We start from the raw sequence: 144,179 nt of genomic DNA on the forward strand, positions 1-144,179 counted from the left end.
TGTATGGGGTTCGAATACCTAGTCGTGAACTTTAGTAGCACTCCTTACAAGGAAATGCCCCTTTGTGATCCAACGAGCCTTGGTAGCTCGCTACTGCTCCGGACACATTGGTTGACCGGCATGTGTCCTTCTTAGCTGCTGTGTGTGTCCCCTTTGGGGAAATGTCACGCGATGTAATGGAGTCCTTGTAGCTTGCTACGACTCGTCTACATTCGCCGATGACCGACACCTGCTTTGTTGGGTCATGTATGCCTGTCCTTGTGCGGTACTGCCACTTTGGTTTATGACTAGACATGTCGATCCGGGTTCTTTGACATTGGATTGCTAGCGACACTATCGCATACGTGAGTCAAAAGAAGCAAACGGTCCCGGCTAAGGTAAGGCTGCAGCCGTGGAGTTAACCGTGCGTGAGACCACAAAGGGATGCGATGTGTTATAGGCTAGATTCCTATGGCTTAGGATCGGGGCCTGACACTTCGACACTTATGTGAAAAAGTTTCAATCTAATAAGCTCGAACCCAAAGCGGATAAATGCATCTTCATAGGATATCCAAAACAGTTGGGTACATCTCCTATCTCAGATCCGAAAGCAAAGTGTTTGTTTCTAGAAACGGATCCTTTCTCGAGGAAAGGTTTCTCTCGAAAGAATTGAGTGGGAGGGTGGTAGAACTTGATGAGGTTATTGAACCATCACTTCAACCAGTGTGTAGCAGGGCGCAGGAAGTTGTTCCTGTGGCGCCTACACCAATTGAAGTGAAAGCTGATGATGGTGATCATCGAGCATCGAATCAAGTTACTACAAACCTCGTAGGTTGACAAGGTCGCATACTACTAAGGAGTGGTACGGGAACCCTGTCTTGGAGGTCATGTTGTTGAGCAACAATGAACCTGTGAGTTATGGAGAAAGCAATGGTGGGCCCGGATTCCGACAAATGGCTGGAGGCCATGAAACCCGAGAGAGGATCCATCTATGAAAACAAAGTGTAGACTTTGGAAGAACTACTTGATGGTCATAGGACTATTGAGTAAAGATGGATCTTTAAAAGGAAGACAGACAATGATGGTGATAAGTCACTATTAAGAAAAGCCCGAGTTGTCGCAAAGATGTTTCTGACAAGATCAAACAGTTGACTATGATGAGACTTTCTCACTCGTAGCGATGCTAAAATTCTGTTAAAATTATGTTAGTAGTTGCTGCATTATTTATGAAATATTGCACGTCGGATGTCAAAACATTGTTTCCTCGACGGTTTCCTTGAGCAAACATTGTATGTGATACAACCAGGATGTTTTGTCGATCCTAAAGATACTAGCAAGTATGCAAGCTCCAGTGATCCTTCAATGGACTGGTGCAAGCATCTCGGAGTTGGAATATACACTTTGATGAGATGATCAAAGATTTTGGGTTTGTACAAGGTTTATGAGAAACTTGTATTTCCAAAGAAGTGAGTGGGAGCACTATAGAATTTCTGATAAGTATGTGTGATTGACATATTGTGGATCAGAAGTAATGTAGAATTTTTGTAAAGCATACAAGGTTGTTTGAAAGGAGTTTTCAAAGGAATACCTGGATTGAGCTACTTGAACGTTGAGCATCAAAGATCTATGGAGATAGATCGAAAGCGCTTAATGGAAGTTTCAACAAGATGCATGCCTTGACAAGTTTTTGAAGGAGTTCAAAACAGATCAGCAAAGAAGGAGTTCTTGGTTGCGTTGTAAGGTGTGAATTTGAGTAAGACTCAAAACCCGACCACGGCAGAATAAAGAGAATAGACGAAGGTCATCCTCTATGCCTTAGCCATAGACTCTAAAGTATGCCATGCTGAGTACCGCACCCGATGTGTGCCTTGCAGCAAGTCTGTTAAGAGGTACACAGAGTGATTCAGGATTGAATCACTGATCAGCGGTCAAAATTTATCCTTAGTAACTAATGGACTAAGGAATTTTTCTCGATTATGGAGGTGGTTAAAGAGTTCGTCGTAAAGGGTTACATCGATGCAAGCTTTGACACTAATCCGAATAACTATGAGTAGTGAAACGGATTCGTATAGTAGAGTAGATGTTCGAAGTATTTTCCGAATAGCACATAGTAGCAGCATCTATAAGATGACATAAAGATTTGTAAAGAACGCACAGATTTGAAAGTTTCAGAACCGTTGACTAAGACCTCTCTCACGAGCAAGACGTGATCAGACCCCAGAACTATATGGGTGTTGGATTCGTTGAAATCACATGGTGATGTGAACTAGATTATTGACTCTAGTGCAAGTGGGAGACTGTTGGAAATATGCCCTAGAGGCAATAATAAATTAGTTATTATTATATTTCTTAGTTCATGATAATCGTTTATTATCCATGCTATAATTGTATTGATTGGAAACACTGTGCATGTGTCGATACATAGACAAAACACTGTCCCTAGTAAGCCTCTAGTTGACTAGCTCGTTGATCAAAGATGGTCAACGTTTCCTGACCATAGGCAAGTGTTGTCACTTGATAACGGGATCACATCATTAGGAGAATCATGTGATGGACTAGACCCAAACTAATAGACGTAGCATATTGATCGTGTCATTTTGTTGCTACTGTTTTCTGCGTGTCAAGTATTTGTTCCTATGACCATGAGATCATATAACTCACTGACACAGGAGGAATGCTTTGTGTGTATCAAACGTCGCAAGGTAACTGGGTGACTATAAAGATGCTCTACAGGTATCTCCGAAGGTGTTCGTTGAGTTAGTATGGATCGAGACTGGGATTTGTCACTCCGTGTGACGGAGAGGCATCTCGGGGCCCACTCGGTAATACAACATCACACACAAGCCTTGCAAGCAATGTGACTTAGTGTAAGTTGCGGGATCTTGTATTACGGAACGAGTAAAGAGACTTGCCGGTAATCGAGATTGAAATAGGTATATGGATACTGACGATCGAATCTCGGGCAAGTAACATACCGAAGGACAAAGGGAATGACATACGTGATTATATGAATCATTGGCACTGGGGTTCAAATGATAAGATCTTCGTAGAATGTGTAGGATCCAATATGGGCATCCAGGTCCCGCTATTGGATATTGACCGAGGAGTATCTCGGGTCATGTCTACATAGTTCTCGAACCCGCAGGGTCTGCACACTTAAGGTTCGACGTTGTTTTATGCGTATTTGAGTTATATGGTTGGTTACCGAATGTTGTTCGGAGTCCCGGATGAGATTATGGACGTCACGAGGGTTTCCGGAATGTTCCGGAAACGAAGATTGATATATAGATGACCTCATTTGATTACCGGAAGGTTTTTGGAGTTACCGGGAATGACGAATGGGTTCCGGGTGTTCACCGGGGAGGGGGGGGGGACAACCCACCCCGGGGAAGCCCATAGGCCTTGGGGGTGGTGCACCAGCCCTTAGTGGGCTGGTGGGACAGACCAAGAAGGCCCTATGAGCCATAGGAAGAAAATCAAAGAGAAAAAGAAAAAAAAGGGGGTGGGAAAAAGGGGAAGGACTCCACCTTCCAAACCTAGTTGGATTCGGTTTGGAAGGGGAGGACTCCCCCCTTTGGCTCGACCGAACCCCTTGGGGCTCCTTGAGCCCCAAGGCAAGGCCCCCCCTCTCCCACCTATATATACGGAGGTTTTAGGGCTGATTTGAGACAACTTTGCCACGGCAGCCCAACCACATACGTCCATGGTTTTTCCTCTAGATCACGTTTCTGCGGAGCTCGGGCGGAGCCCTGCCGAGATTAGATCATCACCAACCTCCGGAGCGCCGTCACGTTGCTGGAGAACTCATCTACTTCTCCGTCTCTCTTGCTGGATCAAGAAGGCCGAGATCATCGTCGAGCTGTACGTGTGCTGAACGCGGAGGTGCCGTCCGTTCTGCACTAGATCGTGGGACTGATCGCGGGACGGTTCACAGGGTGGATCGAGGGACGTGAGGACGTTCCACTACATCAACCACGTTCACTAACGCTTCTGTTGTGCGATCTACAAGGGTATGTAGATCGAATATCCCATCTCGTAGATGGACATCACCATGATAGGTCTTCGTGCGCGTAGGAAATTTTTTGTTTCCCATGCGACGTTCCCCAACAAGGCTATGGTTAGGCTAGGGTTAGGGATGTTTGGTTGTGTTAGTTTTATGATGGTGTTAGGGTTATGGATGTTTGGAAGTTAGTAAGTAGATATTGTAGTTGAATGATTGCTTATAAAAAAAAGTTCTATGTTTTGTTGTTTAGGGATGGGAAGAACATGTGTTTATGTTCATCACGTGGACAAGGATGCCTTTTTAAAAGGAAATATTGATCCGGATCCGGATGAGCTTGACATGGTGTTCGATTTGTGTCCTAGCTATGGTGAATTGTTGGAACAAGTCCGAAAGGATTTGAATTGGATAGACCCTAGTGATGTAGTTGAATTTGATGGTAGGCAGAATGTGGGATTCCGAATGCACATTCGTTGGAAGACCATGCGTGTCAACTCCAAGCAACGTTGGCTTGCATACAAGGATACGGTGGACGAATCACTAGACAAGGCTCTAGAGTTATTTGCCATCAAAACAAATGTTCCTAACTTGTTGGATTTGAACCGGGTTGCCTCTTTGATTGTTGAAGCTATTCCTGCACCCATCAACGAAGAGGCCAACATTGAACCTCTTTCTTGTGTCGATGAGGCCAACGAAGAGGTCAACATTGAACATGAACCATTGGTAGAGGCTAATGATGAGTACGATGATGATGAGAATGATTGTAATGTTCTTCATGACAACAATCTTCGTGATTTGGACAAATATAATTTGCAAGAGACAATGGACCATTCTATTCCATACTCACGTGGCTATGCCTCTGAGTCTGCCGATGAGGGTCCCGATGAAGAAGTTGATGAGGAAGGGTTCACGGCAAAGGAGGCTGAAGCTTTCACGAAGGTATTAAAGCGTGATCACCGGACACCATTGTTCGAGGATCTTAGCCTTGTAGGTGAAGCCGTGGTTGACGGAGGCGATGGCATATTGTTTGGAGTTAGGCCACCTTCTCATCGGAACACACATGGGAAGAATATTATTTTGCCGGGTCAAAGTTCAAAACATTCTTTGAACTGAAGATGTGGTTGGATGAATATTCTGTTACGCATTATAGGCCACACAAAGTTGTTCATTCAAACATGAAGCTGCATTACACGGTTGCATGTGAGGATAGAGGGTGTCCTTGGATTGTCCGTGCAAGACCATGGAAAGGAGGGCCAGGATGGAACATTGTCAGTTGTATGCCTCACATGTGTCGAGGCAAGAGGGTTGATGGTGCCCTTTCGTCGCAAAGCCATAGACAACTCACCTCCGAGTTCATTGCTTATAGGCTCTCCAACTCCATCTCCTCTCTTCCTACAATGAGCATAAAAAGAGTACAAGACCTTGTGAAAGCCCTCTTTCACTACCAGGTGAAATATGGTAAGGCATGGAAAGCAAAGCAAGCCGCATTCAAGATGTTGTATGGTGATTGGGAGCAAGCATACAACCGCATTGTGTGGCGCCTAAGCGCTCGGCGCCACACATTACATTGTGTGACGCCTGAGGCTTAGGCGTCACACGGCCTGGGGGGTGGGCCCTCTCTGCCAGGTGGTCGGGGGGGGGGGGGGGGGTGGCGCCGAACGGCTAGGCGTCACATAGTGTAGTTTGGCGCCTAGGTGTCGGGCGCCACACAAAAGGGTCAGCCGGGTGACATATTTTCCCCGAGGGGTCACTCTGTGAGTTCTTTCCCCCCAGGGGTCACTTTTGTCAATTTTGCCTACCTTGTATTTCTTCCTAAGCTGAGTGTAATTTATCGATGACTCGGTTTATATCCCCGCTCACTTCGCACGTCTGCCCCCAGTCTTATCGCCCCATTCCTTCACCACGGCGTTGCACTAAACCTGAGAAACTTGAACCATACCCATACATTTATCTTTTAAAATCATACTTAAACCATACCCATTTGATGTTATTTTCAACCCAACCAAAACTAAACCCACTATTTTTTCCACCCAAACCAACTTAAACCCAATACATGACCGTGTGTTTAAAACCAATACATAACTATGGGTTTGCTTTACTGTACATATAATTGCATAAATTCATAAGTTAAGAAGCACATGAGATAGAAAAGACATAAGTGCATCTACAACAGTTTGAAAACAAAGTTATCCTTGAGATACAGTCAACACACAGCAAAAGGCAAAAAGATGCCCACGTTCGAATAGCTCACTAACAAGTGTATTAAAAAAAATTACTTAGCCAAAGCACAAACAAACACTTCCGATTTTCATGTGGTATTTCCTTATAATACATAATTACACAGTGCATTACAACATGCATGTGGATCAAAGATATTCGTTCTCGGTCATCGTTGGTTATTGCACATAACCAATGCCTAAAAACTGGTTTAGACCCATAGTTTATAACCGTTTATAACCAAACTGTTTAAACCCATAACCAACTATACCCAAACTGGCTTCTTCACATACCCAAACCAAAATCAAACTAAAAAATCTCAGCCTAATAAAACCTAAACCAATCAAACCCGAAGTAATAACCGAACCGTTACACCCGGTTTTCTAATAACCATTCCCAGGTTTAGTTGCACCGCTGTCAGCACAAACACGCCGTCGGTGCTGCTCCTTCGCCAACTCGTCGCCGGCCAGGCTGGCCTCCTCACCTCGACGCCGCGTCGTGCCTGATTTGCAGCTCCTACTGATTGACGCCTCCTCAACCCACCTCCAATGAACCAACGCGTCCTCAACCTTGACGCCAACTCCACCCCTACTATGGGGGCCTGGGTCCGCTTCAGCCATGACCTCGAGTCTCGTCTCCCCTCACGCCATTGATGGCTCGCGAGAGTGGAGAAGGAAGGAATGAGGAGGAACGCGAAAGATGAAAAGCTCGCGAAGATGGAGTTTTGGGAGAGGGAGATGAAGAACATGTTTTTTTGAGAAAAAGATGAAGAACATGTAGAAGGTGGCGGACCCGGAAATGGACCAGTCCCTAAGCGAACTGGACCAGACCCAAACAGCCTTCGTTCACTCTAGCACGATAGCTACTGTGAACACTACAGTGTGCAAAGAAGTGAGGCGTGAGGCCATCACCCGGGCTGTCTTGGGCCTGAATCTGCCCATGCATGTAGATATGCGAGAGGAGTGGAGACGTATGAGAAATGTCCTCTCTTTAAATCCCATCGAGAAGCCTAAACGATGACCTTGACAGATCGACTTGTTTCCCACTTTCTATGTGGTTTTCCATTATGCGAGATATGGGCACGGGGATCAGGGCTCAATCATCATGACACATCATTCAAAGAGAAAACAACAAGCCACCCCTTGCCTTTTCGGCAGTGACAAGAGGACGTGACAAAGTGCAAGGCGTGGCGCCTCGATTCCTGCAAATCGCAAATGACGACATTAAGGGCATCTACAATGATGCTATTTTAGGAGTGCCACATAAGATAAATGATGAGGTGAAGGAGAGAGAGCTGATAAGAAAAGGTTTGTCTTGTTTCATTTAAGAGAAGACAAGAGATGATCTCTTAACACAATATGTCTCACCATGTTTTTAGGAATAGCTAGTTATTGAAGATAAGGCATATGGATGACCCATTGTAAGACATTTTTTTGTCATATCTAAATTACATTCAAGACTTAAGAAAAGACTATCTTATCAACCATTGTACGTGCCATGTAGCCGCGAAGACGCAGACGCGAGGCCGTGAAGACACTGGTCGCGAAGCCGCGTACACGTACGCCACGAAACCAAGAAATGAAGCCTCAAACCTTCGTGTCCCGGAATCGTGAGCTCAAATATCGCAGAGCCTACATGCTTGGAATACCCGAAGATTTATGGAAGTCGGACCTAGAGGCTAGATCACACCTATCACCGATGCGATTGGAGTCGCATGGGTTTCTTTCCCGAAGACACGAGAATCGAAACTCCAGACACACTCAGGGGAAACTAACAGTACAATACACTAGGGGTGACCCATCGGTCGAGAAGCCTGGTATCGGGCTAGCCTCAGGGCCCAAGGGCTCTATTGATGGTGTGACTCCAGGAGGCAGTACAAGTGCCCTTCTTGAAGCAAGTATATCATCTTGGTGTGCAAGCCAAAAGGCCCTCACGCATTAGGTTCGTTAGGGACCATGTAAACCCTAACTCTCGTCCCCTTTATAAGGTGAGGCTAGAGATAGCTTACGACATATATTCCATTGCAGTGAAGTCTAGGTAGCCATTATCATGATCTGCTTGTGACCTCTTCGCACGAGGTGCTCCCACATCAATAAAAAAGAATGACATATGGTAATAACTCACCATGAGGGCCCGAACCTGGGTAAACCCCGCCAGGAACACTTTCCCTGATACTTTCGGCTATGCTCGCTACCATATTGAGGGGTCTGACAGTTTTCTGCACCGCCAAGCAACTAGATGAGCTTTGAACTGATCACATATGCATTTGCCTTGTGTTTGAGCTTAAAAGCCAATTTACTATCAATTATATCGAGTCTTGGATGAAAGGGAACCAAAATTTATGTTTCATTCTGATGTAAGGTGGTGATATCGTCATCCCATTACAGCCTTCCAAGATGGACGTTTTCACCTTTAGTGTAGTTGATAGGGTATGCGGGTCTATTAGATTATGATAGGTGCATACGTCATAGTGCCATCAATGTAGATGTATGATCTCACAATGCTGAACTAAGACCGAGTGTGCGGACACATCTCCTTCGGGGCAAGAGTTGTCGGGGCCATGGTGACGGTGTCGTGGAATAGGGGGGCCTAACCTAGTCGACCCACGCTTCATAGATTGGGCCGATGGGTCCTCCTCCTCAAGATGAACTCTGAAATCTATAGGATGGGTCATGATCGGGTCTGCGTATCCCAAAGGCTTGTCGTGTACTCCAAAATTTGTCCTACCGCCTCTAGGCCAATATACCGACCTTGTAACCCTAGATACCCCACCTAGCATGTATATAAGCCAGAGGTTTTAGCACGCATAGGGGACAACAACGCAATAACATCCACCTAGCCCTAGAGTTAGGACACATCTCACGATCTCGAGGTAGATCAATGATGACGACATGATGTATATACTTCTCGCACCTCATTGGTTACCCCAAGAGGAAGGTTGAGATGTAGTCAGCAGCAAGTTTTCCCTTACACGGGAACTGTAAGGTTTATCGAACCAGGAGGACTCCTAGGATCAACAAGTAGGTGTATTCCACCCTGGCGCTAGCAGAAGACGTGGACCTGCACACACAACAAATAACTTTGCTCCCAACGAGTACAGAGAGGTTGTCAATCTCTTCGGCCTTGTAGTTTGCAAAGGATCAAAACACAAGCAGGAAAAGTAATAGTGATTGCAACAGGAAAGTAAATGAAAACGGTAAATGGTGGAGGTGTAAACAATGATAGTGATATGGAACGGAGTCACATGATGTTCACTAGTGATGTCTCTCTCCCAAAAGACGATAAACAACTATGCTAGGGTAAACAAATCACAGTTGGGCAATTGACAGAATTATGAACGCACCGCAATGCTAATTATGCTACTTCATAGTTAGACGTTCAATAGTAATGGGCAGTACGCCAAGACAAGTAGACCGTTTATTCATGAGCATCTACTTACTAATCATCCACCTTGAGATATCTATCGAGAACATCTCGCCGGTATTAAGTTGCGAGCCCCACCCAAAGTGTAAACTCAAAGCAACGGACAACTGCATTAATGAACTATGCGTAAGGTAAATAATCCTTGCAACCATGGTCACAAGCACCATTGTTTTCTCCTTGGTGGCAACAGGTGATCCCCTAGTCTCATGTTTCTGTCACTCAAGCTAGACACTGAGTGGAATGAACCCACAATCATGCATAACGCTCCCTCTTGGAGTTACAATCTACTACTCGGCCAAAGCAATAAATAGCAACGGAGAACATGCATGAATCACTAAGGAACATAATATAAAAGTCTAATAAAATATATAACTCATAAAAATCTGAACATAATCACATAATCCATCAGATGCCAACAAACCGAGCATAGCAATAGCAAGAGAATTACATAGATGCCTTGACCATGTAGGGAAGCTCACAAGGACTAACCATTGAAGCACAAGATTAGAGAGAATAAATCACATAGCTACTTGTCATGGACCCATGGTCCAAGGAGGACTACTCACGGCAAGTCTGGGTAGTGTCCATGGTGGTGGAGAAGCTCCCCGAGGTCAATCCTCCCTCCAGCAGGGTGCCGGGAAGAGGTCTCCTGACGCTCCTGATCTCGGAAGCGCTGCAGCGGGGGAACAATGGAGAAATTCGCGATTCTGGAAGTTGTAGAAGGGTTTTCTCTCGGAGGACTAAATATAGGTCGTAGGAGGGCACCACAGGAGGTGGGAGCCACCCAGGCGGCCTCCAGGCTCGGCCAGGGTGTAGGCTGTGCCAGGGGGTCGCCTCGACGGCCCCTTGCCCCCTCTGGACCATCTTCGGTGATCTAGAAACTTCCGTTACGCTGATTTTCTTTATATTTTTCGTGGAATTTTTCGGGCTTCGGAAAATTGGGTAAAAGCTCCTGCAAAATATAGATCAATAGATAGAAAGTGGCACTGGATGCACTGAGTTAGTAGGTTAGTCCAAATATGTGTAAAATGATATAAAAGTGTAGCAAAACATATAACAATGTCACCCAAAAGATCATGGAACAAGAAGAAATTATAGATACATTTGGGATGTATCAATCAAACTCTGTACTTGATACTTTTCCATTGATATAAACAAGAGCAGGACGTAGGGTCTTACCTCCATCAAAAGAGCTCGAACCTGGGTAAACATCGTCTTCATGTTCCTCTTACCATCCATCTGAGATCCACAACTTGGGACCTCATACCCCCAGGTCTGCTGGTTTTCATTACGACACTCGTGCTTTCATTGAGAGTTCAACTATGAGATCGACAGAAGGATCGATGGGATCATCAGTTAACGAATCCAAACTCATGGGCAGGACTCCCATGCCTGAAACTTATGTCATGAAAAGGCCTTCTCTCCTTTGCGGGATCGAGGCAACCCATGAACCCTCTTCGGCCTTAGTCGAACCCTCCTTCATGGATGAAAGGACGAGGTATTTTTTGGAAAGAGAATCACACAGTGGCCGACTAGAAGCAGCCGACGAAACTGATCTTCAAATCAGTCCTGCCGATCCGATGGCTTCACATCTCACAAGGGATGAGGAGGCTAGGGCTTCAAACCTGCAGTCCTTAGAGATCGAAACTCACCCACCGGCCTCCCATGTCGAGTATCGTTCCGATAACTCGGGCCCACCAGACATCTCGGATCTAGCCTACTTGCAACAACTTCTAGATGAGTCCGTTAGGAAGTTCTAGGCTAGGTTCTTGTCAATAAAAAACAAGATACCAAGCTACCCGGACTCAGATATAATAATAGCCTTCCAGCGCGTATGCAAGGATAAAGGTGTTTCGAACACCCTCGCTCGCCACTATATTCATACACTCTCGGAACTGTCTGATTTGGTGTCCATATTCTGCACCATAAAGGATGCTTCACTAGCCAGGGAAAGCACATATTCGATTTGTGAACACCATCCAAAACACGATGTATCCGCACCTCGGCATCAGCACTGCAATGAGAACACCCTCGTTGAAAGACCTCGGAAGAAAAAGGAAACCCCTTGTCATTGCAGAACAACACTTGACAGCCTCCTCGATAAACCATGCCCAATACATGCTATTCTCCTTAATTCATGCCCGACCCAGAGCCTTCGCGATTGTTAGGTTGTGAGGCAGGTGGCCAAGGTAGGATCCGCTCTCTTAGCACGCACCTCGAGCCATGCAGAACAGTCCTCGGACAAAGACGAAGTCATGATGATAGACGAGACCGTCACGGCCAACAACCAACGCAAACGAGCCCTGCAGGAAATCAATTCTATCCAACGAGTACCATCCCGAGGCACGTGGATAAACACAATGATCACTTTTTATCATAACGATTAACCGAGGTCGACCCCGAATGGGAGGTGTAGGATGAAGATGGTCTCTCTCAAACAACCCTGCAATAAAATACAAAAAATCTCTTGTGTCCCCAAGACACCCAATACCATGGCAAATTGTATAGGTGCACTAGTCCAGCGAAGAGATGGTGATACAAGTGTAGTATGGATGATTGATATAGGTTTTTGTAATCTGAAAATTATAAACACAGCAAGGTAGCAAGTGTTAAACTGTGAGCAAAACATTGTATAAATGCTTGTAAATAAAGCCTAGGGTTCATAATTTTGCTAGTGCAATCTCTCAAGAATACTAACATAGTAGAATCATATGATCATACCTCAACGTGCAACAAAGAATCACTTCAAAGTTCCTATCAAGCAAAGAACAATAAGATGAATTTGGTGTAGGTAGTAGAACCATGTAATAGCCCAAGTGCAATTTCCAACCTTGTAATATATTTCCATGAGTAAACCTTCCATGTTGTGCCTCATGTGGTTTGAATTAGTCAAATTTTTCTTCATGGCTTCCACTTGCTTATTAGATTCTCATGCATCATGGCATCATAACATCATGTGATGCATTTTTGTTATGTCTCCTTATGACTTGTGTGATGTTGAGTGAGTGTTGGTGGTGTGTGCTTGCAAGAGTTGTTATGGTCATGAGTGAAACCCTCCTTTCAAATGCCTTAGTATCTCCCTCTCTTTAATTCAAATTATTGCATTAGCGTGGTGATAACACACAAGTATATGGGATCGCAATAGTTTTCGAGGGTAGAGTATTCAACCCAAATTTAAAGATTCAATACAAGGGGAGACAAAGAATATTTGCAGGTATTACAAGCTGAGTTGTCAATTCAACCACACTTGGAGATTTACTATCTGCAGCACAGTAATATGATAGTTTGATAGCAGTGGTAACAGTAGCAGCAGTAATGGTAACAGTGATAGTAGTTTGGTAGTAGTTGTAACACTAGTAACAAGAGTGGTAAGTTAGCAAGAGCAATATATGAAAACTCGTAGGCACTGGATCGGTGATATTGCTGGATAATATTCATCATATATCCGTCATAACATAGGGCGACACAGAACTAGCTCTCGTTCATCGATGTAATGTAGGCATGTATTCCGTGAATAGTCATACGTGATTATGGAAAAGAACTGGCATGACATGTTTTGTCCTACTCTCCCGTGGCAGTGGGGTCCATAAGGAACTAAGGGATATTAATGCATCCTTTTAATAGAAAACCGGAACAAAGCATTAACACATAGTGAATACATGAACTCCTCATACTATGGTAATCACCGGAAATATCCCAATTATTGTCACTTTGGGGTATGCGGATCCTAACATGTAGTAGGTGCATATAACTTGCAAGATTGGATCAAGAACATAGATTTAATGGTGAAAATATAAATGGTTCAGATCTCAAATCATGGCACTCAGGCCCTAGTGACAAGCATTAAGCGTGGCAAAGTCATAGCAACATCAATCTCCGAACACAGTGGATACTAGGGATCAAGCCCTAACAAAACTAACTCGATTACATAATGAATCTCATCTAGCTCTTCACCGACCAGCAAGCCTACGAAGGGATTACTCACTCCCCGTGGAGAGCATCATGGAATTGATGATGAAGGAGGGTTGGTCATGGCGAAGACCGAAGATTCCCCTCTCCGGAGCCCCAAACGGACTCTAGATTAGACCTCGTATGAAGAACAAGAGGTGGCGGCGGCTCAATATCGTGAAACGCGATGAAACTTCCTCTCTGATATTTTCCCCTGAAAAGAGGATTTTATAGTGCTGGAAATAGGGTCAGTGGAGCCCCAAGGGCCCCACTAGACACCAAGTCGAGCGACGGGGGGGGGGGGGCACGCGTCGTGGTGCCTGGTGGGTCTTGGTTCCAATATTTTTCATTTATTTCAGGAAAAAAACTCCAAAAAGTTTCATTCCATTCCGAGAACTTCTGTTTCTGCACAAAAACAACACCATGGTAGTTCTGCTGAAAACATCGTTAGTCCGGGTTAGTTTTTTTCAAATCATGCAAATTAGAGTCCAAACAAGAGAAAAAGCGTTAGTAAAAATAGATACGATGGAGACGTATAAACTCGCCCAAGCTTAACCCATTTCTTTTCCTTGAGCAATTCAGTTGACAAAATGAAAGTGATAAAGAAAAACTTTTACGAACTGTTTTGTTCTTGTTTATATGTAAATGCTTAGAGGGTGATATCCCACAAGTATAGGGGATCGTGTGTAGCCTTTTCGATAAGTAAGAGTGTCGAACCCAACGAGGAGCTAAAGGTGGGATAAATATTCTCTCAAGTTCTATGAACCACTGACACAACTCTACGCACACTAAACGTTTTGCAATATCTAGGAAATAAAACTAGAGTAACAATACGGGTAAACAAGATAGTTTTGCATGATAATAAATACATGAAAGTAAAGTTAGTTGTTGCAGCAATAAAGTATACTAAGTAACTATAAACTAACAGTACCATGAGTGTGGAAAAGTGATGGTAATTTTGATGGATTTGTCATGATCAAATAGTCAAATACAAGGTTGATATTCCTCTTTTATGTGGGAGAGGCAAAGCTAACAAGCTCTCACTATCCAATAATTGCAAGTACTTATGATTGGAACTCTAGCAAACATCCGTAACTACTAGAAGATACATTAAGGTAAAAATACCCAACCATAGCATTAAGATCAAAAGGTCCTCTTTATCCAATATGCTTTAATCACTAGATTGGGGCTCATGTTTCTGTCACTCAAGCAGCCCACGCTCTAGCTTTCTCCACATACTACAAACCCTATGATGTGATCCATGCGCGCATAAACATATGATGGTCACCATAGAACTATAACAAATTCAATATATTGCTCAAACCATCCATGGGGATTCAACAATCAATCATATGACAAAAAGGAACTACACAAACATGACATAGATGCAATAGATCATCTGCAAATAATTTATAACATCAAACACCATCTTTACATAGGGGATTACAGAGATTTGTGGGAGAATGGAATGCTGTAGCTATGGAGGAGATGATGATGGAGGTGTTGGTGAAGGCAGCATCATGACGGAGAGGATGGAGAAGGGGCAGCACGTGAGGTGCAGGGCGGCCGTCGGCGGCGCGGGGGGCTCCTCATGCGTCGGCCGCCCATCATGGGGGAGCGCTGCCCCTTAGCCCCCTTCCTCCATGGATTCTTGGCCAGTAAGAGTGTCGAACCCAACGATGAGCTAAAGGTGGGCTAAATATTCTCTCAAGTTCTATCAACCACTGTGTAGCGTCCCGACTCAAAAAGAGTCATTCCTATGTGTATCCGTGCCATCCCTGGATTAGTATGCTGGCACACACAGTACATCAGTGTATATATCAAAGTGCCATCACATGTAAATAATGTAAGATTGATATATACCTCAAAATCTCAGCGGAAACAGTCAAAGGGAGTGGAGTCCCAATAAACACCAACGGCAGGTTGAGTGCAGATCGTAACCCTGATTCTTACTCTTACTCGTCGTAGAAAGTATCTGCAACATAATGCGTTGCAGCCGTGTAGGTCAGCATATTGAATATGCCGGCAAGTCACAAAAGAGAGGGGTGAAAATATCATCTATACTATATGCATATATGGCAGGTGGGGTTGTAGTTTAAGTTTTGCGCAAAGAAAAATTTTCCTACAACAAGAGAGAGGTAAAAGCAAAATTTACTACATTGTTGGTTGTTAATGAGAAGGTTCCACCAACCATTTCTCATACCCAAGTTATCAATATTACCCACACCAATAAGTTAATGGTGTTGAGAATTCCTGATAGTTTCAGTTCCTTTAGCTCAAGTTGTCCCTGACCGTGAACACGGCTAATTGATTAGGTTTGAGTACTTTGCACAGTTTTGCACATGTTCCCCACAAGATTTAATCGCCTTTGTTGGTGTCCGCGCACTTCAGGGTGTTTGAGAACCATATGATCAAAACATGGTCTTCCAAAGGGTTCCTTTGAGCCACTGTCGGCGCCCATCCAATCCTATAGAAAGTATTTTCCATAAAACAATATTATTTTGAAAGTATTTTCAAATAGGAAATCAATTAGCAAGTTATTACCGAACTAGAATTGGATTGATGCTATAAAAAGAAACTAAAATTTTGTTGTTGTTTGAAACCTACTCTTAACTAACACAACACAAAAATATAACTTTTCACAAGCATAAAATAAAACAAATTTAAAACAATTAATACAAAAGAAATAGCAAGAAAACTAAAAGGAGCTAAAACAGAATCTGTTTTGCTTAAAACCCTAATTTAAAATATCCTAAAAATTCTTAAATTAAACCTGTTGATAAATAAGATCACTAGTGATGAGTAGCAAAAATAATCAACTCAAAAGCTATTTTTAAACTCCCGATATTCACAAAACAAGGTTTAAACAAAATCTATTTAAATTCAAAATTCTAAAATATTTTTTTGTTAGGTCCACGGGATAGATGGGATTTATATGAACCGTTAGCAAAACAGAATAACTGGATTTGCACTTGTAGACTAATAGATATGAATTTTCTAAATTTTCTCTTTTTCTGGAAAAAACTGTTACGGGATTTCTGAAGCTCGCCGGAGATAGTCGCCGGAGTTGGAGAATACGACGGGAAGGTGACTCCGGTGGTCGGACGGGGCGGTGGAGGGGTACACGCGGCGTAGGGGGAGCTCCGGCGCGTCGAGGTGGCGGCGGATGGGGCTCGGGGCCGACAGGAGGAGGCAGCAGGAGCTCGTGGAGCTTCGGCTCCGGCGGGAACTCCAGTGAGCTCGTGGGGCGTTTCAGACGATGGGGTCGGGCGGTTCTCGGGCGGAACGGAGAGATGGGGAGTTGGGGAGTATTTATAGGGGCTCGGTCCATCGAGGGATGGAAAGAGCAAAGAGATCTGCTCGGGATTCGTTGCTCCGGTCAGGAAGCTTGTGTACGCGCACGGAAGGAAGGAGGAGCTCGTGAGGAAGAAGAAGAGGATACGGGCCAGATTTGCTAACGGGCCCAAGTCACTTTCCTAATAAAACGATTTGTTTCCTATTATACAAAAACTGGAAAGAAAACTAAATATAAGAAAATCTATAATACTTTTATATAGACATATTATATATCAAAATTTGCAGAAAAAGATTTCCTACGAGATGAACATATTTTCCAGGCCAAATAAAATTCTCACAAAATCAAAAACTTCAAACAGTGCTACTGTTTTAAATAAAAAGCAAAGAAAACATTTTGAAAATACTAAAATGGATTCAAATTAATTTCTCTCCATTTTTATATTGAAGGGAATCATTTTACACTATTTTTCATGTATTTTATTTTTGGAGAAAAATAAATTTGAAAACCACTTCAAAAATTGTTTATGAAACATAATATAAAATATTTTCAAAATAGTCTTCTGAGTTTCACAAGTTCAAATATAATTTCAAATGGCCCATGGTTTGGAGTGTCATATTGCTCCTCTCAAGAATTTTGAATTTTGGGCAAGGGGATTTGAATTCATTTAAACTTTCAAATAGGACCAAATATGAGATAGATTGCGAAAGGAATTATTTTCACGGACCACCTTTTGTGCAAGTCCTTTATTTTGAAGAAGTAATGTTATCTTCTCTCTGTGATTTGTATTGGATGAAATTGGAATTCAAACGAAAATGGGAAAGTCATTTTATTCCCTCTCATTCAAAAGTTTTAAAAAGTTTCGAATTTCACTCAAGTTTCAATCACTCAATCAAACAATCAATCAATCTAGTAATTATTATAACATACCAAAATTTGGGATGTTACAAGCCTACCACACTTAAAATGAATCTTGTCCTCGAGATTCGAAGAGGTTAGAAAGAAAAGGTTAGGATTTGGGGGTCTTCTAACAAATCCAATCTCGTGCAAAGTGAGGTGCTACCACACTTAAAGTGAGAGTTACCGATCCCTCAAAATTTTAACAATCCTCTGGGGTCTTGGCCTCTCACTCCTCACGTTCTTCATACTAACTCCTTTGGTGATGCTCTTCCGTTATATTCATAACGTTCCCCTCAAAATCCGATGTCTTTCGTGGATATAAGCTTCTTCCATCACTCAGTGTTCTTAACTGACAAGTCTCGTGACCATTCTAAATAACATACCGGTGATTCTCATGGTGGTCTACCATTTGTGGTTATCCTGTAGTGAGAAGGGTCTTGGCTTCATCCTCACCATAAAATTTCCTACGCGTCACAACAAATGTTCATGGGGCTTTCATCATACCATTCTAAGGATTAAACAAAAGCTTCAAAGACGTCGTCTCGCTCTATGGGTAAGTCTCTCAGATTTACCATTCCGAATAGGAAGAGAATGATAAGAGTAAGTCGTCATGGTGATCAATCCATTCCGCACCCAAATCATTACTCTGTATAAGGTTTAGCGAATCTCGCATTCCAACACTTGGGCATCCTCACAAGCGTTGTAGAATATCTCTTGTCCATGAACGAAGTTCGGATAATCCATAGATTTCTACAAGCTGAACCAACATCTATCGTTTCTTCACAGCTCTCGGGTTTACGCATGCTCCTAAGAAAACGTTTGCTAATCCATCATAGCTTATTCCTTCATGCTCTTGGGGCAACTTTCATGAAAATCTTGAGATGCATCCTTGGTACCGGTTGTATTCCTTGAACTCATTTTCCTTTCCATTTGTCTGTGTACCAATAAAAGTGTTTGTTCCTCATATTAAACCTCTCCTCAAATTTCCAATTCCAAGGTACATTATTCGTCTGTTGTCATCCCCATAGTTTGATATGATCCAGCATTTCCTTCAATTGTATTCAGTGGGTTTGGCTCCTTGGTATGCATGGTATATTCCTACTCATTGGATACTGTGGGTTTACCGATTATTACCACACTTAAAATGAAATATACTCATGCATGCATAGGCCATATTTTCTCATATCCTCGAAAATGGTGAGAGATCTTTGTTCATAGAGAAACAACTCATACAATTTCAACATAGGAAAACATGACACAATAAATTCCATTGATTCATGAAGTTATTACAATCTATGAGCCTTCTATTACAAAATTCAACTCCATAATCTCATGAAACAAGAGTGCTTCATGTTACACTTATTGCCATTGTCAAAACTTAACTACTCCATTTTAGCTTTCTTCCCATGTGGACATTTAGTAGCATAATGTCCTGCTTCCTTGCACCGGAAACAAACGACTTCCGACCTGTCTTGAGGCTTCTTGGTGTTTGTTGTTGCTCCTTGGGTTTCCTGCTTCCTTGCTAGGCACATATTGGCATAGTGACCTAAGGTTTTGCATTTAAAACATTGAATATGACTCAGGTCCTTATCTGTAGAGATTTGGCTCGTCCGAGTGTACTCTCTCTTCTTTCTAGACTTCTTCGTTCTGGCCAGTTCTTGTATTTCATGAGGATCAAACTCTACTTTTTCTGTCGATAAGTCTCCCAGATATTTATGGCTTTCCTTCGTGCAATCCTCCGAAAAATTCCCTTCTTCTCCACATGAGTAACACGCATTGGAGAAAAATCTGGTTAGTCCTTGTCCATCAGGGTCTTCAATATTTTCCTTCATCACATGTTCTTCTAAAATATTCTTCTTGAGCATTTCCTTCATTGCTTCTTTCTGCTGCTTGACAACTTGTTGCACCTTGGGGTAAATGTGACACTGAGCTGGGTAGTGGGTGGTTCCTTCACACAAGAAACAAGTCACCTGTCTAGTTGGGCATTCTCCGCTGGGTGATTTTCTTCACAATGAGGGCATGCTTCCTTGTGTTCTTCTTGGGTGTGTCCTATTTCTCCACAGATATTGCATGCACAAGGCTTCTTCATTGGGTTATCATAGCACTTTTGAATCAGACGGGATTTTAACAGAGTCTTCTTGAATTCGTCCCAGGTTTCTGCTCCACTAAATCCTTGTATGGCATGATGCATTTTCCACCAGATAGCAACACCTTGGGTAAAGTACTAAAGAGCGTGTGCCACTTCATACTTCCTTGAAATCAAATAGCTCCCGAAGTGGTTCTCCATGTTCTGAATCCATGTTTCAACTTCGAGCTGGGTCATTTGTCCAGAGATTACAAGTCCAGCTTCGTACGCCAGCTATTGGTTCCAAGGTTTTGGGGATGAGATGGGTAAGAGAGAGAGGCAAAAGATATAAACAAAAGACGCAAAAGTATATAAAATCAAATCCACACATTCATAAAGTTCAATCAATAATATAGTATCGCCACCCACATAAGGTTGGTATGGTCAATCACACAATACGCAATAACGTTCATCTTTACTTCTCTCATGTGGGTCTACTTCTACTAAGCTAGCTCATATCATGTCTTCATCATTAGTGGGCTTCTTCTGGTCTGTAAGTGCATCTAGTGCCCCTTAGTGATTTTGGTGGTTTGAAGACTTATAGGTTAAGTATCTAATGTGTTCATGAGTGTACGCATGATCTATAAGTCGCTGAGGAGTTTGAAATATACGATGAATATCGACCCCTAAAAATGTATATCTTCAGCTGAAGAAATTGGTCTTTTGCTGAAGACTTTGATCGCGAAGAAATTGCGATGAAATTGATATTCCTCATGAAGATATTGAAGATGAGGAATTCGGTGTGTCCTGAAAAAAACCAATCCGAAGACTTTGAAGCGTGAAGATTTATTTATTTTGTTTCATTTTCTTCACTCTTGAGTCATAGGAACACCGTAGTGTTAAAGGGGGTCGAGGTAACACTTTGGAATGAATTTCCTCATGATGCTCAACCCAATCCTAATCCTACCAAAAGCCTCAAGTGAGGAATATGAGAGACATGAGGACTCTCACAGTTGAGGGTCCCGATCGTTGCCGCAATTCGCGACACATCACCGATCTTATCCACACCAACGGTCATATTATTTAAGGGCATTAATGTCAAATCATGTTGGGATGCTCCCAGGCTATAAATAGCCGCCCCCACAACCATTAGCTGGTTGGCTCCTCCGCAAGAAGCTGACACTTGTCATTTAGAGCAACCCAAATTCCTCAGAGTCTTCGAGAGTAAATCATCTCTGAGGAAATACCCCAAACACCAAACCACAAACCAAAAACCAAGTGATTGAGCATCACTGAAGAATTTGTTCCTGTGTTGGACTGAAGCCTTTTACCTTTTATGACTGTGCATCCTCCAGATGGTTAGGATTCATGGTCTAGAGCAATCCAGCAGTCAATTGTGGATCGCCGGGTGACCAAGTTTGTGAGGGTTTGGAAGTCTGCCCTGAAGACTTACCATGAGTGTTGGGCGTAGACTCTCTGTCCTTAGCTCAAGGAGAATATGGTAGGGACTATGTGTCCCGGGACTGTGTGTCTTTTGGTTTCAATACCGAGCCGCTCCAAACCAGACGTACAACTGTCAAAGCAGTTGGAATTGGGTCATCAACCAATGTCTTCACTGTGATACGGGTTCCATTTCTTCAACTCTTTCAATTCATCAATATTGTATGTTGAAGATTTTCATTGTCTCTGTTTGAAGAATTTGCTAAAGACTTTCTCTGAAATACCTCAACCTCAAATTATTCACGCGAGTTAATCCTCGCCTACTTTCTCTGTGCATGTGTACTGTGCAAACTGTTTTTCATATTCCTCATCTTGAAAACTATTGTAGTGATACTTTGCACCCCTGATCCTTTGTTGTTTCCGCTGCAAGTTAGTCATCAGTGAGGAATTTCCTCGAAAGGAATTTCGTAAGTGATGAAATTCTAAAAATCTCCTATTCACCCCCCTTCTAGTCGATATAACGCACTTTCAATTGGTATGAGAGCAAGGTACTCCCTTGTTCTGTGTGATTTTGGCTTAACCACCTGGTGTTTTAGTTATGTCGACTGCAGGCATGATCAAGGTTACTGCAGGATGTCCTACTTTCGAAGGAAAGGACTTTCCCTTCTGGAAGACCAAGATGCAGATGCATCTACAAGCTATTGACAATTATCTCTGGTATATTGTGGAACATGGTGTTCCTCTCATCACCGCTACTGTCTCTGCCGCTGATGTGAAGAAATTCAAGCAACTTGATTCTCAAGCGAAGAATATCATTTGTGGCCATCTGAGAAAAGGTCAGTATGGCAGAGTGAGTGCTTTGGTCTCAGCAAAACTAATTTGGGAAATGCTGTCTAAAGTAAATGAAGGAGTATCAAACCAGCGTGACTCTCGTGTTGATGTTCTTCGCAATCTCTTCAATCGCTTCAAGAGGCTTGATAATGAAAGCTGTCAAGATACCCTTGATCGCCTCACTCGCATATCAAAGGAACTGCAAGCACTGGGAGCTCGAGACATTACTGAGCATGAAATTGTGAAGAAACTGCTAAGATCTTTGGATTCATCATTTGATACTTTGGTTTTGATGATTCAAGAAAGATCAGACTACAAGATGCTTGATCCTGCTGATATACTCGAAAGAGTTAATACTCATGAACTCCAACAGGAAGAAAAAAGAGATCTATATGGACCAAGCTACTCTAGACCTCGTGCTCTGAAGGCCAAAGCAATTTCCTCATCTGAAGAAGAAGACTCGGATTGCAGTATTGGTGATCCTGAAGAACTTGGACAGGAGCTAGCAATGCTCGTTAGGAAATTCCAGAAGTTTACAAGACGTGGCCAGTTTGGTAAATCTTCAAGAAGAGATATGAGGAAATCAGAATCTTCATCTCAGGACTACAAGAAAAGGGCGTGCCACAAATGCAAGAAATCGGGTCACTATATTGTTGACTGTCCTCATTAGGTGAAGGAATCAAAGAAGAAGAAATACAAGGATGAAAGTTTTGATGAATCGAAGAAAAAGAAGAAATCTTCAAAATCCTCATCCTCAAAGTCCTCATCGCACAAGAAGACTAGTTTCAGAAAATCTCGGGCACTTATTGGCAAGGAAATGGATTCTGAGGCAGAATCTGAGGAATGTGATGAAGAGGAGGGCTCACAAGAAGACTCAGAATCTGGACAGGCTAGTCTTGCACTAGCAAACACATTCGTCAGCAAGTCAATCTTCAACCTTGAAGAAAATGACAACACCATCCACACTGATGACTATGCTGATGACTTCGCTCCAACCTATTGCTTCATGGCAAAAGGTTCAAAGGATGACAAACCCAAGAGTACTGAGTGGGTTCTTGATAGTGACTGCACACACCACATGACTGTTGACAAAAGCTTGCTGATGAATATTCCACTGACTCCATCACCCCTGAAGCAAATCACTTATGCTGACAAAGGTGAAAGCAAGGTATTGGGACTTGGCAAAGTGGTTATTCCCAAGGACAGGCACATGGACAAAGTGATGCTTGTTTAATCCCTTGGGTTTAACCTCATGTTAGTCTCAATGCTTTGTGATCTTGATATGGTTGTTATCTTTGGAAAATATAGATGTGTTGTCATCGTGGAATCTGACAGATCCAAAGTCTTCAAAGGTGTTATAAGAGGGGATTTGTACATTCTTGATTTCTCTACAGGTCCTCAACCAGCCACATGCTTACTAGAAAAAACCTCAGAAGGGTGGCTATGGCATCGAAGACTTGGTCATGCAGGCATGAGGAATTTGCACACGCTGGCGAAGAAGAAGCATGTCATTGTCATCGAATAAGTCAAATTCCTCAAGGACCACCTGTGCGGTGCTTGTGAGTATGGAAAAATGGCCAGATCCAAACACCCCTCGAAGACTATCATGACCACTACTCGTCCATTTGAGTTGCTTCACATGGATCTATTTGGACCTACTCATTATGCCACTCTAACAAATGCTGCATCTTTATATGGCTTTGTCATAGTTGATGATTATTCGAGATACACTTGGGTGCACATCATTCTGTATAAAACTGAAGTGCAGGAAGTCTTCAAACGATTTTCCTCAAGGGCCTCGACGAACTTCGGCGTCGAGATCAAACACATCAGGACTGATAATGGGACAGAATTCAAAAACACTGGTCTTGATGCTTATCTTGATGAACTTGGTATTACTCACGAATTGTCTACTCCCTATACTCATCAACAGAATGGCGTCGTCGAAAGAAAGAACATGACTCTGGTTGAAATGGCACGGACCATGCTTGAAGAATATCAGACTCCTCATCGATTCTGGCCGGAAGCAATCAACACTGCTTGCCATATCATCAACAGGGTATATCTTCACAAATTCCTCAAGAAAACCTCATATGAACTCGTCACTAACAAGAAACCCAATGTAAGTCATTTCAAAGTCTTCGGTGCAAAATGTTGGATTAGAGGTCCTCACCATAGCTCAAAGTTTGCACCTAAGGCACATGAGGGTTTTATGCTTGGTTACGGAAAGGACTCGCACACCTACTGAGTGTTCAACACCTATCACAACAAGGTTGTTGAAACTATAGATGTGCGGTTCCATGAAACTAATGGCTCGCAAAGAGAGCAATTGCCTCCTGATCCAGATAAGCTATCTCGTGAGGAAGAAATAAAGCTCAAAGCTATTGAAGACATTGTTCCTGCTGAGGAAATTGCTGAAGAAATCACTCCCAGCACTAATCAAAATCAAGAAGATGCTCCTGAGGAAATTGCTCCAGAACAAATTCCTCAACCCAGACGAAATCCTCAACCAGCTCATCCGAGGATTGCAAATGAAGTAGAACTTGACAAAATCCTCGATGACATCAATGCGCCAGGTCCCCTCACTCGCTCAAAAGGTTCACACTTAGTTAACTTTTGTGGGCATTCTTCTTTTGTGTCTATCACAGAACCTTCAAAAGTTGCTCAGGCTTTCATGGAACCTGAGTGGATTCAAGCCATGCAAGACGAACTTCTTCAATTCAAGCTGAATGATGTATGGGAGCTCGTCAAACGACCAGATCCTCGCAAGCACAATATCATCGGCACCAAGTGGATTTTCCGAAACAAGCAAGATGAGGATGGCTAAGTGGTGAGGAATAAGGCACGACTTGTAGCCCAAGGATACACATAGGTTGAAGGAATTGATTTCAATGAAACTTTTGCACCTATTGCTAGACTTGAAGCTATTCGAATACTACTTGCTTATGCTAATCATCATAACATTATCTTATATCAAATGGATGTGAAAAGTGCATTCCTCAATGGTAAGCTTGAGGAAGAAGTATATGTTGCTCAGCCCCTAGGTTTTGAGGATCCAAAGAATCCAGACTAAGTCTTCACACTCAAAAAGGTACTCTATGGCCTCAAGCATGCTCCTTGGGCATGGTATGATACATTGAAGGAATTCCTCATGAAGAAAGGCTTCAAAGCTAGTTCACTCGATCCAACTCTTTTCACAAAATCCTATGTCAATGAACTATTTGTGTGTCAAATATATGTCGATGACATCATATTTGGCTGTAGTGACAAACGTTATAGTGATGAATTTGCTTACATGATGAGTAAAGAATATCATATGTCTATGATTGGGGAGCTGAAATTCTTCTTAGGTCTTCAAATTCGTCAACAACGCAATGGGATCTTCATATCACTGGAGAAATACCTCAAGGACGTTCTGAGGAAATTCGACATGCATGAATGCAAAGGCGCCAAGACTCCCATGCCTACCAACGACCACCTCTGCACTGATGAAAATGGGAAAGAATTCGGTCAGCACGTATATCTCTCCATGATTGGCTTGTTACTGTATTTGTGTGCATGTCTGCATGTTTTCAAGCAAAACTAAAGGAATCACACCATAATGCTGTGAAGCATATTCTTCGATACTTAGCTCACACACCAACACTAGGATTATGGTACCCCAAGGGCTCAAATCTTCATCTTGTGGGGTATTCTGATTCTGACTATGCTGGTGACCATGTGGATCGCAAGTCAACTTCTGGCACTTGTCATTTCCTTGGAAGATCATTAGTCTGCTGGTCCTCAAAGAAGCAGAAATGCGTTTCTCTCTCCACTACCGAAGCTGAGTACATTGCTGTTGGATCATGCTGTGATCAATTGCTATGGATGAAGCAAACCCTCAAGGACTACGACATCAACATGAAGAATGTGCCTCTCTATTGCGACAATGAAAGTGCAATCAAGATTGTATACAACCCAGTACAACATTCGAAGACTAAGCACATCCAGATTCGTCATCATTTTCTTTGGGACCATGTCCTCAAGGGCAATACCATCATCGACCATGTGAAGGCTGACGATCAACTAGCTGATATCTTCGCCAAGCCCTTGGATGAGAAATGGTTTTGCAAGTTGCGGTGTGAGCTAAATATCTTAGAATCTTCAAATGTTTTGTAAAAACATGCACACATCCTAACACTTATGCAAAATTGATGACTTAGATGTGCAACACACGAAGAATCGATTTTCTTCAACAAATGAAGAATATCACTCTTAGTGTGAGGAAATTAATGAAGAATTTGGTTCTCAGGGCCCTACGACAATTGTACGCGGCGCCTGAAATCATCATTCTTATACGGTGGGTCACGCCACCACCCAACTTTGAAATTCCTCAAGTTGATTTTCTTCAAAGTTGTTTCTCCTCAAGTTGATTTTCTTCAAAGTTTATTTTCTTCAGACCTGTTTTTCTTCAAAGCTGAAATTCATCAACCTATCGCTTTGTCACAAAATCCTCAAGTTAGTCAAAATCTTCAAAACACTTGATGATTTACATTTGCCTAGACATATATATATATATAGACTGTGATTTCAAAGTCCTCAACAACATTCACTTATAGCTATTTATTTAATTTGATATTTCATCTAAGTGAATGTGATCAGACCCTACTCCCCCCTATGCTTTACTCACCCAGTCTATTCAATTCTTCATATGCGTTCTACTTGAAACTTTGTTCAAAATCCTCACCGTGTCCTTGTCAGCTGATGATTTTGCAACGAAATCCTCAAAAATGATTTTTTATATTGTTACACAGTAACTAAACCCCACTTCCCACTATCAGATAAGCATGTTCTCCACCGCTTTAAACTTTGGCTACACGTGTCGTGCGGAGACGAATAGGCAAGGGTAGTTCGGTCCGAAAGAATCGATTAGACAGTTTTCACCTGAGCTATAAATATGCCCTTACCCCTTCTGTCCAAACTCTTCGTTCTCTCTCGACCTTTTCTCTGCCACAAGCAGAACCTAGCGCCACTACTAGAAGTTTCGTCGCTGGCGAGGAACAGCTTCACTGCCTCGACCTCTCTATCGTTGAACTCACGCCGGAGCCGGAACATCTCCGTCTGCCGCCGCCGTAGCCGTCTTCTGCCGCCAAGTTAGGGCGCAGTGGACTCGCACCGAAGAACATCTACTGTTTCTACCTCTGTTCTTCGTGCTTGCTATATAGGATAAACAAAAACCTATTTTTACTGCCCCTTTAGATCTAATATTTTACCTTAGATTCAAGAAATCTGTTTTTCCTCAGTGTCTATCAGCCTCGCACACTCTATTCCTCAAACACTTGATGAATTTCACTAAGCCACTAAAATTCTTCACGTGATTCCTCAATTGTGCAAAATTTTGAATCTGTACAACTCTGGAACCAAAGATCAGAGTGCTTAGAGAAATTCCTCAACCCACTGGTCAAATTTCTCAACTTAAAAAAAATCAATTTTTTCAAATCTGAGAACGCATATGACCTCTCCAAATTCCTCGCACCTATACTCTGTTCATAGGTACAAAAATGTCAGATGATGAATCTCTAGGTTCTCATCAACTTGACTCATTTGCAGCGTTTCTCGAAGAAAATCTTCCAGTGTCATCCGAATCCTCAAGAGTTCAAATTCCTTAGCAAAAGCCTCAGCTGAAGAAAATGGAAAATGACAGAAAGCAAAAGGGTGGCAAGAAACTCGAACAAAACACTGCAATTGATATCCGTGAGGATATATACCTTGACTATTGCACGCGAGATGAGCAAGAACCAATGCCTAAGAGGAAAATCCGGCTCCAAAAGATAGAACACAAGTGGTCTAAGGAGTGGAAGGAATACCGCTTCGTCACTCCAAAGTATGCGAAGAAATTCGCCCTTAAGCCACCTGGCAAAAGGTCTCCTCTCGAGGATCATCAGGTTGCACATCCTTCAAGCCTCAAAACTATTGATGATTATCCTGAGGAGAAAGACAAACACTTGTCTAAGCTTCAGAAGAAAGCAGAAGTTGCAGTGAGGAAATTCAATGAGGAATCTACTGCTGCTACTGCAGCCACGTCCTCTACTGCTGAAACTTCTGGCACAACTATTCCTCAAGTGAAGCCTGTGCCACAGAAACCAAAGGCTTCAAAGCCTAAAGAGCAATTGCTTCAGAAGGTTGCGCCTGTGTCTGCACCAAAACCCTCAACAGCCACACAGGCTTCAAAGCCTGAACATAAGCAGATTGTCAAGCAACAACCTGCTCACTCCAGCTCCTCTCTTCCATTTGCCACGAGCTCGGAGACAAAGTCTTCACCAACACCTTTGAAGACTAAAATGACTGCTGGAAGAGGTATCAGACCCAGCCCAAGAAAATTCATCAAAGTCCCTTCTGAATCAGAAGGAAGTGATGAATATGATGATGAAACCTTCAAGCCATCATTCGAAACAAGCAGGAACGCGTCACACAAGCTTCAGGCAGCGCCATTCCTCTTGCCATGGACCCAAAGGTCCTGCTGGACTATATCAATGTCTGGTATGATGACCCTAACACAACCATTGATGACTTGAAGCTTCCCCTTGGAATTAGCGATATGGTGGCCACATTCATCAATGAGGCCAAATGTAAGGAGACGCAAGCGAAGCAAGCAAAGGCTGCAAAGCTGAAGAAGGAGAAATTCCTCAGACGGAATTTTCGAAACCTTACGTGTGATGCTCTTGTGTCAACCCAGGCAGAACTGAAGATTTTTACCGACAAGTATACAAAACTATCTGATCGGAAAGTCTCAAGTCCAATTTCATCAGGTTTGCAACCAATGCAGTTGAGGAATACAACAAGAAGGCTGCCCCTCCAGCGAAACCACAGCAGCCTAAGCAGTCTGAGCCTAGCTATTCTGTTCAGCTCACGGAGGAAGATGAAGAAGAAGCAACCCCTGCTGAGGAAATGCCTCAAGAAAGCCATGCTGATGCACACGTTATTGAGGAAATAGCTAAGGACATTCCAGCTGATGAATCTGTGCCAGCTGATGAATCTGTTCCAGCTGAAGAAAATGCTTCAGCTGAGGAAACTGCGAGGACTGATACTGCACCAGCTCCTGAAGATAAAATTCCTTCACCTCATTCCTCAAAGGTGAAGAAAATGGTTCTGTCTGCATCAAACGTGAAGAAAACCAAGGCTGTCAAGAAAGAAGCAAAGAGAAGGAAAGCTTCTTTAACTCCAGAATCATCAGAGGCCAAGCGTCAAAAGACTCTTGATGGAACTGCTCCTCTGGATGTTGTGCCTCTGAAGATAGCTCCATCATACACTATGATTCCCTTCGGAATTGACTATGTCAATCCTGAAGAAGATGAGGAGATTCCAATTGATGAGGAAATGAAAGATGTTGATTCTCACGAAACCATGGATGAGGAAATTCAAATTGATGATATTCCTCAGTCCTTCATTCTGATCAAGATGCCTGATGAACCTGCACAAGGATCAGCTGCAACAGCTGAAGATATTGCCTCCTCCTCCAAGCAAATTCCTCAAGCTGAGGAAAACCGAGAAGAAAATCCTCATCCCAAGGAAAATCCTCAACCTTAGGAAAATCCTCATCCTGAGGTAAACCCTCAAACTGAAGCAAATCCTCAACCTGAGGTTCAGGCCGAAGAAAATCCTCAACCTAAGGTACAGGCTGAAGAAAATGCTCCTGCACCCAATACGGAAACTTCTATTGTGGTGGTCAACACTTAGACTGCAATGATAGTATCTCAAGAGAAGCAGCATAATCTTCAGCCTACGCAAAATCAACCTTTTCCAAAGAGGCCAAAGTTTTAGAAGGAAGCGTTCTATGAAGAACGTATGTATTTCATCGGCGACAATCCTTATGACAAGCTTCGCATCAGGCACAGGAAGTTGTGGACAAGGACTCAACTCAACTATTATGCATCTCTACTCTGTGGAAGAAACAAAATATTTCAGCACATACATATTCCTCATGTTGAGTTAGAAGAAATTCCTTGCTTCACCCCAGTCCTCAACGTTCTTCATGAAGCCGGACTTCTGCCACTTTGCACTGATATCTGTGATTGGAACAGCGAAATCATTCTTCAATTCTATGCAACTTTGCACATCTCTAGAGATCCGAAGGATATCAACACTTGGATGCTGGACTGGATTACACAGAACACACATTACAAAGCCCCTACTACTGAGCTGCTGCGAGTACTTCCGGTGTCAATTCCCTGAGAACATGTTGTGATGATGTATGATGAACGAGAGTTGCCCAATAAGCTGATGGAAGTCCTCATGAAGCCTTTGCCCAAGGACCAGCCTCCAAGAACGACTTTGTTGATTCAAGACTTGAAGTATGAACCCAGGACTGTCTATAGGATTCTGTGCAGTGTCATTACTCCAATCAAGGGCCATGATGATGAAGAAGATGTTGTAGGCATCATGAAGAATATGTTGGGGAACGTCGCGTGGGAAACAAAAAATTTCCTACGTGCACGAAGACCTATCATGGTGATGTCCATCTACGAGAGGGGATTTCCGATCTACGTACCCTTGTAGATCGCACAGCAGAAGCGTTAGTGAACACGGTTGATGTATTGGAACGTCCTCACGTCCCTCGATCCGCCCCGCGAACCGTCCCACGAACCGTCCCGCGATCCGTCCCACGATCTAGTGCCGAACGAACGGCACCTCCGCGTTCAGCACACGTACAGCTCGACGATGATCTCGGCCTTCTTGATCCAGCAAGAGAGACGGAGAAGTAGATGAGTTCTCCGGCAGCGTGACGGCGCTCCGGAGGTTGGTGGTGATCTGATCTCGGCAGGGCTCCGCCCGAGCTCTGCAGAAACGCGATCTAGAGGAAAAACCATGGAGGTATGTGGTCGGGCTGCCGTGGCAAAGTTGTCTCAAATCAGCCCTAAAACCTCCGTATATATAGGGGGAAGAGGGGGAGCCTTGCGTTGGGGTCCAAGGACCCCCAAGGGGTTCGGGCGAGCCAAGGGGGGGAGTCCTCCCCTTCCAAACCGAATCCAACTAGGTTTGGAAGGAGGAGTCCTTCCCCCTTTTTCCCACCTCCTCTTTTTTCTCTCTTTGATTTTCTTCCTATGGCGCATCGGGCCTTCTTGGGCTGTCCCACCAGCCCACTAAGGGCTGGTGCGCCACCCCCAAGGCCTATGGGCTTCCCCGGGGTGGGTTGCCCCCCCCGGTGAACACCCGGAACCCATTCGTCATTCCCGGTTCATTCCCAGTAACTCCGAAAACCTTTCGGTAATCAAATGAGGTCATCCTATATATCAATCTTCGTTTCCGGACCATTCTGGAAACCCTCGTGACGTCCGTGATCTCATCCTGGACTCCGAAGAACATTCGGTAACCAACCATATAACTCAAATACGCATAAAACAACGTCGAACCTTAAGTGTGTAGACCCTGCGGATTCGAGAACTATGTAGACATGACCCGAGAGACTCCTCGGTCAATATCCAATAGCGGGACCTGGATGCCCACATTGGATCCTACATATTCTACGAAGATCTTATCGTTTGAACCTCAGTGCCAAGGATTCATATAATCCCGTATGTCATTCCCTTTGTCCTTCGGTATGTTACTTGCCCGAGATTCGATCGTCAGTATCCGCATACCTATTTCAATCTAGTTTACCGGCAAGTCTCTTTACTCGTTCCGTAATACAAGATCCCGCAACTTACACTAAGTCACATTGCTTGCAAGGCTTGTGTGTGATGTTGTATTACAGAGTGGGCCCTGAGATACCTCTCCGTCACATGGAGTGACAAATCCCAGTCTCGATCCATACTAACTCAACGAACACCTTCGGAGATACCTGTAGAGCATCTTTATAGTCACCCAGTTACGTTGCGACGTTTGATACACACAAAGCATTCCTCTGGTGTCAGTGAGTTATATGATCTCATGGTCATAGAAACAAATACTTGACACGCAGAAAACAGTGGCAACAAAATGACACGATCAATATCCTACGTCTATTAGTTTGGGTCTAGTCCATCACATGATTCTCCTGATGATGTGATCCCGTTATGAAGTGACAACACTTGCCCATGGTCAGGAAACCTTGACCATCTTTGATCAACGAGCTAGTCAACTAGAGGCTTACTAGGGACAGTGTTTTGTCTATGTATCCACACATGCAGTGTGTTTCCAATCAATACAGTTATAGCATGGATAATAAACGATTATCATGAACTAAGAAATATAATAATAATTAATTTATTATTGCCTCTAGGGCATATTTCCAACAGTCTCTCACTTGCACTAGAGTCAATAATCTAGTTCACATCACCATGTGATTTCAACGAATCCAACACCCATATAGTTCTGGGGTCTGATCACGTCTTGCTCGTGGGAGAGGTCTTAGTCAACGGTTCTGAAACTTTCAGATCCGTGCGTTCTTTACAAATATTTTTGTCATCTTATAGATGTTGCTACTATGTGCTATTTGGAAATACTCCGAACATGTACTCTACTATACGAATCCGTTTCACTACTCATAGTTATTCGGATTAGTGTCAAAGCTTGCATCGACGTAACCCTTTACGACGAACTCTCTAACCACCTCCGTAATCGAGAAAAATTCCTTAGTCCATCAGTTACTAAGGATAAATTTTGACCGCTGATCAGTGATTCAATCCTGAATCACTCTGTGTACCTCTTAACAGACTTGCTGCAAGGCACACATCGGGTGCGGTACTTAGCATGGCATACTTTAGAGTCTATGGCTAAGGCATAGAAGACGACCTTCGTCTATTCTATTTATTCTGCCGTGGTCGGGTTTTGAGTCTTACTCAAATTCACACCTTACAACGCAACCAAGAACTCCTTCTTTGCTGATCTATTTTGAACTCCTTGAAAAACTTGTCAAGGCATGCATCTTGTTGAAACTTCCATTAAGCGCTTTCGATCTATCTCCATAGATCTTTGATGCTCAACGTTCAAGTAGCTCAATCCAGGTATTCCTTTGAAAACTCCTTTCAAACAACCTTGTATGCTTTACAAAAATTCTACATTACTTCTGATCCACAATATGTCAACCACATATACTTATCAGAAATTCTATAGTGCTCCCACTCACTTCTTTGGAAATACAAGTTTCTCATAAACCTTGTACAAACCCAAAATCTTTGATCATCTCATCAAAGTGTATATTCCAACTCCGAGATGCTTGCACCAGTCCATTGAAGGATCACTGGAGCTTGCATACTTGCTAGTATCTTTAGGATCGACAAAACCTCCTGGTTGTATCACATACAATGTTTGCTCAAGGAAACCGTCGAGGAAACAATGTTTTGACATCCTACGTGCAATATTTCATAAATAATGCAGCAACTACTAACATAATTTTAACAGACTTTTAGCATCGCTACGAGTGAGAAAGTCTCATCATAGTCAACTGTTTGATCTTGTCGGAAACATGTTTGCCACAAGTCGAGCTTTTCTTAATAGTGACTTATCACCATCATTGTTTGTCTTCCTTTTAAAGATCCATCTTTACTCAATAGTCCTATGACCATCAAGTAGTTCTTCCAAAGTCTACACTTTGTTTTCATACATGGATCCTCTCTCGGGTTTCATGGCCTCCAGCCATTTGTCGGAATCCGGGCCCACCATTGCTTTCTCCATAACTCGCAGGTTCATTGTTGCTCAACAACATGACCTCCAAGATAGGGTTCCCGTACCACTCCGCAGTAGTATGCGACCTTGTCAACCTACGAGGTTTTTAGTTACTTGATCCGATGCTCGATGATCACCATCATCAGCTTTCACTTCAATTGGTGTAGACGCCACAGGAACAACTTCCTGCGCCCTGCTACACACTGGTTGAAGTGATGGTTCAATAACCTCATCAAGTTCTACCACCCTCCCACTCAATTCTTTCGAGAGAAACCTTTCCTCGAGAAAGGATCCATTTCTAGAAACAAACACTTTGCTTTCGGATCTGAGATAGGAGATGTACCCAACTGTTTTGAATATCCTATGAAGATGCATTTATCCGCTTTGGGTTCGAGTTTATCAGACTGAAACTTTTTCACATAAGTGTTGAAGCCCCAAACATTCAAGAAACGACAGTTTAGATTTCTCTAAACCTCAGTGTATACTGTGTCATCTCAACGGTAATACGCGGTGACCTATTTAAAGTGAATGCGGTTGTCTCTAATGCATAACCCATAAACGATAGTGGTAATTCCATAAGAGACATCATAGCATGCACCATACCAAATAGTGCGTGGCTATGACGTTCAGACACATCATCACACTATGACGTTCCAGGTGGCATGAACTGCGAAACAATTTCCACATTGTCTAAACTGCGTACCAAAACTTGTAACTCAGATATTCATTTCAATGATCATATCGTAGACAGTTTATCCTCTTGTTACGACGAACTTCACTCTGAAACAGAATTGAACTTTTCAATATTTCAGACTTGTGATTCATTAAGTAAATACTCTAGTATCTACTTAAATCGTCATTGAAGTAAGAACATAATGATATCCACTGCGTGCCTCAGCACCCATTGGACTGCATACATCAAAATGTATCACTTCCAATAAGTTACTATCTTGTTTCATCTCAATGAAAACAAGGCCTTGCTCATGTGGTATGATCCGCATGTCACTAGTGATTCAAAATCAAGTGAATATAAAGATCCATCAGCATGGAGCCTCTTCATGCAATTTATACTAACATGACTCAAGCAACAGTGCCACAAGTAAGTGGTACTATCATCATTACCTCGTATCTTTTGGCACCAATATTATGAACATGTGTAACACTACGATCGAGATTCAATAAACCATTGAAGGTGATTATTCAAGAAAATAGAGTAACCATTATTTTCTTTAAATGAATAATCGTATTGCAATAAACACGATCCAATCATGTTCATGCTTAACGCAAGCACCAAATAACAATTATTTCGGTTTAACACCAATCCCGATGGTAGAGGGAGCGTGCGACATTTTGATCATATCAATCTTGGAAACACTTCCAACACGTATCGTCACCTCGCCTTTAGCTAGTCTCCGTTTACGCCGTAGCTATCATTTCGTGTTACTAATCACTTAGCAACCGAACCGGTATCTAATACCCTCATGCTACTAGGAGTACTAGTAAAGTACACATCAACATAATGTATAGAAAATATTCTTCTTTCGACTTTTGCCAACCTTCTTATCTACCAAGTATCTAGAGTTGCTCCACCTCAGTGACTGTTCCCCTCATTACAGAAGCACTTAGTCTCAGGTTTGGGTTTAATCTTGGGTCTCTTCATTAGTGCAGCAACTGTTTTGCCGTTTCACGAAGTATCCCTTCTAGCCCTTGCCTTTCTTGAAACTTAGTGGTTTTACTAACCATCAACTATTGATGCTGCTTCTTGATTTCTACTCTCGCAGTGTCAAACATCGCGAATCGCTCAAGGATCATTGTATCTATCCTTGATTTATTATAGTTCATCACAAAGCATTCACAGCTTGGTGGCAGTGACTTTGGAGAACCATCACTATCTCATCTGGAAGATTAACTCCCACTTGATTCAAGCGATTGTCGTACTTAGACAATCTGAGCACGCGCTCAACGATTGAGCTTTTCTCCTTTACTTTGTGGACAAATAATCTTGTCGGAGGTCTTGTACCTCTTAACAAGGGCACAAGCATGAAATCACAACTTCATCTCTTTAGAACATCACTTATGTTCCGTGACGTTTCAAAATGTCTTCGGTGCCTTGCTTCTAAGCCATTAAGTATTTTGCACTAACCTATCGCGTAGTCATTAGAAACGTGTATGTCGGATATTCACAGCATCCACAGACGACGCTCAAGGTGCAGCAGACCGAATGGTGCATTAAGGACATAAGCCTTCTGCGCAGCAACGAGGACAATCCTCTGCTAAGTTTGCTACTATCAACTTTCAACTAAATTTTCTCTACGAACATATAAAAACAGTAGAGCTATAGCGCAAGCTACATCATTATTCGCAAAGACCATTTAGACTATGTTCATGAAAATTAGTTCAGTTAATCATATTACTTAAGAACTCCCACTCAAAAAGTACATCTCTCTAGTCATTTGAGTGGTACATGATCCAAATCCACTATCTCAAGTCCGATCATCACGGGAGTCGAGAATAGTTTCAGTGGTAAGCATCTCTATGCTAATCATATCAACTATACGATTCATGCTCGACCTTTGGGTCTCATGTGTTCCAAGGCCATGTATGCACATGCTAGGCTCGTCAAGCTTAACCCGAGTGTTCCGCGTGTACAACTGTTTTGCACCCGTTGTATGTGAACGTTGAGTCTATCACACCCGATCATCACGTGGTGTCTCGAAACAAAGAACTGTCACAACGGTGGACAGTCGGAGAGAACACAATTTCGTCTTGAAATTTTAGTGAGAGATCACCTCATAATGCTACCGTCGTTCTAAGCAAGATAAGGTTCATAAAGGATTAACATCACATGCAATTCATAAGTGACATGATATGGCCATCATCATGTGCTTCTTGATCTCCATCACCAAAGCACCGGCACGATCTTCTTGTCACCGGCGTCACACCATGATCTCTATCATCATGATCTCCATCAACGTGTCGCCATCGGGGTTGTCGTGCTACTCATGCTATTACTACTAAAGCTATGTCCTAGCAATATAGTAAACGCATCTGCAAGCACAAATGTTAGTTTAAAGACAACCCTATGGCTCCTGCCGGTTGTCGTACCATCGACGTGCAAGTCGATATTAACTATTACAACATGATCATCTCATACAACCAATATATCACATCACATCATTGGCCATATCACATCACAAGCATACCCTGCAAAAACAAGTTAGACGTCCTCTAATTGTTGTTGCATGTTTTACGTGGTGACCATGGGTATCTAGTAGGATCGCATCTTACTTACGCAAACACCACAACGGAGATGTATGAATTGCTATTTAACCTTATACAAGGACCTCCTCGGTCAAATCCGATTCAACTAAAGTTGGAGAAACTAACACTTGCCAGTCATCTTTGAGCAACGGGGTTACTCGTAGCGATGAAACCAGTCTCTCGTAAGCGTACGAGTAATGTCGGTCCAAGCCTCTTCAATCCAACAATACCGCAGAATCAAGAAAAGACTAAGGAGGGCAGCAAAACGCACATCACCGCCCACAAAAACTTTTGTGTTCTACTCGAGAAGACATCTACGAATGAACCTAGCTCATGATGCCACTGTTGGGGAACGTCGCGTGGGAAACAAAAAATTTCCTACGCGCACGAATACCTATCATGGTGATGTCCATCTACGAGAGGGGATTTCCGATCTACGTACCCTTGTAGATCGCACAATAGAAGCGTTAGTGAACGCGGTTGATGTAGTGGAACGTCCTCACGTCCCTCGATCCGCCCCGCGAACCGTCCCACGAACCGTCCCGCGATCCGTCCCACGATCTAGTGCCGAACGGACGGCACCTCCGCGTTCAGCACACGTACAGCTCGACGATGATCTCGGCCTTCTTGATCCAGCAAGAGAGACGGAGAGATAGATGAGTTCTCCGGCAGCATGACGGCGCTCCAGAGGTTGGTGGTGATCTGATCTCGGCAGGGCTCCGCCCGAGCTCCGCAGAAACGCGATCTAGAGGAAAAACCATGGAGGTATGTGGTCGGGCTGCCATGGCAAACTTGTCTCAAATCAGCCCTAAAACCTCCGTATATATAGGGGGAAGAGGGGGAGCCTTGCCTTGGGGTCCAAGGACCCCCAAGGGGTTCGGGCGAGCCAAGGGGGGGAGTCCTCCCCTTCGAAACCGAATCCAACTAGGTTTGGAAGGAGGAGTCCTTCCCCCTTTTTCCCACCTCCTCTTTTTTTCTTTTCTCTTTGATTTTCTTCCTATGGTGCATAGGGCCTTCTTGGGCTGTCCCACCAGCCCACTAAGGGCTGGTGCGCCACCCCCAAGGCCTATGGGCTTCCCCGGGGTGGGTTGCCCCCCCGGCGAACACCCGGAACCCATTCGTCATTCCCGGTACATTCCTCGTAACTCCGAAAACCTTTCGGTAATCAAATAAGGTCATCCTATATATCAATCTTCGTTTCCAGACCATTCCTGAAACCCTCGTGATGTCCGTGATCTCATCCGGTACTCCAAACAACATTCGGTAACCAACCATATAACTCAAATACGCATAAAACAACATCGAACCTTAAGTGTGCAGACCCTGCGAGTTCGAGAACTATGTAGACATGACCCGAGAGACTCCTCAGTCAATATCCAATAGCGGGATCTGGATGCCCACATTGGATCCTACACATTCTACAAAGATCTTATCGTTTGAACCTCAGTGCCAAGGATTCATATAATCCCGTATGTCATTCCCTTTGTCCTTCGGTATGTTACTTGCCCGAGATTCGATCGTCAGTATCCGCATACCTATTTCAATCTCGTTTACCGGCAAGTCTCTTTACTCGTTCCGTAATACAAGATCCCGCAACTTATACTAAGTCACATTGCTTGCAAGGCTTGTGTGTGATGTTGTATTACCGAGTGGGCCCCGAGATACCTCTCCGTCACACGGAGTGACAAATCCCAGTCTCGATCCATACTAACTCAACGAACACCTTTGGAGATACCTGTAGAGCATCTTTATAGTCACCCAGTTATGTTGCGACGCTTGATACACACAAAGCATTCCTCCGGTGTCAGTGAGTTATATGATCTCATGGTCATAGGAACAAATACTTGACACGCAGAAAACAGTAGCAACAAAATGACACGATCAATATGCTACATCTATTAGTTTGGGTCTAGTCCATCACATGATTCTCCTGATGATGTGATCCCGTTATCAAGTGACAACACTTGCCCATGGTCAGGAAACCTTGACCATCTTTGATCAACGAGCTAGTCAACTAGAGGCTTACTAGGGACAGTGTTTTGTCTATGTATCCACACATGCAATGTGTTTCCAATCAATACAATTATAGCATGGATAATAAACGATTATCATGAACTAAGAAATATAATAATAACTAATTTATTATTGCCTCTAGGGCATATTTCCAACAGAATATCCTCTTCAACATCATCCATGGCATCCCAATAAACCTTCATGACTTCTTCCTGAGGACTCTGGCTAACAATGCTATGTCACCCTTCGACCTGAAGATTTACGCTCCATGGATCATGAGATTCATCAGACGCAGGTCAGGCATCAACTATCATGTTAATTTCAACAATCACATTGGATATATGCCTCCTATAAGAGTCAACAAGAAGACTTTTGAGCCTGTTGAAGGAAAAGGAAAATCTTTCATCGATGAAGGTAGTAGGCCCCTTGATGGCCTGTTTCATGAACGAAATGCATATTCTTCATGGGATGATACTGAAACTCACGAGCCACCAAGCCCTATTGCACCAAGGGTGATGACTAACCGGGAACTACTCCTCAGTATTCATTAGAAGGTCGATCGAAATCACAAATGGGTAAAACGTCAATTGAGCGCCATTGTGAAAACCCTCAATGAGACGCAGAATGCAGTGAAGAAAAATCACTACTATCTTCTTGAGGTTTTTGATCGCACCTGGGCCACTTTGGCTCATCTGAAGACTCAAGAAGAACTTGATGAATTGGAATTTACTCAAGACTTCGACTGGTCGTGGCCTCCCAAGAGGAAATTCAAGCCAATCCCAGTTCCAGACCTTGAGGACAACTCCTTTTCTTCATTCCACACTGCAGAATCTGATGAAGATCAAGAAGACACTGCCACCGGCCCAAGGAGGAAGCCCGCCAAGAATCCTCACGCGTCTTCTTCATCGGCCAAGAAGTGGAAGTCTTCAAGGGGTGTTAGTCCTCAGTTATGTCCCTTTTCGTCACTTGATGACAAAGGGGGAGAAATCCGACAGTTAGTCTTCACGTGGGATATATTTTGGGGCTTATGAACTTTATTAAGTTACAAACTCTTGGCTCTTCTGAAGTGTTTTATGTATTGAGTTGTAACTTAAGCCCGATGGTACTCTAACGCTTTTGAACGTTTTTCTTCGCATGCTTATTCCTCAAAATATTAATGCACGCATGCTGAAATTCGTCAGATACCATTTCTCATCATGCATTCTCAAATTCTTCATATGTATGCATGATTTACAAGACTCAAGGGGATATCATCCATGATATAAATCATCAATGTGCATTTTCTGTGAAAAGAAAAATCCTCAAGATATGCATATCTTCAGGGGGCTCTCTGTATCTTGATTTCAAATTCCTCAAATGAGTATTTACACCTCATATTTTTATCCCCGTTGAAGACTTAACCTAATTGTCATCAACCACCAAAAAGGGGGAGATTGTAAGTGCATCTAGTGCCCCTTAGTGATTTTGGTGGTTTGAAGACTTATAGGTTAAGTATCTAATCTGCTCATGAGTGTACACAGGATCTATAAGTCGCTGAGGAGTTTGAAATATACGATGAATATCGACCCTTAAAATGTATATCTTCGGCTGAAGAAATTGGTCTTCTGCTGAAGAGTTTGATCGCGAAGAAATTGCGATGAAATTGATATTCCTCATGAAGATATTGAAGATGAGGAATTCGGTGTGTCCTGAAGAAAATCAATCTGAAGACTTTGAAGCGTGAAGATTTATTCTTTCTGTTTCATTTTCTTCACTCTTGAGTCATAGGAACACCAGACTGTTAAAGAGGGCCGAGGTAACATTTTGGAATGAATTTCCTCATGATGCTCAACCCAAGCCTAATCCTACCAAAAGCCTCAAGTGAGGAATATGAGAGACATGAGGACTCTCACAGTTGAGGGTCCCGACCGTTGCCACAATTCGCGCCACATCATCGATCTTATCCACACCAACAGTCATATTATTTAAGGGCATTAATGTCAAATCATGTTGGCATGCTCCCAGGCTATAAATAGCCGCCCCCACAACCATTAGCTGGTTGGCTGCTCCGCAAGAAACTAACACTTGTCATTTAGAGCAACCCAAATTCCTCAAAGTCTTCCAGAGTAAATCATCAGTGAGGAAATACCCCAAACACCAAACCACAAACCAAAAAACCAAGTGATTGAGCATCACTGAAGAATTTGTTCCTGTGTGGGACTGAAGCCTTTTACCTTTGAGTACTATGCATCCTCCATACGGTTAGGCATCATGGTCTAGAGCAATCCAGCAGTCAATTGTGGATCGCCGGGTGACCAAGTTTGTGAGGGTTTGGAAGTCTGCCCTGAAGACTTACCACGAGTGTTGGGCGAGGACTGTGTGTCCTTATCTCAAGGAGAATACGATAGGGACTATGTGTCCCGGGACTATGTGTCTTTTGGTTTCAATTCCAAGCCGTTCCAAACCAGATGTACAACTATCACAACAGTTGGAGCGGGGTCATCAACCAATGTCCTCACTGTGATACGGGTTCCATTTCTTCAACTCTTTGAATTCCTCTATATTGTATGTTGAAGATTTTCATTGTCTCTGTTTGAAGAATTTGCTGAAGACTTTCTCTGAAATTCCTCAACCTCAAATTCTTCACGCAAGTTAATCCTCACCTGCTTTCTCTGTGCCTGTGTACTGTGCAAACTTTTTTTCATATTCCTCATCTTGAAAACTATTGTAGTGATACTTTGCACCCGTGATCCTTTGCTGTTTCCGCTGCAAGTTAGTCATCAGTGAGGAATTTTCTCAAAAGGAATTTCCTCACGGATGAAATTCTAAAAATCTCCTATTCACCCCCTCAAGTCGATATAACGCACTTTCATGGTCACGCTTGATCTTCTCAAGTTCTTCTTCCAGATATTCCCTGTTGACGTGGAGTTTCCGGTGTTGTCCTTGTAATTGCCATGGCTTGACTATTCTTCAAGTCTTGACGAAGCTTCTGAATCTTGGGATCGTGTTTCTTCACATTGGCTACCATCAGTTTCTCGGCCTTGAGACTCTCACACAGTGCGTCATTCTCAAACAATTATGAGAGAATGTCCATCTGAAGGTTCTTGATATAATGTTCCAGTTCTTGATTATACACCAATACAGGTGGAAACTTCACCTTCTGCTCGTCTGTCAGGATGATGTGTGCTCCCTTAGGCTTCTGCCATCCAAGTCTTCCAAAGTAGTGGGTACCTAACTCAACACGATGACGATAGCTCAAACATGCGATAGCATCATGAACAACAGTGTTCATGCTGTTGGAAATATGCCCTAGAGGCAATAATAAATTAGTTATTATTATATTTATTTGTTCATGATAATCGTTTGTTATCCATGCTATAATTGTATTGATTGGAAACACAAATACATGTGTGGATACATAGACAAAACAATGTCCCTAGTAAGCCACAAGTTGACTAGCTCGTTGATCAAAGTTGGTCAAGGTTTCCTAAAAATAGACAAGTGTTGTCAGTTGATAACGGGATCACATCACTAGGAGAATCATGTGATGGACAAGACCCAAACTATGAGCATAGCATGTGATCGTGTCATTTTATTGCTATTGTTTTCTGCGTGTCAAGTATTCATTCCTATGACCATGAGATCATGTAACTCACTGACACCGGAGGAATACCTTGTGTGTATCAAACGTCACAACATAACTGGGTGACTATAAAATTGCTCTACAGGTATCTCCGAAGGTGTCAGTTGAGTTAGCATGGATCAAGACTGGGATTTGTCACTCCGTATGATGGAGAGGTATCTCGGGGCCCACTTGGTAATACAACATCACACACAAGTCTTGCTAGCAATGTGACTCAAGTATGAGTCACGGGATCTTGTATTACAGAACGAGTAAAGAGACTTGCCGGTAACGAGATTGAAATAGGCATAGGGATAGCGACGATCAAATCTCAGGCAAGTAACATACCGAAGGACAAAGGGAATGTTATATGGGATTATATGAATCCTTGGCACAGAGGTTCAACCGATAAGATCTTCGTAGAATATGTAGGATCCAATATGGGCATCCAGGTCCAGCTATTGGATATTGACCGAGGAGTGTCTCGGGTCATGTCTACATAGTTCTCGAACCCACAGGGTGTGCACACTTAAGGTTCGATGATGTTTTAGTATAGTTGAGTTATATGTGTTGGTGACCGGAGGTTGTTCGGAGTCCTGGATGAGATCACGGACGTCACGAGGATTTCCAGAATGGTTTGGAAATGAAGATTTATATATAGGAAGTTGGTGTTTGGATTCCGGAAATTTTTCGGGCATTGTCGGCAGTGTACCGGGAGTGACGAATGGGTTCCAGGGGCCCACTGGGTGGGCTCACCATTCCCCCAAGGGGTCCATGTGGGTTTTTTGGATGTAGAATAAGGTATAACGGGCTAACAAAGTCATCCAAGGAAAGCCCACGAGGAAAAAGTGGAAAATCCAAAAGAGGTGGGAAAATAAGGAAGGAGTCCTAATCCAAGTGGGTTTGGAGAAGCACTCCTCCCTCCCACTTCGGCTGACCCAAGGAGGGTTTCCTTGGTGCGCCAAGACTGCCCAAGGCTACCTCTCCCCTCCTCCTATATATACTAGAGGTTTAGGGCTTTTGAGACACAATTTGCCACGTGCAACTCAAACCTACACCTCGTAGTTCTTCCTCTAGATTAGATTTCTGCGGAGCTCCGGCGGAGCCCTGCAGGAATAGATCATCACCAACACCGGCGCGTCGTCACGCTGCCGGAGAACTCATCTACTTCTCCGTCTCTCTTGCTGGATCAAGAAGGACGAGATTGTCATCGAGTTGTACGTGTGTAGAACGCGGAGGTGTCGTCCATTCGGCACTAGATCACAACGGATCGTGGGACGACAGTGATTTGAATCACGAAGCTGTACCACTACATCAACCGCATTTCTTAATACTTCCCACTGAGCGATCTACAAGGGTATGTGGACCTAATCTTGTCACACCCAAGATGCGACCCTATCCTCAATTTGGCACGAAGGCCTCGTCAGGGATAGAAGCGCATCTCGTTGTGTCGCAAGAATGGATATCGTTACAAGTACATGTACTGAACGGTTGAGATATATATATAGAATTGGCTTACACTCGCCAGAAGCTACATCAGAGTCACAGCAGTACAGTACATATTCATCAAGGGTAAGAGCAGGGTCCGACTACGGACGAAAACAAAAGACAAAAGAAGAACGACGTCCATCCTTGCTATCCCAGGCTTCCGGCCTGGAACCCATCCTAGATCGATGAAGAAGAAGAAAAAGAAGCAACTCCAAATGAACAATCAACGCGCTCGTGTCAAGTAACCTTTACCTGTACCTGCAACTAGTGTTGTAGTAATCTGTGAGCCACAGGGGACTCAGCAATCTCATTTCCAAAGGTATCAAGACTAGCAAAGCTTAATGGGTGAGGCATGGTTAAGTGGTGAGGTTGCAGCAATGGCTAAGCATTTATTTGGTGGCTACACTTACGAGTACAAGAAATAAGAGGGGGAAGATCTACGCATAGCGGACTGAACTACTGATGATCAAATGAATGATCCTGAACACCTACCTACGTCAGACATAACCCCACCGTGTCCTCGATCGGAGAAGGAACTCACGATAGAGACAGTCACGGTTACGCACACAGTTGGCATATTTTAATTAAGTTAACTTCAAGTTATCTAGAACCAGTGTTAAACAAAGTTTCCACGTTGCCACATAACCGCGGGCACGGCTTTCTGAAAGATTTAACCCTGCAGGGGTGCTCCAACTAGTCCATCACAAATTACCACAAGGCGCATAGAAATCCTCAATCACGAAGCTCGCGATCTCGTCGTATTCCCTAGTGGAAAACCTCAACTCTGAGATTACCCAAAGCATCACCAGAATCCCGATGCACAAGATATCTCGTCAAAGGTAAAACTAATCCAGCAAGGCCGCCCGACGTGTCGACGTACCCGATAGGAGCCGCGTATCTCGTTCTCAGGACACGACGGATGGAACTAGCTACGAGTGCCAAACCTCGAGTTTCCTCGCGGTGGCCCACAGGCAGACCGTTTGGGACCAACACCATCAGCACTGCACCCCCTTTTTATGTAAAATTACTCCTCGGGTAGCACTAACTCCCTATGCATATCAGATTAACAGAATTATTATGTTGCGCAAATGTATAGCCAATGTTGGGCCTTGCCAGACTAGCTTTAATCTAAAACGAATTATCAAGGGGGTCCCCATAACAACCCCGATCGTGTTAGGAGCGCTCAATTATGGAACATAACACCGGTAGCCGAAACTAAGGGGGCAAAGGTGGAACAAAACACCAAGCTAGAAAGGCTGAGCCTTCCACCTTTTACCAAGTATATAGGTGCATTAAATTAAATAGCATTTAATAGGGTGATATAACAAGGAACCCATGTTTTCACATGGGAGCAACTGCACTTGCAACTAGCAACGCTATCAACAGGGTTAAGCAAGCAGTAACATAGCCAATCAGTGGTTTGCTAGGTTGAACAGGTTGAAGGTTTTCATGGCATTGTTGAGAGGTTGATATTTAACATGTGGTAGGCAACGAGACATAATCGATAGAAGCGATAAAACTAGCATGGCAATGATAGTAATGGTATCTGGGGAAATGGTCATCTTGCCTGAGATCCCGCTTGGAAGAAGAATGCCTCCGTGAAGCAGACGAACCGATGTAGTCGAATTGGTCCTCACAATCCGACACGCTTGCGGAACTCTAACGAGACGAAGCAAACCGGAAACAAGAATCAACACACGATATTCACCACATGATGCACAACACAAATGATGCATGAGCAGCTGAATACATGCAAGACACGGCATGACAATTCACGTCAAACAAACACTACACATTAAGTGAAGTTCAATATGCAACGAGTTGCATATTGACGAAACTCCACGTTTATTTATTTAGTTCTATCCCGATTAGATTCACGACAATATTAAATGTGGTTAAACATGGCAAGAGGTGAAGCGTAATTAAACTACCTATCTAGGCATTTTAAGTGAGGTCGGAAATGACTTATAGCACCTCCGAAACGACCTCACATGTTAATTTACAATTCTGTCCAGATCTGAACTAACACATTTAATTAGTTGTTAAACAGAAAAACAAAAAGGTTCACATGATTCTACGCGTCATTTCAAGCATTCTACACATAAAGAACATCTCCAACGGAGCTACGGTTCAAAAGATATGGACACCGCAAGATATGATGGCATGAATGCAATATGTGTGCAACAACGGTCACAAGCACTTCTAAACATACAACCAGAAAGAGAAAATGAAACTACACGAGATTCTAAGCATGTTTCATGTAGGACACGATCAAATCGGACCTACGGTTCAACAACTACGAGCAAAACAAGATATCACTACAAACTGCCAAAATCAGCCACATAGCATTTTCTACACCCCACAACTACGAGCTACACAACTCAAATATAATCAATCAAGGCATGACACGAAAGAGGGCAAGAAGCACTACAACAAACAACTAACAACAACTAGCATGGCAGCAAGGAACACTAGGAAAAGAAGACACAACATGGCATCTCACACACTATTTGAGACTTAGTGAAAATTACACTTCATGAAAGTGCAGTTTTCGATCTGAAGCCATATTAACAGCAGCAAAACCAATAGCTACAGGACTCCAAATGGCTTGAGCTAACTTCATTGGACCAACCTCAAAAGAGCTACAGATCACAAGATAGAAGCAAGACAAAACAACAACAAAATATAACAGATCTCAGACTTAGAAATATTTCAGCACCTCCCAATCAGCACTATTTCTAGCAACTTGAGAGCAAGCAAACCACACCTAAACATGCATTTATATTACAACCAAAATTACCAGGGGCTAGACTAAACATCCAAGAACAACTCCCTAGTTGACAACTTAATCGAACGAAGCACGGAATAATTCCTACGAAAAAGACAAGAGGGCAACATGGCAAAATATCGCACGAACTAACTTGCTCTAAAGCTAAAACTAATTGCACAGAAAAATCCTATGGATATTTCTACCCCGAAAACATATAATATATGTGGGGTTGCAACACAAAAATATTGCCACACGAAAATGCGAGATAAAAACCTATACACGGAAAAATAAACTAGCGGCAATCCCTACACACAAAAATACCAACGTCTACTCTAAAATACATGGCAAGAGGGTTCCTAAAACATGAACATTTCATCTACGAGGTTCGGGCAATCCGGACATGCGCGAAAAATAACTACGGCAATAAACCTATCAAGACAGCACGCTAAACTAGGCGTTAGGCACGCTAAACGACGTCAAACAATTATGCAAGTTATGAAATCGTATTCTACATACAAATCTACATAAAAACCATATATAATTCATTCTGATCCGAAGCACGGTTAATTAACTACGGCCGATTGAAAATATCTAATATTTCTCGTAAATAATAATTCACAGAAAAATTCTAAAATACTAAACGGGCCAAAACTACTTACTAGGCTGAAACTGTTGGGCGGATGACAACTAAACATCACGTGGGCGCAAAAAAATAGAGGGTTGGGGCCTCACCTCGTCTCTTGGGCCGGATGTGGCCGGCGCGTTGCAGAGGAGAGGTGGAGCTGGTTGGGCCTCAGGGCGCCTAGGCCTTGCCCTACTGCTGGCTTGGAGGGTAAGGGAGGGAGCCGGGCCGGCCTGACTCAGTGCTGGTCCTCGGGGCGAGACCGAGGGGGCCCAAGTGCTGGCGCAGCGGTTGGTGGCGCAGCAGGCGCTGGTCAACGCGCTCGGGCGAGCGGGCTTGTGCCTCCGGATCCCGCTGGATCGCGGCCAGGGCCGGCGGCGGCGCTGCTCCGGCAGTAGGCGATGCGGGGCGAGGACCGTCGAGGAGCGGCGGCGGTGCATGGCGGCGCGGAGGCTGGAGGCGAGCAGGCGTGTGGCACGTGAGGCAAGCAGGGGCACGAGGAGACCGGAGCTGCGGGATCCAGCTACGGCGTACACCGAGGAGGAGCGGGGTGGCGGCCGACGAGGGATCTCCGGCGAACCTCCGGCAGGCGGGGCGGCGCTGGCGAGGTGCTTCGGCGAGGGAGGTGCGGCGGCGCGGACAGGGAAGCTCGGGCAGGGAGCTCAGGCAGGGAGAGCCATGGGGGCTCGGCTAGGGTTTGCCTCGGGCCCCGATGGGCTTCGGCGGGCCTGACCCGGGCTCGGGCGGGCCCGGCGGCTGGAGGTGGGAGACAGGAGAGAGAGAGGCTGCTGGGGTAGGTGGGGTGCGGAAAATGAGGCAGAGGGTGGTAGGCTGTGTAAATAATAGGAGGAGGCCTATATATAGACAAATGGGGGCTAGGTTAACCGGAATTCCGTTCCGGATCCAACCGTGCGGTCGGATTCGGATAATTCCGAACGCGGGAACGGTTACAAAGTCGTGTAGAGTGGATATCCGGAGACGAGAGGGAGAACGGGCGGCGCGACAACAATTTTTAAGACACCGACAACCTTCCGATGGTAGACCGAATACGGTGCCTCTATGGTCGACCGTTCGGGTACCAGACAAACTCCGATCGTGACGAAATTCGACAGGCGGCCTAGCTATAACTAATTACGACCGCATGCCAAGTTTCACCCCGATCAGAGAAACTTTTACACACACTTCTAAAACAAGGTTTCGACGATGCCGCGGGCGCGTGCGTGTGTGAACGGGCTCAGAATGAACAATGACGAGAACCGACAACTAACAACGGATGCAACTTTTGAAAACTGGCGGCAACGGAGATGCCGATGCAATGCTGATGATGCGATGATGATGCGACAAAAGAAAATAGACACACGATGAAAACGGAATAGAAGGGGAATCTTCTGGAACGTCAGTCTCGGGCTGTCACAACTCTCCTACACTACAAGAGGATCTCGCCGCGAGATCCAAGAATGAAAGGGGGAGAGGATGAGGAAACAACAGGTAAAACTTAATCGCTTCTTTGGCAAACGAGTGAAACCAACGATCCTTGAAGGTTGTAAAGAGATGAGGAATGATATGAGAAAGAAGCAATAATTCACGGAAAATTTTGGCAGCACTTCGGTAGGAAAATGGGACAAAAAGTTCGATAAGATGGAAGAAATAAACAATATTCACAACCAACAACTAAATATAACAAGGGAACACCATTATCTTGATAGAACAACATGATAAACCCAAAAGAGCAACATCACAAAGCCTCCGGAACAAGAGAATATGAACTAGCTCATATGGAAGAAGAGAATGAAGAAAAGAATGACAACTACTAACTCCAACGAACTTGGCAAGCATCCTTGCAAGAAGAATTGAACGGAGTTGTTGGAAAAACAACAAAGAAAAGAACAAGACAGTAGTGGGCTTATGGAAACTTTTTCAAACTAATGAAGTGACAACCAGCCACTAACAGAAACAAGGATTGATTGGGAGAAACAAGATATGGACAATTTATTACACCAATAGGATACATAGAGAAGTTGGATGAATGACAAGCACCATAATAGCAACAATACATAGGAAAAGCTTTAGGTGAAATCCAAACCAAGATAGCTCAATGAAGAAATCATGGGTTGAAAATATCTCATGACCATAGAATCCGTGGGTTTAATTATCTTATTCTTGAAAGGAAATCTCTTCGAGGCTCCTACACTAACAAGAATGCTATAATACCACCTCAAAGGATAAAGGAAGAACAATTGCACTTGGAAATGCAAGAGAAAGGATACTTGAGGTTCTCCACAAGAATCTTGAAGAACACTTTGAGAATGAATTGATATCATGACAAACCACCATGAAGGACCTCCGTATACAAATGAATGATGCAACGATATGAAGGATGAAAGAATAAGACTGAAGCCTTGCAAAGACTTCGATGAAGCTTCACGAAGAGATACTTAAAAGAACTTGGAACCCCGGAAAAGAAAAGATAAGAACACTTGAGAAAAAGGAATTGATATCATGAGCCACTCCGGACGAAGAATTAGGATCACTTGATGAAAGAAGAATAAGAATTATGTTATGCTAATTCTTCACCAAATTAAATTGACGACAATCAATGGATTTAGCGAACGACTTAATCTTCTTGAAAATATTAAAGAGAGATAGATAAAGAACAAACTAAAAGAAATCTTGAAAGAGGCACCGGTGAGAATTGAAATGAATGAGGCAACCATGAATAATGTACATACATGATAAAGAAGAGATCATGAGCCACCTGAGAGGAAAAAACTTAAAAAGGCCCCGGATTATCGAGAGACGAATGAAGAGACGACAATTGAGAAGAATTAGAGAATGAAAGCTGAAAGCTAAGAACGAAGAAGTCTTCTAAAATGATGGCCTTCGGAGGATCGAGAATGAAAACAACTCAGAAATGCACCGTATAGCAAGAAAGGGATTACTCATGATTGGAAAAAATAAGATGACGACAGCAAGCTAAAATGCTGAATATCCAAGAGAATAGACCAAGATTTGAGAGAAACACTCCTTCGCATTTGCAAGCTGAGAATGATGACGAGGAACAACACCAAGAATAACTGAGGCACTCCGGAATAAAGAAGAATGAAAGGTTGACCCAAATATGATAATTAATTCAAATTGATCTTGAGAAGGAATATGACTCATGACATTCATACTTACGTCATAGTTGAAAAGAATTAAAGATCTCTGGAAAAGATTACAAGAGCTAGATAAGATCCTGGGAAAACCAGTGGGTTATGGGCCCACTCAAAGAAACCAGCGTTAGAAAAGATAGCTTAGAAGAGAGATATTGCACCGGTACAAATGAAAACTAGATGAGGTTGAGAACCTCGAAATAATTGAAAGATTGAAAACCAGAATTTCTGAGACAACTTCAGCACTCTGGATAGACTAGAGAGAAGCAACAATAAGAAGATTTATGAGAATTTCTAACATGGAAAGAATTACAAAGATGACAAGGATATGAAGACACGGATAATTAAATTGAATTCACCGGGAAATATTACAAGATTGAATAAATATGAACACGAAGCTCCTGAGAATCTTCACAATGAATCACCGGATAGGACACAGAAGAAAAGATAGCGGAAGCATCACTAAAATGGAATGCACTTGGATGAAATCCAAACACTAAAGAAAAGGGCGGGAGGGCGGGGAAAAACAAAAAAACAACTTGGGACACATGAGATGAACTCCGGAATAAAATGAGAGAATGGTCTGCAATATTGGAGAGGGTTGAATTCACTTGGAGAGAAACACACCGGTTAGAAAAGAATAGATATGACCACTCCGGTTGACAAGAATTGATATGACAATTGATTGAGCAAAAGGATTTGCATTCTAACATAAAAATATGAGAACACCTCTTAGGAAAGATCTGAAATCACCACTTGACATCGAAGCAACTTGAATTACCATATTCCAACAAAACAAAGGATGAGGCTTATGAAACAAGCCAGAACAAACTCATGAGAAAGATTTCGTCCGATATTTTCGTGGACAGGATCGCACGGGCTCGATTTTATAGTAGCCATCAAGTGCAAGGCAGTGCACCCGACATAGGAAGCGTCCCCGAGTCGTAGCAAGCTACAAGGACTCTTTAAGACACAACGTGTACCGCTGTAAGTCGACCGTCAACAAACGAATCCACTAGATGTCGAACCCCAACCTAACATCATGTATTTGTTGGAAGATTGTCCTATAAGCAACTACTTGAATTCCCACCTACGAATTCCTGAAATTTCTGGTCATGCAATCTGGTACACGGATACAAGGAGTAATAATCACACAACTCCTATACTAACCCGTCACCTGTATCACATCCGTCAACACACGACCAGAATCTCGGACCTTCATCTACTACAGACCCTCGTGATCACAACGATACAAAGTATGGCAGTACTCTCGAACAATCTGCACAAGTACTGGGGACATCGGGGTTATCTCGCCACTACTAGTATTGAAGCAACTATGAACATCCTTCGTTCAGAGATACTAAGAAATCTGAATGATAACGATGTGCTCAAGAATCCCCTGGAGCTCAACTCCCGGAAGAAAATCAAGTCAGACAGGAGGCACCAAGACAGAACTCCGTCACATGGGCATCATATAGATCCCAAAAATACCCGCGTGATCCTAAAAAAATTGAGTGAGAAGAGGAGTAGAATTAAAATATTATGCCAAGATTTCTCACCAGGCATAGAAGAGGAGAAAAAAGAATCCTACTCTCCGATATATAACTAGACTCAAAGTAGTTTTTCACTAGACTCGACTCGGGCAAGTTCGATCAATCAAGGGGGCTCCTAGGTCGGTACTGCTCTGATACCAACTTGTCACGCCCAAGATGCGACCCTATCCTCAATTTGGCACGAAGGCCTCGTCAGGGATAGAAGCGCATCTCGTCGTGTCGCAAGAATGGATATCGATACAAGTACATGTACTGAAAAGATGAGATATATATATAGAATTGGCTTACACTCGCCACAAGCTACATCAGAGTCACAGCAGTACAATACATATTTATCAAGAGTAAGAGCAGGGTCCGACTACGGACGAAAACAAACGACAAAAGAAGAACGACGTCCATCCTTGTTATCCCAGGCTGCCGGCCTGGAACCCATCCAAGATCGATGAAGAAGAAGAAGAAGAAGAAGAAGAAGAAGCAACTCCAAATAAACAATCAACGCGCTCGCGTCAAGTAACCTTTACCTGTACCTGCAAGTGGGGTTGTAGTAATTTGTGAGCCACAGGAGACTCAGCAATCTCATTTCCAAAGGTATCAAGACTAGCAAAGCTTAATGGGTGAGGCATGGTTAAGTGGTGAGGTTGCAGCAGCGGCTAAGCATTTATTTGGTGGCTACACTTACGAGTACAAGAAATAAGAGGGGGAAGATCTACGCATAGCAAACGTGAACTACTGATGATCAAATGAATGATTCCGAACACCTACCTACGTCAGACATAACCCCACCGTGTCCTCGATCGGAGAAGGAACTCACGAAAGAGACAGTCATGGTTACGCACACAGTTGGCATATTTTAATTAAGTTAACTTCAAGTTATCTAGAACCAGTGTTAAACAAAGTTTCCACGTTGCCACATAACCGCGGGCACGGCTTTCCGAAAGATTTAACCCTGCAGGGGTGCTGCAACTAGTCCATCACAAATTACCACAAGGCGCATAGAAATCCTCAATCACGAAGCTCGCGATCTCGTCAGATTCCCTAGTGGAAAACCTCAACTCTGAGATTACCCAAAGCATCACCGGAATCCCGATGCACAAGATATCTCGTCAAAGGTAAAACTAATCCAGCAAGGCCGCCCGACGTGTCGACGTACCCGATAGGATCCGCGTATCTCGTTCTCAGGACATGACTGATGGAACTAACTACGAGTACCAAACCTCGAGTTTCCTCGCGGTGGCCCTGCAGGCGGACCGTTTGGGACCAACACCATCAGCACTGGCCCCCCCTGTTTATGTAAAATTACTCCTCGGGTAGCGCTAATCCCTATACATTTCAGATTAACAGAATTATTATGTTGGGCAAATGTAGAACCAATGTTGGGCCTTGCCAAACCAGCTTTAATCTAAAACAAATTATCAAGGGGGTCCCCATAACAACCCCGATCATGTTAGGAGCGCTCAATTATGGAACATAACACCGGTAGCCGAAACTAAGGGGGCAAAGGTGGAACAAAACACCAGGCTAGAAAGGCCGAGCCTTCCACCTTTTACCAAGTATATAGGTGCATTAAATTAAATAGCATTTAATAGGGTGATATAACAAGGAACCCATGGTTTCACATGGGAGCAACTGCACCTGCAACTAGCAACGCTATCAACAGGGTTAAGCAAGGAGTAACATAGCCAATCAGTGGTTTGCTAGTTTGAACAGGTTGAAGGTTTTCATGGCATTGTTGAGAGGCCGATATTTAACATGTGGAAGGCAATGAGACATAATCGTTAGAAGCGATAAAACTAGCATGGCAGTGATAGTAATGGTATCTGGGGAAATGGTCATCTTGCTTGAGATCCCGCTTGGAAGAAGAATGCCTCCATGAAGCAGACGAACCGATGTAGTCGAACGGGTCCTCCCAATCCGACACGCTTGCGGAAATCTAACGAGAAGAAGCAAACCGGAAACAAGAATCAACACACGATATTCACCACGCGATGCACAACACAAATGATGCATGAGCAGTTGAATACATGCAAGACACGACATGACAATTCACGTCAAACAAACACTACACATTAAGTGAAGTTCAATATGCAACGAGTTGCATATTGACGGAACTCCACGTTTATTTATTTAGTTCTATCCCGATTAGATACATGGCAATATTAAATGTGGTTAAACATGGCAAGAGGTGAAGCGTGTAATTAAACTACTTATCTAGGCATTTTAAGTGAGGTCGAAAATGACTTATAGCACCTCCGAAACGACCTCACATGTTAATTCACAATTCTGTCCAGATCTGAACTAACACATTTAATTAGTTGTTAAACAGAAAAACAAAAAGGTTCACGTGATTCTACACGTCATTTCAAGCAATCTACACATAAATAACATCTCCAACGGAGCTACCGTTCAAAAGATACGGACGCCGCAAGATATGATGGCATGAATGCAATATGTGTGCAACGACGGTCACGAGCACTTCTAAACATACAACCAGCAAGAGAAAATGAAATTACACGAGATTCTAGGCAAGTTTCATGTAGGACACGATCAAATCGGAGCTACGGTTCAACAACTGCGAGCAAAACAAGATATCACTACAAACTGCCAAAATCAGCCACATAGCATTTTCTACACCCCACAACTAGGAGCTACACAACTCAAATATAATCAACCAAGGCATGACACAAAATAGGGCAAGAAGCACTACAACAAACCACACCTAAACATGCATTTATATTTCAGCACCTCCAAATCAGCACTATTTCTAGCAACTTGAGAGCAAGCAAACCACACCTAAACATGCATTTATATTACAACCAAAATTACCAGGGGCTAGACTAAACATCCAAGAACAACTCCCTAGTTGACAACTTACTCAAACGAAGCACGGAATAATTCCTACGAAAAAGACAAGAGGGCAACATGGCAAAATATCGTGCGAACTAACTTGCTCTAAAGCTAAAACTAATTGCACAGAAAAATACTATGGATTTTTCTACCCCGAAAACATATAATATATGTGGGGTGGCAACACAAAAATATTGCCACACGAAAATGCGAGATAAAAACCTATACACGGAAAAATAAACTAGCGGCAATCCCTACACGCAAAAATAACAACGTCTACTCTAAAATACATGGCAAGAGGGTTCCTAAAACATGAACATTTCATCTACGGGGTTCGAGCAATCCGGACATGCGCGAAAAATAACTACGACAATAAACATATCGAGACAGCACGCTAAACTAGGCGTTAGGCATGCTAAACGACAACAAACAATTATGCAAGTTATGAAATCGTATTCTATGCGCAAATCTACACTAAAACCATATACAATTCGTTCCGATCCGAAGCACGGTTAATTAACTACGGCCGATTGAAAATATCTAATATTTCCTGTAAATAATAATTCACATAAAAATTCTAAAATACTAAACGGGCCAAAACTACTTACTGGGCTGAAACTGTTGGGCGGATGACAACTAAATAGCGCGTGGGTTCAAAAAATAGAGGGTTGGGGCCCACCTCGTCTCTTGGGCCGGATGTGGCCGGCGCGTTGTAGAGGAGAGGTGGAGCTAGTTGGGCTTCAGGGCGCCTGGGCCTTGCCCTACTGCTGGCCTGGAGGGGAAGGGAGGGAGCCGGGCCGGCCTGGCTCGGCGCTAGGCCTCGGGGCGAGACCGAGGGGGCCACGCGCTGGCGCAGCGGTTGGTGGCGCAGCAGGCACTGGTCAACGCGCTCGGGCGAGCGGGCTGGTGCCTCCCGATCCCGCTGGATCGCGGCCAGGGCCGGCGGCGGCGTTGGTCCTGTAGCAGGCGATGATGGGCGAGGACCGTCGAGGAGCGGCGGCGGCGCATGGCGGCGCTGAGGCCGGAGGCGAGCAGGCGGGCGGCGCGTGAGGCAATCACGGACACGGGGAGGCCGGAGCTGCGGGATCCGGCTACGGCGTACACCGAGGAGGAGCGGGGTGGCGGCCGGCGAGGGATATCCTGTGAACCTCCGGCAGGCGGGGCGGCGCAAACGAGGTGCTTCGGCGAGGGAGGTGCGGCGGCGCGGGCAGGGAAGCTCGGGCAGGGAGCTCGAGCAGGGAGAGCCATGGGGGCTCGGCTAGGGTTTGGCTCGGGCCCCGATGGGCTTCGGCGGGCCTGGCGGCTGGAGGTGGGAGACAGGGGATAGAGAGGCTGCTGGGGTAGGTGGGGCGCGGAAAACGAGGCAGAGGGTGGTAGGCTGTCTAAATAATAGGAGGAGGCCTATATATAGACAAATGGGGGGCTAGGTTAACCGGAATTCCATTCCGGATCCAACCGTGCAATCGGTTTTGGATAATTCCGAATGCGGGAACGGTTACGAAGTCGTGTAGAGTGGATATCTGGAGACGAGAGGGAGAATAGGAGGCATGACAACAATTGTTAAAACACCAACAACCTTCCGACGGTAGACCGAATACGGTGCCGCTACGGTCGACCGTTTGGGTACCAGACGGACTCCGATCGCGACGAAATTCGACAGGCGGCCTAGCTATAACTAATTACGACCGCATGCCAAGTTTCACCCCGATCAGAGAAACTTTTACACACACTGCTAAAACAAGGTTTCGACGATGTCGCGGGCGCGTGCGTGTGTGAACGGGCTCAGAACGAACAACGATGAGAACCGGCAACTAACAACGGATGCAAAATTTGAAAACTGGCAGCAACGGAGATGTCGATGCAATGCTGATGATGCGCATGATGCGATGATGATGCGACAAAAGAAAATAGACACACGACGAAAACGGAATAGAAGGGGAATCTTCTGGAATGTCGGTCTTGGGTTGTCACAAATATCCTCTGTATATGAACATCACCATGATAGGTCTTCGTGTGCATAGGAATTTTGTTTGTTAACCATGCAACGTTCCCCAACATTGGCATCATGAGCTAGGTTCATGCGTAGATGTTATCTCGAGTGGAACAAAAAAGGTTTTGTGGGCGTTGATGTTTGATTTGTTGCCCTCCTTAGTCTTTTCTCGATTCGGCGGTATTGTTGGAGTGAAGCGGCCAGGACCGACATTAATCATACGCTTACGAGAGACTGGTTTCATCGACTAACATTCAACTCATTGCATAAAGATGACTGGTGGGTGCCTGTTTCTTCAACTTTAGTTGAATTGGTTTTGACCGGGGTGGTCCTTGGAGAGAGGTTAAATAGCAATTTGCACATCTCCGTTGTGGTTTTTGTGTAAGTAAGATGCGATCATACTAGATACCCATAACGGCCACGTATACATGCAACAACAAATTAGAGGACGTCTAACTTGTTTTTGCAGGGTATGCTTGTGATATGATATGGCCAATGACGTGATGTGATATATTAGATGTATGAGATGATCATGTTGTAATAGTTAATATAGACTTGCATGTCGATGCTACAGCAACCAACAGGAGCCATAGGGTTGTCTTTACACTAACATTTGTGTTTGCAGATGTGTTTACTATATTGCTAGGTCGTAGCTTTAGTAGTAATAGCATAGATAGCACGACAACCTCGATGGGAGAACGATAATGGAGATCATGGTGTGGCGTCGGTGACAAGAAAGATCATGCCGGTGCTTTGGTTATGGTGATCAAGAAGCACAAGATGATGGCCATATCATGTCACTTATGAATTGCATGTGATGTTAATCCTTTTATGCACCTTATTTTTCTTAGAACGACGGTAGCATTATAAGGTGATCTCTCACTAAAATTTTAAGATGAAATTGTGTTCTCCCCGACTGTGCACCGTTGCGGAAGTTTGTCGTTTCGAAACACCATGTGATGATCGGGTGTGATAGACTCAACGTTCACATACAACGGATGCAAAATAGTTGCACACAAGCAACACTCTGGTTAAACTTGACGAGCCTAGCATGTGCAGACATGGCCTCGGAACACTTGAGACCGAAAGGTAGAGCTTGAATTGTATAGATGATATGATTAGCATAGTGATGCTTGATGTCCCACAAGCGTATGGGATCGCAACAGTTTTCTAGGGTAGAGTATTCAACCCAAATTTATTGATTCGCTTACAAGGGGAAGCTAAAGAATATTCTCAAGTATTAGTAGCTGAGTTGTCAATTCAACCACACCTGAAAGATTAGTGTCTGCAAGCAAAGTATCAGTAGCAAGGTAGTATGATAGCAACGACACCAGAAAAGGCTTTGACAATTCCCAGCAATGGCGCCAGAAAAGGCCCTGTTGACGGTATTTTAGCGCCAACAAAGTGTTGCAACAAGTAACAGCGGAGTAGCAAGGAACAGTAGTAGCAACAGCAACAAAGTAACAAGTAGCAGCAGTAGTGACAGCAACAAAGTGGCCCAATCCCTCTTGTAGCAAGGGACAAGCCTAGGCAAAGTAACGTAGCGAGGACCAGTAGTGAAAGACTCGTAGGCAGTGGATCGGTGATGGATGAGTGTGACGGATGTGATTCATCATGTAACAGCTATAACACGGAGAGATATGTGGCTAGCTCCCGTTCATCAATCTAATGTAGGCATGTATTCCGTATGTAGTCATACGTGCTTAGGGGAAAGAACTTGCATGACATCTATTGTCCATCCCTCCCGTGGCAGCGCAGTCCTAATGGAATCTACGGGATATAAAGGTTCTCCTTTTAATAAAGAACCGGACCAACGCATTAACACGCGGTGAATACATGAACTCCTCATACTATGGTCATCTTCGGGAGTGGTTCCGGCTATTGTCACTTCGGGGTTGCCGGGTCATAACACATTAGGCATGGCACTCGGGCCCTAGTGACAAGCATTAGGCATAGCCAAGTAGTAGCAACATCAATCTAGAACATAGTAGATACTAGGGATCAATCCCCGTCAAAAACTAACTCGATTACATGATAGATCTCATCGCACTCATCACCGTCCAGCAAGCCTACGATGATATTACTCATGAACGATGAAGAGCATCATGGAATTGTCGATCGATAAAGGTTGATGATGACGATGGCGACGATTTCCCCTCTCCGGAGCCCGAAACGGACTCCAGATCTGCCCTCCTGATGAAGAACACGATGTGGCGGCGCCTCCGTATCGCAAACACGATGAAACATTATCCTAGATTTTTTTCCAGGCGAAACGGAAGATATAGAACTGAGATTGGGGCGGTGGTGCCATGTGGGCCCCACAAGCCCTCATGGCGTGGCCATAGGGGGTGGCCGCGGCCCAGGGGCTTGTGGCCCACTCGCACGCCCCCTCACGTGGAACTTTGCGCAGGTATTTTTATTTTATTACAGAAAAAAAATCTCCGTAAATTTTGAGGACATTCCGAGAACTTTTATTTCTGCACAAAAACAACACCATGGCAATTCTGCTGAAAACAGCTTCAGTCCGGGTTAGTTCCATTCAAATCATGCAAATTAGAGTCCAAAACAAGGGCAAAAGAGTTCGGAAAAGTAGATACGATGGAGAAGTGTCAATGCTTACCAATGAAACTATTCTCAACTCACGTGATGATCGGACTTGAGTTAGTGGATTTGGATCATGCACCACTCAAATGACTAGGGACGTACTTTTTGAGTGGGAGTTCTTAAATAATATGATTAATTGAACTAGTTATCATGAACGTAGTCAAAAGGTCTTTGCGAATTATGACGTAGCTTGAGCTATAGCTCTATTGTTTTTATATGTTCCTAGAGAAAATTTAGTTGAAAGGTGATAGTAGCAACTTTGCGGACTAAGTCCGTAAATATGAGATTGTCCTCATTACTGCGCAGAAGGCTTATGTCCTTAATGAACCACTATGTGTGTTGCACCTCGAAGCGTCGTCTGTGGATGTTGCGAACATCTGACATACACGTTTTTGATGACTACGTGATAGTTCAGTGCATAATACTTAATGGCTTAGAAGCAAGGCGCAGAAGACGTTTTCAAACGTCACGGAACATAAGAGATGTTCTAAGAGATAAAAGTCAGATTTCATGCTCGTGCTCTTGTTGAGAGGTATGAGACCTTCGACAAGATTCTTTGCCTACAAAGTAAAGGAGAAATTCTCAATCGTTGAGCATGTGCTCAGATTGTCTGAGTACAACAATCGCTTGAATCAAGTGGGAGTTAATCTTCGAGATTAGATAGTGATGGTTCTCCAAAGTCACTGCCACCAAGCTACTAGAGCTTCGTGATGAACTATAACATATGAAGGATAGATATGATGATCCTTGAGCGATTCATAATGTTTGATACTGCGAAAGTAGAAATGAAGAAGGAGCATCAATTGTTGATGGTTAGTAAAACCACTAGTTTCAAGAAGGGCAAGGGCTAGAAGGGACACTTCATGAAACGTCAAACCAGTTGCTGCTCTAATGAAAAAACCCAAGATTGAACCCAAACCCGAGACTAAGTGTTTCTTTTATGAGGGGAACAGTCACTGAGGCAGAGCTACCCTAGATACTTGGTAGATAAGAAGGTTGGCAAAGTCGACAGAAGTATATTTGATATACATGATATTGATGTGTACTTTACTAGTACTCCTAGTAGCACGAGGGTATTGAATACCGGTTCGGTAGCTAAGTGATTAGTAACTCGAAATGAAACTACGGAATAAACGGAGACTAGCTAAAGGCGAGGTGACGATACGTGTTGGAAGTGTTTCCAAGGTTGATGTGATCAAAACATCGCACACTCCCTCTACCATCGGGATTGGTGTTAAACCTAAATAATTTTTATTTGGTGTTTGCGTTGAGCATGAACATGATTGGATCGTGTTTATTGCAATATGATTATCCATTTGAAGAGAATAATGGTTATTCTATTTGCTTGAATAATTATCCTCAATGGTTTATTGAATCTCGATCGTAGTGTTACACATGTTCACAATATTGGTGCCAAAAGATACAAAGTAATAATGATAGTAACACTTACTTCTGGCACTGCCACTTGAGTCATATTGGTGTAAAATGCATGAACAAGCTCCATGCTGATGGATCTGTGTACTCACTCATTTTTGAAACGTTCGAGACATGCAAACCATACCTGTTGGTATAACTGCATGAAGAAACTCCATGCAGATGGATCGTTTGGATTCACTTGATTTTGAATCACTCGAGACATGCAAAATCATAACACATGGAACAAGAAAGTAACTTGTTTGAAGCAATGCATTTTGATGTGTGCAGTCCAATGAGTGCTGAGGGACGCAGTGGATATCATTATGTTCTTACTTCGCTGACGATTTGAGTAGATACAAGAGTATTTACTTGATGAATCAGAAGTCTGAAATGTTGAAAAGTCCAAAACTATTTCACAGTGAAGATCGTCGTGGCAAGAGGATAAACTGTCTACGATATGATCATAGAGATGAATATCTAAGTTGCGATTTTTTGGTACATGGTTAAGACAATGAGGAAATTGTTTCGCAATTCATGCCACCTAGAACACCATAGTGTGATGGTGTGTCCAAACGTCATAGCCGCGCCCTATTTGATATGGTGCATACTATGATGTCTCTTACCGAATTACCACTATTGTTTATGGGTTATGCATTAGAGACAACCGCATTCACTTTAAATAGGGAACCGCGTATTTCCGTTGAGATGACACAGTATTGAATATGGTTTGGAAAAACCTAAGCTGTCATTTCTTCAAAGTTTGGGGCTCCGACGCTTATGTGAAAAAGTTTCAATATGATAAAGCTCGAACCCAAAGCGGATAAATGCATCTTCATAGTATATCTAAAAAGTTGGGTATATCTCCTATCTCAGATCCAAAGCAAAGTGCTTGTAACATCCCAAATTTTGGGAATGTTAATAATCTTATTAGAATGATTGTTTGTTTGATTGGGTGATTGAAACTTGTGTGAAATTTGAAACTTTTCGAAACTTTTGAATGAGAGGGAATAAAATGACTTTCCCCATCTCCGGTGAATTCAAATTCAATATTTTAAAAGCAAAGAGAGAAGATGACATGACTTCTTCAACTATAAAGAATTTGAACGGAGATATTTGCATTGAATTCTTTTGCATTTCCATTCATTTTCTTCGTGCAAGAAATGCCGGGAAATATATTCTAGAGAGGAGGAACATGACCCTCAAACCCACGGGCATTTTGAAAGTTATTTGAACCCTAAAACTTAGAGGGTCATTTGAAAATTATTTGCAAAAGAAAATAAATCTTTTAGGCAATTTTGTGAAAATAATTTTTTCTGAAGTTTTTAATTTTGCCGTGGAAAAATGCCCATCATCTATATTTTATTTTTCTGATAATTTTAGTATATAAAAACTCTTTATTCCGAATTGATTTGAATTCCCTATTATCGTTTTAGTTTCCTAGTTTTAAAAATAGGAAAGAAATCGTTTCTATTAGGAATCTCCAGGTGGCCCATTAAGCACTTTCCTATTCTGGCCCAAGAAGATCATCTTCTTCCTCCTCTCTCCCTCACGACACAGAAAACCTTCCTTGCCATGGACATAGGAACCCCACCTCCGGGATTCGCGAAGCACCTTCCCTCCCAGGACCTCCCGTCGCCTCTATAAGAACCCCCGAGGCCTCCTCGTTCCATTCCCGTTGAAACCCTCCCCTCTCCTCGCCTCTAGCTCGCGCGCCATCTCGCCGGAGTTGGCGCCAGAAAACTCACAGGAGCTCCCCACAGTCGGCCCCCCTGTACCTTTCCCTCCCTGCCGAGCCCCCTGGCACCCCTGCACCCCGCCACCGCTTCGGCCCCCCCTCCACCGCCGCCCCTCCCCACCCCGTCGCCCTGCAACCTCGCCCCTCCCTGGAACCAGCAAGCAGCAGCACCACCAGCAGCTTCCCACCTCGCCCCCCTGCAGCCCTCCCTCCACCTCGCCTCCCTCCCCTCCCTGGATGCCCACCGCCCCCCTGCCACCCCACCCCTCGCCGGCGACCCCCCACCCCACCAGAGCTCCAGCCACGGGAGCTACTCCAGCCACGGGAGCAACTCCACCACGGTAAGGCCCCTCCCTCCTTTCTTTTTTTTTTCTTTTTACTTGTTTTGTTTTTTTGTATTACCGTTAGATCTAGATCCCACGGTGTAGATTAGGAAGTACTTACCCCTTCGGTTTTCTAAAAAGAACCGGTCCATCAGTTAAGTGAACCGAAGCATCTTTCTTATTTAGCGGCCATCCGCTGTTTAGTCTATGCAGCAAACACCCCTTAGCCAATCAGGGACTGCCACGTAGTCTGTAGCAATTGTTTTATTTTTTCTGTTTAGTTCCAAAAACAGCAAAGTTTCTGTTTTGTTTTGGCCATAACTTTTGATCCCGAAGTCCAATGATAGTGATTCTTTTTCTAGTAGCTCACAAATTTCCTGTAGTTTTCAAAAACATATAATGTGTCTATGTTTGAAATTTTAAAATTTGAGTTAGATCAGATTTAGTTTAAACCTTGTTTTGCCTATTCCAGGAGTTTAAAATAGCTTTTAATTTGATTCTTTTTGCTAATGCTCACTAGTGATCTTATTTATCAGTGGTAAAAATTTCAGATTTGTTTGACTATTTTAGCTCACTGTTTCTTGTGAAACAATTTCTGTTTCACCTCTTTTAGGATTGCGGCTAATTCCTTTTCTAGAATTGCTTTTAAATTATTTTCTTTTCTATTTCAGAAATATTATGTTTTGTTTCTGTTGGTTAAACAGTAGTTTTGCAACAAGTTTTTATTTTATTTTTATTTGTTTTCATGAAATCAATTCTAGTTCCTTAGTAACTTCCAATTGGTTTCCGCACTGTTTCAAATCCCGTTTTGGAATACTTTCAAATAGTTTTGTGAAAAATACTCTATTTTATCTTAGTTAAACTTATATCTTAGTTCCTTGTTATTATTTTCTATTAGACAAAAACTATTTAGTGTTTGACGTAGTAGAAGACTCCCTAGTCTTATTTGAAGTTTCTTTCGGTTTCTTATTCGCTCTCTCTCTTTTGTTTTGATTGCTAGAATGATTGCTAGTATGAGTGCTTATGTGAATGATATGTTTGCTATATAGATTCCATTGGAGAGTGAAGAGTAGTCTATCAAGTTAATTTCTCGAGAAATTCTTCTTCGTCAACATCACCAGGCAAGTCACTTTGATCATACTATCACCTATGTTTTATGCATCGTAGTTCTACCATCCTATGCCCAATTGCATGCTGCTTAGGTACTTGGAAATTTTAGTATAGATTGTAGTATCATGTGGTAGGCACACAACAACCCCGATACTTGGCCCCGGGACGACAAATTTCATATTGCTATGCTTGAGTAGACGGGAATCCGGTTGAGTGCATAACACGAGTGATGCGAGGTTGATTAAATAATCAAGACCGGTTAAGACAAGATTTTCAAGACCTCGGACGCAATTCAACTCTGGGTGAAGGACAGTTGATCGGCTCCCTGGAGAACCCAGTGGATGCCCGGGATGCTGGGGACGGCCATGACATCCTGCGGAAAGCTTCACCCAGGCTCAAAGAGACAGACGGATATATTCAAGACCCAAGGCTTACCTGCACAGCCACAAGTCATTACGGGCTCTGGCTTGGTTGGACAACGCGGCGACTCTGGACAGGCGGTGCTAGCAGATGTAGAAGAATGGTAGGATTGGATGGGCACCGACAGGGATTCAGAGGGACCCGTTGAAAGACCATGTTTTGATCATCCGGTCTTCAAACACCCTGAAGTGCGAGGACATACTCGGAGGCGATCAAATCTTGTGGGGAACGTGTGCAAAACTCTGTAGAGTACTCAAACCTAATCGATTAGCCGTGTCCACGGTCATGGACAACTTGAGCCAAAGGAATTGAAGTTATCTGAAGTTCTCAACACAAATAATAATATTGATGTGGGTATTATTGACAACATGGGTACGAGAATTGGTTGGTGGAACCATCTCGTTAACAACCAACAATGTAGTAACATTTTGCTTCTAGCCCTCTCTTGATGTAGGAGACAACTTGATTTTCGCTAAAAACTTATAGCCCCACCTGCCATATATGCATATAGTATAGATGATTACTTTTCACCCCTCTCTTATGTGACTTGCCGGCATATTCAATATGCTGACCTACACGGCTGCAACGTCTTATGTTGCAGATATTTTTCTTCGACGAGTAAGAGTACGATTCAGGGTTACGGTCTACACTCAACCTGCCGTTGGTGTTTATTGGGACTCCACTCCTTTGACCGCTTCCGCTGAGATATTTAAGGTATATATCAGTTTTACGTTATTTTACATGTGATTGCACTTTGATATATACATTGATGTACTGTGTGTGCGAGCATACTGATCCAGGGATGGCACAGAAACACAGAGGCTTGACTTGTCTTGAGTCGGGTCGCTACAGAAATGGTATCAGATCACATGTTGACTGTAGGACGTGACCCTAGAAAATGGAAATTTCTTAGGAAAGGATCTCTCAAAAATTTAATTTTCAACAACACCTTTTACTTCTCATCTCTTCTGATTTCATCGAATGTTCTCTCTCGTCTCAAATGGTTAGACAACGCCCTTTCCCCTTTGACCACGTGAAGGATCAACCGACTCCCACTTCAAAGTAAAGAGGATTTCATCATGCAGTTGAAACTGCACCAATTGAAGACTCTCAAGACCCGAAGAATTCGAAGACCCTGAAGCGTTTGAATATTTAAATGACCATTAGAAGCCCAAACCCCTGTTATATACCCACGTTAGATACGATGATTTGTGAGCCGTCATTGGTGCGTGTTTTCCGACGGCCACAAATAAAACCTATTCTCAAAAATATTGTTTGTATTGTGTGTATCTCCCTCCCTCTCTTACCCGTCTCATCCCCAATACCTCAACCCTACCAGATGGAGTATGAAGTTGGACTTGTAGTCTTTGGACCAATGACCCAGTTGGAGGCTGATATATAGATTCAAAACATGGAGAACCACTTCGGGAGCAACTTGATCTCAAGGAAGTATGAAGTGGAACACGCTCTTCAGTACTTTACACAAAGTGCTGCAATCTGGTGGAAAATGCACCATGCCATACAAGGATTTAGTGGGGCAGAAACTTGGGACGAATTCAAGAACACTCTGTTAAGATCCCGTCTCATTCGGAAGTGCTATGACAATCCGAAGGAGAAGACTTGTGCATGCAAGATCTGTGGAGAAATAGGACACACCCAGGAAGAACACAAGGATGGATTCACTCATTGTGAAGAAAATCACCCAGCTGAGGAGTGCCCAAGTAGTCAGGTGACTTGTTTCTTGTGTGAAGGAACCACCCACTACCCAGCTCAATGTCACATTTACCCCAAGGTACAACAAGTTGTCAAGCAGCAGAAAGATGCAGTGAAGGAAACCCTCAAGAAGAAGATTCTAGAAGGACCGGTGATGAATGAAAATATTGAAGACCCTGATGGACAAGGTCTGACCAGATTTTTCTCCAATGCATGCTACTCATGTGGAGAAGAAGGACATTATTCACAGGATTGCACGAAGAGAAGCCAAGAGTATCTGGGAAACTTCCCCACGGAAGAAGTGGAGTTTGATCCGCTTGAAATAGAAGAACTGGCCAAAATGAAGGAGTCCAGAAAGAAGAAAAAGTACCCTCGGAAGAGCCAAATATGTGCAGATGTAGACCTGAGTCATGTCAGATGTTACAAGTGTATGAAATTTGGCCACCACAAATACATGTGCTCAGGAAGGAAGCCGGGAACCCAAGGAGCAAAGGCAAACACTAAGACACCTCGAGACTTGTCAGAACTCATTTGCTTTTGTTGCAAGGAAGCAGGACATTTTGCCAGCGATTGTCCACAAAGGAGAAAGCTAGAATGGAGTAGTTAAGTTTTGACCATCACAATAAGTGTAATCCAAAGGTCGTCTTCTATGCCTTAATCGTAGAATCTAAAGTACGCCATGTTGTGTACCACACCTGATGTGTTCCTTGCCATGAGTCTGTCAAGGGGTACAAGGAGTGATCTAGGATTGAATCAGTAAAACATCGGTCAAAGTTATACTTAGTAACTAATGGACTAAGGAATTGTTTCTCGATTATGGAGGTGGTTAAAGTGGTTGTCGTAAAGGGTTACGTCGATGCAAGCTTTGACACTAATCCGAATAACTCTGAGTAGTAAAACGGATTCGTATAGTAGAGTAGATATTTGGAATATTTCCGAATAGCACGTAGTAGCAGCATCTATAAGATCACATAAAGATTTGTAAAGCACACACGGATCTGAAAGGTTTAGAACTGTTGACTAAATCCTCTCTCACAAGCAAGATGTGATCAAACCCCAGAACTGTATGGGTGTTGGATTTGTTAAAATCACATAGTGAGGTGAACTAGATTATTGACTCTAGTGCAAGTGGGAGACTGTTGAAAATATGCCCTAGGGACAATAATAAATTATTATTATATTTATTTTTCATGATAATCGTTTATTATCCTTGCTATAATTGTATTGATTGGAAACACAAATACATGTGTGGATACATAGACAAAACACTGTCCCTAGTAAGCCTCTAGTTGACTAGCTCGTTGATCAAAGATGGTCAAGGTTTCCCGACCATAGACAAGTGTTGTCACTTGATAATGGGATCACATCATTAGGAGAATCATGTGATGGACAGGACCCAAATTATGAACGTGGCATGTGATTGTGTCATTTTATTGCTATTGTTTTCTGCGTGACAAGTATTCATTCCTATGACCATGAGATCATGTAACTCACTGACACCGGAGGAATACCTTATGTGTATCAAACGTCACAACGTAACTGGGTGACTATAAAATTTCTCTACAGGTATCTCCCAAGGTGTCCGTTGAGTTAGCATGGATCAAGACTGGGATTTGTCACTTCGTGTGACGGAGAGGTATCTCGGTGCCCACTCGATAATACAACATCACACACAAGCCTTGCAAGCAATATGACTCAAGTATGAGTCACGGGATATTGTATTACAGAACGAGTAAAGAGACTTGCCATTAACGAGATTGAAATAGGTATAGGGATATCGACGATCAAATCTCAGGCAAGTAACATTCCCAAGGAGAAAGGAAATGTTATACTGGATTATATGAATCCTTGGCACACAGGTTCAACCGATAAGATCTTCATAGAATATGTAGGATCCAATATGGGCATCCAGGTCCCGCTATTGGATATTGACCAAGGAGTGTCTCGGGTCATGTCTAGATAGTTCTCGAACCCGCAGGGTCTGCACACTTAAGGTTCGATGATGTTTTAGTATAGTTGAGTTATATGTGTTGGTGACCGAAGGTTGTTCGGAGTCTCGGATGATATCACGGACGTCACAAGGGTTTCCGGAATGGTCCGAAAATGAATATTGATATATAGGAAGTTGTTGTTTGGATTCCGGAAAGTTTTCGGGCATTGTCGGCAGTGTACCGGGAGTGACGAATGGGTTCCGGGGGCCCACTGGGTGGGCCCACCACGCCCCAAGGGGTACACATGGGTTTATTGGATGTACAATAAGGTATAATGGGCTGAGAAAGTCATCCAAGGAAAGCCCATGAGGAAAAAGTGGAAAATCCAAAAGAAGTGGGAAAATAAGGAAAGAGTCCTAATCCAAGTGGGATTGGAGAAGGAATCCTCCCTCCCTCTTCAGTCTACCCAAGGAGGGTTTCCTTGGAGCTCCAAGGCTGCCCAAGGCTGCCTCTCTCCTCCTCCTATATATACTAGAGGTTTAGGCCATTTGAGACACAACTTTGCCATGTGCAACTCAAACCTACACCTCGTAGTTCTTCCTCTAGATTAGATTTCTGCGGAGCACGGGCGGAGCCCTCCAAGAATAGATCATCACCAACACCGGCGCGCCGTCACGCTGCCGGAGAACTCATCTACTTCTCCGTCTCTCTTGCTGGATCAAGAAGGCTGAGATCATCATCGAGCTGTATGTGTGCTGAACGCAGAGGTGCCATCCGTTCGGTACTAGATTAGAACAGATCGTGGGACTGATCGTGGGACGACGGTGATTTGAATCACGAAGCTGTACTAGTACATCAACCGCGTTTCTTAACGCTTTTGGCTGAGTGATCTACAAGGGTATGTGGATCTAATCTCCTCTCGTAGATGAACATCCCCATGATAGGTCTTCGTGTGCGTAGGAAATTTTTTCTTTCCCATGCAATGTTCCCCAACACATGCCCATATCACAGTCATGGGTTAATGTGCCATAGTTGATGTATTTAGTCTTGGGGTCTTCTTTACGTCCAATAACTTTAGTTCTGACACCCCAAAATCCAGACTTCCTCTTGGTCACCTTGATCTCAAGTATCGACAGTTTCATCGTATGTACCAGCTCCATGAGAAATGGGCCTCCGAGAACATCTTCGTAGTGCTCTCTTTCATTCAGAGTGTAGCTCTCCCTCTATAGTTTTGAAATAGGGAATGTTCACTAAAAGAATTCAGGAGGTACGAGAGTAGTGAAAACAAAAATTGTTCCTATCAAGGTCTTCCTATTTCTAAGCCATTTCCTAGGGTCACGTCCTGCAGTCAACATGTGCTCTGATACCATATCTGTAGCGACCCGACTCAAAAAGAGTCAAGCCAATGTGTATTCTGCCATCCCTGGATCAGTATGCTGGCACACACAGTACATCAATGTATATATCAAAGTGCCATCACATGTAAATAACGTAAAATTGATATACACCTCAAAATCTCAACGGAAACAGTCAAAGGGAGCGGAGTCCCAATAAACACCAACGGTAGGTTGAGTGCAGACTGTAACCCTGATTCGTACTCTTACTCGTCGTAGAAAGTATCTGCAACAAAAGACGTTGCAGCCGTGTAGGTCAGCATATTGAATATGCCGGCAAGTCACAAAAGAGAGGGGTGAAAATATCATCTATACTATATGCATATATGGGAGGTGGGGCTGTAGTTTATGTTTTGCGTAAAGCAAATTGTTCCTATAACAAGAGAGAGGTAAAAGAAATTTTTACTACATTGTTTTTTGTTAATGAGAAGGTTCCACCAACCATTTCTCATACCCAAGTTATCAATATTACCCACATCAATAAGTTAATGGTGTTGAGAATTCCTGGTAGTTTCAATTCCTTTGGCTCAAATTGTGCCTGATCGTGGACATGGCTAATCGGTTAGGTTTGAGTACTCTACAGGTATTTGCACACGTTCCCCACAAGATTTGATCGCCTCCGTTGGAGTCCTCGCACTTCAGGGTGTTTGAGAACCGGATGATCAAAACATGGTCTTCCAAAGGGTTCCTTAGAGCCACTGTCGGTGCCCATCCAATCATGTCGTTCTTCTACATCTCATAGCACCGCCCATCCAGAGTCACCACGATGTCCAACCAAGCCAGAGCCCATAATGACTTGTGAATGTGCAGGTAAGCCTCGGGTCTTGAAGTATCATCCATCTCTTTGTGCAAGGGTGAAGCTTTCCGCAAGATGTCATGGCGCTTACCCATGCATCCCGGGTCATCCACTGGCTTCCCCAGGGTGCCCATCTGAACCATCCTTCACCCAGAGGTATATTGCATCAGGAGGTCTTGAAAGTCTTGAAATCTTCAGGTCTTGATTATTAAGTTCTCACAACACTCATGATAAACACTCAACCAACCCCATCAACTAGAAGCATAGCAAAATAACGTCTCAGCCATAGTAACAAGGGTTAATGGGTGCCTACCACAAGATACTACTCAAGAACCAAATTTCCCAGTACTTACTTTGCATGCAATGTATGGAGAAGGTTTAACTAATGCAATAAAACCATAGGTAAAATATGATCAATGTGAACTTGCCTGGTAAGGTTGTTGAAGATAGATATTGCTCCCGGGAAAAATTGGATAGAACTATTCGTCACTCTCCGATGAAATCTATATAATCAAATATAGTATTCATATAAGCAATCATCCTAGCAATCAATACCAGAACAACAAATAGAATTTATCCAATAAATCAAATCAAACGAGAATCATAAAGAAACTTCAAAGAAAAACTCTGGAGCCTTCTACTATAGCAATCACTAAATAGTTTTTGTACTAATTAAACATAACAGCAAATAAAACACTAAAATAGTAAAATAATAGAAAAGAAAAATGTATAATTAACTAAGATAACAGAAAGTATTTTCCATAAAAAAATATTATTTTGGAAGTATTTTCAAATAGGAAATCAACTAGCAACGAAATCAATTTGCAAGTTATTACCGAACTAGAATTGAATTCATGCTATCAAATAAAACTTCAATTTTGTTGTTGTTGAAAACCTACTGTTGACTAACAGAAAACCAAAATAAAACTTTTCACAAGTATAAAAGAAAACAAATTAAAAACAATTAATACAAAAGAAATAGCAAGAAAACTAAAAGGAGCTAAAACAGAATCTGTTTTGCTTAAAACCCTAATTTAAAATATCCTAAAAATTCTGAAATTAAACCTACTGATAAATAAGATCACTAATGATCAGTAGCAAAATAATCAACTCAAAAGCTATTTATAAACTCCCGATATTCACAAAACAGGGTTTAAACCAAATATGTTTAAATTAAAAATTCAAAAATTCAAAAATATTTTTTGTTAGGTCCACGGGATAGATGGGATTTTTATAAACCGGTAGCAAAAAGAATCACTTGATTTGGAGTTGTATACTAATAGATATGAATTTCCTAAGTTTTCTCTTTTTCTGGAAAAAACAGATACGAGATTTCTCAAGCTCAACGGACATAGTCGCCGGAGTTGGAGAAGACGACGGGAAGGTGGCTCCGGTGGTCGGCAGGGCGGTGGAGGGGTCCAGGCGGCGTCGGGGGAGCTTTGGCGCGTCGAGGTGGCGTCGAATGGGGATCCGGGGCAACGGGAGGAGGCAGCAGGAGCTCTTGGAGCTTCGGTTCCGGCGGGAACTCCGGCGAGCTTGTGGGGCGTTTCCGGCGATGGGGTCAGGCGGTTCGCGGGCAGAATGGAGAGAGGGGGAGGTGGGGAGTATTTATAGGGGCTCGGTGCGTCGAGGGATGGAAAGAGCAAAGAGATCGGCTCGGGATTCGTTGCTCCCGTGAGGAAGCTTGTGTATGCGCACGGAAGGAAGGAGGAGCACGTGAGGAAGAAGAAGAGGATACAGGCAAGATCTGCTAACGGGCCCAAGTCACTTTCCTAATAAAAATGATTTATTTCCTATTATACAAAACCAGAAGAAACTAAATATAAGAAAATCTGTAATACTTTTATATAGACATATTATATATCAAAATTTGCAGAAAAAGATTTCTACGAGATGAACATATTTTCGAGGCCAAATAAAATGCTCACAAAATCAGAAAATTCAAACAGTGCTACTGTTTTAAATAAAAGGCAAAGAAAACATTTTGAAAATACTAAAATGGATTCAAATTAATTTCTCTCCATTTTTATATTGAAGGGAATCATTTTACCCTATTTTCCATGTATTTTATTTTTGGAGAAAAATAAATTTGAAAACCACTTCAAAAATTGTTTTTGAAACATAATATAGAACATTTTCAAAATAGTCTTGTGAGTTTCATAAGTTCAAATATAATTTCAAGCAGCCCCTGGTTTGGAGTGTCATATTGCTCCTCTCTAGAATTTTGAATTTTGGGCAAGGGGATTTGAATTCATTTAAACTTTCAAATAGGACCAAATATGAAATAGATTGTGAAAGGAATTATTTTCACGGACCACCTTTTTTTGCAATTCCTTTATTTAGAAGAAGTCATGTTATCTTCTCTGAGTGATTTGTATTGGATGAAATTGGAATTCAAAAGAAAATGGGAAATCCTTTTTATTCCCTCTCATTCAAAAGTTTGAAAAAGTTTTGAACTTCACTCAAGTTTCAATCACTCAATCAAACAATCAATAAATCTAGTAATTATTATAACATACCAAAATTTGGGATGTTACACACTAACACAACTCTACGCACACTAAACGTCTTGCAATATCTAGGAAATAAAACTAGAGTAACAATACGGGTAAACAAGATAGTATTGCAGGATAATAAATACATGGAAGTAAAGTTAGTTGCTGCAGCAATATAGTATACTAAGTAACTATAAACTAACCATACCATGAGTGTGGAAAAGTGGTAGTAATGGTGATGGATTTGTCCATGATCAAATAGTCAAATACAAGGTTGATATCCCTCTTTCATGTGGGAGAGGCAAAGCTAACAAGCTCTCACTATCCAATGATTGCAAGTACTTATGATTGGAACTCTAGCAAACATCCGTAACTACTAGAAGATACATTAAGGTAAAAATACCCAACCATAGCATTAAGATCAAAAGGTCTTCTTCATCCCATATGCTTTAATCACTAGATTGGGGCTCATGTTTGTCGGGACCCCGATCCTAAGCCATAGGAATCCAGCCTGTAACACATCACATCTCTTTGCGGTCTCACGCACGGTTATCCCCACGGCTGCAGCCTAACCTTAGACAGGACCGTTTGCGCCTTTTGACTCGCGTATGCAATTGTGTTGCTAGCATTCCGATGTCATAGAACCCGGGTCGACGTGTCTAGTCATAAACTCAAGTGGCAGTTCCGTACAGGGACACACATACATGACCCAGCAAAGCAGGTGTCGGTCATCAACGAGTGTAGACGAGTCGTAGCAAGCTACAAGGACTCCATTACACCACGTGACATTTCCCCAAAGGGACAAACACAACAGCTAAGAAGGACACATGCCGGTCAACCAATGTGTCCGGAGCAGTAGCGAACTACCATGGCTCGGTGGAAACACAAAGGGGCATTTCCCCATAAGGAGTGCTACTAAGGCATACGATTAGGTGTTCGAACCCCATGCATATCAAGTACAACACACGTACGCATGGCTTACCGATATGCATAGATACATCGATGGCATCACAACATAACCATAAACATACAAACTTTATTTAGAAGGCTCGGAAGAGCCTCACACATAATATTACATAGATAGGGGTCTCACGACCCGTCATCACAAGTCATTCAAACAAGTCTTACAAGCCAGAGGAAGATTAAAACCGTCTGAGTACAGACAGGTGGAAAGGTAAAAGGCACATGGCCTGACTATCTACAAACCCAACCTAGGGCCAGATCGTAGCTGGGACACCAGCTACTCGTCGTCGTCAACGTCTAGATAGAACCCACCATTAGGTTCATTAACAACCTCTGCAATATTTTATTAGGCAAACGTGAGTACCAAAGTACTCAGCAAGACTTTAGAATAATCTATCTACCCATGCAATGTATCAACAAGGACTTGTGGGGTTTCATACAAAAAGCCAGGTTTGACTCTTGGCTAGACAAACTACATTTTTAAATAGTTTTGTCAACTTTGTTTTCTCGCACACGAGTCCACTAACACCACAACAATACACCATCATGGAATCATTCCGTCTCCCTACGGAAATGCCATCCACGACACTCACACTTATCTTGACATTTTTATGAGTAGCCATTATAGTTGTCAATGAACAACATATGTTTCCAAGTAGTACATATCCGCGGACGCGGCTATTCAAATAGATCATAACCCTGCAGGGGTGTACTTCTTCACACATACCCTCGCCACTTATCTCTATGTGCACGTCATGCACCTCGGCAACCTTCAAGCGGAAGCCCAGCGAGGGAGTCGGCCACTACCGTTAACCACGCTAATACCTACTCCAGGTTTATCGCCTATGTGAGGGTAACCCGCACGGAAGTCCGGCCGAGGTTTCCGCCACGGCCCCAAACGATGTGCGCAGGGTTCCCAAGCCCACCATCCAGGTGCCACTTGGTACACCGTGCCACTGCCTACCGCATCATAGCCCACCTCTAAGGTCAGCACTATGCACGGCCTCCAGCATGACTATAAACACCAGAAACTACTTGCAACTCCTGGACTAAGTACTAGGCGATTAATAAGTCGAGGGGGGTCGTATTTCAGGGCCCAGCATGTGGTAGTATCTTGTCTTGGATTACATACACGGAACTCAGTTCCTAAGGACGGTTCTAATGAAACAACCCGCCATGTACTCCTACATAGCCTTTCACCGGTACCTTTACCAAATCAGGTTCAACACACAACCTTTATTAACAGAACACATTGTCACGATCATGTTCATCGCCCAGATGACAGACCATACACAACTCTAAGTATAGCATGCATAGCAGGATAAGACACATGATGGCTCAAGCATCTACCAGGTATGCTAGGTTGCAAGGTTTAGCTAATTACTATGACAAAGACAGGTCATGCAAAGGAATGGGTTCAACTAACGTGATAAAAGCATTTGAAGCATTTTGACTTAATGCAATAAATAAGAGCAAGAGCGAGAACATGGGATTTATCGGGATGATCAAAATTGTTGCTTGCCTTGTTACTTAGCAGAGGGGTGATGTCCTTCAGTCGGATAATCAGTCGTATCCGGAGGGGTGTGGCCTACCGAATAACAACATCCAATTAATAACAATCATATGCAACAATCATGATGCATGAACATGGCATGAAATGAAAGGTGATATGTTTTAATGTGGTTGGTGAAACCTTAGTTTGCATCTGGTTTGCAATCCAAATTCAAATATTATTTGAAATGGCATATTCATATTAATCATTTAATTGATTTGACCTGATATTGTTTCATAACTTTGTTTTTCATGCATGAAAGTAGCACCATTGTGTTCATTGAATTTTTCTAATTAATTTGCATACATTATTTGTCTGATTTGGAGTTATATTCAAATTTCTATGATTTTCCAAAGTTTTGAAATTATTTTGGATTTGTTTTAAAACCAGAATTAGATTGACTGCATCAACATGACATCAGCAGGTCAGCTAGCCGTTTGAAAGTCAAACCTGACCAGTGGGACCCACTGGTCAGTGACTCTGGCCAGTTTTAGATTAAGTTTAAACTTAAATAGCTAATTAACAGGGCTGGACCCACAAGTCAGTGGCTATTTAACTTTTAATATAATTTTTATTTTTATTTAGACTAAACTTAATTAGTCAGGGGGCTGGCCCCACTTGCCAGAGACTTAGGGGAGTCAACCCCATCGGCGATGGGGTCAAACCCACCGGCGGCGAGGCTCCGACGACCACCACAACGGCGGAGGGCCTCGGGTTTGCTATTCCGGTGACCAAACGCACGGCGGAGGGCACCTGACGATCGTCCGCTCAATCGCAGCTCCATTTTTGCAAATAACAGGGGCTGAAACCATCGGGGATGACGCCGGCGATGAGCTCGGTGGCTGCCGGAGTTCGGGCACCATCGGAATCACAGCTACGGGGCCTATCATGCACGGGGCTGGGCTCATACAACACCTACACGATGCACTGAAGCTCACCGTGGCCTCAGAATGACCACCCGATCACCGGAAAGCTACCGGCGACGAGGTGCCATGGCGGATCTCGTCGGGCTCCGGTGGAATCGGGGCCTAGAGCTCGGGCTCGAAGGGGCGAATGAGCGGGAAAGCACCCTGATCTCACAGGGAGTGCAGAGGCGACGAGAGCGGGCTCGGGGACGGTCTAAGTAGGGAGAACGACGGCGGCGAACTCCGGGGATCCGAGGTTGAAGACGATGGCGTCACGACGTCTTAGGGGTTCTCGACGTCGAGCAGCTAGCTGGAGAGCTTCAGGAGACCAAGGCGAAGCTATTGCGCAACTCAGGTGAGAGGGAGAGGGGCTAGAGCGACGGCGAGCTCGAGCTCGGCTCGGGCTCTAATGGCGACCGAGAGAGGAGAGAGCTAGGGCAGGAATGAGGCGAGGGGGAGCTCGGGGACAGCTGCGGGAGGCTTATCCCCTCCTTGCCAGCGCGAAGCGGCAGCCAGGCAGGCACGCAGATGGATGGCCGCGCCGGAGGGAGCGGCGGCCACCTCATGCTGCTCTGTGGCACGAGAATGACGACAGGGCGAGTTGGGCCTCGGCCAGGTAAGCGACAGGTAAGACTTTTCCTTTTTTTCTATTTCTGTTTCTGTTAAATCCTTTCTCACTTTGTTTTATTTTATTTTTGGCTCCAAACTATTCCTAAAATAGTTTGAAACATGCTGAAATATTATTTGGAATATTTCCAAACATATATAAAAGTTTCAGCATTTTTGGAAACTTTGAAATATTTAAAATCAATTTTATAGTTGATTTCACTAACTTTTAAGTTTAAAATAAAATGCCAAAAGCATTTTGAAAATATATTTCACCCCTGATATTTTGTTTCAACATTTATCAAAAATGATGAACTTTTCTAATGACCATTTTGGATTCTTTAATTTGCCACCAAATTTGAAATGCTTTTGAATATAGAGTTGCTAGGGTTTGCTTTTGTTTTCTTTGCTTTGCTTTTGATTTCATTTCATTTACTTGGATGCAATGAAGAAGACATGAGCACAAACTTGCTATATTCTATTAGGGATTCAGGGATGTGACAATGTTTCTGTCTCTCAAGTAGCCCACCCTCTAGCTTTCTCCACATACTACAAACCATATGATGTGATCCATGCACGCATAAACATATGATGGGCACCATAGGACTATAACAACTTCAATATATAGCTTAAACCATCCATAGGGATTCAACAATCAATCATATGACAAAAGGGAACTACACAAACATGACATAGATGCAATAGATCATCTGCAAATAATTTATAACATCAAACACCATGTTTACATAGGGGATTACATAGGTTTGTGGGAGAGTGGACCGCTGTAGCTATGGAGGAGATTATGATGGAGGTGTTGGTGAAGGCGGCATCATGGTAGAGAGCAAGGAGAAGGGGCAGCGCGCGAGGTGCAGGGCGGCACCGGCGGCCGTCGGCGGCGCAGGGGGCTCCTCCTGCGTCGGCCGGTCATCATGGGGGAGTGTCGCCCCTTAGACCCCTTCCTCCATGGCTTCTTGGTGATGTAGATGAGCCCTCCCTCATGGAGATGAGGCCATGGGGTAGGCAAAATTTGTGGCTTTTGGTGGCTTCCCAGAAATCAAGGTTTTCCTCTTCTTATATTGTCGGGACCCCGATCCTAAGCCATAGGAATCCAGCCTGTAACACATTGCATCCCTTTGTGGTCTCACGCACGGTTATCCCCACGAATGCCACCTTACCTTAGCCGGGACCATTTGCGCCTTTTTACTCACGTATGCATTACTGTCGCCAGCATTCCAATGTCAAAGAACCCGGGTCGACATATCTAGTCATAAACTCAAGTGGCTCGACTGTACAGAGACAGGCATACATAACCCAGCAAAGCAGGTGTCGGTCAACAGCGAGTGTAAACGAGTCGTAGCAAGCTACAAAGACTCCATTACACTGCATGACATTTCCTCGAAGGGACAGACACAACAGCTAAGAAGGATACATGTCGGTCAACCAATGTGTCCGAAGCAGTAGTGAACTACCAGGGCTCGACGAAATCACAAAGGGGCATTTCTCTGTATAGAAAGCTACTAAGGCATACGACTAGGTGTCGAATCCCATACATATCATAGTGCATCACACGTACGCATAACATACTAGATATGCATACATACAACAATGGCATCACAACATAACCATACAACATCACGACATTTATTTAGAAGACTCGGAAGAGTCTTGCATAATATGTTCATACAAGCAGGGGTCACACGACCCGACACTCAAACTCATACAATCAAAGTCATACAAACCAACGGAAGCATAAAGCTGTGTGAGTACAGACGGATGAAAGGATAAGGCATAAAGCCTGACTATCTACAGATCCCTTCTGAAAGGGGCCAGGTCGTAGCTGGGACACCAGCTACTCGTCATCATCGATGTGTAGAAAGAACCCACCTGTTGGCTCATGGGTATCCTCTGCAACAATTATTAAGCAAACATGAGTACAAAAGTACTCAGCAAGACTTTAGAACAGATCTATCTACTCATGCTCATGTATCAATAAAGGGGGTTGTGGTGTTTCATGCAGCAAGCCAGCTTTGACTCTTGGCTAGACAAAACTACATTTTTAAACAGTTTTGACAACTTTGTTTTCTCGCACACTAGTCCACTAACTCCACAACAATACACCATCATGGAATCATTCCCGTCCTCCTACGGAAATGCCATCCATGACACTTACACTTATCTTTATCTTTTTATCAGTAGCCATTAAAGTTATCTATGAACAACATATGTCTACAAGTAGTCCATATCCGCGAACGCGGCTATTCAAATAGATCATAACCCTGTAGGGTGTAATTCTTCACACACGCTCTCGCCATTTATCGCTATGTGCACGTCATGCACCTCGGCAACCTTCAAGCGGAAGCCCAGCGAAGGAGTCGGCCACGACCGTTAACCACATAAGTACCTAGTCCAGGTTTATCGCCTATCTGAGGGTAACCCGCACGGAAGTACGGCCGAGGTTTCCGCCACGGCCCCAAACAATGTGCGCAGGGTTCCCAAGCCCACCATCCGAGTGCCACTTGGTACATCGTGCCACTTCCTACCACATCATAGCCCACCTCTAAGGTCAGCACTATGCACGACCTCCAGCATGACTATAAACACCAGAAACTACTTGCGACTCCTGGAGCGAGTACTAGGCAATTAATAAGTCGAGCGGGGTCATATTTCAGGGCCCAGCATGTGGTAGTATCTCGTCTTGGATTACATACACGGAACTTAGTTCCTAAGGACGGTCCCAATGAAACATCCCGCCATGTACTCCTACATAGCCTTTCATCGGTACCTTTACCAAATCAGGTTCCACACTTAAACTTTGTCACTAGAACACATTCATCCATTCATGTTCATCACCCTGATGAAACAGAACTTAGACAACTTCTAGGCATAGCAAGCATAGCAGGTATAAACACATCACAGCTCAAGCATCTACCAGGTATGCTAGGTTGCATGGTTTGGCTATTTACTGTGACAATGACAGGTCATGCAAAGGAATAGGTTCAGCTACCGAAGTAAAGTATTTGAAATATTTTGTCCTAATGCAATAAGTAGGAGTAGGAGCAATAACATGGGATGATATCAGGATGATCAAAAGAGTGCTTGCCTTGTTGCTCGGCACAGGGGTAATATCAGTCGTATCCGGAGGGGCGGGGCCTACCGAATAACAACCACAATTAATAGCAATCATATGCAACATTCATGATGCATGAACATGGCATGAAATGAGGAGTGATATGATTCAATGTGGTTGGTAAAACCTTAGTTTGCATCTGGTTTGAAACCCAAATTCAAATATTATTTGAAATGGCATATTTATCTTAATCATTTAATTGATTTGACCTGATGCTGTTTCATAACTTTGTTTTTCATGCATGAAAGTAGCACCATTGTGGTCATTCAATTTTTCTGATCAATTTGCATATATTATTTGTCTAATTTGGAGTTATAATCAAATTTCTATGAATTTCCAAAGTTTGCAATTATTCTGGAATTATTTCAAACTCAGAATTGGATTTATTGCATCAGCATGCATCAGCAGGTCAGCTTGCCGTTTGAAAGTCAAACCTGACCAGTGGGACTCACTGGTCGGTGACTCTGGCCAGAAATTAGTTAAGTTTAAAGTTAAATAGGTATTTAACAGGGCTGGACCCACATGTCAGTGTTTGATTAACTTTTAATATATTTTTTCTTTTTATTTTTACTAATCTCAGTTAGTCAGGGGGCTGGCCCCACTTGCCCGTGACTCAGGGGAGTCAACCCCACCGGCGATGGGGTCAAACCCACCGGCGGCGAGGCTTCGACGACTACCAGAACGGCGGAGGGCGTAGGGATTCTGATTCTGGCGACCAAACGAGCGGCGAAGGGGCTCAAACGATTGGCAACTCGACCGCAAGCAAGATGGAGCAAGCCTCGGGGACTGAGATGACCGGAATCGACGCCGGCAACAAGCTCGGTGGCTACCGGAGCTCGGCCATCGTCGAGGTCATCGAAATCGAGGGCAAAACGCGCGGGGTTGGGCTCCTAGAGCATCTATGCGATGAGCTGGAGCTGTTGTAGGCCTGAGGTGGACCAACCGGTCACCGTAGGATCACCAGCGGTGAGCTCCAGCGGCGGTCCTCATCGGGCTCCGATGAAACTGGGCCTAGAGCTCGGGAAAGAGAGGGGAAAATGGGGGGAAACACTCCGGAGCTCACTGTGGTGTCGAGGGGAGGCTCAGGCTGCTCGGGGAGGCACTTGATCCGACGAATCGACGGTGGCTTGCCGGCGGCCAAAGGTGGAAGACAACGGTGACGAGGGTGATGCAGGGCTCGGGGGCTCTTCTCCTTTGGCAGGGACGTCCAGCTCGACGAGGCGGAGCGAACGGCGCACTCAGAGGCGAGGGAGGGCGGCCGGAGCAATTGCTAGCTCGTGATCGAGCTCGCAGCAATGGCAGCCGAGAGCGAGAGAGACGCAGGGGGCGAGTGACGAGGGGGAGAGGATGGGAACGAGTCTGGGGAGGCTTATCCTCCCTCTCCAACTCATCAGAGCGAGCCAGGCATGCACATAGGTGCGTGGGCGCACCGGGAGAAGCGGCGGCCAGCTCCTGCTCTGACTCGCGAAGGAGGAAGACGACAGAAGGGGAGATGGGCTTGGGCCAGGTGAGCGAGGTATAGACTTTTCCCATTTCTTTTCTTTTCCGGATTCTATTTTATCTTTTCTGACTTGGTTTTGTTTTATTTTTGGCTCCAAACTATTTCTAAAATAGTTTGAAAAAAATACTTGGGTGTTATTTGGAATATTTCCAAACACATATAAAAGTTTCAACATTTTATGATAATTTGAATTATTTGAAATCAATATATAATTGATTTCAGTGACTTTTAAGTTAAAAAATAAAATGCCAAAAGCATTTTGAAAATATATTTTACCCTTGATATTTTGTTTTCAAGAATTATCAGAAAAGATGAACTTTTATGATGGCCATTTTGGGTTCATTGATTTGCCACCAAATTTGAATTGTTTTTTGAAAATAGAGTTGCTAGGGTTTGCTTTTGTTTTCATTTCTTTGTTTTTTGATTTCATTTCATTTTCTTGGATGCAATGGAAAAGACATGAGCACAATCTTGCTAAACTCTATTAGGGATTCAGGGATGTGACAACTCACCCCCACTCAAAAGAATCTCGTCCCGAGATTTGGAAGTCGTCGGGAATAGCGCGGGATACTCAAGTCGAAGACGATCCTCTCTTTCCCATGTTGCCTCTTTTTCAGAATGATTTGACCATTGAACTTTAAGAACCTTGAGGTTTCGACATCGAGTGGTATGCTCATCTTGATCAAGAATACGAACAGGTTATTCTCGGTATGAAAGGTTATCTTGGAGATCAAGCGTTTCGTGGTCCACTTCATGGATAGGATCCGAAAAGCAACGCCTGAGTTGCGAGATGTGGAATACATCTTGGAACTTGGAAATATGCAAAGGAAGTTCCAATTGGTAGGCAACTTCTCCTCGTTTGGCAAGAATGCGAAAAGGACCGATGTAACGAGGAGCCAACTTGCCCTCGATACCGAAACGATGGGTACCCTTCAGAGGTGTAACCCGAAGGTAAGCCTTCTCGTCAACTTCAAAGGTCACAACCTTATGATGACCATCATATTGGCTCTTTTGACGAGACTGGGCTGTTTTCAACTTTTCACGAATAATGCGAACTTGCTCTTCTGCTTGCTGGATCATATCCAGACCAAAGAGTTCCCTCTCTCCAGTTTCTGACCAATTAAGAGGTGTTCGACATCTTCGTCCATAGAGAACTTCAAAAGGGGCTTTCCCAAGCTTGATTGATAACTATTGTTATAAGCAAATTCGGCGAATGGAAGGCACTTCTCCCAATTCATGCCGAACGACATAACACAATCTCGGAGCATATCTTCTAGGATTTGATTCACTCTTTCTACTTGACCACTTGATTGAGGATGGAAAGCAGTGCTAAAAGATAGGTGAGTCCCCATGGCATTCTGAAAACTTTCCCAGAAGCGAGAAGTAAAAATACTTCCATGGTCTGAGTTAATCTCCAGAGGAACACCATGAAGAGACACTATTCGAGAGATATATAACTCTGCTAGCTGGCTAGCTGTTATACTCCCACGAACTGGAAGAAAATGAGCTACTTTGGAAACACGGTCAATGACCACAAAGATAGCATTATTTCCTTTCTTGGTCTTGGGAAATGCAGTGATGAAATCCATACTGACTTTATCCCAGTTCCATTCAGGAATAGCTAAAGGTTAAGGGTGCCAGCAGGCCTTTGATGTTCTGCCTTAACTCGACGACAAATGTCGCAGTTAGCAACGAACTCAGCAATTTCTCTCTTCATCCTAGTCCACCAAAACCTCTGGCGTAGGTCCTGATACATCTTAGTACTACCAGGATGAATGGTGATAGGAGAATCATGAGCCTCCTTAAGGATCAATTGCCTTAGATGTGGATTCTTAGCAACCACTAAACGATTCTGGAAGAACACAACATCTTGATCATTCATGGAGAATTCCTTAGCGTTTCCTTTAATAATATTCTCCTTGATCCGTGATATACCCTTATCACGCTTTTGGCCAGCTATGATTTGATCCCTAAGAGTAGGTTTCACCACCAGGTTAGAAAGGAATCCTTGAGGAACAATGTGAAGATTTAACTTCCGAAATTCCTCATAGAGATGTGGTTGACCTTGTTGTAGCATCAGATTGTTACAATAAGACGTACGACTCAGTGCATCACCCATGACATTGGCCTTCCCTGGGGCGTAAGTTATCCCTAAGTCGTAATCTGTGATCAACTCAACCCATCGTATTTGCCTAAGATTCAAATCCGGCTGGGTGAAGATATATTTCAGACTTTGGTGATCAGTGAATATTTCGCAACGATTACCAAGAAGGTAATGTCACCAGGTTTTAAGTGCATCGACTACAGCTGCAAGCTCAAGATCATGTGTGGGATAATTATCCTCATGTGGATGCAACTGTCGAGATGCGTATGCAATCACATGACGATCCTGCATGAGAATGCAACCTAATCCTTGTTGCGAGGCGTCGTAATAGAAAACAAAGTCCTTCGAAAAATCTGGTGGTAGCAACACAGGTGCGGAAGTCACGCGTCTTTTCAGTTCCTGAAAACTATGCTCACACTGTGGTGTCCAATCGAACCTTTTATCTTTCTTGAGGAGTTCAGTTAGAGGCTTTGCAACCTTGGAGAAATTCTCGACAAAGTGGCGACAACAGCTCGCTAGAGCAAGAAAACTCCTAACTTGCTTAACCAATTCAGGTTGAGTCCAATCAAGGACGGCTTGAACTCTCTCGGGATTGATAGCAATACCCTTACGAGAGATTACGTGGCCTAGATAGGTCACTTATGGTAACCAAAATTCACATTTTGAAAACTTGGCATAAAGGCGATGTTCTCGAAGTATCATCAATACCAGCCTTAGATGCTCGGCATGTTCTTGTTCGTTCTTTGTGTATATGAGAATATCATCGAGGTATACCACGACGAATTTATCCAAATACTCCATGAAGATTGAATTCATCAAGCGAGAGAAGGTGGTGGGGGCATTGGTTAAACCGAAGGACATGACGGTGTACTCGTATTGGCCATAACGAGTGACAAAAGCCGTTTTTGGAATGTCCCCGGTTTTGATCTTGATTTGATGGTAACCCAACCTCAAATCCATTTTCGAGAAGATTGAGGATCCAGCAAGCTGATCATACAGATCGTTGATCCTGGCGAGCGGTGCTACGGCACAAGAAATCCCCGGCAACAATGCCAGAAATCTTTCTGCTGCCTCTTGAGCTTGCGTTGGTTTTTCCCTTGAAGAGGAAAGGGTGATGCAGCACAGGAGCAGTAAGTATTTCCCTCAGTTTGAGAACCAATGTATCAATCCAGTAGGAGAACCAAGCCAAGTGTCCAAAGTACCTGCGTAAACAAAAACGAGCTTGCACCCAACGCTATAAAGGGGTTGTCAATCCCTTCAAGATTGATTGCAAAGTGAGATCTGAAGGCGGAAAGTGCAACGAAGTAAAAGTGTAAGGCTGAAAATATGAAGTGAAGTCGACCCGGGGGCCATAGTGTTCACTAGAGGCTTCTCTCAAAATAGCAAATATTACGGTGGGTGAACAAATTACTGTCGAGCAATTGATAGAACCGCGCAAAGTCATGACGATATCTAAGGTAATGGTCATACATATAGGCATCATGTCCGAGACAAGTAGACTGATACTTTTGCATCTACTACTATTACTCCACACATCGACCGCTATCTAGCATGCATCTAGTGTATTGAGTTCATTACGAACAGAGTAACGCCTTAAGCAAGATGACATCATGTAGAGGGATAAACTAAAACCAATGATGTAAACCCCATCTTTTTACCCTTGATGGCAACAACACGATGCGTGCCTCGCTGCCCCTTCTGTCACTTGGTGAGGTCACCGCACGGTATGAACCAAAAACCAAGCACTTCTCCCATTGCAAGAATCATAGATGAAGTTGGCCAAACAAAACCCACAACTCGAAGAGAATTACAAGGATATGAAATCATGCATATAAGAGATCAGAAGAAACTCAAATAAGATTCATAGATAATCTGATCATAAATCCACAATTCATCGGATCTCGACAAACACACCGCAAAAGAAGATTACATCGGATAGATCTCCATGAAGATCATGGAGAACTTTGTATTGAAGATCTAAGAGAGAGAAGAAGCGATCTAGCTATTAGCTATGGACCCGAAGGTCTATGGTGAACTACTCACGCATCATCGGAGAGGTCATGGTGTTGATGAAGAAGCCCTCTGTATCTAAATCTCCCCTCTGGCAGGGCACCAGAACGTGCCCCACATGGGATCTTGTAGAGAGAGAAGCTTGCGGCGGTGGAAAAGTATTTTCCTGGATCTCTTGCGCAATTTTAGATTTTCCCTGAATTTATAGGCGGAAGAGGTAGGGAAGATGAGCCACAGGGGGCCCACAAGCCTGCTAGGAGCGGGGCCCCCTGACCGCGCCTAGGGTCGTGTGGCCTCCCCTGGTGGCCTCTTCCTTGGTTCTCACGTCCGGTGCGTATCTTCTTTTCCAGAAAAAATATTTTCAGAAGTTTTATTCCGTTTGGACACCGTTTAAAACCCTCCTCTAAAAAGGGTAAAAGACACGGAAAAAATAGGAACTCGCACTTGGCACTAAGTTAATAAGTTAGTCTCAAAAAATATAAAAAAGGCATACAAAACATCCAAAGTTTGACAAGACAATATCATGGAACCATCAAAAATTATAGATACGTTGGAGACGTATCAAGCATCCCCAAGCTTAACTCCTGCTCGCCCTCGAGTAGGGAAGTGATAAAGACTGAATTTTTGGTGTGGAATGCTACCTAGCATAGTTGTCCTTTGTAACTTCTTTCATGTGACATGAATGTTCAGATCCGTAAGATTCAAAACAATAGTTTGCTATTGACATGAAAATAATAATACTTCAAGCAAACTAGCGAGGTAATCATGAACTTTCGAAATAACAAGACCAAAGAAAGTTATCCCTACAAAATCATATAGTCTGGCTATGCTCCATCATCCCCACACAATTAATTTAAATCATGCACAACCCCGGTATTGGCCAAGTAATTGTTTTCGCACTCTTACTTTCTCAATCCTTTTTCAACTCTCACGCAATACATGATCGTGAGCTATGGATATAGCATTATGATGTAATAGAGTGTGGTGGAGGTTGTGAGACAAAAAGAAGGAGATGGTCACATTGACTCGGCGTATCAAAGGGCTATGGAGATGCCCATTAATAGATATCAATGTGAATGAGTAGGGATTGCCATACAACGGATGAACTAGAGCTATAAGTATGTGAAAGCTCAAAAGGAGAACTAGTGGGTGTGCATCCAACTTGCTTGCTCACGAAGACCTAGGGCAATTTTGAGGAAGCTCATCACTGGAATATACAAGCCAAGTTATATAATGAAGATTACCACTAGCATATGGTGGTGACAAAACGAGAGGCTCTCCATCATGAAGAACATGGTGCTATTATGAAGCACAAGTGTGGAAAGAGATAGTAGCATTGTCCCTTCTCTCTTTTTCTCTCTTTTTTTTGTTTGGGCTCTTTGGCCTCTTTACAAATCTCTTTTTTTGTGGGCATCTTTGGCCACTTTTTTTATTTCCTCACATGGGACAATGCTATAATAATGATGATCATCACACTTTTATTTACTCACAGCTGAAAGCTTAGAACAATGATGACTCTATAGGAAATGCCTCCGGCAGTGTACCGGGATGTGCAACGATCTAGCTTGGCATATTACGTTGAAACATCTCGCTAGCTATCTTACGATCATGCAATGGCAATATGAGAGTGACGGCACAAGTCATAAGACGGAACGGTGGGAGTTGCATGGCAATATATCTCCGAATGGCTATGAAAATGCCATAGTAGGTAGGTATGGTGGCTGTTTTGAGGAAGGCATATGGTGGGTTTGTGCACCGGCGCAAATTGTGCGGTACTAGAGAGGCTAGCAATGGTGGTAGGTGAAAGTGCATCTATACCATGGACTCACATTAGTCATGAAGAACTCACATACTTGTTGCGAAAGTTTTTATTAGTAATCAAAACAAAGTGCTAAATGCATACTCCGAGGGGAAGGGTTGGTAGGTGTTAACCATCGCGCGATCCCGACCGCAACACAAAGGATGACAATCAATAGATCAATTATGCTCCGACTTCCTAACATACCGGTACACCATACGTACATGTTACGGGAATCACTAACTTCTACACAAGTATTTCTAGATTCACAACACCGTACTAACATAACTCTTAATATTACCAAATCCATGTCTCAAAACTAACTGAGAGGAATCAAACTTCTCTTTCTACTCAATGCACATGAAGATGGAAGTTTATTGTATCCTCTTTGGATACCTATCACCTTTGGGACTACTTTCATAGCACAAGCCAACTACCAAGTTACGCACCGCCGTGTGATGACCCACAAGTATAGGGGATCTATCGTAGTACTTTCGATAAGTAAGAGTGTCGAACCCAACGAGGAGTAGAAGGATCTGACAAGTGGTTTTCAGCAAGGTAATATCTGCAAGCACTCAAATTATCGGTAACAAGTAGTTGTGTGGTGAGATGATTCGTAGCAAGTAGCAAGTAACAAAAGTAACAGTGGTGCAGCAAAGTGGCCCAATCCCTTTTGTAGCAAGGGACAAGCCTGGACAAAGTCGTATAGGAGGTAAAACGCTCCCGAGGACACATGGGAATTTCTGTCAAGCTAGTTTTCATCATGTTCATATGATTTGTGTTCGCTACTTTGATAGTTTGATATGTGGGTGGACCGACGCTTGGGTACTACCCTTACTTGGACAAGCATCCCACTTATGATTAACCCCACTCGCAAGCATCCGCAACTATGAAAGAAGAATAAGACAAAGTCTAACCATAGCATTAAACTAGTGGATCCAAATCAGCCCCTTGCGAAGCAACGCATAAACTAGGGTTGAAGCTTATGTCACTCTAGCAACCCATCATCTACTTACTACTTCCCAATGCCTTCCTGTAGGCCCAAATAATGGTGAAGTGTTATGTAGTTGACGTTCACATAACACCACTAGAGGAAAAATAACATACAACACATCAAAATATCGAACGAATACCAAATTCACATGACTACTTATAGCATGACTTATCCCATGTCCTCAGGAACAAAAGTAACTACTCACAAAGCATAATCATATTCATGACTAGAGAGGTAATGAGTAGCATCAAGGATCTGAACATATAATCTTCCACCAAGTAATCCAACTAACATCAACTACAAAGAGTAATTAACACTACTAGCAACCTTACAAGTACCAATCAGAGTCGCGAGACGGAGATTGGTTACAAGAGATGAACTAGGGTTTGGAGATGAGATGGTGCTGATGAAGATGTTGATGGTGATGAGTCCCCTCCGATGAGAGGAGTGTTGGTGATGACGATGGCGATGATTTCCCTCTCCGGGAGGGAAGTTTCCCCGGCAGGATCGTCCTGTCGGAGCTCTAGATTGGTTTTGCTCAAGTTCCTCCTCGTGGCGGCAGCGAATCCTCCGAAAAGCCTCCTCCTGATTTTTTCTGGAACGAAACCCTCCTTATAGCAAAAGAGGGGAGCAAAGGGCCAACTGGGAGCCCACAAGCCCCCTAGGCGTGGCCAGGGGGTAGGTCGCGCCTAGCAGGCTTGTGGCCTCGTGATGTCTCCCCTCTGGTACTTCTTCCACCTTGTATTTTTTATAAATTCTAAAATAATTCCTCGTTGATTTTCACGGCTTTTGGAGTTGCGCAGTATAGGTATCTCAAATTTGCTCCTTTTTCAGGCCAGAATTCCAGCTGCCGGCATTCTCCCTCTTCATGTAATCCTTGCAAAATAAGAGAGAAAAGGCATAAGTATGGTACCGTGAAGTGTAATAACAGCCCATAAAGCGATAAATATCAACATAAAAGCATGATTCAAAATGGACGTATCAACTCCCCCAAGCTTAGACTTCGCTTGCCCTCAAGTGGAAACCGAGATCAATAAATATGCCCACATGTTTAGAGAGAGAGGTGTCGACAAAACAAGATATGGACAAGCAGGCACCATGATCAGTTAGAACAGCAATATCATCATATCATCTCTTATGCTAAAGTGATAATTCCTTCACAAAGTAAAGTATGGATCAAGAACCTTACCGAGAATTAACAACCAATAGCCTTTAGTCATTGAAGCAATTGCAATTTATCACAACATCGGAAAGAGTCCAATAAGAGCTTGTAAAGCAAATCCACATACTCAATCCTCTTTTTGTCTTCTACAATTGCTACAACTCACGTGGTACTCACGAGATCAAAGTTTTAGTCGAACACAGAGAAAGATAGGGGCTTATAGTTTTGCCTCCCAACTATTTACCTCAAGGGTAATGTCAACAATAATAATTCATGAATACTTACTTCCAAGTTGACATATGAATATAGATCTTCCCCTAGCATATGACGTTAGCCAAGATAAAGGCGGAATAAGGAATTGGTGTAGATCACCATGACTCTTTCAATGGCAAAAAGTAAAGGTACAAGATGGACCCTTCGCAGAGGGAAGCAGAGGTTGTCATGCGCTTTTGAGGTTTGGATGCGTGTGCTCTTAGTGTGAAGGAACGTCACTTTATATTGCCTCCTTTGATAAAGAACTTTATTATGCAGTCTGTCGCTTTTATGTCTTCCTCATCACAGGTTCGTACAAAGCTTATTTTCCACACACTAATAGATCATACATATTAGGGAACAATTTTTATTGCTTGCACCGATGAAAACTTACTTCAAGGATCTTATTCAATCCATAGGTAGGTATGGTGGACTCTCATGGCAAAACTGGGTTGAAGGTTTATGGATGCAAAAGTAGTATCTCTACTTGGTGTGGGAGGTTTGGCTAATATGAGGTGGAAGCAATCATCATATGCTAAAGGATCTCTAGTCATATAACATTGTTCGGAACCAAGCAAACACAATTCATTATGTTGTCTTCCTTGTTCAACATCTACTTCTAAGCATGTAAGTGTTAACAATCATAGATGGTGTCCAAGATGATATATTTATATGTGAACCTCTCCTTCTTTATCACTTCCTATTAATTGCAACAATGACCAAGGTCTATCATTGTCTATCCTCAACAAGTTTCAATCAACATTCTTGTTATACGTGAAGCCATCACTTCCCATAAGATCATTACATGATCTTTCATGCTTTTGTTCTTTCCTCATTCTCTTGATCATGGCATGAGGAAAGGCCCTTTAACTAAGACACTCTTTATTATATGACTCACGAACTCGAATACATCGGGGGTGACACAATGAAAAACTCAAGCCTAAAACACTAAGAACTTTATTCTACTAAAGAAAGATAAGACAAAAAAGGATCGAACTAAGAAAAGGTAAAGGAAAAATATGTGATGGTGATACGATACCGGGGCAGCCCCCCAATCTTGGCACAAGCCAAGGGGATTGCCCATACCCATGCTTAGTTGTCTTCCTTTGGAGGTGATGGTGGTGGAGTTGTTGCAACATGGGTTTGATCCTCCATCTTCCAAGGCATAGGTGCTCCATCATGGAAAGATGACCGAGTCTCCGGAATCCTCAAATCCGCAGCCAACCGTATTGATTTAAATCTATATTCATACTCACAGTTTTGGTTATGCATGTCATAGATCTGGGCTTGGACGTGATCAACTCTGTCATAGAGCCTGGAGAGGTGCTCCCCGATGTCATTGGCATCGATCTTGTGCTTGTTGGTGACCTCCGTGATCATCATGTGGTTGGCGTTGAGTCCACGCTCCACCATCCCTTGGCACTTAAAGACATGTTGCTCCATTGCTTCGAGCCTCGCCTCCACGTTTTCGGTCTACTTGGGCCCCTCAACATCACGGATGTGCAGCATCCCCTCACGCATCTCAATAGATTGAGGGTGTTGAATCACTCCCGCGAGGTAGGGATTGATGACCTTCTCGAAGATCTTGTCCTTCGGAGTTTTTGGTGACACCATAGTGATTTGGATCTGCAGCAGAAACAGGCTCGAAACGAAAATAGAGGAAATTTGCGTGATACGAGGGTCAGACCTTTCAGGAGAATATATAATGATTTTTTCCAGACCAAAAGGAGTAATCCGCAAGAATCCGGGAGGCACACGAGGTGGCCACAAGCCCCCCAGGCGCGGCCAGGGGGTGGCCCGTGCCTGGCAGGCTTGTCGCCTCCTCGTGCGCGTTCCGGACTACTTCAAAATTTTCTATTTTTTCAAAAATTCCAAAACGGAGAAAATTTCCTACTGGAAAAGTTTTGGAGTCTGTTTACTTACCGAATCACATACCTCTTCGTTTTCGGAGTGTGAAACAGGTTGATAAATATCCCTTATGTACTCCTCCGGAGTTATGGTATTGATGATATTGCTTTCAACATTTATGGGAGTACCTCAGATATAATGCTTGATTCTTTGCCCATTTACCACTCCCAGAAAAATACCTTCCATGTTGTTGATCTTGATGGCACCGGAAGGATATACTTCCTCAACCATGTAAGGACCTTCCCATTTAGAGAGAAGCTTGCCTGCAAAAAATCTTAAACGAGAATTATATAGCAAGCATAATCACCTACATTGAACTCACATTTCTGTATCCTTTTATCATGCCACCTCTTAACCTTTTCCTTGAACAAATTGGCATTTCCATATGCCTGAGTTCTCCATTCACCAAGCGAGCTAATATCAAATAACCTCTTCTCACCAGCAAGTTTGAAATCAAAGTTGAGCTCTTTGATTGCCCAATAAGCTTTATGCTCTAGCTCAAGAGGTAAATGACATGCTTTACCGTACACCATTTTGTACGGAGACATGCCCATGGGATTCTTATAGGTAGTTCTATAAGCCCACATTGCATCATCGAGCTTCTTAGACCAATTGTTTCTAGACCTATTAACAGTCTTTTGCAGAATCAGTTTAATCTCTCTATTTCTTAGCTCTACTTGACCACTGGACTGAGGGTGATAGGGAGACGCAATTCTATGGTTGACATCATACTTAGCAAGCGTTTTACGGAAAGCACCATGAATGAAATGTGAACCACCATCGGTCATTAGATATCTCGGGACTCCAAATCTAAGGAAAATACCTTCTTTAAGCATCTTGATAGAGGTGTTGTGATCAGCACTACTAGTTGGGAAGCTTCTACCCACTTAGTGATGTAATCAACAGCAACTAAGATATGACTATACCCGTTGGATTTTGGAAAAGGTCCCATATAATCAAAGCCCCAAACATCAAATGGTTCAATGACAAGTGAATAATTCATAGGCATTTCCTGACGTTTACCAATATTACCAATTCTTTGACATTCGTCACAAGACAAGACAAACTTACGAGCATCCTTGAAGAGAGTGGGCCAATAGAAACCTGATTGCAATACCTTGTGTGCAGTTCTATCTCCCGCATGGTGTCCTCCGTAGGCCTCGGAGTGACACTTTTGTAGGATCTGTCCCTGTTCATGTTCAGGTACACAACGTCTAATAAAACCATCTACTCCTTCCTTATAAAGGTGAGGATCATCCCAAAAGTAATGTCTCGGGTCAAAGAAGAATTTCTTCTTTTGCTGGTATGTGAAACTAGGTGGTATATATTTGGCAACGATATAGTTTGCTTAATCAGCATACCACGGTGCACTACGTGAAGTATTGATGACATTCAATTGCTCATCGGGAAAGCTATCATCAATAGGTTGTGGGTCATCAAGAACATTCTCCAACCTAGACAAGTTATCTGCTACGGGGTTATCAAAACCCTTCCTATCGACGACATGCAAATCAAATTCTTGTAGCAAGAACCCATCTGATAAGTCTAGGTTTAGCGTCTTTCTTCTCCATGAGGTACTTAATAGCAGCGTGATCAGTGTGAATAGTTACTTTGGAATCAACTATGTAAGATGTGAACTTTTCACATGCAAACACGACTGCTAAAAATTCCTTTTCCATAGTAGCATAGTTTCTTTGGGCATTGTCTAGAGTTTTACTAGCATAGTGAATAACATTCAACTTCTTATCAACTCTTTGCCCTAGGACAACACCAACAGCATAATCACTAGCATCACACATGATTTCAAAAGGTAAGTTCCAATCAGGTGGTTGAACAATAGGTGCAGTTATCAAGGCCTTCTTAAGTATTTCGAAGGCTTCCTCACAATCATCGTCGAAAACAAAAGGAATATCCTTTTGCAAGAGATTGGTAAGAGGCCTAGAAATCTTAGAGAAGTCTTTAATTAACCTTCTATAGAAACTAGCATGACCAAGCAAACTTCTTATACCTTTGATATCTGTGGGGAAGGGCATTTTCTCTATTGCATCAACCTTAGCCTTATCGACTTCAATACCTCTTTCAGAAATTGATGTCCTAAGACGATGCCTTCATTAACCATAAAGTGGCACTTCTCCCAATTCAAGACAAGAGTGGTATCTTTACATCTCTGCAAGACTCGGTCAAGGTTGCTGAGGCAATCATCAAAAGAAGACCCGTAAACGGAGAAGTCATCCATGAAAACCTCAACAATCTTTTCAAAAAGTCAGAGAATATAGCCATCATACATCTTTGAAAGGTGGCAGGTGCATTAGATAAGCCAAAAGGCATACGTCTATAAGCAAAGGTACCGAAAGGGCAGGTGAAAGTGGTTTTCTCCTGATCAAATTGTGCAACAGGTATTTGGGAGAAACCAGAATAACCATCTAGAAAGCAGAAGTGTGTGTGTTTAGACAGTCTTTCTAGCATTTGGTCGATAAAAGGCAAAGGGTAATGATCTTTCCTAGTGGCTTTATTCATTTCCTAAAATCGATCACCATCCTATAGCCAGTAATAATCCTCTGTGGGATCAATTCATCCTTATCATTTGGGACAACGGTAATACCTCCCTTCTTAGGGACGCAATGCACCGGACTCACCCAATTACTATGAGCAACAGGATAGATAATACCTGCTTCCAGGAGCTTTAGTATTTCTTTTCTTACTACCTCTTTCATCTTACGATTTAATCTCCTTTGATGATCAGCAATTGGTTTGGAATCAGGATCAGTTTTAATCTTGTGCTGGCATAGAGTGGGACTAATGCCCTTAAGATCATCAAGAGTATATCCAATAGCAGCATGGTGCTTCCTCAGAGTTTTTAGTAACTTCTTATCTTCATGCTCTGAGAGGCTAGCACTAATAATAACAGGATATATCTCTTTTCATCAAGATAAGCATACTTAAGAGTATTAGGCAACTGTTTAAGCTCGAACACAGGATCACCCTTTGGTGGGGGTGGATCCCCAAGCAGTTCAACAGGCAAATTATTCTTAAGGATAGGATATTGTTCTAAGACAACTCTATCTATCTCATCCCTTTCATCCATATGCATATCATTTTCATGCTCAAGAAAGTATTGCTGTAAGGGATCAGTAGGAGGCACGGCAATAGAAGCTAGGGAAATAATTTCATCCTTACTAGGCAACTCTTTTTCATGAGGTTGTCTACCAAACTTGGAGAAACTGAACTCATGTGACACACCTTCAAAGCCAATAGTGACAGTTTGCTTCTCATTGTCAATATGAGCATTGAAAGTATTGAGAAAAGGTCTGCCAAATATGATGGGACAAAAGCTATCTTGTGTGGTCGCAAGAACGAGGAAATCAGCACGATACTTCGTTTTACCACACAAGACTTCAACATCTCTAACAATTCCCACAGGGCAGATAGTATCTCTATTGGCAAGCTGAATAGTCACATCAATGGGTTCTATCTCGACAGGTGCAATCTCGTCTTTAATTTCATCATATAAGGATTGAGGTATTGTACTAACACTAGCACCCACGTCACATAAACCATGATAACAATGATCTCATATCTTAACAGAAACAACAGGCGTGCCAACAACTAGCCTATGTTTGTCTCTAGCATGTGGTTTAGCAATTCTAGCAGCATCTTCACATAAGTGAATTTCATGGCCATCAACATTGTCGGACAGGAGATCTTTGATAATATCTATGCTAGGTTAAACTCTAATTTTCTCAGGGGGTGTAGGTGTTCTAATGTAGCCCCTACGTATCACAGTTGAAGCTTTAGAATGATCCTTTATCCTAACAGGAAAAGGTGGTTTCTCAATGTAAGCATTGGGAACAATAGGATCATTATAGGCAATGACTCTCTCTCTTCAACTGGATTGGGTTTAACTACATTGACTTCTAAGGGAGGATGATATTTAAACCACTTCTCTTTGGGGAGATCAATATGAGCAGCAAATGATTCACACAATGAAGCTACTATCTGAGAGTCAAGTCCATACTTAGCGCTAAAATCACAAAAAGTATTTGTTTCAACAAAGGATTTAACGCAATCAAACTTGAAATTCATACCTGACTCCTTACCTTCATCAAGCTCCCAATCTTCAGAGTTGATTTTCATTCTTTCCAATAAATTCCATTTGAAGTCAATATCTCTCTTCATAAAAGTGTCAAGCATGGTGCGATCATCATGAGAAAGCCGAGCATAGAAGTTCTGAATGATAATTTCTCTCGAGAGCTCATGGTTGGGGCATGAATGAATATAACATTGATTTAAGCCTCCTCCAAGCTTGAGCGATGCTTCCTCTGTCACGAGGCCAAAAATTATAAATATAATTCCGATCACGATGTACTAGATGCATAGAATAAAACTTTTGATGAAATTCCAATTTCAACCGATTGTAGTTCCATGATCCAGTATCATCACATATCCTATACCATGTCAACACCTTATCCCTCAAAGATAAGGGAAAGACCTTCTTCTTGGCCTCATCCTCGGGCAAACCTGTAAGCTTAAATAAACCATAGACTTCATCTACATAGATTAGATGCAAGTCTGGATGTGATGTTCCATCTCCTGTAAAAGGATTAGCCAGCAGTTTCTCAAGCATACCCGAAGGAAATTCATAGCAAATATTTTCAGTAGGTGCAGCAGGTTGAGGAGCAACTCTTTGTGCTTCCATTCGAGCTGAAGATACCCCGAACCAGACCCTCAAAGGATTAGTTTCCATAGTGACAAGTGAGAATAAATTTCAGCACACTATATAAATGTTTCCTTACCAAATTCCACTTACCAAAGGCGCTTCACTCCCCGGCAACAGCGCCAGAAAAGAGTTTGATGACCCAAAAGTATAGGGGATCTATCCTAGTCCTTTCGATAAGTAAGAGTGTTGAACCTAATGAGGAGCGGAAGGATCTGACAAGTGGTTTTCAGCAAGGTAATATCTGCAAGCACTGAAATTATCGGTAACAAGTAGTTGTGTGGTGAGATGATTCGTAGCAAGTAGCAAGTAACAAAAGTAACAACGGTGCAGAAAAGTGGCCCAATCCCTTTTGTAGCAAGGGACAAGCCTGGACAAAGTCTTTAGGAGGTAAAACGCTCCCGAGGACACATGGGAATTTCTGTCAAGCTAGTTTTCATCATGTTCATATGATTTGCGTTCGCTACTTTGATAGTTTGATATGTGGGTGGACCGACGCTTGGGTACTTCCCTTACTTGGACAAGCATCCCACTTATGATTAACCCCTCTCGCAAGCACCCGCAACTACGGAAGAAGAATTAAGAAAAAGTCTAACCATAGCATTAAACTAGTGGATCCAAATCAGCCCCTTGCGAAACAACGCATAAACTAGGGTTTAAGCTTCTGTCACTCTAGCAACCCATCATCTACTTACTACTTCCCAATGCCTTCCTCTAGGCTCAAATAATGGTGAAGTGTTATGTAGTCGATGTTCACATAACACCACTAGAGGAAAAACAACATACAACACATCAAAATATCGAACGAGTACCAAATTCACATGACTACTTAAAGCATGACTTATCCCATGTCCTCAGGAACAAAAGTAACTACTCACAAAGCATAATCATATTCATGACCAGAGAGGTAATGAGTAGCATCAAGGATCTGAACATATAATCTTCCACCTAGTAATCCAACTAGCATCAACTACAAAGAGTAATTAACACTACTAGCAACCTTACAAGTACCAATCGGAGTCGCGAGATGAAGATTGGTTACAAGAGATGAACTAGGGTTTGGAGATGAGATGGTGCTAATGAAGATGTTGATGGTTATGAGTCCCCTCCGATGAGAGGAGTGTTGGTGATGACGATGGCGACGATTTCCCCCTCCGGGAGGGAAGTTTCCCCGGCAGGATCGTCCTGTCGGAGCTCTAGATTGGTTCTGCTCAAGTTCCACCTCGTGGCAGTGGCGAATCCTCCGAAAAGCCTGCTCCTGATTTTTTTCTTGAACGAAAACCTCCTTATAGCAAAAGAGGGGGGGCAGAGGGCCAACTGGGATCCCACAAGCCCCCTAGGCGCGGCCAGGGGGGTAGGCCGCGCCTAGCAGGCTTGTGGCCTCCTGCTGGCTCCCCTCTGGTACTTCTTCCGCCCAGTATTTTTTATAAATTCCAAAATAATTCCTCGTTGATTTTCACGGCTTTTGGAGTTGCGCAGAATAGGTATCTCAAACTTGCTCCTTTTTCGGGCCAGAATTCCAGCTGCCGGCATTCTCCCTCTTCATGTAAACCTAGCAAAATAAGAGAGAAAAGGCATAAGTATGGTACCCTGAAGTGTAATAACAGCCCATAAAGCGATAAATATCAACATAAAAGCATGATGCAAAATGGACGTATCAACATGCTCTAAAAGATCTAAGTGAAGCACATAGAGCAACATTGCCTAGCTCAAAAGATATAAGTGAAGCACAATTAGTACTCTAGCAAATTCACAATGAGTGTGTGTCTCTCTCAAAAGGTGTGCAGAAAGAATGATTGTGACACAACAAAATAAATGACTCCTACGATACAAGACACTCCAAGAAAAACACATATCATGTGGTCAATAAAAATATAGATCCAAGTAATGTTACCGATGGATTCAAGACGAAAGAGGGGATGCCTTCCCGGGGCATCCCCAAGCTTAGGCTTTTTGGTTTTCTTGAATTTGGCTTGGGATGCCTTGGGCATCCCCAAGCTTGAGCCTTTTCCACTCTTTATCCCTTTGTCCATGAGAACATCACCCAAAACTTGAAAACTTCACAACACAAAACTTAAACAGAAACTCGTGATATCATTAGCACAAGAAAACAAACTACCACCTCTTTAGGTACTGTAGAAATCTTGATTTCTATTTATATTGGTGTTATATTACTGTATTCTCACTTTTCCATGGCTAGTACCCTCCCCCCCCTGATACTATCCATAGTTTCATCAAAACAAGCAACCAACACAGCAAAAACAGAATCTGTCAAAAACAGACCAGTCTGTAGCAATCTGTATACTTCGTATACTTCTGGTACCTCACAAATTCTGCAAAATTACGACAACCTAGGAAAAAGGCATATCAACCAGCAGAAAAAATAATCAACTCAAAAGCTCTTTCTTAAGAAAAATGAAAAATAATTTCGTGAGCGAAAAGTTTATGTATTTTTCCAGCAGGATCAAACAACCAAGAACAAACTAGTTATAAAGGTTTTGCTTGGCTCAAACACAAAAATAAACACAAAAACACAATCATAACAGAATTATGATGGTGTGGATGCAACAAAACAGAAAGAAAAAGATAAATTCATTGGCTTGCCTCCCAACAAGCGCTATTATTTAACGCCCTTAGCTAGGCATAAGGTGAGGGAATCACGTATCGTCGTATTTGGTACTCAAACCATAAGTAGCCCTCATCATGGATTCATAAGGCAATCTTATTTTCTTTCTAGGAAAATGCTCCATGCCCTTCTTTAGAAAAAATTGAAACCTAATATTCCCTTCCTTCATATCGATGATAGCACCAATAGTCCTTAGGAAAGGTCTAGCAAGAATGATAGGGCATGTAGGATTACAATCAATATCAAGCACAATGAAATCCACGGGTACATAGTTCCTATTTGCAATAATAAAAACATCATTGATCCTTCCCATGGGTTTCTTGACAGTAGAATCCGCAAGATGAAAATTAAGAGGGCACTCCTCAATCTCATTAAAGCCTAGAACATCACATAAAGACTTTGGAATCGCGGAAACACTAGCACCCAAATCACACAAAGAATTGCATTCATAGTTTTTTATTTTGATTTTGATAGTAGGTTCCCACTCATCGTGAAGCTTTATAGGAATAGAAACTTCCAACTCAAGTTTCTCTTCAAGAGATTTTATCATAGCTTCGACGATATGATCGGTAAAGGCCTTGTTTTGGCTATAAGCGTGTGGATAGGTTAGCATGGATTGCATCAAGGAAATGCATTCAATCAAGGAGCAACTATCATAATTGAATTCCTTGAAATCCAAAGTAGTAGTTTCATTGCTACTCAAAGTTTTGATATCTTCTACTCCACTTTCAATGCTTTTAGCATCAAGATAGATGGACTCCGAATCATTGGGGCGTTTTTCAACCAAAGTGGATTCATATCCAGCCTCATCATCATTACGTTTGTCACAAAAAAACAAAGATTCAATGGGAGTCACACCAAGCACTTTAAGATCTTCGTGATTCTTATCACGAGAACACGCCTTTTTAAGCCATTCATGTCTAGCACGAATTTGGGCGGTTCTTTCTTTGCTCTCATTCATGGAAACATGCATAGCTTTCAAAGTTTCATCCATATTGATCTTGGGAGGAGCACATCTAACTTTCAAAGCATCAATATCAATAGACATTCTATCAACGCTCCTAGCCAAATCATCAATTTTGAGTAGTTTTTCCTCTATGGAAGCATTGAAAATCTTTTGCGAGTTGATAAACTCTTTGATATTACTCTCTAGATCAGAGGGTAATTTATTGTAATTTCCGTGAGTATTGTTGTAGGAGTTGCCAAAGTTATTAGAGGGTGATTCTTATCACGAGAACACGCCTTTTTAAGCCATTCATGTCTAGCACGAATTTGGGCGGTTCTTTCTTTGCTCTCATTCATGGAAACATGCATAGCTTTCAAAGTTTCATCCATATTGATCTTGGGAGGAGCATATCTTACTTTCAAAGCATCAATATCAAGAGATATTCTATCAACGCTCCTAGCTAAATCATCAATTTTGAGTAGTTTTTCCTCTATGGACGCATTGAAAATCTTTTGCGAGTTGATAAACTCTTTGATATTAATCTCTAGATCAGAGGGTAATTTATTGTAATTTCCACGAGTATTGTTGTAGGAGTTGCGAAAGTTATTAGAGGGATTACTAGGAAAAGGCCTAGGAACATAGTTTCCTCTAAAAGCATTGTTGTTGCCAAAATTATTCCTACCAACAAAATTAACGTCCAAGCTCGCATTGCTACTCTCAATCAAGGAAGACAAGGGCATATCATTAGGATCTAAAGGAGCACTTCTACTACCAACCAAATTCATTAGCTCATCCATCTTAGCGCTCAATGAGTTAATTTCTTCTATAGCATGTACCTTCTTACTAGTAAGTGACCTTTCAGTGTGCCACTGAGAGTAGTTTGTCATGATATTGTCTAGGAGTTTTGTGGCTTCTCCTAATGTGATTTCCATGAACGTTCCACCTGAGGCAGAGTCCAAGATATTTCTAGGAGCGAAATTCAAGCCAGCGTAGAAGATTTGTATAATCATCCAAAGACTCAAGCCATGAGCGGGACAATTTCTAATCATCAATTTCATTCTCTCCCAAGATTGTGCAACATGTTCAAGATCAAGTTGCTTAAAATTCATGATATCACTACGGAGAGAGATAATCTTAGCCGACGGAAAATACTTGGATATATAAGCATCTTTGCACTTGTTCCTAGAATCAATACTATTTTTGGGCAAAGTCAAAAACCAAGTTTTTTCTCGATCTCGCAACGAGAAAGGAAAAAGCTTCAATTTAATCACATAATTATCCACATCTTTCTTATTTTTCATATCGCAAAGCTCAATGAAGGTATTAAGATGGGATGTGGCATCTTCACTAGGAAGGCCAGAGAATTGCTCTTTCATAACAAGATTCAGCAAAGCCGCATTGATTTCGTATGATTCCGCACTAGTGGTGGGATCAATCGGAATACTAATAAAATCATTATTATTAGTATTCGAGAAGTCACAAATTTTGGTGTTTTCAGTCATGGTGACTTCACCAAGAAAATAAGCACACAAGCGAACAGAAAGCAAGCGAGAGAAAAGGGCGAACGAAAAAGGCAAATATTTTTGTAAATTTTTGTTTTTGAGAAGTGGGGGAGAGGAAAACGAGAGGCAAAAAAAAAGTAAATGCAAGAGATGAGTTTGCGACACTTACTTGGATGAGCATCACCTAGAACTTGATCCTCCCCGGCAACGGCGCTAGAAATCCTTCTGCTATGGCACCAGAAATCCCCGGCAACAAAGCAAGAAATCCTTATGCTGCCTCTTGAGCTTGCATTGGTTTTTCCCTTGAAGAGGAAAGGGTGATGCACCACAGGAGCAGTAAGTATTTCCTTCAGTTTGAGAACCAAGGTATCAATCCAGTAGGAGAACCAAGCCAAGAGTCCAGAGTACCTGCGCAAACACAAACGAGCTTGCACCCAACGCTATAAAGGGGTTGTCAATCCCTTCAAGATTGATTGCAAAGTGAGATCTGAAGGCGGAAAGTGCAATGAAGTAAAAGTGTAAGGCTGAAAAAATGAAGTGAAGTAGACCCGGGGGGCATAGTGTTCACTAGAGGCTTCTCTCAAAATAGCAAATATTACGGTGGGTGAACAAATTACTGTCGAGCAATGGATAGAACCGCGCAAAGTCATGACAATATCTAAGGCAATGATCATACATATAGGCATCATGTCCGAGACAAGTAGACCGATACTTTTTGCATCTACTACTATTACTCCACACATTGACCGCTATCCAGCATGCATCTAGTGTATTGAGTTCATTACGAACAGAGTAACGCCTGAAGCAAGATGACATGATTTAGAGGGATAAACTCAAACCAAAAATGTAAACCCCATCTTTTTATCCTTGATGGCAACAACATGATGCGTGCCTCCCTACCCCTTCTGTCACTGGGTGAGGTCACCGCACGGTATGAACCCAAAACCAAGCACTTCTCCCATTGCAAGAATCATAGATCAAGTTGGCCAAACAAAACCCACAACTCGAAGAGAATTACAAGGATATGAAATCATGCAGATAAGAGATCAGAAGAAACTCAAATAAGATTCATAGATAATCTGATCATAAATCCACAATTCATCGGATCTCGACAAACACACCGCAAAAGAAGATTACATCAGATAGATCTCCATGAAGATCATGGAGACTTTGTATTGAAGATCCAAGAGAGAGAAGAAGCCATCTAGCTACTACCTATGGACCCGAAGGTCTATGGTTAACTACTCACGCATCATCGGAGAGGTCATGGTGTTGATGAAGAAGCCCTCCGTATCCGAATCTCCCCTCCGGCAGGGCACCAGAACGTGCCCCAGATGGGATCTTGGGGAGACAGAAGCTTGCGGGGGCGGAAAAGTATTTTCGTGGATCTCTTGCGCAGTTTTGGATTTTTCTTGAATTTATAGGCGGAAGAGGTAGGGCAGACGAGCCACAGGGGGACTACAAGCCTGCTAGGCACGGGCCCCCTGGCCGCGCCTAGGGGGCCTGTGGCCTCCCATGGTGGCCTTTGCCTTGGTTCTCACGTCCCGTGCGTATCTTCTGTTCCAGAAAAAATCTTTTTCGAAGTTTTATTCCGTTTGAACACCGTTTAAAATCCTCCTCTGAAAAGGGTCAAAAACATGGAAAAAAACAGGAACTGGCACTTGGCACTAAGTTAATAACTTAGTCCCAAAAAAGATAAAAAGGCATACAAAACATCCAAAGTTTGACAAGATAATAGCATGGAACCATCAAAAATTATAGATACGTTGGAGACGTATCAAGCGGATACTTGTTCTTTATGGTGACCAGGTTAACTGGTCAATAATCTACAACCATCCGGTTCGTTCCGTCTTTCTTCTTGACGATGAGGACGGGACAAGAACAAGGAGAAGAGCTAGGACGAATGAAACCTTTATTCAATGCCTCATCTAGTTGCTTCTTAAGTTCGGCTAGCTCCAGGGGTGCCATCTTATAGGGTCTTCTGGCTATTGGAATAGTTCCCGGAACAAGGTCTATCCCAAACTCTACATACCTCCCACGTGGAATTCCTGGCAGTTCTTCTGGAAAAAAATCCGGGAAGTCACGGACTACCGGAATGTCTTCATGTTCTGGGAGAGGGTTGTCATTGAGGGAATAGAGTTGGCATTTCGCAACTCGAGTAGAGACATTAACTATCTCACCCGAGGGATGGGTAAGCTGAACATTTCTAGAATGAGTATCAGTCTTGGCATAGTGGGCTGACATCCAGTCCGTACCCAAGATGATATTGATATCCGAAGATTTCAGGGCTATCAAAGATGCTAGAAAAACTAGCCTGTCTACTAGGATTTCATTGTCATAGGATATCCTGGAGGTCTGCCACTTACTACCAGGGGTTTGGACAACCAATGGGATTGGCATATCACAAAAGGACATGTTATGCAACTCTGCATAACTTTCTAAAATGAAGGAATGAGATGACCCAGTGCCAAAAAAGGACAGACGCTGGGTGATGATTAACAAGGAGTGTACCCAATATGACATCGGGATCCTCTGCAGCTTCTTCTACGAAAACATAATTCACGCGGCCACGTGCAGGACTTGGCTTCACATAGTAAGCTTTGCCCGGCTTGCCTTGCCCAACGGACTTTCCAGGTTGCTTGGCACCTATATTCTGAGGACACTCTCGTGAGTAGTGCCCCAGTTCTCCACACTTGTAACAGATCACCTGATTGGCACGTGGTGCAGGATTGCTAGCTGGACCACCATAGGTCTTTGCTGGAGGGTTGGTCTGATTCGACTGAGGCGCCACATAGGATGGCCTCGGGGTATATCTTGGCGGCAGAGAGCTATACGGAACCCACAGCGTGCGTTTTGGAAATGCGGAACCAGATGAGGAGCTAGAGTCACGGGAGTGCTTATTCGTGGCTTCATAGTCGGTATGACTAGTCTCGGCACTAATCGCCTTGTTGACAAGAGCCTGAAAGCTTGTACATTCGTGGAGGCGCAGGTCACGACGAAGTTCAGGGCTCAGACCCTTGCGGAATCTTGCTTGCTTCTTGGCATCAGTTGCTTCAGTTGCGTAGCGAGCGAGGTTACCGAACTCGCGGCTATAAGCATCAACAGTCAACTTTCCCTGGGTGAAGGCACATAATTCCTCTCTCTTATTGTCCATCGGACCCTCTCGAATATGGTGCAAATGGATGGTTGCACTAAAGTCTGCCCATGTGGCTGCTGGTCCTGCAGGACGCATAGCTTCAAAGTTCTCCCACCACAGATTGGTGGGTCCTTCCAGAAAGTACGCCGCAAAGGTCACCTTGTCGGCCTTAGAAACATTGGCAGAGCGAATCTTGCGCGATATACTGCAAAACCAGCCATCAACGTCGAGAGGATCGACAGAGTGATGGAACTTCGGAGGATTCAGCTTCGCGAAGTCGTTGAGGGACACTGCATCATTCCTCGGCTGACGAGCCGTATTTTGCTCAATACGCTCTACCAGATGGTTGGTCTCTCTTTAGTTTCTTTCCGCCTCAAGCATAACTTCTGCTAGAGAAGGCGGGTGAGGTAATTCCTCCTGCGATACCTGACTACCTTCTCCCTGCTCATGGGCAGGGGCACAGTTCAACCCGGTGAACACCATCCTGACAAACAAACTCATAGCTTAGACCAATATCAACATCAATACTAGCTATGGATTAAGAATGCACTGAACACATGGAATGCGGAAATGAACATCCGAACAACATGGTAACAAGCAACGGCTATATATACACCAGGGTTCATACACACCATTACATAGTTCAGTACAACCTCAATCGAAGAGCAAACTATTGAAAAGATGATACTACTCATCAGAGGCTTTCCAAGCTTCCTATACATTATTTATCTATGCCTCCGGAACTCATCTTACGACATATGCATCCTTCACAAGACACACAGGACTGTGGAAGTACAGCTACTATCATACTACTCCTCCACTCACGGTTCAGGCATCCGCATAAAACATCTCGTAAAGGTTGCCTCCATGGCCTGGGAGCTCAACCTGAGGATCAGGAAATACTCGAGCCTGAGACCTTGGGAACCGTAGGGACACAGGTGTGGCCTTGGTCCCCTGACTGGTGGTAGTAGAGGTCCCCAAAGAGGGGTGACTCCTCCTATAGTAGGCCAGTCAACATGAGCTGGAAGATGGTTCCTAACAGGGTTAAACATCTCCATATCTCCATACCCTGTGTGGACTACAGGTGCCAGCTGTGTCAAAGCCGTCCACAGACGGGCACGTGTAGCATAGAGCTCCATACGAAGGGCACAAGCATCTCTGTCTCTATTCTCTAACATCTCAGCGGTGGACTGCAGCAGCGGATCCTCCAAAGAGGAATCAAAGTAGACCCCACTGAGGTATCCTTCTTCTCCTGGCTGAGAGGCGGGAATATAGCAGAATTCTGAATTCTGTAGCAGTGCATGTCTGGCTCTCATGATGGTCAACATTGAATAGGTAGCATCTTATACCGCCATGTCAACAGTAACCCCCAATCCATAAGACCAATGGATCGGCTCCTCGGCTCCAGGGTAATCTGGGAATACCCTAACAGTGCATAGGTACTGACTCTAGTTAAAATCCCGGTATTGGTCCTCCACTGTATACTCTAGGTACCAGCGGTAACCGGCTACTGACATCATCCTGACCAGCATGGCCGTGTGACCCGGGACATCAATGCACCTAGTCAAACGGACCACCTGGCGAGAAGGACGGCCAGACATCTGAAAATAGAGAGTAATGCAAAGGCATTAGAGCTCTGGAGACAAAATTGGGCAGCATAGCGGCTGTAAATGCTCAAAAACAATTTTGAGACAACCCACAAAAGATAGGATAGCATAACCGCTCACCTATCAAGTTCAATTCCATGGTCATCAAAACTTACTTTCTTTTCATTGGAATAAAAGAAACTCGGAGTAACTCTCGACTCGTTGTCCTATAATCTACCGATTAGTAATACACGATCCTGAGAGAAAGATAAGTAAACTAGTTCTTAATCCCCGCAGAAAAGACGAGGATGACCGGAATAGAATGACTTGAGAAGAGAAGCAAGAATCTTACGTTCCCTTCCACAAACAATTCCCTTAAATATAACTAAAGCAATTCTAGACTCAACTTCGACTAGTTTGGCTTGGTAATCCTACAGTCAGTCAGGCTCTGATACCAACGCTGTCGGCACCCCGATCCTAAGCCATAGGAATCCAGCCTATAACACATTGCATCCCTTTGCGGTCTCATGCACGGTTATCCCCACGGCTGCCACCTTACCTTAGCCGGGACCATTTGCGCCTTTTGACTCACGTATGCATTAGTGTCGCTAGCATTCCAATGTCAAAGAACCCGGGTCGACATATCTAGTCATAAACTCAAGTGGCACGACTGTACAGAGACAGGCATAGATAACCCAGCAAAGCGGGTGTCGGTCAACAGCGAGTGTAGATGAGTCGTAGCAAGCTATAAAGGACTCCATTGCACCGCATGACATTTCCCCGAAGGGACAGACACAACAGCTAAGACGGATACATGTCGGTCAACCAATGTGTAAGGAGCAGTAGCGAACTACCAGGGCTCGATGGAATTGCAAAGGGGCATTTCTCTATATATAGAGCTACTAAGGCATACGACTAGGTGTCGAATCCCATACATATCACAGTGTATCACATGTATGCATAACATACTAGATATGCATAGATACAACAATGGCATCACAACATAACCATACAACATCACGAAATTTATTTAGAAGACTCGGAAGAGTCTTGCATAATATGTTCATACAAGCAGGGGTCACACGACCCGACACTCAAAGTCATACAATCAAAGTCATAGAAACCAACAGAAGCATAAAGTTATCTGAGTACAGACACATGAAAGGATAAGGCATAAAAGCCTGACTATCTACAGATCCCTTCTGAAAGGGGCCGGGTCGTAGCTGGGACACTAGCTACTCGTCGTCATCGATGTCTAGAAAGAACCCACCTGTTGGCTCGTGGATATCCTCTGCAACAATTATTAAGCAAACATGAGTACAAAAGTACTCAGTAAGACTTTAGAACAGATCTATCTACTCATGCTCGGGTATCAATACAGGGGGTTGTGGTGTTTCATGCAGCAAGCCAGCTTTGACTCTTGGCTAGACAAAACTACATTTTTAAACAGTTTTAACAACTTTGTTTTCTCGCACACGAGTCCACAAACTCCACAACAATACACCGTCATGGAATCATTCCCGTCCTCCTACGGAAATGCCATCCATGACACTCACACTTATCATGATCTTTTTGTGAGTGGCCATTAAAGTTATCTATGAACAACATATGTCTCCAAGTAGTCCATATCCGCGGACGCGGCTATTCGAATAGATCATAACCTGCATGCTGTACTTCTTCACACACGCTCTCGCCACTTATCGCCATGTGCACATCATGCACCTCGGCAACCTTCAAGCGGAAGCCCAGCGAGGGAGTCAGCCACGACCGTTAACCACATTAGTATCTAGTCCAGGTTTATCGCCTATCTGAGGGTAACCCGCACGGAAGTCCGGCCGAGGTTTCCGCCACAGCCCCAAACGATGTGCGCAGGGTTCCCAAGCCCACCATCTGGGTGCCACTTGGTACACCGTGCCACTGCCTACCGCATCATAGACCACCTCTAAGGTCAGCACTATGCACGGCCTCCAGCATGACTATAAACACCAGAAACTACTTGTGACTCCTGGAGTGAGTACTAGGCGATTAATAAGTCGAGCGGGGTCATATTTCAGGGCCCAGCATGTGGCAGTATCTCGTCTTGGATTACATACACGGAACTCAGTTCCTAAGGACGGTCCCAATGAAACAACCCGCCATGTACTCCTACATAGCCTTTCATCGGTACCTTTACCAAATCAGGTTCCACACTTAAACTTTGTCACTAGAATACATTCATCCATTCCTGTTCATCACCCAGAGAAAACAGACCTAACACAACTTCTAGGCATAGCAAGCATAGCAGGTATAAACACATCACAGCTCAAGCATCTACCAGGTATGCTAGGTTGCATGGTTTGGCTATTTACTGTGACAATGACAGGTCATGCAAAGAAATAGGTTCAGCTACCGAAGTAAGGTATTTGAAATATTTTGTCCTAATGCAATAAGTGGGAGCAGGTGCAAGAACACGGGATGATATCGGGATAATCAAAAGAGGCTTGCCTTGCTGCTCAGCAGAGGGGTAATATCCGTTAGTCGGATATTCAGTCGTATCCGGAGGGGCGGGGCCTACCGAATAACAATCGTAATTAATAGCAATCATATGCAACAATCATGATGCATGAACATGGCATGAAATGAGGAGTGATATGATTCAATGTGGTTGGTAAAACCTTAGTTTGCATCTGGTTTGAAACCCAAATTCAAATATTATTTGAAATGGCATATTTATCTTAATCATTTAATTGATTTGACCTGATGCTGTTTCATAACTTTGTTTTTCATGCATGAAAGTAGCACCATTGTGGTCATTCAATTTTTCTGATCAATTTGCATATATTATTTGTCTGATTTGGAGTTATAATCAAATTTCTATGAATTTCCAAAGTTTGCAATTATTCTGGAATTATTTCAAACTCAGAATTGGATTTATTGCATCAGCATGCATCAGCAGGTCAGCTTGCCGTTTGAAAGTCAAACCTGACCAGTGGGACTCACTGGTCGGTGACTCTGGCCAGAAATTAGTTAAGTTTAAAGTTAAATAGGTATTTAACAGGGCTGGACCCACATGTCAGTGTTTGATTAACTTTTAATATATTTTTTCTTTTTATTTTTACTAATCTCAGTTAGTCAGGGGGCTGGCCCCACTTGCCCGTGACTCAGGGGAGTCAACCCCACCGGCGATGGGGTCAAACCCACCGGCGGCGAGGCTTCGACGACTACCAGAACGGCGGAGGGCGTAGGGATTCTGATTCTGGCGACCAAACGAGCGGCGAAGGGGCTCAAACGATTGGCAACTCGACCGCAAGCAAGATGGAGCAAGCCTCGGGGACTGAGATGACCGGAATCGACGCCGGCAACAAGCTCGGTGGCTACCGGAGCTCGGCCATCGTCGAGGTCATCGAAATCGAGGGCAAAACGCGCGGGGTTGGGCTCCTAGAGCATCTATGCGATGAGCTGGAGCTGTTGTAGGCCTGAGGTGGACCAACCGGTCACCGTAGGATCACCAGCGGTGAGCTCCAGCGGCGGTCCTCATCGGGCTCCGATGAAACTGGGCCTAGAGCTCGGGAAAGAGAGGGGAAAATGGGGGGAAACACTCCGGAGCTCACTGTGGTGTCGAGGGGAGGCTCAGGCTGCTCGGGGAGGCACTTGATCCGATGAATCGACGGTGGCTTGCCGGCGGCCAAAGGTGGAAGACAACGGTGACGAGGGTGATGCAGGGCTCGGGGGCTCTTCTCCTTTGGCAGGGACATCCAGCTCGACGAGGCGGAGCGAACGGCGCACTCAGAGGCGAGGGAGGACGGCCGGAGCAATTGCTAGCTCGAGCTCGAGCTCGCAGCAATGGCGGCCGAGAGCGAGAGAGACGCAGGAGGCGAGTGAGGAGGGGAGAGGATGGGAACGAGTCCGGGGAGGCTTATCCTCCCTCTCCAGCTCATCAAAGCGAGCGAGGTACGCACATAGGTGCGTGGGCGCGCCGAGAGAAGCGGCGGCCAGCTCCTGCTCCGACTGGTGAAGGAGGAAGACGACAGAAGGGGAGATGGGCTTGGGCCAGGTTAGCGAGGTATAGACTTTTCCCATTTCTTTTCTTTTCCAGATTCTGTTTTATATTTTGTGACTTGGTTTTGTTTTTTTTTTGGCTCCAAACTATTTCTAAAATAGTTTGAAAAAATATTGGGGTGTTATTTGGAATATTTCCAAACACATATAAAAGTTTCAACATTTTATGAGAATTTGAATTATTTGAAATCAATATATAATTGATTTTAGTGAATTTTAAGTTTAAAAATAAAATGCCAAAAGCATTTTGAAAATATATTTTACCCTTTATATTTTGTTTTCAAGAATTATCAGAAAAGATGAACTTTTATGATGGCCATTTTGGGTTCATTGATTTGCCACCAAATTTCAATTGTTTTTTTGAAAATAGAGTTGCTAGGATTTGCTTTTGTTTTCATATCTTTGTTTTTTTTATTTCATTTCATTTTCTTGGATGCAATGGAAAATACATGAGCACAATCTTGCTAAACTATATTAGGGATTCAGGGATGTGACATATATGAACTGGGACGATCATCCTTGGCCCTCCGATGGATGCCCCATTGATCCAAGGGCTCTTGGGCACCTCTAGAACCTTCCTAGGGACCACTCTGAGCCCTAATGAGGTTCCAAAGTCGTCGCTTGGCCGAATCCATCAAATATGGTATGAGTTGGACTCAGTCACGTCACTGATTTCCGTAATCCCGTAATCAGATATTTGTCCTCCAGTAAAACGGCTCCACATGTCGCATACGAACTCGTATTGGGCTAAGTTGTATGTCTAGATTTATTAGCATAAAATTCCCCACGCTTTTCTTGCATTGACGTTTTTCCATTTGACGTCATCTTTGACCCTTAAAGTGACCGTCTTTGAAAACAGTTCTCGGACAGATCTGTGGAAAGTCCCAATTCGACTCCAACAAGGTTTCCTCTTGTTTTCTTGATAATGCCTACACATCAAAGAGTGAAACAACAACATTGTGCACTCTTACAACTATTAATAGGTTAGTCCAAATAAATCATAAACTTTATATAAAAACAAGTGTCAAAAGCATAATATTAGCATAAAACCATCAAAAATTATAGATACGTTATGGACGTATCAGAGGGCACCCAGGTTTTCAGCATAAATCATGACTAATCATATCGACAATAACCTTTAGAGACCATATTAGCTCATATCAATGGCATAATCAACAAGCGAGCAATAATAAGATAACTCAAACGCCAACAATTGGTCAAAACAATCGTGATATAATATGACAACAATGGTATCTCGCTAGCCCTTTCCGAGACCACAAAACATAAATGGAGAGCACCTGCAAAGTTCAAGTAGAGACTAGACATGGTAATTTCATGGTAAAAGAGATCCAGTCAGGATGCAAACAATGGCTAACTAGACACAAAGGATGAGGATGACAACAGTGCTCGGGTGTCGTACTTGTTTGAGAACGTGATGACTCAAAGTAAAAAAATAACATGAAAGTGAATAGAAAGTCCCTTTGTAGAGGGAAGCAGGGATTTGCAGTGGTACCAGAGGTCAAAATATAAAATTAGAGATAAATTATTTTGGGAGGTTTGGGATGAAGATGTTCTCTCTCAAACAACCCTACAATCAAATACAAAAAATCTCTTGTGTCCCCAACACACCCAATATATGGCAAATTGTATAGGTGCACTAGTTCAGCGAAGAGATGGTGATACAAGTGTAGTATGGATAGTAGGTATAGTTTTTTGTAATCTAAAAATATAAAAACATCAAGGTAGCAAGTGCAAAACAGCGAGCAAAACATTGTATAGGTAGCAAGTGCAAAACAGCGAGCAAGGTGGAAAATTGTATAGGTGCACTAGTTCGGGAAAGAGATTGCGATACAAGTGTAGTATGGATAGTAGATATAGGTTTTTGTAATCTAGAAGTATCAAAACAGCAAGGTAGCAAGTGTAAAAAGTGAGTAAACATTGTACAAATGCTTGGTAATAAGGCATATGGTTCATACTTTCAATAGTGCAATATCTCAACAATGCTAACATAGTAGAATCATATGATCATCCCTCAACGTGCAACAAAGAATCACTCCAATGTTCCTATCTAGTGGAGAACAATAATATGAAATTGGTGTAGGTAGTAGAACCACCTCAAGATTATTCTTTCTGGTCAATTTTTGAGCTACTCCTGTAAGTGTCACAAAAAGCCCTAGAGTTCATACTAGAATAACACCCTTGATACATATCAATCAACCCTAACGTCACATAGATACTCGAATGTCCCTTCAAGTATAAGTGGGTAAATTATGCGACATGCATCCAACAATTTCACATCTATCATATTCAATCCAACTCAAAGAACTTTAAGGAGCACCCCAAGATTTCTATCGGAGACCATAGTATGAAAACATGCAATCAACCCCTATGCATAGATCGCCAAGGTCACTAGAATCCGCAAGTTGATGCCATAACATATATCAAGTGAATCACTTCAATACCCGAGTGTCACTACGGGAATCCGCATGCAAGACATATATCAAGTGTTCTCAAACCAAAATACTCAATTGAACATAATGTGATCTTAAAGGGAAAGATTCAATTAATCACAATAAGGTAGCAAGGGAATAACATTATATGATCCAACTAGATAAACAAGGCTCGTGATACATCAAGATCATGCCATCTCAAGAACACAACAGAGAGAGAGAGAGAGAGAGATTCAACACATAGCTACTCGTACATACCCTCATCCTCGAGGGTGAACTACTCCCTCCTTGTCATAGCCTCCGTCGGGATGATAAAGATGGCCACCAGAGATGATTTAGCCTCTCCGGTAGGGTACTGGAAAAGCTCCAAGTGGGTTTTTTGTCGATACAGAAAGTTGCGGCAACAGAGCAAAAGTCCTGTGTTTATTTCTGGGTTTCTGGTATATATGGAATTTTTTAGCATTGGAATCACGCCAAACAGAGCCATGTGGGCCCCACAAGCCATCAGGGTGTATCCTAGGGGGGTTGTTGTCTTGTGGCCCATAGGTGGCTCCCCTCCGATGGTTCTTCGCTCCAATATTGCTTATTTCCTCCAGAAAAAATTATAAAAACGTTTCGGGCAATTCCGAGAACTTTCATTTTGTGCACAAAATAAACACCATGGGTAATTTTGCTGAAAACATCGTGATTCCGGCTTAGTTCTAAATAAATCATATAAATTTCAACAAAACCATATAAAAGTATTGTAAAAATAGGTAAATATGTCATGAATACTTCATAAATTATCGATACGTAGGAGACAAATCAGCATCCCCAAGCTTAGTTCCTACTCGTCCTCGAGTAGGTAAATGATAAAATAAATAATTTACGAAGTGTGAATGCTAGCAGAGTATATAAATTTGATCAATGATAATTCCAACAACTTTTTCTAGCATCGTGACCAGCAACTTTTTCATAAAAACCATCATGGTTGAGTAGCAATTAATTCACATGCCATGGTTCAAACAATGCATTCTCTTGAAACTCAACATCATATGTTCTTAGTTATCAAACAATTTCAATGTATCATCAAGTATAAATAAGATATCCACATACTCAATTTTCATATAGTATTTTATTATTGCTAATACTTAAAGCAAATTTTTAAAACAAATAACATACATCAAACACAGAGCAAGATAGGGGCTTAATGTTTCGCCTCCCAACATATTTATCAAAAGGATAATTGTCAAGAATAATGAATCATGATCAAATATATTTGGGTGGATATATATGTTTGGTCTTTCCCCACCACATGGTGCTTGCCAACTAATAGATTGAGGTTGGAATAAGAAGGTGCTCAACATGAAAAGTAAGTAACATGGAAGTAAATAGATTGTTCCTTCGCACAGGGAAGTGGGGATTTGCAGAGGTGTCAGAGCTCATTGTTTTAAAATAGAGATGAATATGTAATTTTGGGTGGTGTTCCTTTCTTGTTAATGTAACAATAGAGTTTTCAATATCTTCCATCCTAATCACATTATTGGCGGTTCCAAGACGAAATTGAAATTTTACTCCACCATTCAATCACATTCCATGGCTAGCCATATCCAGGGGTGCCCTTCAAACAATCAACTTTCTAGGGGGAGTTCTTGTTTATTTATTTTTGTATTATGCATGGCTGGGATTCCTTTTTACCAGCCTCTCTCATGTAATGACAAGTGAATAAACACTCATCATGAGAATAACTAACTTAGCATGGAAGATAATGACTGTCCCGTTACTCCAGGAACGTACGGGCACACAAAACGGATGTTTATTGGAATGTTATAGGTGGCACTTGAAAATCTACTTGGAATGGCAGTGAAATACCATATATAGGTAGGTATGGGGGACTCTAATGGAAGAAACTTGGCTCAAGGCTTTTGATGCAACAACTAGTATCTCCACTTAGTACGAAGTTTTGGCTAGCAAAAGGTTCTGAACAAGCACCACATGTTGGAGGATTCCTAACAATATAACTTCTATCCAAATAACCCAAACATAACCATTAAGTTGTCTTCCTTATTCAACTTCAACTATTTGATCAAGGTTGAACATAACTTATGGGTATTCACAGTCATAAAAGATGTTCAAGATAATATATTTGTATGTGAAAGTTCTCTTTCTTATACTAATCATTCATGAATTGCTCATATGACCAATACAGTGATTGACAAACATCAACAGATTTTACTTTCTAACCAAATGTGAAACTACTAATACTAAGCATAAAGCACACTGATAATTTCATATTTATGATATTTCATAAATTCACAACTTACTCTTAGGATATAAGTGAAGCACGAGAGCAAACAATCAAACTACTATCAAAAGATATAAGTGAAGTTAATGAGTAGTCAAACAATTAAGTAGCTATGTGAGGACTCTCTATCAATAAAGATTTTCAGACCTAGGTATTTTATTCAAACAGAAAACTAAATAAAAATGCACTACAAGAATAACACATATCATGTGGACAAATAAGAACTTAGGATCAACATAGGCTAACTGATACTTATTGACGAAAAGAGGTGGGATGCGTAGCATCCCCAATCTGTCCAAACGGAATAGTCTCTAGCAATTTATTAAAAGGGTGTAATTCTATAAATACAAAAATTTGCAAATCTAGGACATGATAAACAATTTTTATGAAGTTATTGTGTAAAAATAAAGAAAACTTTTCACGTTCCAGTAAAATCTGATAATTCAAATACTACAACAAAAGTTTCTGTTTTTGTAGAGCACACATCACACATGCAATTCAAGAATTCTAAAGGCGATTCTTGGAATTTTTTATTGAAAAACAAGATTATAGATAAAATATAACAGACAAAAACAAAATAAAATGACACTCCAAGAAAAACCCATATCAGTTGACGAATAAATATATAGCTCCAAGTAAGATATACCGATAATGTTGGAGATGAAAGAGGGGATGCCTTCCGGGGCATCCCCAAGCTTATACACTTCATTCTTCCTTTAATATTACCTTTGGAGTGCCTTGTGCATCCCAAATATTAGTTCCTTGCTGCTCCTTATTCACCTCATATCAGTATCTCACCCAAAACTTGAAAACTTCAATCACACAAAACTTAACGGAACTTTGTAAGATGGGTTAGTGTAATAAAGATAGATCATTCACTTAGGTACTGTCATGACGAGATTCATAATTTTTCCCAAGTGATAGCTACTATATTCTAACATTACTGTAATTTATTTCACCAAATATAAGCTATGGAAACATTAAAATAAGCAAACTATGCATGCAAAACAGAATCTGTCAAAAACAGAACTGTTTGTGACGATCTCGATGGACACCATACTTCCCTCACTCTAAAAATTCTGAAAAAATAGGAAAACTCATAAAATTTGCATGGAAATTTTATGTAAAAAATTAGAATATTTTTACACTCAAGTAAAATCACATAATTCATATACTGGACGCAAAATTTTTTGTTTTTCCACAGAATCAAACAAACAAGTATCCACACTATCCCAAAGGCTTAACTTGGCACTTTATTGAAATAAAAGCTATAAAACATGATTACCACAGTAGCTTAATCATGTGGACACACAAAAACATAAAGTAAAAGTGTTGGGTTGTCTCCCAACAAGCGATTTTCTTTAATGCCTTTTAGCTAGGCATGATGATTTCAATGATGCTCGTATAAAAAGTAGTAATTGAGGCATGCAAGAGAGCATCATGAATTAAATGAGAAGAATATTGAAGTCTAACCCACTTCCTATGCATAGGGATTTTTAGAGTTAACAATTTATTGTAGCAATAATCAATTTGCATAGTAAGGCAAAACAAGCATGATTTCAAAACTATGAACACAATCGAAGGAAACCTGATAGTATTGCAATTCCTACAAGCATAGGTTCCTACCTCATAATAATTTGCAGTAGCATCATGAAGTAATTCAACAATATAACTATCACATAAAGAATTCTTTTCATGATGCAGAAGCATAGAATTTTTATTACTACCCATAGAAGCAAAATTCTTATCATTCATAGTAGTGGGAGAAAACTCAACAAAATAACTATCATGAGATACTTGATTGATATAATCAATGTGAAAATGAAAATCATGATGACGAGTTTCATGGTTACCCTTATCATTTACAGCATAAATGCATCACAATAATCATGATATATAGGAGGCATGACTTCTTCATAATAAATTTGCCCATCAAAACTTGGGGGACTAAAAATAGCATATTCATCAAACTTAGCATCCCCAAGCTTATGGTTTTGCATATCATTAGCATCATGGATATTCAGAGAATTCATACCAAAAATATTGCTATCATGCTCATCGTTCAAGTAATTCACATTAAGCGTTTTTGTAAATTCTTCCTCTAGCAATTTAGCACAATTTTCCGAACCATCATTTTCAAGAAAGACATTATAGAGACGAAGCAAATGAGACAACCTAAATTCCAAATTTTGTGTCTTCTTTTATAAAACCAAACTAGTAAAAAACAAGAAACTAAAATATTTTGTTGCGAGATCTAGAGATATACCTTCAAGCACTGACCTCCGCGTCAACGGCGATAGAAAAGAGCTTGATGTCTACTACACAACTTATTCTTGTAGACTATGTGGGGCCTCCAAGCGCAGAGTTTTGTAGGACAGCAGCAAATTTCCCTCAAGTGAATGACCTAAGATTTATAAATCCATGGGAGGTGCAGGATGAAGATGGTCTCTCCCAAACAACCCTGCAATCAAACATAAAAAAGCTCTTGTGTCCCCAACGCACCCAGTACAATGCAAAATTGTATAGGTGCACTAGTTCGGTGAAGAGATGGTGATACAAGTGTAGTATGGATAGTAGATACTCCCTCTTCACTGAAATATATGTCGCTGGAGTAGCTAACTTTAGCTACTCTAGCAACATATATTTCGGTATAGAGGGAGTATATGTTTTTGTAATCTAAAAATATAAAAACAGCAAGGTAGAAAGTGCAAAACAGCGAGCAAAACATTGTATAAATGCTTGGTAATAAGTCCCAGACTTCATACTTTCACTAGTGCAATCTCTCAACAATGCTAACATAGTAGAATCATATGATCATCCCTCAACGTGCAACAAAGAATCACTCAAAAGTTCCTGTCTAGCGGAGAACAATAAGATAAAATTGGTATAGGTAGTAGAACCACCTCAAAGCTATTCTTTCTCATAAATCTTTTGAGCTATTCCTATAAGTTTCACAAACAGACCTAGAGTTCGTACTATAATAACACCATTGATACGTATCAATCAACCCTAATGTCACCTAGATACTCCAATGTCACCTGAATTATCCGTGGGTAAGTTATGCGACATGCATCAAACAATTTCAGATATATCATATTCAGTCTAGCACAAAGAACTTCAAGGAGCACCCCAAGATTTCTATCGGAGAACATAGTATGAAAACATGCAATCAACCCTTATGCATAGATCCCCAAGGTCACCGGAATCCGCAAGTTGATGCCATAACATATATAAAGTGAATCAGTTGAATACCCCAATCTCACTACGGGTATCCGCATGCAAGACATACATCAAGTGTTCTCAAACCAAAATATTCAATCCAACATAACGAGATCTTAAAGGGAAAGATTAAATTCATCACAACAAGGTAGCAAGAAAATAACATTATATGATCCAACTAGATTAACAAGGCCCGTGATACATCAAGATCGTGCCATCTCAAGAAGACGAGAGAGAGAGAAAGAGAGAGAGAGAGAGAGAGAGAGAGAGAGAGAGAGAGAGAGAGAGAGAGAGAGAGAGAGATTGAACACATAGCTACTGATACATACCCTCAGCCCCAAGGGTGAACTACACCCTCCTCGTCATGGCCTCCATCGGGATGATGAAGATGGATACCAGAGATGATTTCCCCTCTCCGGAAGGGTACTGGAAAGGCTCCAAATTGGTTTTTCGTCGATACAAAAAGTTCTGCGGCGGAGCGGAAGTTCTTTGTTTATTTCTGGGGTTTTGGGTATATATGGGATTTTTCAATGTTTGTATCATGCCAAACAGAGCCAGGTGGGCCCCACAAGCAATCAGGGTGGGGCATAGGGGATGCACCATGTTGGTTTGTGGCCCATAAGTGGCTCCCCTCCGGTGGTTCTTCGCTGCAATATTGCTTATTTTCTCCAAAAAAAAAAGTTTCGAGCGATTCTGAGAACTTTCATTTTCTGCACAAAAACAACACCATGGTCATTCTGCTAAAAACAACGTCAGTCCGGGTTAGTTCTAAATAAATCATATAAGGTGCATCAAAATCATATAGAAGTATTGCAAACAGTCCTCATGGTATCCTCTCTCCTTACCACGTGCACATGGGGTCCAGGGGTCATTCCCATGGGGTCTAGGGAAATCTCTATGGACACCTCATGTGCACGGGCTTCTTGACCTCGTGCACACGGGGTCGAGTATTAAACTCTCTGGACACCCCGCGGACATGGGTTCTCTAACCTCGATGTACACGGGGCCTACGATTTGACTCTCGGGGTCTCTTGACTAAGTGAGAATATTAGTTGGTCTTTGGATGTAACTATTGGAGCCATCAAGATTGATTTCAATGTCTAACCAAATATGTTCGAGGTGGAGTTCATTAGAGGATCTCAAAGATTGACACATTTGGGCTTATAAAAATCAAGGTCTTGACAGTATAATTAAAGATAAGAATTCGAGCTATGGTATGATCAATAGAAGATTATAATGAGCTCATGTATTGGCTTTTGGGTGATCATATCTTGAAGCAAGAAACTAGAGTGAAGAATTCTCTCTCAAGAGTTTGTGATGGGGCATTTAAAAGAGCAAGTGATGACCAATATGATTTTCATGGTGAATTTTTATATGGTCATGAAAGAGCTTTGGTGATATAGTCTTGAAACAATGAAGTAAAATGAAGAGTCCATTATGGCCTTCATGAAATCAATATAGAGCTAGAAGTAAAGATGATGGTTGGCCAAGTTGAAGCTCAAAGATTGTATCTAGATGGTCAACACACAAGCGCAAACAATGTAACGCGTGGGATAAGTGATCTAGTGGTATGATAAGTAATTATGAATTTCATTTTGTGCACTTACACTTGGTATGTGTTAGTTATCTCTATGTGGGTTAGGTGTTTCTCATTGGCTTGCATCAAAACAAATATTTCGAGTGGCCTATGTGAGGATGACATCAAGTTGTTATGGTCATCGGGTTCGAGGAGTCCAAGTGCAAGATGTGAAGTCAGAGGTGATATGCTTTGAATCTTGTTGTCCACATCATAATATTGTGCATGTGAAGATGGGCTTAAGTTAATGCTTCCCTCACTTCAATATGAGGAAGGATTTTGAGTATCTTCACCAAGTGATCGTGGACAAGAAAAGGATTACAACTTAAGGCAAGCATTAAAATTCATCAAGAAGCTCAACTGGAATGTGCAAGTCAAAGTTATACCTTAGCTATATTTTCCTAGATTTGCCGGTCTCCTCATGCTTGGTGGGAGACCGGATTATAGGTTTCATAGTTGAACTATCAAGAGGGACTTTTGGGCAAGTTGCTTGAATACATCGCATGTTGAGAGCTCAAACCTTTTCATGATTTGCATCATTCTTTATTGTTGATCTTGGGTCGGTATATAGGTGAGAACCTTGGGCTTTTCCATAGATTTGAAACGAGCCCAAGATCATCAAATTCGGAGTCTGTATGCCCAAGTTATGCATGTTTCAGTTTCCTGCTTTGGGTTGTATCTGGGTTCCTCATGCGCACGGGGTCCCCGTGCACACGGGCTTGTACCGTGGGCATGGGGTCTCAAGCCCCGTGGGCACGAGGTGTCCAGGAAGTGTTCGTTGGAGCCCCGATGACTACTTTTGGGGGTTTGCTATAAAGAGCCCTTCCTCCCCACCGGTTTGGGGTTGTTCATACACTTTATAAACATCATTTTAATCATCATACCACCTCTCCCAAAGCCCTATCTCTCCTCGATGTGGAGGAGTATTTGTGGATGGATCTTGGAGTCATTTGTTAATTTCCTCCATTGCATCCGCTCTCTTCAATCTCCTATTTTCGAGAGTGCATGTTGTGAGATTGAGAGAGTGAGTTGAGAATTTGTTGCTTGACCTTGCAATGCATTTGTTGCATTGTTTTGAGCTCCACGCATCAATTTGTTCGAGTGATATCCCGCAAGTTTATTGCTCCTGGAGGCTTCCGCCTCCTAGATGGTTTGGTGATATATTGATAAGTTTGTCAAGAGGCCTAGGTAGCAAAGGTTCCCTCGGAAGCTTCCTTTTATGGTGTGCGCCAGGGAAGGGTGTGAAGTGGCCTAGGTGGTCAAGTTCCTCCAGAAGATTTAGTGTTTGTGGTGTGCTCCGAAGAAGTTGTAAAGGTGTGGTGGTGGCCTTCAAGACCAACCCCAAGTGAATCAAGGCTCATCCATTGGGGGTGACTCGAAATTGAGAATACGGTGGGTCACTTGGTGGTGCTGCGGAGCTTTGGCTTCGGCGCTACTCCAACGAAGATTAGCACTCTAACGAGTGTGAACTTCAGGATAAATCTGTGTCCCAGGCTCACTTGTGGTTATCTCATTCCGACACCTTTTTCTTTTTGCAATTCATACTTGCTCGTATTGATATATCTTGTGCTAGTTAGAATTGCTCAGTTTATCCTACATTTTCATATCTTGTGATATAGTTTGTGCTTACTAGTTTCTTTAAATGCCTATCTTGTTGAGCATAGGTTGTTGGTGTACTTAGTTGATCCTATCATATTGAGGATTTGTGCTTGAAAAGTATCTGTTTAGTTTACTTCTGCATTAAGACAAAGCCAAATCCGTAAAAGTTTCAAAACACCTATTAACCACCCCTAGTCGTCATCTAGGTCCTTTCAGATGCTCTAGGAGAAGATCGCAACGTCGCTCAGGCACGATCCACTATCTATCAACAGCAAGCCCTAAACTACCATAGTAAGGAGGTCCACACAAAGTACTTCAACATCGGGGACCTAGTCATGCGGCCACATCAAGAGAAGTAGAAGCACAAACTATCCCCTAGATGGGAGGAGCCATTTACTATTGACCAAGTGCTAATCGGAGGAGCTTACCGAAGTCGGAACTGACAGGACGGTCGTCGAGAGCCCAATCCTTGGAACGTGGCGCTCCTCCGAGGCTTCTATGGTTGACCACCCGAAAACTGCTTATGTATATAACTTATCCCCCTTTTTCTCTTTTTTATGGTTTCTATACCTTGGAGCATCTTTTGAATGACTTCGAGGCATAAGATAGCTTGTTCTTTTCAAAACAGGCATCGTTCGACCTCTTATACACTATGGTCTTTCAAGCCAAAGTATGCATCGATTTGATTTAAGATTTGGCCAAGATGGGTTTCCCGGCTCTTGTGTTTGCCCCTTACATTCGCAATAATTCGCCAAAGGGGCAAAGGGAGCACCGATGTGATTGTTACTACTGGGTCAACTTGTCACGAACGGTTTCGAAATAAAGAATTAATTGGAAATCAACCATGTGCGTCCCCAGTGAAGAAAAATATTTCTTACTGACAGACTCATCTTGAAATAGAAAACCAGTAGTACTTAATATCATACATGTAGATCAAGGGTTGCTCTACGATTATTACAGCATATCCAAGTCTCAAGTAAATTGAATGTTACAGTGGTCTTAGGGTGACTCTACTACTCGTAATAAAAAGGGGCAACTCACATCAGAGTAATGTGACATGAAAAGTACTACTACACGTCAAGCATCAGAGTGAGGCTCGACGATTTATTCGCGGTGGCGGGAGTAGTGGAATAATACAGCGACAGACTCCAGGATCGCAAGATTGACTGGGACTCCTCTAGACATCGGACTCGCTATCAAACTCTTCATCCATGAGGTCTCCTTCATCCATATTTGGCCACATCAACAAGCCAGTGAGTACTTCGAAAAGTACTTGAAAATAGTTTGCACAAAAGATGAGATGCATGCAGTTGATTATTAATGAGCATGGTTCAAATCAAGTTATATTAAAAATATAAGTGTCAAAAGTAAATTATTTTAGTGGATAAATCACGCGGTAGTCCTCCCAAGATATCCGTAACAGAAAAGAAAAATGCACCGATCGGGTGTCTGGAGGGACGCTTCGAAAGGTTAACAGGGCTTAGTAAAACCACCCTCAGACGTCTGAGCGACACCACATATAGGGCATAACATAAAATGAAATAAATAACAAGCCACAAACGGGCGTCTTAGCGACACCACAGTAAGGGCAGAAAAATAAACAACAGGCCACAATCGGGCATCTTGGAGACACCGCAGAAAGGGCATAATAAATAAATAACAAGCCGTAGTCGGGCATCTCAGCGACACCGCAGAAATGGCATAATAAATAAATAAGAACCCGCAGTCGTGCGTCTCAGCGACACCGCAGAAAAGGCATAATAAATAAAAAACAAGCCGCAGTCGGGCGTCTCAGCAACACCGCAGAAAGAGCATAATAAGTAAACAACAAGAAGTATCCGGGTGGTACAACCAACCTTCAGGATAATTCTTGAACCAATAAAAATATTTGATCATGTTCCACATTATCATATGATTTTCCACAACCATCATTATTACCATCACTTATACTCCAAAGACCGACTCTAGGACCGACACTTGACTCGTCAAACAACGTCCTTGACCGGGGACAGGACTACTCGAATAGTTTTGACTCTGCGGAGGGTGTACTCTTTACCCATAGCTCACGAATTTCGATAGTCAAGAAGACTAATCCTGCGTACGGCATTTTAGAAGCGGACACTCAGAACAAGCACACACCCATTTTACCTCCATGAAGCCCAGCTTCACCCGGACTACGCTGCCAACGCAAAGCCATAAGACGGGGAGGCTCCGACCTCGACTAGCATGGGATCAAAATTTATACCACACGCTCACGAGGAGTGCCCTCCCTTCTGGTCCCAGACCGAAAACACCCATGCCCCCTGAACGGATGACTTAATTTAGTCCAGGGCCATGGATACCTTCATACCGGCCCCTCTACTTGGTGTGTGACTGATAATAGGTCTACAACTGACCTTATCGAATCCATTATCCAGGAAACTGTGGTAGCACGATGTAGAAGTATGACATAGACAAGATTCGATCTAGGTCGATACTGGAGTTTAACCAAGTTTTACCGCCACCATCGTGCACATGTCATAACCAGGCCATAACCTATCACGTTCCGCGTGACTAGATTATTCTACGACCTCTCATAACTATCGCATGCCATCACCATGTTTTACCATTGTTATAATATAAGTAGCATGTATGAAATATGCAAGGTGATAAATATTAAATACAGTTAGCAAACAGTACATCAAGAGTTCAAACATGCTTGCTTGGTTTCACGTAGTCGGGATCAAGCTCGATGCACTTGACGTCGTTGTTCCCTGTGTTGGAGTCTACGGTATAAAGCAAACAATGACGTAAGTGGCACTGCCTAGCTACTGGCTCCAAAATAGTTTTAGAAAAAAATTAAAATAAACTAGGCATTATAAGGATCATTTTGCAAAAAGATTCACTGAAAAAGGAGTTGTGGATCAAAACTTATAGCTAAAACAGTTTCACGGACTAATCTATAATAAGAATAAATAGAAACATGAGCTAGCTTGAGAGAAGTCAAGGCGCCCGAATAGAAAGACGTTTCCCCGAAAGGAAAAAAAACTTCAGAGAGTATACATTTTCCTCGAAAATGTTTCAGAGGAGGGGGAGACACTGAAAAGGGGGGTCCCCCTGCCACATTCGAAGGCTTCACCGGCGCCAGAAGCACACGGTGGTTGCCGGCGATGATAGGAGGGAGGAGAGGGCTGGCTGAGGGTGCGGCTGGACTCACCTTCGACCCGCCCGTCTGATGGATGAGGATCTGGACCAGCTGGACTCTGGCGGACGGCAGCTCCGGTCAACTTCGAATCCTTTGACAGAGAAGCTCCTGCGATCGATTGGGCGATGGGTTAGGAGGGCAGGGCTCCTGGGTGCGAAAGGAAACTTCTGGAGGTCCTACCACGGCTTACCGAGCTCAGGAATGGCCGGATCCTGAAGCGGATTGGGGCGGACGGAGTTGGGGAAGAAGGCCCCTCGAAGAACCCTTCCTGGATTGGGTGGTGCTGTGGAGTGAAGCAGAGGTGTGGAGAGGAGCGGGATGAACTCCGAAGCTCAGGGAGAGGCTCTATATATAGGCGTCGCGGGAGGAGCTTCGGCATTTACTCTAGCGAGCGATTCTGGTGAAGCAGGGGCTCGGGAAGGCGATTAGGTAGTGCGGGTCGTACCCAACCACCATGGGGGTCTTATTTTTGACCAGAGATGGGCTAGTCATCGATAGAGGGAGCGCGGCGACGACGCAACTCTCGTTGTGCGCTGTGGCGGCAGAAATTGAGCTCTGTCTAGACCAGGGCGTGGTGACGGCTCTTGCGGCATGCACAGGCAATGGAGAACACGCGGAGGCTGCACACCCGTTGGACGGTGCCGGGAGGCGCGGGGCTGTAGCAGAGGAGATACTGCGGCTGATGCAGGGCCGCTGTCGGAGCTTGTCCGGCTCTGCCATCTTGTCATCGACACTGGGATGCGTCCAAACTTCGAGCGGCGCAATGGATAAGCTTGGGCACAGGATCGACGGCGCATGCGATGATACTCGCGAGATTGACGAAGGTTTGGAGCTGCGGCTCTGAACTGAATCTTGTGTGAAATTAAATTCAGACACGTGCAGTTTTAGAGTGTAGGTGAGGTGTTTGGTGAATTGAAAGTGGTAGCTGTTGAATGAATTTTGCGCTGAAAATTTTTGGGAAGTATTCTCTTTGGGTGCAGAAGCATTGCAAAAAAATTCAGAATTTTTGGAGATGTTTAAGACAGGTTTGAAAAGAAAACAAGATTCTGAGGTCAAACTTTAGTCAAAACAAATTTGAAATTTTCAAACTTCTGGACTCAAAGTTTTTGATGGAAATGAATGGAGATACTAAGGGATACAAACCGCAAGAGTTTGGGGTCAAGATTACAAAGGAATAAAAGAGTCCCTTTTCAAAATGGCACGGGTTCAAAATGATTACAGAAAATCCCTTTTTATCAAAATAAAATATGAAGGGTCATCAAGCCGTTCTAAAGTTTTGGAAAATAATAAGAAATGAATCTTTAGGGCTAGGAGAGGTGTAAAAAGATTTAACACAAAATGGGGATGCAGTAAATCTTTTTGAAAGAAAGAATAGAAGGTTTATGGAATAATTTCCAAAGTTGCGAAAAAAAGATTCTTCTTCCAAACCAATTTATTTTGAGAAAAGGCTAAAACAGTATCCTTTTAAAACTTATTTGGTGGAGAAAAAAAGGCTCCAAAAGCTTTCTTAAGAAGGTTTTTAAAAGAGCTTCAAAGTTTTTTATCAAGGCCAAAAATTTAAAAATCCAAGGAAATCAAGGGAATCCATATTTAAAAATCTTGGGTGTTACAACACCTACCCCCATAAGAAAAATCTCGACCCCGAGATTTCAGCCAGTCCTCAATAAGTTGTGGTTGCTCTTTCTGCAAGTAATCCTCTCTTTCCCAAGTGGCCTCATCCTCTCAGTGGTTGCTCCACTGTACTCTGAATAGCTTGGTGAGCTTTTGTCGTGTCCTTCTTTGTGATTCCTCTAATATCATCATGGGGTGTTCCTGGTAGGATAGGTCTGGTTGCACTTCTATGTTTTCATGAGCTACCTGTTGTTCGGGGTTCCTCACACACTTCCTTAGCTGAGAAATGTGGAACACATTGTGTACGTATGACAGTTCTGCGGGTAGGTCCAGTTGGTAGGCAACTTGTCCTCTCCGAGCAATTATGCGGAATGGTCCAATAATACGGGGTGCAAGATTGCCCTTGACTTTGAAACTTTGTAGTCCTATCATGGGTGATGCCTTAAGATACACATAATCATCAGGATTGAAGCCGATATCACGGTGTTTCTCATCATAGTAGCTCTTCTGCTGGCTTTGGGCTGTTTTGAGTTTCTCTCTTATGATCTTTACCTTGTCCTCTGCCTCTTGAAGTAGCTGCGGGCCGAAGATGCGGCTATCTCCGGTTTTTGACCAATTTAGAGGGGTTCGACATCTTATTCCATATAAGGCTTCGAAAGGTGACATTTCCCAGCTTGCCTGGTAATTTTTGTTGTATGAGAACTCGGCGTAGGGCAAACTATCTTCCCAATTGTTCCCATATGTGAGAACACAAGCCCTGGGCATGTCTTCGAGAATCTGATTTACACATTCGGTTAGTCCTCTAGTTTGAGGGTGATATGCTACGCTGAATACTAGCTGAGTTCCCAAGGCTTGTTGCAAATACTCCCAAAATCTTTAAGTAAACTGGGTGCCTCTATCGGATACAATAGTCTTAGGTATCCAGTGTAAGCACACAATACGGGTGAGGTATAGCCTTGCTAGCTTCTGAGTGGAGTACGTAGTCTTTACTGGAATGAAGTGAGCCACTTTTGTGAGTCGATCAGTTATCACCCATATAGCATCGTGTCCATGCCGTGACCAGGGTAGTCCGACAATGATGTCCATTCCTACCTCATCCCATTTCCATTCGGGTACCTTCATAGGTTGTAGCAACCCTGTTGGCTTCTCGTGTTCTACCTTAATTCGCTGACATGAATCACAGCGGGCAAAGAAAGAGGCAATATCTCTCTTCATCCCGTCCCACCAATATTTTTTCTGGAGGTCCTTGAACATTTTTGTGCCTCCGGGGTGGATAGAATAGGGCACGTTGTGAGCTTCTTCCAGAATTTGAGTTTTGAGGTTTTCTTGGTCCAGTACACACAGTCGGTCTCTGTACCATAGGATCTCTTGCTCATCAATAATAAACTCTGGGGCCTTCCCGAGGCTCATCCTTTTCTTTATGCCTTCTATGTTGGGGTGTCCTTTCTGAGCTTCCTTGATATTCCCGTCCAGAGTGGGTTGTACTTCAAGTTGTGCCATCGTACCTTCTGGAACGAGAAGCAGGTTTAGCATAGCGAACTCTTTTGCAATCTCACGTCTCATCTTTGGTACGGGGTTCTTTCCTAAGGCGGGGTTCCGGCTAAGAGCATCTGCTACTACGTTACCCTTACCAGGGTGGTAATGAATGCCCACATCATAATCTTTAATTAACTCCAACCAACGTCGTTGTCGTAGGTTGAGATCTGGCTACGTGAAAATATACTTGAGACTCTTATGATCCGTGTATATTTCGTAGCGATTTCCAAGCAGAAAGTTTCTCCATTCCTTGAGAGCGTGAATCACGGCAGCCAACTCCAAATCGTGAGTGGGGTAGTTTTCTTCGTGTCGTCGTGGTTGTCGTGATGCATAAGCAACGGACCTTTCCTTCTTGCATGAGTACGCATCCGAGGCCTTTCCTGGAGGCATCATAGTATATTTCAAAATCCTTGTTTAAGTCTGGCACAATCAATAGGGAGCTGTGGTCAATCTCTTCTTCAACTCATGGAAACTTCTTTCACAAGCTTCGGTCCATTCAAACTTCTTTTCCTTTTTGAGAAAATGGGTCATGGGTCAGGCAATAGTGGAAAAAAATTCAATGAACCTCCGGCAATATCCTGCTAACCCGAGGAAACTCCGTATGACTGTCACATTGGCTGGTTGCGGCCATTCACTTACGACCTTGACCTTCTCTGGGTCCACTGCTATGCCATCTTGGGTCATTACATGTCCTAAAAATCCAACTTGTTTAAGCCAAAACTCACATTTGCTGAACTTTGCGTATAATTGATGTTTACGCAGTTCTCCCAACACAATTCTCAGGTGTTCTCCATGCTCTTCGGGGCTTTTGGAGTAGATAAGTATGTCATCTATGAAGACTACGACAAACTTATCCATGTACTTCATGAATACCTTATTCATCAAATGTACGAAGTAAGCTGGTGCGTTTGTTAGTCCTAAATGCATTACTGTAAACTCGTACAATTCGTATCTGGATGTAAAGGTTGTCTTTGAAATGTCTTCCGAGTGGATCTTAAGCTGATGATACCCTGACCTCAAATCGATCTTTGAAAATACCTTTGCTTGAGCTAACTCATCAAACAAATCATTTATTCGGGTTAGTGGGTATTTGTTCTTGATAGGGGCCATGTTGAGGGCTTGATAATAGATGCACAGTCTCAGTGTCCCATCTCTGTTTTTGGCAAACAGTACTGGTGATCCCCAAGGTGAAGTGCTTGGTCTAATGTATCCTTTGTCCAATAGTTCTTTTATTTGCTTCTTGAGCTCGACTAACTTAGTTGGTGCCATGTGGTACGGCTTCTTGTATATTGTACCAGGTGCAATCTCAATAACAAATTCTATTTCCCGGTCTGGTGGCATGCCTGGTAGTTCGTCAGGAAATACATCAAGGAATTCACGTACCACTACGACGTCTTTCAACTCACTGGCTTCTGTCTGATTTAACCTTGCTTTGCTTCATTTTTTCCTCTGTAAGGCTGCAACGGTTACTCTTTTACCTTGATGGTGGGTGAGGGTGACCGTCCGATTGAAGTAGTCAATAAATCCCTTGTTGGTGTTTAGCCATTCCATTCCCAGAATAATATCCACATTGTTGCTTTCAATTACAATAAGATTTGCCCAGAACACCAAGTCTTTGATATCAATAGTAACATCCTTGCAATATTCTTGTGTAGTTTGTTGTACTCCCGAGGACTTGATAGTCATTGAATTTTCCGAGGGGAGGGTTGAAAACTTGTGTTTCGAAACAAATCTTTTCGAGATGAACGAATGGGAAGCTCCAGAATCAAACAAAACCAGGGCAGGAATTTTGTTGACAGGAAACTTATCGAGTACAATTTCACGCGCGTTCATAGCATCTTCCTTGGCGACAAGATTTACATGACCCTTCCTGTGATTGTTGTTGGGGATGAAATTGTTGCGCTTTGGTGTTGAATCAAAGTTGGAAGTGTTGGTCTTGGTTGTACCATTTCCGGCCTTTGGGCATTGCCGGGCGTAGTGTCCTGCTTCTCCACATGCAAAACAGGTGATACTGGGACGAGGAGTAAGATCCTTGTTCCTTGCATAGGAGTTGTTGTTGAATTTAGTTGTTGGTGCTGGAGTACGCCGAGCTTGATTCTTTGTGTCCTCTGTTTTGTGATTTATGTTCCGTACTGGGGCATAATTATTGCGACGATGTTTGCGAATGTCATCCAAGCTGCGAGGTTCATCTTCTAGCATATTGGCCTTGTCTACCGATGTTTTAAAATCTGGAAACGTGTGAACAACCAGCTGGCATTTTAATGCCGGAGCAAGTCCATCCAGAAATTTCTCCATCCTTCTTTCCTCTGTCTTGTAGTCCTCACTTGCATAACTGGACAGTTGATTATACTGATCCAGATATTCCATCGCACTGGTACTTCTTTGCTTCAGGTCTTCAAATTCCCTCTTCTTGATTTTCATGACGTTGTTCGAGATGTGTGCCCCACGAAAACTTTCCTTGAATTCGGCCCACGTGATACTGTTCTCGTTGGGATGCACGCGGAGGATATTTTCCCACCACGAGGCTGCGGCTCTAGTCCAATAGTGGGGTGCATAAAGTACTTTTTCATGATCTGAACATTGTGCAATTATCCGCTTCCTTTCAATGTCACGCAGCCAATCGTCTGCTTCCATTGGTTTGTCAGTGTGCGAAAACGTTGGCGGACGTGTCTTTTGCAGTTCAGCCAGTCGGGAGTGTTGTGGGTGCGGACCATGCTGATTCCCCATATTCATCAGTTGATTCATCATTTCGTGATGTTGTTGCTGGCTCTGCTCGTATAAACGACAGACCTGTGAAAGTTCTGGGTTGATTTCTTGCTGGCTTGACTGACCCTGAGTGAAGTTGTTCCCTATCTCAGCGGATTGATTCTCTCCATGATCCCTTGGCATGGAGCGTGTCCAGGGACGGCTCATTTTCTCAAAGCTGGGTTAATGTTTCAAGAACCAATAAGAAAATTGAAGCTCGAGGAAAAATAAAAAAAAATAGAAATATTTTTCCAAGGAAACACTGCAAGGAGTTATCCAAATTAAACCGTCGTGTTCAGAGAAGGACTGCGATACATCTTACGTCGTGCATAATCTTACACGTCACTCAGGTCGTACTCTCGTATGCCAGACTTGTTATTTAAGCTAGTGCACTTCTCCTATCCTACATCACGCAACACGACTACTCCACTTCGGTCTAGGAGCACAACATCATACATATCATACAAGCATACTAGCGATCTGCTGCACCATCTCTAGGCGGAGTCCGAAGGAACCTGGATTGGCTGACCCAGGGAAAGTTCCAGATGAGGAGCTGGGGAGTTCACTTCCTCTTGCACTGGCTCTAATTAGATTGCGCGAGACGACGAAGCATGAACAGGACTAGCAGGCATAGCAGCTCTAATGGGGGCAAGAGCAATGACTTGATTGAACTCCTCAATGGTAGGCAGCTGATGGCGAAGCTGAGCTGGCGGAGTGCATGAGGCAGAAGAAGATGGGCATGACCGAGGTGGTGCGGGATGAAGGAGCTCAGTCCTGTGATGATGACGAGTAAGGTGCTCCATGCGAGCAGCCACCAAGTCATCCACTAAGCCATCAAAGGCTGACTCCAGGGCTCTAACGTACTGCACGAGCATCCCAAGAGCATCGTCTTCCTCTCCTCTGGGGCATGCAAAAGCATAGTGACTGGTGTATGGCACGTAGCAAGGCAGGTAATAATAAGGACGAGTCTTCATCGTTGGAAGGGTGTCCCGGAGACGGGCAATCGCCTCCCTGGCTGCCATCTGAATAGCATGCCTCTCCGTAGGCATGGCTCTCCCAACAAAGCAAAGACGGCGGATCTCTGGTCGTCCACCAATAAAATGCATCGACGCTTGATGCATAGTCAGGGAGTCGTTGATCTTGTGGCGGTAAAACGTGTACTCGGTGCGAGTCGTCGGTCCAATCACGATCTTAACGATGACGGAAAGAAGACGCAAAAATCATGTCGGTTCATTGGCGAACACCTGCGACGGGTAACCACTGCCAGCCATCTACACAAGAAACAAAACTTTCATATAGTTAAAACATAAATATATGTTGACTAACAAAAAATATCTACCATAAAAAAACAATCTGGTTAGCGATCGTGCCTAGGGGTTTCCTACAGTCAGCCTGGCTCTGGTACCAAGGTTGTCACGACCGGTTTCCAAATAAATAATTAATTGGAAATCAGCCATGTGTGTCCCCAGTGAAGAAAAATATTTCTTACTGACAGACTCATCTTGATACAGAAAACTAGTAGTACTTAATATTATACAAGTAGAGCAAGGGTTGCTCTACAATTATTACAACATATCCAAGTCTCAAGTGAATGGAATGTTACAGTGGTCTTAGCGTGACTCTACTACTCGTAATATAAAGAGGCAACTCACATCACAGTAATGTGACATGACAAGTACTACTATGCGTCAAGCATCAGAGTGAGGCTCGATGATTTATTCACGGTGGCGGAAGCGGTGGAATAATACAGCGGCAGACTCCAGGATCGCAAGACAGACTGGGACACCTCTAGACATCGGACTCGCTATCGAACTCTTCATCCATGAGGTCTCCTTCATCCATATCTGGCCACATGAACAAGCCAGTGAGTACTTCGAAAAGTACTTGCAAACAGTTTGCACAAAAGATGAGATGCATGCAGTTGATTATTAATATGCATGGTTCAAATCAGGTTATATTAAAAATATAAGTGCTGAAAGTAAATTATGTTAGTGGATAAACTAGGCGATAGTCCTCCCGAGATATCCTTAACAGAAAAGAAAAATGCACCGATAGGGTGTCTGGAGCGACGCCTCGAAAGGTTAACACGGGTTTGTAAAACCACCGTCGGGCGTCTGAGCGACACCACATACAGGGCATAACATAAAATGAAATAAATAACAAGCCACAAACGGGCGTCTTAGCGACACCACAGTGAGGTCAAAAAATAGCAGGCCATAGTCGGGCGTCTTGGCGACACCGCAGAAAGGGCATAATAAATAAATAACAAGCCGCAGTCGGGCATCTCAGCGACACCGCAGAAAGGGCATAATAAATAAATAACAAGTCGCAGTCGGGCATCTCATCGACATCGCGGAAAGGGCATAATAAATAAATAACAAGCCACAGTCGGGCATCTCAACGACACCGTAGAAAGGGCATAATAAATAAATAACAAGAAGTATCCGGGTGGTACAACCAACCTTCAGGATAATTCTTGAACCAATAAAAATATTTGATCATGTTCCACATTATAATATGATTTTCCACAACCATCATTATTACCATCACTTATACTCCAAAGACCGACTCTAAGACCGACACTTGACTCGTCAAACAACGTCCTTGACTAGGTACACGGCTACTTGAATAGTTTCGACTCTACAGAGGGTGTACTCGTTACCCATAGCTCATGGATTTCGATAGTCAAGAAGACTAATCCCGCGTACGGCATTTTAGAAGCGGACACTCAGAACCAGCAGACACCCATTTTACCTCACCGAAGCCCGGCTTCACACGGACTACGCTGCCAAGGCAAAACCATAAGACGGGGAGGCTCCGACCTCGACTAGCATGGGATCAAAATTTATACCGCGTGCTCACGGGGAGTGCCCTCCCTTCCGCTCCTAGACCGAAAACGCCCATGCCCCCTGACCGAAGCACGGCTTCACACGGATTTAGTCCAGGGCCATGGATACCCATTTTACCTCACCGAAGCACGGCTTCACACGGATTTAGTCCAGGGCCATGGATACCTTCATACCGGCCCCTCTACTTGGTGTGTGACTGATAATAGGTCTACAACTGACTTTACCGAATCCATTATCCATGAAACCGTGATAGCACGTTATAGAAGTATGACACGGACAAGACTCGATCTAGGTGGATACTGGAGTTTAACCAAGTTTTACCGGCACCATCGTGCACATGTCATGACCAGGCCATAACCTATCACGTTCCGCGTGACTAGGTTATTCTACGACCTCTCATAAGTATCACATGCCATCACTATCTTTTACCATTGTTATAATATAAGTAGCATGTATGAAATATGCAAGGTGATGAATATTAAATACGAGTTAGGTTAGCAAACAGCACATCAAGAGTTCAAACATACTTGGCTAGTTCCACGTAGTCGGGATCAAGCTTGATGCAGTTAATGTCGGTGTTCCCTGCGTCGGAGTCTATGGTATAAAGCAAACAATGACATAAGTGGCACTGCCTAGCTACTGGGTCCAAAATATTTTTATAATTTTTTAAAATAAACTAGGCATTATAAGGATCATTTTGCAAAAAGAGTCACTAAAAAAGGAGTTGTGGATCAAAAGTTATAGCTAAAACAGTTTTAGGGACTAATCTGTAATAAGAATAAACAGAAACAGGGGCTAGCTTGAGATAAGTCAAGGGACCCGAATAGAAAGACGTTTCCCCGAAAGGAAAACAACTTCATACAGAATACATTTTCCTCGAAAATGTTTCAGAGGAGGGGGAGACACTGACAAGGGGGGTCCCCCTATCAGGTTAGAAGGCTTCACCGGCGCCAGAAGCACACGGTGGTCGCCGGCGATGATAGGAGGGAGGAGAGGGTTGGATGAGGGTGCGGCTGGACTCACCTTCGACCCGCCCGTCTGATGGATGAGTATCTGGACCAACAGGAGGCTTCACGTCAACGGCAGCTAGACTTCGGCTGACGGCAGCTCCGGTCAACTTCGAATCCTTTGACAGAGAAGCTCATGCGATCAATTGGACGATGGGTTAGGAGGGGAAGGGCTCCTGGGTGCGAAAGGAAGCTTCTGGAGGTCCTACCATGGCTTACCCAGGTCAGGAATGTCTGGATCCCGAAGCGGAATGGGGCAGCCGGAGTTGGGGAAGAAGTCCCCTCAAGGACCCCTTCCTGGATCGGGTGGTGCTGTGGAGTGAAGCAGAGGTGTGTGGAGAGGAGCGGGATGAACTCCAAAGCTCAGGGGAGAGGCTCTATATATATGTGTCGCGGAAGGAGCTTCGGCATTTACTCCAGCGAGCGATTCCGGTGAAGCGGGGGCTCGGGCAGGCGATTAGGTGGTGCGGGTCATACCTAACCACCATGGGGTCTCATTTTTGACCAGAGACTGGCTGGTCATCGACGGAGGGAGCGCGGCGACGACGCGACTCTCGCTGTGCGCTGCGGCAGCAAAAATTTCACTCTGTGCAGACCGGGGCATGGCGACGGCTCTTGTGGCATGCACAGGCGATGGAGGACACACGGAGGGTGTAGAGGCGTTGGACGGTGCCGGGCGGCGCGGGGCTGCAACAGAGGAGATGTTGCGGCTGATGTAGGTCCGCTGCCGAAGCTTGGCCGGCTCTGCCAGCTTTTCACCGACACTAGGATGTGTCCAAGCTTCGAGCGGCGCAATGGATAAGCTTGGGCACAGGATCGACGGCGCATGCAATGATACTGGCGAGATTGACGAAGGTTTGGAGCTGCGGCTCTAAACTGAATCTTGTCTTAAATTAAATTCAAACACGTGCAGTTTGAGAGTGTAGGTGAGGTGTTTGGTGAATTGAAAGTGGTAGCTGTTGAATGAATTTCGAGCTAAAATTTTTTGGGAAGTATTCTCTTTGGGTGTAGAAGCATTGCAAAAAAATCAGAATTTTTGGAGAAGTTTAAGAGAGGTTTGAAAAGAAAACAAGATTCTGAGGTCAAACTTTAGTCAAACCAAATTTGAAATTTTCTAACTTGTGGACTCAAAGTTTTTGATGGAAATGAATGGAGATACTAAGGGATACAAACAGCAAGAATTTGGGGTCAAGACTCCAAAGGAATAAAAGAGTTCCTTTGTAAAATGGTAGGGGTTCAAAATGATTACACAAAATCCCTTTTTATCAAAATAAAATATGAAGGGTGATCCAGCCCTTCTAAAGTTTTGGAAAATAACAAGAAATAAATCTTTAGGTCTAGGAGAGGTGTAAAAAGATTTAAAACGGAATGGGGATGGAGTAAATCTTTTTGAAAGAAAGAATAGAAGGTTTATGGAATAATTTCCAAAGTTGCAAAAAAAGATTATTCTTCTAAACCAGTTTATTTTGAGAAGAGGCTAAAAGAGTATCCTTTTAGAACTTATTTGGTGGAGAAAAAATAGGCTCCAAAAGTTTTCTTAAAATGGTTTGTAAAAGAGCTTCAAAGTTTTTTATCAAGGCCAAATATTTAAAAAATCCAAGGAAATCAAGGGAATCCATATTTAAAAATCTTGGGTGTTACACAACTAGTGCAGTACCTTAGATGGACAAAGCTGAAAGCTAGCATTCTTAACATATAAATCGGTCGGCCATGACATAGGGTTAACATGGATGGGTTCTTTCAAAACCAGAACATGGGCTTACCCCCGAGTCACCCGTCTTCGGATACATGTGTTGGTGATGACCCACAAGTGCACGGGATCACGATAGTCTTCACAGGTAGTATTTCACCCTAATTTATTGATTCAACGCAAGGTGAGCCAAAGAATATTTATGAGCCTTCATAGTTGAGTTGTCAATTGAACTGTTCTTGGGATATCTCTGTGCAGTAAAGACTTAGTAGCATGGCAAATGATAATAATAATAGTAATAGTGATAGCATCAATTTTGGTAACAACAGTAATAGTGGCAATTGTCTAACATGTGTGAAGTAACAGAAGCAGTAGTAACTTAGCAAGATTCGGTACATGTAATGCATAGGCATGTGGATCGGTGATGGAATAATGATTTAGATGACATAGTCATGTAACACTTACACACTAGGTCAACAGAGAACTAGCTCCAGTTCATCAATATAATGTAGGCATGTATTCCGTATATAGTCATGCGTGCTTGCAATAAGAACTTGCATGAAATCTTTTGTCGTACCCTCCCGTGGAATTGGGGTCCTATTGGAAACTAAGGGATATTAAGGCCTCCTTTTAATAGAGAACTGGAACAAAGCATTAATACATGGTGAATACATTAACTCCTCAAACTACAGCAATCACCGCAAAGAATCCCAATTATTGTCACCTTGGGTATGCGGATCATAAGACGTAATAAGTAAATACAAATTGCAATAGAGGATCCAAATCACTCTTATATTCATGAAAACATAATAGGTTCTCACCTGAAATCATGGCACTTGGGCCCTAATAACAAGCATTAAGCATAGCAAAGTCATATTAACATCAATCCCAGAACATAGTGGATACTAGCTTCTAGCGCTATCAAACATAATTCAATTACATGATCAATCTCGTCCAATCCCAACACCGTCCAGCATGTATACTAAGGAATTACTCACTCTCGACGGTGAGCATCAGGGAATTTTTTAGGGAGAAGGGTTGGTGATGACGACGGCGACGAATCCCCCTCTCCGGAGACAGAAACGGACTCCAGATCATCCCTTCCGAGGAAGAACATGAGGTGGTGGCGGCTCCATCTCGTAAAATGCGATGAAATCTTCTCTGCTATTTTTTCTCCAAGAATATGAATTTTTAGGACTAGAATTAGGGTTGTAGGAGCCACGTGGGCCCCACAAGCCATTAGGGCGCACCCAAGGGGTGGGTGCGCCCTGTTGGCCTGTGGCCCATAGGAAGCTCTCCTCCGGTGGATCTTCGCTCCAAAATTCGTTATATATTCCACAAATAATTCACAAATAGTTTCACCCAATGTCGGCAACTTTCATTTCTGCACGAAAATAACACCAAGGCAATTCTGCTGAAAACAACGTTAGTCTGGGTTAGTTCCATTCAAATCATGGAAATTAGAGTCCAAAACCAGAGCAAAAGTGTTTGGAAATGTATCAGCTCGGGACAATCACCCAAGGAAAGGAAATGTTGGAAGAACTACTTTCCTCGAAAGATGTTTCTTACGTTAAACAGTAATATAACATAACTCTCCATGTCCCTCTTATCTTTCAAGCCATATAGTTGGATTGCCTTGTCACATGAAGCACCTAGTCTGATTGCTTCGACCAGTAGTATGGGACACTCCTTGGCCAATGCCGAAGAGGCAGAAGCCGATGTCTGGTTGTTAGAGTTCGGAAGTGTGGCCTGCATATTGACATATAGTACTTCGATACATAAAGTCATACACTTACACCCGGTCTAGTCCATCTATTAAGGTGTCTAGACTGTAGTCCTTCTGCGAAAACCGAGCAGCACGCATAACACTCTCGTACATGAGACTTGTGGGTATCTCCTTGTTATTCGGCCCCATAGGTCCTACCTCACCTAGTTCCATCGTCTCAGGGCCTGTATACTGGGTATTCACCATGCGTCGGGCCTCCCTCACTCCTTTGTGACAGGCGGCCACCTTCCAAGCTTGGATCCGGCACCGAGCTCTTTTTAGCTGTTCAGCAAGAACGGCCATGTCTTCAGGCACCTGTACCACTTCAGGCCATAAATCTTGGAAAACGTCCTTCATAGACCTCTCATACTCTCGTGCACCATGGAAAGATGAGTCATTGATGACCCACAAGTATAGGGGATCAATCGTAGTACTTTCGATAAGTAAGAGTGTCGAATCCAATGAGGAGCAGAAGGAAATGATAATCAGTTTTCAGTAAGGTATCCTCTACAAGTGATATAAGTAATAGTGATAAATAGTTTTGTAACAAGATAATTCGTAACAAGTGAACAATAGTAGAAAGTGTGCATCAAGATAGCCCAACCTTTTTATAGCAAAGGACATGCCAGAAAGTACTCTTATATAAATCAAACGCTCCCGAGGAGGAATTTATATCTAGTCATATTCATCATGTTGAGTTGATTCGGGTTTGCTACTTTGATAATTTGATATGTGGGTGGACCGATGCTAAGGTATTGCTCTTACTTGAATAAACAACCAACTTGATTACTCTCTCTTGCAAACATCCGCAACTACGGAAGAAGAATTAAGATTAATCTAACCATGGCATTAAACGTGTGGATCCAAATCAGCCCCTTATGAACCAAGCATAAACTCGGGTTTAAGCTTTGTCACTCTCGCAACCCATCATCTACTTGTTACTTCACAATGACTTCCCTTAGGCCCTTAACATGGTGAAGTGTCATGTAGTCGATGTTCACATGACACCACTAAGAGAAGTAACAATATACATTTCATCAATATATCGGACGAATACCAACTTCACATGATTACATATAACAAGACTTCTCTCATGTCCTCAGGAACAATAGTAAATACTCACACCTCATAAACATGCTCAAGATCAATGGTATAATAATGATGATTAAGGATCTGAGCATAATATCTTCCACCAAGTAATCCAACAAGCATCAACTACAATATGTAATCAACACGACTAGTAACCCACAGGTACCAATCTGAGGTTTTGAGACAAAGATTGAATACAAGATATGAACTAGGGATGAATATGAGATGGTGCTTGTGAAGATGTTGATGACGATTGGTCCTCCCATGAAGGAAGGAGTGTTGGTTATGACGATGGCTTCGATCTCCCCCTCTCAGAGAGCGAGGGATTCCTCCGGTAGAATCTGACTGTCGGAGTGCAAAAGGGCCTCTACCCAGGTTTCCACCTCGAGATGGTGGCGCTTCGCCCGAAAGGTTTCTTACAATTTTTTCTAGGGTCAAACACACCATATAGGAGAAGAGGGGAGTCGGAAGACCTATTTGTTGGGGAACGTAGTAATAATTCAAAAATTTCCTACATGTCACCAAGATCAATCTAGGAGACCCTAGCAACGAGAGAGAGGGAGTGCATCTTCATACCCTTGAAGATCGCTAAGCGGAAGCGTTGCAAAGAACGCGGTTGATGGAGTCATACTCACGGCGATTCAAATCGTGGAAGATCCAATCCAAGCGTCGAACGGACGGCGCCTCCACGTTCAACACACGTACAGCTCGGGGAATTCTCCTCCTTCTTGATACATCAAGGCGGAGGAGAAGTTCAGGGAGACCTCCGGCAACACAACAGCGTGGTGGCGGTGGAGCTCGTGGTTCTCCAGTAGAGCTTCGCTAAGCACTACGGGGGAGGAGGATGTGTAAGAGGGGGAAGGGTTATGCCAGGGGCAAGGGTGTGGCTGCCCTCCCACCCCTCCTCTCTATTTATATGCTGAAGGGGAGAGGGGCCAGGCCCCTAGATCCATCTAGAGGAGGGGGCGGCGGCCAAAGGGGGGGCTTGCCTCCCAAGCTGGTGGGAGGCGCCCCCACGCCCTAGTGTTCCCAACCCTAGGCGCCTTGGGACCTTGGGGGCGCACCAGCCCACTAGGGGGTCCCTTCCCACCCATATTCAGCCCATGTGGTCCTCCGGGGCAGGTGGCCCCTCCCGGTGGACCCCCGGAACCCTTTCGGTGGTCCCGGTACAATATCGATAAACCCCAAAACTCTTCCAGTGACTGAAACTGGACTTTCCATATATAAATCTTCACCTCCAGACTATTCTGGAATTCCTTGTGACATCTGGGATCTACTCTGGGACCTCAAACAACTTTAGGTAACCACATACAATTCCCATTACAACTCTAGCGTCACCGAACCTTAAGTGTGTAGACCCTACGGGTTCGGGAATCATGCAGACATGACCGAGACACCTCTCTGGCCAATAACCAATAGCAAGATCAGTATACCCATATTCGCTCCCACATGTTCCACGATGATCTCATCGGATGAACCATGATGTCGGGGATTCAATTAATCCGGTATATAATTCCCTTTGTCCATCGGTATGTTACTTGCCCGAGATTCGATCGTCGGTATCCATATACCTTGTTCAATCTCGTTACCGGCAAGTCTTTTTACTCGGTCCATAACACACGATCCCATGACAAACTCCTTGGTCACATTGAGATCATTATGATGATGTATTACCGAGTGGGCCCAGAGATACCTCTCCATCACACGGAGTGAAAAAACCAGTATCGATTCGTACCAACCCAACAGGCACTTTCGGCGATACCTGTAGTGCAACTTTACAGTCACCCAGTTATGTTGTGACGTTTGATACCCCCAAAGCATTCCTACGGTATCTGGGAGTTGCACAATCTCATGGTCTAACGAAATGATACTTGCCATTAGAAAGCTCTAGCATACGAACTACACGATCTTGTGCTATGCTTAGGATTGGGTCTTGTCCATCACATCATTCTCCTAATGATGTGATCTCGTTATCAAAGACATCCAATTTCCATGGTCAGGAAAAACCATGACATCTATTGATCAACTAGCTAGTCAACTAGAGGCTCACTAGGGACATGGTGTGGTCTATGTATTCAGACATGTCTTACGGTTTTCGGTTAATACAATTATAGCATGAACAATAGACAATTATCATGAACAAGGAAATATAATAATAACCAATTTATTATTGCCTCTAGGGCATATTTCCAACAGTCTCCCACTTGCACTAGAGTCAATAATCTAGTTCACATCACTATGTGATTGCAATGAATCTAACACACATGGGGTTTGATCATATCTTGCTTGTGAAAGAGGTTTTAGTCAACGGGTTTGAACCTTTCAGATCCGTGTGTGCTTTACAAATCTCTATGTCATCATGTAGATGTTGCTACCATGCGCCATTTGGAACCATTCCAAATGACTGCTCCACTATACGAATCCGGTTTACTACTCAGAGTCATCCGGATTAGTGTCAAAGGTTGCATCGTCGTAACCCTTTACGACGTACTCTTTTTACCACCTCCATAATCGAGAAAAAATTCTTAATCCACTAGTTATTAAGGATAACTTTGACCACTGTCCAGTCATCCATTCCTGGATCACTCTAGTACACCTTGACTGACTCATGGCAAGGCACACTTCACGTGCGGTACATGGCATGGCATACTATAGAACCTATGGCTAATGCATAGGGGACGACCTTCGTCCTTTCTCTCTCTTCTGCCGTGGTCAGGTTTTGAGTCTTACTCAATATTCACACCTTATAACACAGCACAGAACTCCTTCTTTGCTGATTTATTTTGAACTCCTTCAAAATCTTCTCACGGTATGTATTCATTTGAAATTACTATTAAGCATTTTCATCTATCTTTATAGATCTTGATGTTCAATGTTCAAGTAGCTAGCTCAATCCAGGTTTTCCTTTGAAAAACACTTTGAAAACAACCCTATATGCTTTCCGGAAATTCTACATCATTTCTGATCAACTCGTCAGAAATTCTATAGTGCTCCCACTCACTTCTTTGGAAATACAAGTTTCTCAGAAACTTTGTATAAGTCCAAAATCTTTGATCAGCTCATCAAAGCGTATATTCCAGCTCCGAGATGCTTGCTCCAGTCCATAGAAGGATCGTTGGAGCTTTGCATACTTGTTAACATCTTTTAGGATCGACAAAACCTTCTGGTTGTATCAGATACAACCTTTCCTCAAGGAAACCGTCGAGGAAACAATATTTTGACATCCTATCTGCAAGATTTCATAAATGATGCAGCAACTGCTAACATAATTCCAACATACTTTCAGCTCGCTACGAGTGAGAAAGTCTCATAGTCGTCAACTCTTTGAACTTGTCGGAAACATCTTTGCAACAAGTCAAGCTTTCTTAATGGTGAATTTTCACCATCATCGTCTGTCTTCCTTTTAAAGATCCATATGTAGTTAACAATCTTACGACCATCAAGTAGTTCTTCCAAAGTCTACACTTTGTTTTCGTACATGGATCCTCTCTCGGATTTCATGGCCTCCAGCCATTTGTCGGAATCCGGGCCCACCATCGCTTCTCCATAGCTCGTAGGTTCATTGTTGTCTAGTAACATGACCTCCAAGACAGGATTACCATACCACTCTGGAGTAGTACGCGTCCTTGTCGACCTACGAGGTTTCGTAGTAACTTGATTTGAAGCTTCATGATCATTATCATCAGCTTCCACTTCAATTGGTGTAGGCACCACAAGAACAACTTCCTGCGCCCTGCTACGCACTGGTTGAAGTGATGGTTCAGTAACCTCATCAAGTTTCCACCATCCTCCCACTCAGTTCTTTTGAGATAAACTTTTCCTCGAGGAAGGACCCATTTCTAGAAACAAATACTTTGCTTGCGGATCTAAGATAGGAGGTATACCCAATTGTTTGGGGTGTCCTATGAAGATGCATTTATCCTCTTTGGGTTCGAGCTTATGAGGCTGAAACTTCTTCACATAAGCATCGCAGCCCCAAACTTTTAAGAAACGACAGCTTAAATTTCTCCAAACCATAGTTCATGTGGTGTCATCTCAAGGGAATTACGTGGTCCCTAATTAAAGTGAATGTGGTTGTCTCTAATGCCTAACCCAAAAATGATAGTGGTAATTTGATAAGCGACATCATAGTATGCACCCCATCCAATAGGGAGCGGCTATGACATTCGCACACACCATCATACTATGGTGTTCCAGGTGGCATTAGTTGTGAAACAATTTCCACAATTTCTTAATTGTGTACCAAACTCGCAACTCAGATATTCTTCTCTATGATCATATCGTAGAAATTTTATCCTCTTGTCACGAGATCTTCAACTTCACTCTGAAAATACTTGAACCTTTCAATAATTCAGACTTGTGTTTCATCAAGTAAGTTTACTAGTATCTACTCAAATCATCTATGAAGTAAGAACATAATGTTATCCACTGCGTGCCTCAGAACTTATTGGACTGCACACATCAAAATGTATTACTTCCAACAAGTTACTTTCTTGTTCCATCTCACTTGAAAACGAGGCCTTCAGTCATCTTGCCCATGTGGTATGATTTGCATGTCTCAAGTGATTCAAAATCAAGTGAGTCCAAGTGATCCATCTGCATGGAGTTTCTTTATGCGTTTATACCAATATACATGATTCGCATGTCTCAAACTTTTCAAAAACGAGTGAGTCCAAAGATCCATCAGCATGGAGCTTCTTCATGCGTTTTATACCAATATGACTCAAGTGGCAGTGCCACAAGTAAGTGGCACTATCATTACTACTTTATATATTTTGGTATCAATGTTATGAACATGTGTATCACTAGGATCCAGATTCAATAAACAATTCATTTAGGTGCAAGACCATTGAAGGTATTATTCAAATAAACAGTGTAACCATTATTCTCTTTAAATGAACAACCGTATTGCATAAACACAATCTAATCATGTATATGCTCAACGCAAACACCAAATAACAGTTATATAGGTTTAACACTAATCCCGATGGTAGAGGGAGTGTGCGATGTTTGATCACATCTACCTTGGAAACACTTCCAACACATATCGTCACCTCGCCTTTATCTAGTCTCTGTTTATTCCGTAGCTTTTATTTCGAGTTAGCAACGCTTAGAAATCGAACCAATATCTAATACCCTCGTGCTACTAGGAGTACTAGTAATGTACACATCAATATCATGTATATCCAATATA

Source organism: Hordeum vulgare, chromosome 6H, assembly GCF_904849725.1.
Source record: "Hordeum vulgare subsp. vulgare chromosome 6H, MorexV3_pseudomolecules_assembly, whole genome shotgun sequence".
In the NCBI taxonomy this organism is placed as follows: Eukaryota; Viridiplantae; Streptophyta; class Magnoliopsida; order Poales; family Poaceae; genus Hordeum; species Hordeum vulgare.